This window comes from Ovis aries, chromosome 5 (genome assembly GCF_016772045.2).
Source record: "Ovis aries strain OAR_USU_Benz2616 breed Rambouillet chromosome 5, ARS-UI_Ramb_v3.0, whole genome shotgun sequence".
In the NCBI taxonomy this organism is placed as follows: Eukaryota; Metazoa; Chordata; class Mammalia; order Artiodactyla; family Bovidae; genus Ovis; species Ovis aries.
This window is the reverse complement of record NC_056058.1, coordinates 98982224-99126402: the sequence shown is the minus strand read 5'-3', so window position 1 is coordinate 99126402 and position 144179 is coordinate 98982224. Positions and strand designations below refer to the sequence as shown.

The 144179-nt window shown below is 38.0% G+C and overlaps 1 protein-coding gene and 1 pseudogene across 1 annotated transcript; both read left to right on the top strand.

Moving 5' to 3' along the window:
- Positions 1 to 38503: 38503 nt before the first annotated feature.
- Positions 38504 to 135348, top strand: SLCO6A1 (solute carrier organic anion transporter family member 6A1). The gene is made up of 13 exons (XM_027970643.2): positions 38504 to 38861; positions 52300 to 52560; positions 60069 to 60254; positions 61859 to 61948; positions 72982 to 72994; positions 73396 to 73505; positions 74558 to 74670; positions 82135 to 82279; positions 89349 to 89544; positions 109602 to 109755; positions 117780 to 117967; positions 132822 to 132886; positions 135203 to 135348. Exons 1-13 carry the CDS (start codon positions 38504 to 38506, stop codon positions 135346 to 135348), a joined length of 2025 nt encoding a protein of 674 aa, XP_027826444.1.
- Positions 135349 to 137094: 1746 nt separating this feature from the next.
- On the top strand, positions 137095 to 138481 carry LOC101112565 (elongation factor 1-alpha 1-like; annotated as a pseudogene).
- Positions 138482 to 144179: the final 5698 nt, after the last annotated feature.

The following is a 144179-nucleotide window of genomic DNA, read 5'->3' as shown; positions in this document are numbered from 1 at the left end:
ATTTTATTTATTTTATTTTATTTTTAGGTTCTTGTTCTCTACTTTAAATACAGTAGTGTGTATATGTCAGTTCCAAGCTCCCAATTTATTCTTCCCCCTTACTCTGCCCCACCTTTCTCCTGTAGTAACCATAAATAGGAAAAGGAGTAAGTTAAGGCTGTATATTATCACCATGCTTATTTAACTTCTATGCAGAGTACATCATGAGAAACGCTGGGCTGGAGGAAGCACAAGCTGGAATCAAGATTTTGGGGAGAAATATTAATAACCTCCTGGCCACCTGATGAGAAGGACTGAGTCATTTGAAAAGACTCTGATGCTGGGAAAGATTGAGGGCAGGAGGAGAAGGGGACAACAGAGGATGAGATGGTTGGATGGCGTCACTGACTCAATGGACATGGGTTTGAGTGAACTCCGGGAGTTAGTGATGGACAGGGAGGCCTGGCGTGTTGTGGTTCATGGGGTCGCAAAGAGTTGGACACGACTGAGCGACTGAACTGAACTGAACTGAACCATAAATTTTTTTTCTAAGTCTGGTTTCTGTTTTGCGCATCAGTTCATTTGTATCATTTTTAAAGATTCTGTGTACAAGCGATGTCATGCAGTATTTGTCTTTGTCTGACGTAATTCACTTAGGGTGATAATCTCTAGTTGCATCTATGTTGCTGCAAATGACATTATTTCATTCTTTTAACATCTGAGTAGTATTCCATGGGTACCACATCTTCTTAATCCATTCATCTGTAAGTAGATATTTAGGTTGCTTCTGTAGCAACACAGTGAACATTGGGGTGCACGTATTCTTTCAAACCACGGTTTTCTCTGGATATGTACCCAGGAGGGGGATTGTGAATCATACACTAGCTTAATTTTCAGTTTTCTAAGGAACTGCCGTACTGTTTCCATACTGTTTTCCACTGCACCAATTTACATTCCCATTGGCCGAGTAGGGAGGGGTCCTCTTCTCCACATGTTTTCCAGTTTTTGCTCTCTGTAGGCGTTTTAATGATGGCCATTCTGACCAGTGTGAGGTGGCACCTCTTCATAGTTGTTTTTTTAAATTAAATTAATTTTTAATTGAAGGATAATTGTTTTATCTCTCTAATAACTAGCAATGCTGAGCATCTTTTCATGTGCCTCTTGCTGAGTCACACAGAATTTTATTTCATATAGAGAAGCAATCCAAAGCTATGTAAAATGTATAGCTCAGGCTTTGGAAGAGGGGTTCTCAACTCTGGCTGCACATTAGAAATATCTGGGGAGATTTTAAAATTCCTGGTGCCCAGATTACACCCCCACACCAATTAAATCAGAATCTCTGAGGATGGAACCCACACATCAATATTTTTTAGAGCTCTCTAGATGATTACAGTGTGTGATCATAACTGAGAACTGCTGCTTCAGGAATAAACCGAGTTGCCTGAAGTAGTATGTCACTTAAAGAACAATATAGTATTCCAGAAGTACTATGTTGTGTAAAACAAACAACGCTCCCCCCGCCCCCACCAACAGAGACAGAGAAATAGCATCTCTTAGACATTTTTGGTAAAGAGATTATTTCTGTGTGGTAGTGCTAAAGGTTACGCTGACTCATTTGGAACCATCTTAGAAGCGGATATGACATTTAATTAAGCCTTGCCAACTTATGCAGCTCAACTCCAGAAAAATAAACGACCCAATCAAAAAATGGGCCAAAGAACTAAATAGACATTTCTCCAAAGAAGACATACAGATGGCTAACAAACACATGAAAAGATGCTCAACATCACTCATTATTAGAGAAATGCAAATCAAAACCACAATGAGGTACCACTTCACACCAGTCAGAATGGCTGCGATCCAAAAATCTGCAAGCAATAAATGCTGGAGGGTGTGGAGAAAAGGGAACCCTCTTACACTGTTGGTGGGAATGCAAACTAGTACAGCCACTATGGAGAACAGTGTGGAGATTCCTTAAAAAATTGCAAATAGAACTACCTTATGACCCAGCAATCCCACTTCTGGGCATACACACCGAGGAAACCAGAATTGAAAGAGACACATGTACCCCAATGTTCATCGCAGCACTGTTTATAATAGCCAGGACATGGAAACAACCTAGATGTCCATCAGCAGATGAATGGATAAGAAAGCTGTGGTACATATACACAATGGAGTATTACTCAGCCATTAAAAAGAATTCATTTGAATCAGTTCTGATGAGATGGATGAAACTGGAGCCGATTATACAGAGTGAAGTAAGCCAGAAAGAAAAACACCAATACAGTATACTAACACATATATATGGAATTTGGGAAGATGGCAATGACGACCCTGTATGCAAGACAGGGAAAGAGACACAGATGTGTATAACGGACTTTTGGACTCAGAGGGAGAGGGAGAGGGTGGGATGATTTGGGAGAATGACATTCTAACATGTATACTATCATGTGAATTGAATCGCCAGTCTATGTCTGACGCAGGATACAGCATGCTTGGGGCTGGTGCATGGGGATGACCCAGAAAGATGTTATGGGGAGGGAGGTGGGAGGGGGGTTCATGTTTGGGAATGCATGTAAGAATTAAAGATTTTAAAATTTAAAAATAAAAACTAAAAAAAAAAAAAAATTAAGCCTTGCCAGTTCTGCCTTGACCCTTGTTTTCTGCCAGAAATACTTGGGCAATTTTGAGCTTAAAATTTTGTGATATTTCTAACACATGAGACATCTACATGGGTGAAGCATATTGGATAATCAGCATTTGTTAAAGAACAGAATTTTTTGTGTTCATTTGACAAGATAGCTTGTAATATCAGTATGCACTTCTAGTCATTACCATTGGATTATTTTTCATGAACCTTTGTTGTCTTCAACTAGTACCCATTTAGTTAAGCTTGGGTTTTCATGTTGGACTTGTTTGAATTCTATCTAGTTGTGTGTCTTTAGTAAATTAGGTACTTTTGGCAGTGTATAAAAACTAATAAAGAGAAATCTCAACTAAGCAGAGTTGGAAGACCAGAAAGGGGATGCTCATGTGCTCTGATGATAGCAGAGCCCAACAGAAAGAAGAAAGACTCCTCTTCTTTCCTGACAAGGACTCAGCTACTGAAGAGGGATGGCTTTTTTGCTTACTACAGTCTCCTAGCTTCCTTTTTCCCTCTATAAACAGTTTCTCCTTATTTTGTGCATGCAGAGACTTCCATGCAGCTTGCCATGGTTGTAGACCTTAAGTAGCAACTCTCTGCTGATACTGAATAAACCCATCTTTTCTGGAGAAATATCTGGTAGCCTACTTGTTTTAGATTAACACTTCTTTTCCTTTATTTGTGTGAAATCAAGATAATATGTGTGCCTAACCCATAGATTACAGGATTAAATGACAAAGCAATGAAAAGTGCTTTGCAAAGTACCTGATAAATCATAAGCAGTAAGTGATAGCTATTAATTTTAATAATATTATGCACATTGGGATAATCAGAAGTAAGCAAGCTTCTCATTTCTATATATCAAAAAAGGTAATGAATATTCACTACTTATTTTGAGCAACTAGAATATATCCAGCTTTGGGCTAGAAGGCTTATACAGATTTGTTATTTCATCTTCTTTGTATGAAGTAGATCTTATTATCCTAACTTTACTAATGGGAACCTCGATGGCAAAGGAGTTTAACAATGCATCCTAATTTTATTTCAGTAAGCGCATTGATTTAGCAACCACCTTAATAATGGGTCTCCCAAACCTCTTGCCGGAGAAGGCAATGGCACCCCACTCCATTACTCTTGCCTGGAAAATCCCATGGACGGAGGACCCTGGTAGGCTGCAGTCCATGGGGTTGCTAAGAGTCGGGAACGACTGAGTGACTTCACTTTCGCTTTTCACTTTCATGCATTGGAGAAGGAAATGGCAACCCACTCCAGTGTTCTTGCCCGGAGAATCCCAGAGACAGTGGGCCCCAGTCTATGCGGTTGCACAGAGACAGACATGACTGAAGCGATTTAGCAGCAGCAGCAAACCTCTTGCTCTCATATTAATTTAAGTAGTAGAAAATTGTCACTGTGTACTGTATAGTGTGGATTTTTTCTCTTTGTGATTATTTAACCTTGAAGCCCACAATGAGAAAAGTTCAGCAAGTGTGAGACTATCTCTACGGGTCCATTAGGTATTTTTTCTCTCCTTTGGAAAATAGAAAAGAAAGGAACATGGAGCTGTTCAGAATTAAGAAGAAGGCATTCCCTATACAATAGATCCAGGTAACTCTGCATTGGCCAGAATGACCTAGTCAGAGAAATAGTCTGATTTCTCATCTTAGCATTCCTTTTTCCTACGAAAAGCAATCCAAATGGTCCACTGGTAATTAGACCTGCTCACTCTTTTAAATGGATCTTACATGAGCAAAGAGAAATCACAGTCCCTTTGTACTCCACTCCTTTTCTCTACTTGGTCTGCCTTAGAAGAGGATATATATCAAAGGCAGGCTGATTCTAATTAATAGAAGCTAGCAGAAGCCACGTACAGGGGAAGCTCTGCCTGAGTCTAAAGGTGGGGTAGGTATGGAGAGTATTTTTACTTGATCTAATTATGCTTTGATGCCCTATTTGTATGCCGGTAGATTATGCTCTGTAAAAACAAGATAAATTGTTCCTGTGGAAGCTCAGTGTAGACTGCTTTTTGCTTCAGGGGCTCATAAACATAATATTCATCACTATCCCATCTATCCTGAGGAAGAGTATCCAGATGGTGAAAGTCATTCTCCGGTGACTAAAAACCGTGAATACTTTCTGCCATTTTTGTCTTTGGGTTTTATCCTCCACACTTGAATAATGAGGCTTTTCCCTTAGTAGTTCTGGAGCTTGATATTTCTTAACTTATTTGGAATGTGATCTTATATCATTCTTCAGTTAGTCTGTATCTTCACCTGAGACATGCTAGAAAGGAGAGCCACAAAGAAGGGGTTTGTGTGCCAGTGGTTATTTTGAGGGAAGGCTTGAGGCAGAGTTCATTCAGGGAGGTGGGAGAAGCTGAGACGAGGGTGGGCTACTGAGATGGTCATGGCTGGAGGTCCCAGGGCTCCATCCTTCTGAGGAGGAGGCGAAGTGCTCAGAGCTGTCCTCCTGAGGGTGCAGCAGGAAGCACTTGCCTTTAGCGCTCATCCCCCAGTGAGTGAGGCTTTCCCAGCATTACTGCACTCTAGTTGCCCATGTGTGTGTATGTGTGTGGAATGGGATTCTGGTGAACTTTCAGGTCACAGAATGGGAAAGGCCTGGTGTTGGCACTTGAGAATAGGCACTGTCTGCATCAAGTGAGTCAAAGCAAGCCCTCTGCTGATCGCTAGTGCCAAGACCGGACTCAGAGGTAAGGTGTAAGGAGAGAGGTTGGGCATCTGGTTTAAGGCAAACTGAAACATCTTTATGACAGCGTGCGTGTTCAATCGCTTCAGTCATGTCTGACTCTATGCAACCCCCATGGACCACAGCCTGCTGGGCTCCTCTGCCCAGGGGGTTTTTCTGGCAAGAATACTGGAGTAGGTTGCTATGCCCTCCTCCAGAAGATCCTCTTGACCTAGGGATACAACCCATGTCTTCTGTGTTGCTGGTGGATTCTTTGCTGCTGAGCCACCCGGGAAGGCCCTCTTTGTGACAGACCAGCCTGGGATTGAATCTGGGCTTCATCACTTGCTCTGAACCAGTTATTTGTCATTACTATGTTTCAATATACTCACTATAAAGTGAAAAATAAAAGTATGTGCTTCATAGCAAGGATCTGATAACTGATAGGAAACGTGGTGCAAATTGCCTGGAAAATACTATGGCATGTGGAAGAGGTATTTTGCCGTCACATCACATACCTTTAAAGAGACCAATCAAAATTATTTCTGTTGAATCATATAGCAATCTTTACCTTAAATAGAGCGAGCATTGTATTTATTTTCTTGAGCAAAGACCTTAGACACAGAGAGACTGTATAATTTAACCAAAATCTCTTACGTGGTAAGAGATAAGGCTAGTTTTCTGCCTCTACTTCCAAGTATTTAATTTCTTTCATTAATTTTTAGCAAATATTGAAACAACTAAGTTGGTCTTCCATTTGCAAATTATAATTTACTTACAAATATAATTTATGGGTCAAGGTTTAATTGCAGTGGACTAATATCTGTTTACTTACTGGACTTGGTGAGTAGCTCATTCCCTCTCATTGATTTCACTGTTGAATATTGGACAAGGCCTTGCCAAGTCGTTTTCCCATGTCAGAGTTCACCACGAAAGGGCCAGTTTAATGATCTCCCCTGACTTCTAGCTCTTAATTAAATTACTGATTCCTACAGTCTTCCTTAAAGTTGTTAGGAAGCAATTTAGTCATCAAAAGATTAAGCATTCACCTGTAGATGCTAATTTTTAAAATACCTATATAAGTGAAAAAAGTGTACAAAATAGCTTATAATTTGAAGTCAGAGACTGAGTTATATAAAGTTCATTAATCTACATTTCATCATTTAGTAGAGATGTTAGTGACCACAATGATTTTATAAGATTGTTCCTGCATTCATTATTTAATGAAAAGTATACTGCTATTGCTGTTGTTGTTAAGTTGCTAAGTTATGTCTGACTCTTTGTGACCCCATGGACTGCAGCATGCCAGGCTTTCCTGTCCTTCACCATCTCCTGGAGTTTGCTCAAACTCATATCCATGGAGTCGGTGATGCCATCGAACCATCTCATCCTCTGCTGCCCTCTTCTCCTCCTGCCCTCAATCTTGCCCAGCATCAGGGTCTTTTCTAACAGCTCTTCACATCAGGTGGCCAAAGTATTGGAGATTCAGCTTCAACATCAGTCCTTCAATGACTATTCAGGACTGATTTCCTTTAGGATGTCCTGTTCCTAAAGGACAGGATAGGTTTGATCTCCTTGCTGTCCAAGGGACTCTCAAGAGTTTTCTTCAGTACCATAACTTGAAAGCATCAGTTCTTCTGTGCTCAACCTCCTTTATGGAGCAACTCTCACATCTGTACATGACACTACTGGAAAAACCATGGCTTTGACCATAAGGGACCTTTGTCGGTAAAGTGATGCCTCTGCTTTTTAATATGCTGTCTAGGTTTGTCATAGCTTTCTTTCAAGGAGCAAGCGTCTTTTAATTCCATGACTGCAGTCACTGTCTGTGGTGATTTTGAAGAAGTTCTATACCATAGCTTAAAAATAGCAGCATATTCTCTTTTAAATATTTGTATAGTGTTTCTTATACTCCTAGCAGTGCTCTAAGCTTCTTCCATGAACTAACACATTTAATCTTCATAATAGCCTTGAGATAGGAGCAATTATTATATCCATGTTATGGAATAGGAAACTGAGGCACAAAGGGGTAGGTGGCCTGCTCAAGATCACACAGCTGGTAAGCTGTCAAACCTTGTTCAAGCCCTTGTGATACAGCTCTGAAATGCATCCCTTAATCACTTTGCCTACTTCTTCACATGATTCCTGAAAGAAAAAATTAGAATCTGTAGTGATTTTACTGAGTATGGTAATGCTAATTACGGATAGGAATTTTTGCTTGTTGGATTTTCCCAAGACCCTATTAAGCAAACATATATAGTAGAACTTCCTATTGAAATGTTTAACAAGGTGTGTGAAGTGGACTACTACAGATAAAATGTGCAGATATGCCAGTGTTTATTTTATGCTGTCTATTCAGTTGTCTTGACCAGAATGTTCATATTCCAGATCATCTTACTGTATCTTGGTTGCTAGAGGCAGAAGTTCAACTAAATTGGCTAGGCAAGAAAATGAAATTTACTGGCAAATATAAGTAATAATCCTAATGGGTTGTGCTAGTTTAGGACTGACTATCCAGGACTTCTTTTTCTCTTTTCATCTCTTGGCTCTGAGTTCTTCTATAATAACTTCAGTCAGTTTTCTGTATATGTGGCATCAATATTGACTCTGGAAACACCAGAGGTACATAACCTTTAGCGCTCTCAGAAGGAAAGCTCCTGCCATCTAGAGTTTACATTTATTGTCAGAGAAAAGCTGATTGGCTTTGCTTGGGTCAAGTATCTGCTGTCGTCATTAATTCCAGAGGCATGCGGTGCTTCATTGGCCAACCTGGGCTGGTTAGGATTGATATGTTGTTTGAATCACGTTTAATCACAATAAATCACATTTTATTGTGATTAAAAATCACAATAAATCACATTTTATTGTGATTAAAAATCACAATAAATCACATTAAATTTTGGCAATTTTCAGTTACCAGAAAAGGAAAGCAACCTGTGTTAGTCATGGCTACTTGATACTACAAAATCTTCATGTCCCTTCAAGATACTTCATGACAATGGCAATTATAATAGACATTTCTGTATCCTGTTTTCTTATTTCCCCAGAGAGCAAGATACTTAGGATGAATCATAGAGACTCTGTTCATTATTTACCATCTCCATTAAAGGGTAAAAATAATGTTGTTGTTTTTTTTTTTTCACGGTCCTAAATTGCTGTGGTGATCTATGAAAGTAGGTCATTTAATTTAAAATTAAAATATTATAACTCTTTATAGCACATATAAAACTGCCTAATGATATGTGTGAGCTCACGTCTTCTTCTTGAGTCTTGCTTTTTACTGTTTCTTTAGATTCATTTACATTCTAGTTGTGGCAAAGCACGGGAAATTCCCAGATGTGCTCACCTTTTATACATGAACATGATTTCGTGTGTTGCTGTCTTCCTGCCTTATCAGTCTTTGTCTGCCATACACACTCTTGATCTAAGGAAATCCAGTAATACCCCATCCACAGCCCTTGGAGCCTCACCCTGACCTAACTCCAGTTCCCATTTCCTCCCCCACTGCTCTACAATAGCTTTTTAGACCAGGAGGGATGTGCGTCTCAGCTGATACAGCAAGCCCTCTGTGAAAGAGGCATGAATGTTATCCTTAGGTTAATTTGGTGAAACCAAGGCACTGAAACATTACAAGGAGTGGGTATACGATGTAGTCAGTTCAGGCTGATGAATGTCCATACTCACCTTTTTAATCATGATATTAACTCATTTAAGGAGCTTCCCTTGTAGCTCAGTCAATAAAGAGTCTGTCTGCAATGCAGGAGACCTGGGTTTGATCCCTGGGTCTGGAAGATCCCCTGGAGGAGGAAATGGCAGCCCAGTACTGCCATTTCCAGGAAGTTCTCCAGTACTTTTGCCTGGAGAATCCCATGGACAGAGGAGCCCAGCGGCCTACGGTCCATGGAGTCGAAAGAGTCTGACACGACTTAGTGACTAAACCACCACCACCATGGAATGAATAAATAGATGATTATTGAGAATCAGCCCTGATACTATGCTATGACTGACTGAGACAAAAAAAAGGAGCTAAAGTTAAAAAGAAATCAAAATGGTTTCACTCAAAAAGAAGACAGAGAAGGCAACCCTTTCACATTTCATTAATGGAATGTCTTTGGTCAAAGCCCTTAGAGTAACATGAGGGTATTTTTGTAGAGTAAGTTATATGTGTCTGGGGGAAAATTTTTGATCTTTAAGAATCATAGAATTTTATTTAAACACACACACACACACATACACACAATCAATGTTCCAGTATTTCCTGTGAATTCAATATATACATTTAATATTTAATTTTTTCCTTGAGGCAAGAGTCAAATGTAAGGTAACCTACATGCATTTGTTTTTTCTCTCACAAAATGTCACTTAATGTTTGTCCTTTGACATTTTAGGAATAAGGTCTTCTGACAATGCTGCTGAATCAGTGTCTACTTTGGATGAAAATTCAGCTGTGTTTAGTGAGGTGTGACACACAGCTATCTGAAAACTGGCATGTGGCTACTTCTGCCTGAATAACACTAACTTTCAAAGCAAACATTTGAAATGGATTGGATAATAATCAAAATTCTAATAAATGCAGGTAAAGGCAGATGATGGATTCATGCAGAAAAACAAAACAAAACCCATATTACCCTTAAAAGCAATCCTATAACCTCTGCAGGAGCAGAATTTTTGTCTGAAAATTTATAAGCTTTAGACTCCAAACAGCATCATTCTTAGCATATACCATGGGCTTCCCTGATAGCTCAGTTGTTAAAGAATCTGCCTATAATGCAGGAGACTCCAGTTCAGTTCCTGGGTTGGGAAGATCCCCTGGAGAAGGGATAGGCTACCCACTCCAGTATTCTTGGGCTTCCCTTGTGGCTCAGCTGGTAAAGAATCCGCCTGCAATGTGGGAGACCTGGGTTCCATCCCTGGGTTGGGAAGATTCCTCTGGAGAAGGGAAAGGCTACCCACCTGGAGAATTACATAGACTGTATAGTCCACGGGGTCTCAAGGAGTTAGACGCGACTGAGTGATTTTCACTAGCATATACCACATCCAGGAGAACTTTTCCTGTGCTCATTTAACAATTATCTTTATGAAATTCCAAGTCCAATCTCATTTAGAAGATCATCATTCATTCTCATTTGCTGGCTTCTCTACAGATAATGCTGAATATTTCTATTTTTATCTTAACTCTGCCAGTAACCTGAAGAATCTTTCACTGTCAATTCAAATATATTATTCCCTACCAAGAACTTCATTGCCTCTTCTTTATTCTTTAAATAAGTCACTCTATTTTTGACTCTTCATATTATATATTTTGAGATAAATTGCAAATAAGTGGTCAGAGAAGAATAATTTTACTTAGATGTAGGTGCTTTTAAAAATAAATCATGTTCATCACCAAATCTGATCTCCTCATTTAAAAGATCATCATTCATTCTCATTTGCTGGCTTCTCCACAGATAATGCTGGATATTCCTATTTTTATCTTAACTCTGCCAGTTACCTGATGCATCTCTCACTGTTGATTCAAATATATTATTCCCTACCAAGAACTTCATTGCCTTTTCTTTATTCTTTAAATAAGTCACTCTAATTTTGACTCTTCATGTTATATATCTTGAGATAACTGGCAAATAAGTGGTCAAAGAAGAATAATTTTATTTAGGTGCTTAAAAAAATTGTCTTCATCAAATACCGAGTCTTTAGAATCATGTCTCTAAATCCTTTGCTTTTAAAACTCAACGTATAAGGTTTACTTAGTCTGTTCACCTCGCATAAAATAAGCAGGCATGAGAGAGAGCCATGGAAAATTGTCTCCCAACACTCAGGGTTGTTTTCCCACAATGTTCTCCAATGATTCCTTCATTATTTGGCTAATTTGTCCCACTGCAAAGATATACTAGTACTGGCTATACTATACTCACACGTATATTCCTATTCCAGTGTATTCACACTCCTTTTCCCATACATCATGGGTTTGCCCAGGGAAACATGGCAGTAGGTGATAATTCCAACGATCCTATTAAGGGTTGAATTTTATCCCCTAGCACCAAATTCATATTTTGAAATTCTAGCCCCTGGTACCTCAGGATATTACCTTAATTGGAAATAGACTCTTTGCGACCTGCCAGGCTCCTCTATCCATGGAATTCTCCAGGCAAGAATACTGGAGACGGTTGCCATTCCCTTCTCCAGGAGATTTTCCTGACCCAGGGATTGAACCCACATCTCCTGTATGGGCAGATGGATTCATTATCACTCAGCCACCTGGGAAGCCCTAGAGTCATTGCTGCTGCTGCTAAGTCATTTCAGTCGTGTCCGATTCTGTGCGACCCCATAGACGGCAGCCCACTGGGCTCCCCCGTCCCTGGGATTCTCCAGGCAAGAGCACTGGAGTGGGGTGCCATTGCCTTCTCCAATGGATGAAAGTGAAAAGTGAAAGTGAAGTGGCTCAGTCGTGTCCGACTCTTCACGACCCCATGGACTGCAGTCCACCAGGCTCCCCCATCCATGGGAATTTCCAGGCAAGAATACTGGAGTAGGTTGCCATTTCCTTCTCCAATGCATGAAAGTGAAAAGTGAAAGTGAAGTGGCTCAGTCGTGTCCGACTCTTCACGACCCCATGGACTGCAGCCCACCAGGCTCCCCCATCCATGGGATTTTCCAGGCAAGAGCACTGGAGTGGGGTGCCATTGCCTTCTCCAAGAGTCACTGCAGATGTGATTAAATAAGATGAGGTCAGACTGTAGCAGAGTCAGCCTCTAATCCCATGTGACCGGAGCCCTTATAAACATGGGAAACTTGAACACATACGTGCACAAAGGGAGAATACCCTGTGAAAATAAAGGCAGAGATCAAGGTCAGGCTTTTACAAGGCAAGCAATAAGCCGAAGATTATGAACAAACAATTAGAAGCTAAAAAGAGACTTGCAATAGAGTCTCTCACAGCTTCAGAAGAAACCAACTCTACTGACACCTTGGTCTCAGATTTCTGGTCTGCAGAATGCTGAGACAGAACATTTCTGTGGCTTACATCTCCTAGTTTGTGGTCTTTTGTTAAAGAAGCCCTAGAAAACTAATACAAACAGGCCTACACAGACTCTTAGAATGGACAGTTGGTGGAAATCTTAAAGTGGTTCTCCAACTGGGCCCACCCCCAACTTAGTGTTACAATTTGGTGAATCCCTCAAACTCAGCAGAGACTATACTTATGGCCTAGCAGCCAGAAAGAATGCCAGTAATCTCCATTGGCCTCTTTAATGTTAGGATTTTAGTGCTGAAGCAACCCTTCAGACCTGTACTGTTAATATTATTGATGTGCCTCTCCGGGACTCCTGACCAAGCTTCCTTTGCTCTCAGCTCTTGTAAAACCCAGTCTGTCACAGTTCTGCCCACTACCTTCCTTTCTTGTCTTTGACCCACTAGATTGTTCCCAAACCTTGCCTTACTCATACCATCATCATTATCTTTGCAGTGAGATATGTGGCCTTGTTTCTGCCTATCTACACATGAACAAGAGAGTGCCTGTCGAAAACTGACAAGGTGAAAGAATGGGGTTACATTTTTGTTCCTTGACAAAAAGATAAATGGTTCCTAATTCTTGGGTTCATGTGTGACATACCCCGTGTTTCCAACTTAAATAGCATTGAACGAGAAGTTCCATGCCTCTAGAATGATAACAGCACCTTGCGCACATTGAGTTCCAACTGTTTGCATTATGTTCTGCACCAGGCGTTTCGCTAAAGATTTCTAGTTGATTCTGATAATGTCCACCATTGTCCTGGTTTACTCAGTACACACAGTTCATTTACAACACAGTGATTTTTAATGCACTTAGTTTTAACTCATACCCAGCATGAAGTCAGCCAGGTATTGTTCTCCACATTTTACAGATAAGGAAACTGAGGTTCAGAGATGTCAAATATTTACAGTGCCAAAGTGGGACTTCTGCCTGACAAGATTCATGCCCTGACAACCTAGGACGAAGTTGTAAACATGAAAAGACTACCTCCTGCCCCTCAAAAAGGAAATTTAATGGGCTGAAGAAGGCACTGGCACCCCACTCCAGTACTCTTGCCTGGAAAATCCCATGGATGGGGGAGCCTGGTGGGCTGCAGTCCATGGGGTCGCTAAGAGTTGGACATGACTGAGCAGCTTCACTTTCACTTTTCACTTCCATGCATTGGAGAAGGAAATGGCAACCTACTCCAGTGTTCTTGCCTGGAGAATCCCGGGGATGGGGGAGCCTGGTGGGCTGCCGTCTATGGGGTCACACAGAGTCGGACACGACTGAAGCGACTTAGCAGCAGCAGCAGCAGCAGCAGCAGCAGCAGCAGCAGCAGCAGCAGAAGTCTCTACTACATTGTTTATAGTCAAAGAGGTTTATTACCATGTTGGAGACACTAATGATCAATAGCATCTCACATCTGAAAGTAATGGCATAATGAGCCCGATTCTCTCTGTATTTAACATGCTAAACTCTCAATGACAGTTTCCCCCACTTCAGGGTCAAATTGTTGCGTTTAGTCCCTCTCTCCATCCCCAAGCATGGGTACGGTCATGGCCTGAACTATCACGACAAGAGCAGACAGAATGTACAATATAGGCAGTGCTTACTAGTATGTGGCTCATACTGTTATTATCCTTTTTCTTGTTTCCATTATCTCTGACAAGTGACTCTTTACTGGAACTCTAAATGAGAGCTGATTTCTACCAAAAAATTTGCAGTAGCCTGTTGAGTTACTATTGAAATGCAACAGACTGTGGCTAAATCTACTGGCTTTGTGTCTGTGGGAAATGGAGTTTCCTGAAGCTCATAAGGTTAACATTACTTGCAGTAAGATGATTTCCCCAGAGATTATGCTTCAATATGGAATACCCTAGATTTATGGCACAGTTCCAATCTAGGTTTTGGATTCTTTCTACAGATACCCTCATAGATTTTTGAATCAAAACACAAATTTAGAAATTAATGGAGGCATGAATCTGAAGATAACAATTCCAAAAGTCCGCTTGTCTTTTAGTGTCATGCAGAAAAAAAATATATTACTCTCAATGGGAACTTAGTTTAATTTACTGCTCAAATATTCAATTGTAAGCATTAAGTATACTTTAAATAGATTCTTTCAAAAGTAGTTCATAAAAAATTTGTTGGGAGATAGCTAAGAAAAATTGATAAATCAGATATGACACAAAGTAAAATGCTCACTCACTCCCTATTTGAGGAAAAAAAAAATAAGAAGAAGCTGATCTATTCCTTTTCTTGTGAGCAAAAGAGAAACAAAAAAACAATTCTTCCAAGAATTGCAATAACATAGTTTCAGGAAATCGTATCTCCCAAAGACATTAATTGCACATTTTCTTTATTTTTGCTCTTGAGACAATGGGATGAATGTGAATCAAGAACTGGGGAAGAGAGATACTGATTTGTATTCATGTTTTCCTTCCTGGCAGCTTTTTCTGGCGCCAGCAAGAAGGAAGAGTAAAAAAAAGATTTTAGCAAGTAGAAAAACTGTAGGCTCTAAAAATTATTACCAAAGGGTAGTACGAGATAAAGAGAGAAAGTTCAACCAAATGATGTAATATTCATGGTTATAAATTTCTATGAATTAAATAAATTGTAATATTAAATTAAGTACGCAGTATTAGGCATTTAGAAGAAATAGTCTTTGAGTTCATTAAAAATTTCCTTTACTCTCAGCTAACATTAATTTTTCCTTCCGATTTTTTTCTGATATGTGGCTTTAAAGCAAGATGTTGTATACATGTATTTACAGTGTGTGTAAGAGATATTCAAGAGAGTGCCTAAGAATGTGGGCTTTAGAGAAAACTTGAATGTAAATCCAGCTACGCTAGCTGGTAAGTTTTATGACCTTGGACAAGTGATATTACATCCTTTCCTCCAAATGTTCTAATGAGTAAAATGGATTTCTAATAGCACTTACTTCATGGTGTTGTTCTAAGGATAAAATAGGTTAATATGGTGGCCTGAACCAGGTGCATGAACCCTTCAAAGAGTGTGGATGGTCTTAAAGGAATCACTTTCCTGATCCTGAACTCAACAATGCTCTGCCTAAGAACTTGTGGCTCGAAAAGTGATCCTGTTAGAGTGTCATGCCTATTTTCCTATCTTTCCCCACAACTCTTCTTTATCACAGTCCAAAGTAGGTACACTTCTTAGCCATCCAGAATGCTATGGTGCTGCTTTCATTTAATGCCGAAATCCTCCAGGGCCAAATAAAGGGACTACATGAAATAGTGTTGTTATTGTTCAGATAGTGAGTGATGCTAATGAGCAAAATTATGTTTTTTTTTGAAAGTCTGGTGAGTTCCAGTTCTTTGCTTTCAACAAAATTGAAGGAAGACCTAGTAGAGATTTTAGCTGACAGATCATTAGAAATAATTAAGGATGACAAGAACAGGGGATTCTTCTCTTCCTCTCTACCTCTGAACAAATTTCTTAGCTTGTTATGTGTCCTGGGTCACAATTTTAACAAATTTTTAAATAAATGTATATATATATTATTTGCATGCATATGTATACACACACACCTGAATATAATCTATTGCACTGGGGATGGTAGGTATCAAAAGGCTTCATGACCTAACCTCAGAAGACAGAAGGTATCACTGTTGCAGTCACAGCCCATCCAAGGGGAAGATACATAGATCCCAACTCTTGCTGGAGAACTGTCAATATCACATTGTGATGGAGCTTGCTGGGTAGCATGTATTTTTGCAGTTATCACTGAAAAAATATAAACTATCTCATATTAGGAAGGAAAAAATTCTATTTTAAAGTTGCATACAGTTTTCTTTTTTTCTATAAACGAAGAAGCTTGAATTTACCTTTGAGGTCAGCAATCTTTGTTTTAGGGAAGAAATCTAAGCAGTGTAATAGGGCTTTTTCTATGGTAAGCCAATATACCAGTTTGAAGTGAAGGGATATGTTATTAATATAGTAAGCAGTGAAATTACTCTGCATTATCAATAAAAGTTTTTTTTTCTTAGAATTGGAACCATATCTCTGAAGTTTGTTTCCTTTTCAGAAAGAAAAATTTCCTGTTTTCTCCCTTTTTGAATTCCAGGCAGGATTGTCGATGCTGCAGGACATTCTTATGTCAGGAGCTGAATCAAATGTGATGGGAGACTAGGGACTGAGGAGAGGCGTCCACATGCCCTTGCACTGGAGTGGTCTGACCAGGGGACTCTGAGTAGCAGGAATGTGTAATGTATGGTTTTGAGTTCTTCTTCGCTATTTCTGTCTTCTGATATCCAGACTTCAGTGCCATTCGGTTTGTTACATGATATACATCTTTTTTTTCCCTTATGGAATTAAGGGGATGAGCTTGTGTTAGGATAAACAACTTATCTGATTCACCAAGGTTTAATACCAAAGTCCCATGTCTCAGGAAACTCCTCAGATTCAGGAAAATAGGAATGGTTGGTGGTCCCTCTAACTGGAGTCTATACTTGAAATTACTTGTTGAGAGTGAAGGGTAACAGCTTGGAGAAAGCTGCTTAAAGATCAGTTAGTGGTAACTTTCAGAAAAGGTATACCATATCTTCTTTGCATGAATGGGGCGGAAACTTAGGTAACTAGTAAAATGTTAAGAAAATTATCCAAATCTTAAAACCACATAAAAGAGATTACTATTTCTTTGGAGTCATGTTAGGAATTGTCTCGGAGAAGGCAATGGCACCCCACTCCAGTACTCTTGCATGGACAATCCCATGGACGGAGGAGCCTGGTGGGCTGCAGTCCATGGGGTCGCTAGGAGTTGGACACGACTGAGCCACTTCACTTTCACTTTTCACTTTCATGCACTGGAAGTAAATGGCAACCCACTCCAGTGTTCTTGCCTGGAGAGAATCCCAGGGACAGGGGAGCCTAGTGGGCTGCCGTCTATGGGGTCGCACAGAGTCGGACACGACTGAAGCGAATTAGCTTAGCTAGCTCAGCTTAGGAACTGTCTAGCTGGTCCATGGAAGTATTATCTAACTCTCTAGGAGTTAATAACTATTTTCTCTGCTATTTTAATAGTGATTAGGACATTTTATATCCCTGTAGAAATTGTTGCTGACTTGTAGAAGCTGACACACATGATTTCTTTTTTTGACAGCAATACAAATGAATTTTGTTCAAGAGATGAAATGATTTTTACCTTGTAAAAAGATGAACCTCAGAAGTTGCAGGTTTGTAGCCATGTAGGCTATTTGTATTGAAGTTAGCCCCACTACTTGTACTGTCTTCTCTATAAACCACTATAAATATTGGGATTTTTTTTCCAATTCTTTTTGCACTAGCTTCACCATCTTTCTGGTTCCCTCATTAATGAGGTAAAACAAGCATGGGACTTTATTTGGGTAAGTGATGCTTTTGTTTTTTTTTAAATTATATTTTGACATTGAAGATTTGTAGAAAGTGTTACTATGACTTAAAGATGTCTTAGAAATTCATGGAGGGAATGAGAACTTGGTAAAAGCCTGGTTTTCCTACATCCCCTCTCTCTACCAGGGTTAAGGAGACAATGAATATGAAGAAGAGACCGGGTGTGCTTACAGTGAGGAAGCCCCTCTGTCCGTCCGTCTTCATTGTCGGTCCCCCTGGGCCTTCTCCCGTTTGTGGAGGGTTCCTCCTCTTAGTCCGTGGATTCTGTAAATGTGGTGGGGTGACGGCTGGCAGTTCCTTTACAGCCTTCTAACCAAAATATCTGCAAGTCACATCTTTTCTCTCACCGAGATGTTCCTCAGCCTCACCAAAGATGCTTTCCCAGGAGGAAGTTGGAGATAGACTCAGAATCAAAATCAGACTACATACACACACATATATGCATATGCGCATATTTTATATGCCGTAAGAGTTCTAAGGGGGGGTAAAAATAAAGAAACCTAGGACCAGCCTACAGTTTCTTTTGAAAGAAGTTAATACCAGGAATTGGTTAAATAGGTGATGGAAAGAGTGAAAAGCCAAATAGTGGAGAGTGAGGCACTTGATTAGCACCAGCAGAAGGCTGCTTCAGCCCTGGAGGGAGACAAGGAGGCGGCTTTCCTGATGCCCAGGGGCTGGGCTTAAATGGCAGACACTTGATCCATGGGGAAGAGGCAGCTGTTGGCAGAGGAACTGCCAAGGCAGAGAAAGGAGAGAAATGTGGTTTCCTCTTTCCTCCCACCTTCCCACTGGCCAAACCGAACAGAGAGCAGTGGATTATAAAGCCTGGAAACTGCAGCCTGCAGGACCAGCGCCCTTGAGAGGAGACAGTTTAGAAACAGTTCAGTTGCTCAGTCGTGTCTGATTCTTTGCGAACCCATGGACTGCAGCGTGCCAAGCCTCCCTGTCCATCACCAACTCCCAGAGTTTACTCAAACACATGTCCATTTAGTAAGTGATGCCATCCAACCATCTCATCCTCTGTCATCTCCTTCCTCCGCCTTCAATCTTTCCCAGGATCAGGGTCTTTTCTAGTGATCAGTTCTTCTCATCAGGTGGCCAAAGTATTGGAGTTTCAGCTTCAGCATCAGTCCTTCCAATGAATATTCAGGACTGATCTCCTTTAGGATGGACGGATTGGATCTCCTTGCAGTCCAAGAGACTCTCAAGAGTCTCCAACATCACAGCTCAAAAATATCAGTTCTTTGGCACTCAGCTTTCTTTATAGTCTAACTCTCACATCCATACATGACTACTGGAAAAACCATGGCTTTGACTAGACAGACACTTGTTGGCATAGTAATGTCTCTGCTCTTTAATATGCTGTCTAGGTTGATCATAGCTTTTCTTCCAAGGAACAAGCGTCTTTTAATTTCATGGTTGCAGTCACCATCTGCAGTGATTTTGGAGCTCCTAAACATAAAGTCTGTCACTGTTTCTACTGTTTCCCAATCTATTTGCCATGAAGTGATGGGGCCAAATGCCATAATCTTCATTTTCTGAGTGCTGAGTTTTAAGCAAGCTTTTTCACTCTCCTCTTTCACCAAGAAGCTCTTTAGTTCTTCTTCACTTTCTGCCATCAGTGTGGTGTCATCAGTGTATCTGAGGTTATTGATATTTTTCCTGGCAATCTTAATTCCAGCTGTGCTTCATCCAGCTTGGCATTTCACATGATATACCCTGCATATAATTTAAATAAGCAGGGTGACAATATACAGCTTTGATGTACTCCTTTCCTGATTTAGAACCAGTCTGTTGTTCCATGCCTAGTTTTAATTGTTGACCTGAATACAGATTTGTCAGGAGGCAGGTCAGGAGGTCTGGTATTTCCAACTCTTGAAGAATTTTCCACAAATCATTGTGATCCACACAGTCAAAGGCTTTGGCTTAGTCAATAAAGCAGAAGTAGTTGTTTATCTGGACCTCTTTTGCTTTTTAAATGATCCAACAGATGTTGGCAGTTTCATCTGTTTCCTCTGCCTTTTCTAGCCAGCTTGATCATATGGAAGTTCATGGTTCACGTATTGCTGAAGCCTGGCTTGGAGAATTTTGAGCATTACTTTGCTAGCGTGTGAGATGAGTGCAATTGTGCAGTAGTTTGACCATTCTTTGGCATTGCCTTTCTTTGGGATTGGAATGAAAACTGACCTTTTCCAGTCCTGTGGCCATTGCTGAGTTATCCAAATTTGCTGGCATATTGAATGCAGCACTTTAACAGCATTATCTTTTAGGATTTGAAACAGCTCAACTGGAATTCCATCACCTCCACTAGCTTTGTTTGTAGTGATGCTTCCTAATGCTCACTTGACTTCACATTCCAGGATGTCTGGCTCTAGGGGAGTGATCACACCATCGCTGTTATCTGGGTCGTGAAGATCTTTTTTGTACAGTTCTTCCATGTATTCTTGCCACCTCTTCTTAATATCTTCTGCTTCTGTTAGGTCCCTACCATTTCTGTCCTTTATCGAGCCCATCTTTGCATGAAATGTTCTCTTGGTATCTCTAATTTTCTTGACAAGGTCTTCAGTCTTTCCCATTCTATTGTGTTCTTCTATTTCTTTGCATTGATCACTGAGGAAGGCTTTCTTATCTCTCCTTGCTATTCTTTGGAATTCTGCATTCAAGTGGGTATATCTTTCCTTTTCTTCTTTGCCTTTCAGTTCTCTTCTTTTCTCGGCTATTTGTAAGGCCTCCTCAGACAACCATTTTGCATTTTTGCATTTCTTTTTCTGGGAATGGTCTGACCACTGCTGCCTGTACAATGTCACAAACCTCTGTCCTTCAGGCACTCTGTCTATCAGATCTAATCCCTTGAATCTATTTGTCACTTCAACTGTATAATTGTGGAAAGGATTTGATTTAGATCATATCTGAATGGTCGAGTGGTTTTCCTTACTTTCTTCAATTTAAGCCTAAATTTGGCAATAAGGAGTTCATGATCTGAGCCACAGTTAGCTCCCAGTCTTGTTTTTGCTGACTATATAGGGCTTCTACATCTTTGGCTGCAGAGAATATAATCAGCCTGATTTCGGTGTTGACCATCTGGTGATGTCCATGTGTAGTCTTCTTTTGTGTTGTTGGAAGAGGGTGTTTGCTATGATCAGTGCATTCTCTTTGCAAAACTCTATTAGCCTTTGTTCTGATTCATTCTGCACTCCAAGGCCATATTTGCCTGTTACTCCAGGTATTTCTTGACTCCCTACTTTTGCATTCGAGCCCCCTATAATGAAAAGGACATCCTTTTGGGGTGTTAGTTCTAGAAGATCTTGTAGGTCTTCATAGAACTGTTCAACTTCAGCTTCTTCAGCATTACTGGTCAGGGCATCGACTTGGGTTACCGTGATATTGAATGGTTTGCCTTGGAAACAAACAGAGTTCATTCTGTCGTTTTTGAGACTGCATCCAAGTACCTCATTTCTGACTCTTTTGTTGACTATGATGGCTACTCCATTTCTTCTAAGGGATTCTTGCCCACAGTAGTAGATATAATGGTCATCTGGGTTAAATTCACCCATTTCAGTCCATTTTAGTTCACTGATTCCTAAAATGTCAACGTTCACTCTTGCCATCTCCTGTTTGACCACTTTCAATTTGTCTTGATTCATGGACCTAACATTCCAGGTTCCTATGCAATATTACTCTTTACAGCATTGGACTTTACTTCCATCACCAGTCACATCCATACCTGGGTATTATTTTTGCTTTGGCTCCATCCCTTCATTCTTTCTGGAGTTATTTCTTCATTGATTTCCAGTAGCATATTGGCCACCTGGACTGGAAGAAACACCAGCTGGAATCAAGATTGCCTGGAGAAATATCAATAACCTCAGATATGCAGATGACACCACCCTTATGGCAGAAAGTGAAGAGAAACTAAAAAGCCTCTTGATGAAAGTGAAAGAGGAGAGTGAAAAAGTTGGCCTAAAGCTCAACATTCAGAAAATGAAGATCATGGCATCTGGTCCCATCACTTCATGGGAGATAGATGGGGAAACAGTAGGAACAGTGTCAGACTTTATTTTTCTGGGCTCCAGAATCACTGCAGATGGTGACTGCAGCCATGAAATTAAAAGATGCTTACTCCTTGGAAGAAAAGTTGTGACCAACCTAGATAGCATATTCAAAAGCAGAGACATTACTTTGCCAACTAAGGTCCGTCTAGTCAAGGCTATGGTTTTTCCTGTGGTCATGTATGGATGTGAGAGTTGGACTGTGAAGAAGGCTGAGTGCCGAAGAATTGATGCTTTTGAACTGTGGTGTTGGAGAAGACTCTTGAGAGTCCCTTGGACTGCAAGGAGATCCAACCAGTCTATTCTGAAGGAGATCAGCCCTGGGATTTCTTTGGAAGGAATGATGCTAAAGCTGAAGCTCCAGTACTTTGGCCACCTCATGAGAAGAGTTGACTCATTGGAAAAGACTCTGATGCTGGGAGGGACTGAGGGCAGGAGGAGAAGGGGACGACCGAGGATGAGATGGCTGGATGGCATCATGGACTCGATGGACATGAGTCTGATTGAACTCTGAGAGATGGTGATGAACAGGGAGGCCTGGTGTGCTGCAATTCATGGGGTCTCAAAGAGTCGGACACGACTGAGCAACTGAACTGAACTGAACTGACCTGGCGAGTTCGTCTTTTAGTGTCCTGTCTTTGTGCCTTTTCATACTGTTCGTGGGGTTCTCCAGGCAAGAATACTGACGTGGTTTGCCATTCTCTTCTCCAGTGGACCTTGTTTTGTCAGAACTCTCCACCATGACCCACCCATCTTGGGTGGCCTTACATGGCATGGCTAATAGTTTCATTAAGTTAGACAAGGCTGTGGTCCATGTGATCAGTTTGGTTAGTTTGTTGTGACTGTGATTTTCATTCTGTCTACCCTCTGATGGAGAAGGATAAGAGGCTTATGGAAGCTTCTTGATGGGAGAGGCTGACTGAGGGGGAAACTGGGCCTTGTTCTGATGGGTGGGGCCATGCTCAGTTCAGTTAAGTTCAATTCAGTCGCTCAGTCATGTCCGACTTTTTGCGACCCCATGAATTGCAGCACACCAGGCCTCCCTGTCCATCACCATCTCTCAGAGTTCACTCAGACTCACATCCATCGAGTCCGTGATGCCATCCAGCCGTCTCATCCTGGGTCGTCCCTTCTCCTCCTGCCCCCAATCTCTCCCAGCATCAGAGTCTTTTCCAATGAGTCAATTCTTCGCATGAGGTGTCCAAAGTACTGAAGCAGCTTTAGCATCATTCCTTCCAAAGAAATCCCAGGGTTGATCTCCTTCAGAATGGACTGGTTGGATCTCCTTGCAGTCCAAGGGACTCTCAAGAGTCTTCTCCAACACCACAGTTCAAACACATCAATTCTTCGGTGCTCAGCCTTGTTCACAGTCCAACTCTCACATCCATACATGACCACAGGAAAAACCACAGCCTTGACTAGACGGACCTTAGTCAGCAAAGTAATGTCTCTGCTTTTGAATATGCTATCTAGGTTGGTCATAACTTTTCTTCCAAGGAGTAAGCATCTTTTAATTTCATGGCTGCAGTCACCAGGGCCATGCTCAGTTAATCTTTAACTCAATTTTCTGTTGATGGGCGGGGATATATTCCCTCCCCCTTATTTGACATGAGGCCAAACTACAGTTGAGGTAACGAAGATAATGGTAACCTCCTTCAACAGGTCTCATGCACCCACTGCTACACTCAGTGCCCCCAGCCCTGCAGCCAGCCCTCACTGACCCATGCCTCTGCTGGAGACTCTGGACACTCATTGGGCAAGTCTTGGTCAGTCTCTTGTGGGGTCACTGCTCTTTTCTCCTGGGTCCTGGTGCACACAAGGTTCTGTTTGTCTCCTCCAAGAGTCTGTTTCCCCAGAACACATATTAGGCCAACAATACTATGTTTTTATTCCTTCCAATTTTGTGCTTTTATAATATATTCCAGGACACTGAGTCAGGTGAAAAACTTTCTAGGAATACAAATCTCTGTTTCACTCTGAATTTCTTGAAAATATCTGTATTTGAGGATGGTCAGCTTTGTCAAGCTAAATAGCCCCTCTCTCAGATTCTACATTAACTTCAGTACTTTTACAGTAATTCTCGCTTGGCCTCCCAAAGATGATCTTTCTCTATTTATGACTCATCCTTAAATCCCACAGAAAGAAACCTTTTGCCATAGATTTCTCTTCCTCTAATTCAGTTGCTGTCCTATTTTATACATATAAGGGGCTTCCCTGGTGGCTCTGTTGGTAAAGAATCTGCCTGCAATGAAGGAGACCTGGGTTCAATCCCTGGGTTGGGAAGATCCCCTGGAGAAGGGCATGGCTACCCACTCCAGTACTCTTGCCTGGAGAATCCCATGGACAGAGGAGTTGGGCAGGTTACAGTCCATGGGATTGCAAAGAGTTGGACATGACCGTGTGACTAGCTTTCACTTTTTCACACATATAAATGCAAATACTGGGTTTTGTGGTACTGCTAATTCCACCCTCTTTTGCCTTTGAGTTGTGAATACACTAAAGAAGAAACAGAAATACAGTAAGGAACAAATATTAGCTGTACTATTGGAAAAGCCATATTGAAGAGCACAACTGGAACTCGAAAGTGAAATATGCTTCTTGTTCTTCCCACTGAATTGAGCTTCCTATATTGTTGTAGGCAGACTGAACGGACACTGCAGGTCACTCAACAGACACTGCAGGTCACTGAACGGACACTACAGGTCACTGAACGGACACTGCAGGCCACTGAACAGACAACGCAGGTCACTGAACGGACATTGAATGTCACTGAAAGGACACTGCATGTCACTGAAAGGACACCGCAGGTCATTGAACAGACACCGCAGGTCACTGAAAGGACACCGCAGGTCACTGAACGGACACTGCAGGTCACTGAATGGACACAGCAGGTCACTGAACGGACACTGCAGGCCACTGCATGTCACTGAACAGACAGTGCAGGTCACTGAACGGACACTGCAGGTCACTGAACAGACAGTACAGGTCACTGAACGGACACCGGACGTCACTGAAAGGACACCGCAGGCCATTGAAAGGACACAGCAGGTCACTGAAAGGACACCGCAGGTCACTGAACGGACACCGCAGGTCACTGAAAGGACACTGCAGGTCACTGAACAGACAGTGCAGGTCACTGAACGGACACCGCACATCACTTAAAGGACACCGCAGGCCATTGAAAGGACACTGCAGGTCACTGAACAGACACTGCAGGCCACTGAACAGACAACGCAGGTCGCTGAACGGACATTGAATGTCACTGAACAGACACTGCAGGTCACTGAACGGACACCGCGTCACTGAACGGACACCTCATGTCACTGAAAGGACACCGCATGTCACTGAACGGACACTGCTGGTCAGGGTTCTGTATGTTCAGTGTCCTTTCCCTACTTTCACCAGTTTGATAAGTCAGTCCTTCTTCGGGGATAGTCAAGTAATGAGGTGACAGGAGTAAGCAGAAGTAATCTCGATGTTTTTCCCTCAGAAATATGAGACCTCTCTTTTTGTAGACATGAGAGAAGGGTGATAGTGATAGATATTTCCTCCCGTCAAATTATCAGTTTCATAAAATGTCAATCAATGAGCTAAAATCTAATTATGGGCCAGTTTAGCCCCATTGCTTATCAGTATGTATGTAATCAATTCCTGCCTTGAAGTTGTGTAAATCAGGTATTCCTGATTAAAAGAATTTTAAAATATTGATTCAAAGAGTTAAAATTTTTTCTTTAAAAATGTTTTGCTTTAAAACTCAAGTTTTAAATACAGTGTGTGCTGTTTAAAAGGTTGGCATGGTGTAAATAAAAATATACTGTTTTACCCTGAATATATTCAGCAACTCCAGTTCAGCTCTCATGGAATCCTGGGGGCATGATTAGGAACATTAAATCATTTTGTGAAAGTAACTGAAGATATTTTCCCCAAAGAAAGGTAACTTAAAAATGTGACAGCATGTGGTCTGTTTTAAACGTCTAAACCCTTTCTTTTACATTTAATATAAAAATGAAAGTGTATGCCCACTAGATGGCAGCAAACTAAATCTTTTAAAACGTGTGCAGCTGTGCACACGTTGGGTCCCACTCTTTGTGACCCCATGGACCACAGCCTGCCAGGCTCCTCTGTCCATGGGGTTCTCCAGGCAAGAACACTGGGGTGCAGTGCCTCTGATGAAGTCTGGCTTCCCTGTGGCTCAGCAGGTAAAGAATCTGCCTGCAATTCAGGAGACATAGGAGCCACGGATTCGATCCCTGGGTCGGGAAGATACCCTGGAGGAGGAAATGGTAACTCATTCCAGTGTTCTTGCCTGAAAAATCCCATGGACAGAGGAGCGTGGTGACCTCCAGTCCAAAGGGTCCCTAAGAGTTGGACACGACTGAGTGACTAAGCATGGAAGCATGAGGTAGAGGGCAATGGGAGTCCCTGCTGGCAGTGAAGTTGTCAGGGGAGAAGTAGGCATTCAGACAAGCTCTGACTTGTAAAATGCACTGGTAAATCAGATTAACTCTATCAAATTGTTGGAGAAGGAAATGGCAACCCACTCCAGGATTCTTGCCTGGAGAATCCCATGGACAGAGGAGCCTGGTGGGCTATAGTCCATGGGGTTGGAAAAAGTCAGGCATGACTGACTGACTATCAAACTGTGGTTACAGACTGTCTATACTGGTCTCCCAAAATTAAACTCTTTTTAATACCAATTCCTTTGAACACATATGTTATAAGAAAGTACCACAGACAATGTGAGCCAACCCGCCACAGTCTTCTGAGTTCTGAAAATACGGTCATTGACTGTGACAGAGGCTGGCCCAGTTTGCAGATTCTGAGTAGTCCTTGCCAAGGTTTATTGTGAATTATTCTAGCACTCCAAACCCTTCTGGGACCCTTCCCTACTTCCCCACGTTATGTATGCATTCTCTCTTGCTTTAGTTGGACTTATGGAGGTGTTCCTATTGGTACCGGTTGATGAGCTTCAATATATTAATGAGACATGAGATTATCAAACTTATTAAGAAATTATTTTCAAAGTTCCTATATGCTGAAATATATTTATTACATAGCAAGTTAAATACAACCTGTGTAAATATAGAAACAACCAAAAAGAAACATTTAAAAACCAAACCAGTCTGTTCTTCATTACCCTCAAATTTTGAGCTGGATTACATGATGATAAGTAAATACAAACATCTTTAAATAAAGATAATATGTGCTGCAACTAAATATGCAGCACTGTATTCAAATAATACATTTCATCTAGTAGAAGATGGGGCTTCCCAGGTGGCTCTAGGGGTAAAGAACCCACCTGCCAATGCAGGAGACACAAGAGACATGGGTTCAATCCCTGGGCCAGGAAGATACCCTGGAGAGCGGCATGGCAACCCACTCCAGTATTCTTGCCTGAATCCCATGGACAGAGGAGCCTGGTGGGCTACAGTCCATAGGGTCACCAAGAGTTGGACATCACTGAAGCAACTTAGCACAGTGCAGTAGAGGATAGTTGTAAATGAAAAACGTACTGTATTTGGAATCAGAGACCTAGGTCAAAAATTTATCTTCCTTGGTTATTAACCTTATATCTTTGACAATATATCTTCAATGGTTGAGAAAAGTAGTACTTAAATAGCACCCACATTTTAAACATTTTTAACAGTATATTGCATTTTTCAGTATACTGCATTTTGCAGTATTTTGCATATATTGCATCCTCAGTGTAGAACCTGAGGATGTTATATTTTGTGCAGAATATGTAATAAATTTAATTATATAAACTATGAAAGGCAACATATTGGAAACAAAAAGTAGCGAAAATTCACTACTCTTAACCAGAGAGGAAGCAAGAATCATTTACTAAGCTAAGCAAATGAAGGCAGTTTACTAAAGGAGCACACAGTTCTATTCTCCGAGCCAGGCTTCATCAGTACGTGAACCATGAACTTCCAGATATTAAAGCTCGTTTCAGAAAAGGCAGAGGAACCAGAGATCAAATTGCCAACATCCTCTGGATCATCGAAAAAGCAAGAGAACTCTAGAGATAAACATCTACTTTTGTTTCATTGATTATGCCAAAGCCTTTGACCATGAGGATCACAACAAACTGTGGAAAATTCTTAAAGAGACAGGAATACCAGACCACATGACCTGCCTTCTGAGAAATCTGAATGCAGGTCAAGAAGCAACAGTTAGAACTGGACATGGAACAACAGACTGGTTCCAAATCCGAAAAGGAGTACATCAAGGCTGTATATTGTCACCTTGCTTATTTAACTGATATGCAGAGTACATCATGCAAAATGCTGGGCTGGATAAAGCACAAGTTGGAATCAAGATTGCTGGGAGAAATATCAGTAACCTCAGATATGCAGATAACACCATCCTTATAGCAGAAAGTGAAGAGGAACTAAAGAGCCTTTTGATGAAAGTGAAAGAGGAGAGTGAAAAAGTTGTCTTAAAACTCAACATTCAGAAAACTAAGATCATGGCATCCAGTCCCATCAGTTCATGGCAAATAGATGCAGAAACAATGGAAACAGTGACAGACTTTATTTTTTCGGGCTCCAAAATCACTGCAGATGGTGACTTCAGCCATGAAATTAAGAGACACTTGCTCCTTGGAAGAAAAGCTATGACCAACTTAGAAAGCATATTAAAAAGCAGAGACATTACTTTGCCAACAAAGGTCCATCTAGTCAAAGCCATGTTTTTTCCAGTGGTCATGTGTGAATGTGAGAGTTAGACTGTAAAGAAAGCTGAGTGATGAAGAATTTATGCTTTTGAACTGTGATGTTGGAGAAGACTCTTAAGATTCCCTTGGACTACAAGGAGATCCAACCAGTCCATCCTAAAGGAAATCAGTCCTGAACATTCATTGGAAGGACTGATGCTAAAGCTGAAACTCCAATACTCTGGCCACCTGATGCGAAGAACTGAGTCACTGGATAAGACCCTGATGCTGGGAAAGATTGAAGGCAGGAGGAGAAGGGGACAACAGAGAATGAAATGGTTGGATGGCATCACTGATGCGATGCACATGATTTTGAGTAAACTCCCGTAGTTGGTGATGGACAGGGAGGCCTGTCCTGCTGCAGTCCATAGGGTCGCAAAGAGTGACTGAGTGACTGAACTGAACACAGTTCTATATCCCTTAATAGTTGAGGTCATTCCTATATTAAACTATGTTACAGTAATCTGTACCATCATGTATCTGATTTGTGATTCATCAAAAAGAGTTATATGAATTACTCTTAACAGGTTACTTTAGTGAGTCAGTTCAGTTCAGTTGCTCAGTCTTGTCTGACTCTTTGCGATCCCATGAATTGCAGCATGCCAGGCCTCCCTGTCCATCACCAACTCCTGGAGTCCACCCAAACCCATGTCCATCGAGTCAGTGATGCCATCCAGCCATCTCATCCTCTGTCGTCCCTTTCTTCTCCTGCCCCCAATCCCTCCCAACATCAGAGTCTTTTCCAATGAGTCAATTCTTCACATCAGATGGCCAAAGTATTGGAGTTTCAGCTTTAGCATCAGTCCTTCCAATGAACACCCAGGACTGATCTCCTTTAGAATGGACTGGTTGGATCTCCTTGCAGTCCAAGGGACTCTCAAGAGTCTTCTCCAACACCACAGTTCAAAACCATCAATTCTTCTGTTCTCAGCTTTCTTCACAGTCCAACTCTCACATCCATACCTGACTAGGAAAAACCATAGCCCTGACTAGATGGACCTTCGTTGACAAAATAATGTCTCTGCTTCTGAATATGCTATCTAAGTTGGTCATAACTTTCCTTAGTTCTTCCTATATACAAGTTTAGAGATTTTAGCCAAAATAAATCTTAGATGGGGGATATTTACCAGCACATTATAAACATTCATTGTTTTATTCAAGCTGATCTCTTGAAATATCTCAAGTTCTTGGTTTGCTAAATTTATCAGGGGCTGCTTTATTCAGCAGCTGTATTTTAATACCTACATTGAAATTTTATGCAATAGTAACTTGTTAACTTCTAGAAAACATGCAAAAGAATTTTAATATCCATACTTTTATAGATTCAAACATAGTTTATTCATATTTAGTATTACTAAAATTGGAATATGCTTTATAATTCTTATTTACATTTTCTATGAAAAGCTACTAACTCAGCAATCTGTCTTTTGGGAAAATATTCTACACATGAAGATATTCATTTCAGTACTGTCAGAGCAAAAATTGGAAACAAGCCAATTTCATCAATATGAGAGTGGCTAAATAAATTATATTAAATTCATGCAATGAAATTCCTTGTAGGTATTGTGCCACCATAAAAACAGAATCAACATGGAGTTTTGAGTATGACATTTACTGAGGTTAAAAGTATAAGGCAGGAAAGAGCCACTGTTTCTTCTTAAATACTTGGCTACAGTTCTTGCAACTGGATGACAGTGCCCTCTATTACACAATAAGTGAAGTGAAGTTGCTCAGTCGTGTCTGACTCTTTGCGACCCCATAGACTGTAGCCTACCATGCTCCTCCATCCATGGGATTTTCCAGGCAAGAGTACTGGAATGGATTGCCATTTCCTTCTCCAGAGGACCTTCCCGACCCAGGGATCGAACCCAGGTCTCCTGCATTGTAGGCAGACGCTTTACCATCTGAGCCACAAGGGAAGTCCTCTATTACATAAAAAATCTTGTGATTAGACACTTCTCGACTTGAATAAACCCTGAGATTAAAAAAAAAGACACAACTAAGTAATTTAGCTTGACTTAAAAAAACCAAATTTGTTTATAAAAATGGAAAAAGCCTCATTGTATGTTAAGTTATGAAAGAACACAGAAGCATTGGTTAAATAACGAATAACTAAAAAAATTATTGTTAATTCTGTGATTTAAATTCTAGCCCTAAAATAACTTACAGACTTAGATTTTCAAACTAAAAATGAACCTCTGTAACTGCACTCCCCACTATAGTAGCCACCAGCCACATGTGGCTACTGAGCGCTTGGAATGCGGCCAGTACATACTAAGATGTGCTCCAAGTGTAAAATACACACTAAATACTGAAGACTTAGTAGGAATAAAAGAATGTAAATTATCTTCTTATAGTTAATGCCTTAAAAATATTGATAACATGCTGAAAGGTCAGTATTTTGAGCATATTTGGTTAAAGGAAATATATAATTCAAATGAATTTCACTCTTTTTTATTTTTTATGGTGGTACTATAAAATTCTTTTTTGTACTTTTACAAATCTTTTTAAAAATTTTATTTTTAATATAAGGATAGTTGCTTTACAGAATTTTGTTTGTTTCTGCTAAACATCAGCATGAGCCAGCCATAGGTACACATATGTCCCCTCCCTCTTGACTAGAAAATTTTTAATTACACATGTGCTGAGATTTTGTTTCTATTGGACAGCACTGTTTTATAACTTTTGTTTCTTAGAGACTTAGAAACTTAAAAGGTCTTATTTCTGGCTAAAGTTAGAAAAGAATCATATATTATTTCTTTTTGACACTCATTTAGACTTAAAAAATTTTGTAATCAGAACACCCACCACAAAAGTTAAGCCATGGGCAGAACTTCCCCCTTGGACTTCCTCTTTCCTTTAGGGTGCAGTTGTGCTAATAAATAACACTGGTGCTGTTGCAATGACCTTCTAACACATGTTGTCTTGCACAGTGAAAAGGACATATCTCTTTAAGTCTGCCACCTACTGCTTTCAGTAGTGATGTCCAGATTTACATTCTTAAGGGGGTAAATCATTTTTTTCCCTCCATGGATACTTTAAACATCATTGGTTATTTAAAATATGACTGCATGGTCATATAGTTGTATCTTTGCATAAAGGATGACTCAAATAACCTTGAAGACAAGTCAAAGATCAATAAATCAGCATCAGCAGAAAGGAGATCATCTCTGTCAGTTTCCTTGATAAGGAAGGCTTTGCTATCCAAGTCAGTAATGCGATTAATAATGCAGATATATGCAGATATTAAAGGCTAACATGTTATTTGCAGAATCATAGCTGGTCTAATATTTCTAGCTAAAAATGGTTCTTATAAAATCTTCTGTTCATGGAATGAATGCTCTTTTGTTTTCTGCACAGCTTTCCCAGGGTAAATTAATCCAAAGACAATAGTTCTCTGGTTTTATCTTCAGCCCAGTAATATGCTCCATGCCCCTTTAAAGATTTTCTTAACTATTACTAATAGTTTCCACTAGTTTAGTCATTTGCTTCATGTAGCATTCACTTTTAATTAGTTAATTAATCAATTGCTAATCAAATATTAATTAAATTCTCCAAAGTGCTAAGTACTGTGCCCTCAAGATGCTTTTGGTTTAGTGGAGAAAACTATATACAAAAACAACCAGATGTTTTGTTTTGTTTTTGTTGTTGTTGAATAATGTTAACTAATATTTTCTGCATGTTTCTTATGTACCAGGATCTCTGTGCTAAGTAATTTTTTTGATGTGGCCCATTTTTAAAGAGTTTATTGAATTTGTTACAATACTGCTTCTGTTTTATGTTTCAGTTTTTTGGCTACGAGGCACACGGGATCTTAGCTCTCCAACCAGGGACTGAACCCGTACCCTGTGCATTGGAAGGCAAAGTCTTAACCACTGGACCTACAGGGAAGTCCCTCAGATGCTTGTTTTAATGGAGATTTATGTGGTCAAACTGAAATGGTGGCATGAACTCTCTGGGAAGTCACAATGAACTGAATAGAGCAGGAACCTGATGATCAAAGTCATATAAAGTCAGTCAGAAGGCAGCAGTCAGAGCAGGAAGAGCCCCGCAGATCTCAACCTGGAAAAGCACAGACTTCAAATAACTTTTCAACTACGGACTCCTTTATTCCAATTAAATATTACATAGAGTCTCTGTGAGTAAAGCATGTAAATAGATTGCAATACTAGAAAACCTCTTCTATCACTGGGTTTGAAGAGTTCCAAGGAGTTAGGAAGAAGAAGAAATTACAGATGACTACCAAGACTTGTCCCTGGTGGCTCAGACGGTGAAGAATTTGGCAGCAATGAAGGAGACCGAGGTTTGATCTCTGGGTTGGGAAGATCCCCTGGAGAAAGGAATGGCTACCCACTCCAGTATTTCTGCCTGGAGAATTCCATTCTTGCCTGGAGAGTGACAGCTATAGTCCATGGGGTTGCAAAAGTAGGACACAACTGAGTGACTAACACTTTCAATTTTTTTTTTCACCAAGACTTGTAACTGAGTGGATGTTGGTACAATTCACAGAGTCAAGGAATACAAAAATATTGGCTTTATAGACTTCTCTTTTCTAGCTCTAGAATTATCGTTGGCTGCCAAACCTGTATAAAAGTATTTTGAAGATACAGATTCTTGGACACCATTAAGCTCCAGTGTGATCTGCTTCCAAATGTGAAGTTCTTCTGACCCAAACTTAGGTTCGGGCACAGTATTGCTTTTTTCATGTTCCTGCGTCATTTTCCAAGAAGCCACTCCAAATAGGAATAGTATTCTTTCCTCTCTTTGGTATTCAAAGAGAGGGAAGCTTCATAAAAAACTCCTTTAGTGTTTGCTTGCGTTCCTCTCTCACTAGGACACAGTGCTGTTTGGTGGGGGTGAGGGAGAAGAAGCCAGGATGTGATTTGAGTAACAGGCCTCCAGCCTTTCTCAAAATCATCCTTGCTCTCTGACCTCGAGTCATTTTCCTTGGACTGATTAGCATGAACATTTTCCAGAAACCTTCTTTACTGCTTGAATAAAAAGATAATTTAGTGGGATCTTAAAGTGGAGTTTCCCAAACAGACTCAAAACAGAATATATCTAAGGTTGAACCTGGTACATCTGTGACAGCTCAGTGTTGTGGAATAAACATGGAAATAGCTTTTATTTTCAACCTTACATGGTAGAGTGAGCATGAGCTTTGAAATCTGACCAAGACATTTTAATCTCGGCACTATTGACATTTAGAGCTTGATAATTATTTGTTGTGGAAGCTGTTCCTATGCATTGTGGGATATTCAGCAGAATCCTACTCCTCACCCTGAACTGTGACAGACAAACATGTCTGTAGACATTGTCAAGTGAACCCCAGGGGCAAAATAGCCCCTTGTCAAGAACCCTTGAAACTACATCAAATACAGAAATACTTCCTCCTGATTCATGTGATATTTTAAGCAAAATGCTTAACTTTCCTGAGCCAGTATATCTGAAAAACTGAGTGAAATGCTAAATACCTAGCACAGTGATTGATAGAGAGTAGGCAGGGAATGAATTTCAGTTCTTTTTGCTTCCTCCTTCTTTTCAGTTTTGAAAATCCAACAAATATCCTAGACGCTAGAAATGGAAACATATGCTAACAAAGCAGTTTACCCTTTAAGATCTTAGTGTGGTAAATAATGAGACTTTATTTTAAACTAGAAGTAAATCCTGGCAGTAGACATTGAAGAAAGAGTTGTGGTAATTTTGTTAACATTTTCTTTTTATATTTTTAAATTTAAATTACTTAAAAATTTTATTTTAATATTTATTTTTAAATTTACAATGTATATATTTTGTAGTTATAGTTCATTTTAATTTGTATTGTCACCCTTGATTTTTCACAACCACCATATGAAACAAGTAAGATAGGAAGAATCTCATTTTATAAATAAAGATTCTTGGGTTAAGAGAATTTAAGTGACTTGTCAAAGACAATGTTAATAAGTAAGGAAGACAGATATTGACCTAGGTCTCTGATTTCAAATGTAGTATGTTTTCCATTTATTATAATAACTATTTTCTGTTAAAATATATTAGCTTAAATATATTTTATTTGAATATATTTGCTGCATATTTAGTTCCATCACATTATCTTAATTTAAAGATTTTTATATTTACTTATCATCATGTAACCTAGTTCAAAATTTGAGGGTTATGAAGAGTAGAATGATTTGTTTTTTTAATATTTCTTTTTGATTGTTTTTAAATTTATACAGGTTAAACTTAATTTGCCATGTAATAAAAGTTATGAAAAAAAAATCACACAGAAATGTGAAATGGACTTTGTCCAAATGTACAATTCTCTGTACCAACTCATGGACAGGTTTTTTTTTTTTTGAAACCTGTTAGTAAGCCAAGACTTCATAATGAAAACGTGCTCTTAATTGTTGGAAAAGAGCTTTCAAATCACTAGTTAAAAATGTTCCTATCTAAGAAGAAACCAGTCTGTCACTTGCATAATAACAACTTGTGGTACTATTTTTATAATTTACCATTATGACACACTTGAAAGTCTTAGAAGAGGTTTTTGGAATCAAATGAGAAATATTAGGAGACAGAATACAAAGATATTATGTGAAAAAAAGTTGAAGTTCAAAAAAATACCTTAAGTCAAAATTGTACAACTTTGGAAAAGTTATGAAGAATGGAAAATAAAATGGTACTTGTTCTCAAAATAAAAACTGATGAGAAAGGTCTAACTAGTTAACCTCAAAGCTCACTGACACAAGGAAAAGATTATTGTGCTTTAATTTTAGTTTAAGTGAAGAATTTTAGAATTCCCCTTGTGATACCTTGGGATCTATTGTATTCCTTTTATTAGAGAGGAAAAGGAGAAAGCTCCGTAACCAATACTACCTGGGAATTCTAATAAAATAAAGGTAAATTCGACAACTCTTCTGGTAATCTGTGGAGATTACTATACCAAAGATGAAACAGTTTGTGAGTCTCTTGAGGTTTCTGAAGCTAAATGTCTAGAACTCTCTCTAAGGATGACTGATGTCAAATGAAAAATGATCCAGAACAAGCAGAGGGGGAGAAAGGGAAAGAAGGAGGGAAAAAGAAATAAAGGCACTGGGTGAAGGCAGTTGATCAGTTGAGTTCTAAAGGATATATATTCACTGTTTTCTGTACACTCAGAGTGTTGATGGTATGTCTTTATAACGTAGTGTAAGCATCAACTTCATTCTTAGTATTAAATGTAAGGACAAGTAACATTCTGAAAGCTGATACTTCACATAACTCTGAAAGCTGATACTGACATTCAGGAGCTGTCTACCGACATTTCATTACTTTATCCATCCCTTTCCACTTCATTTTCACTCTCTCAACTAACCTGTGACCAAAACATCAAATCAGTAAGAAGTATGGAGAAAGTTTGTATTGTGTAGTTCTTATAGGGTTATTTTAGGACTTTGATATTTCAGGGTTTACAGTTCACATTTACAACTCGAAGCCACAGGAATGAAGACCACAGGAGAGGGAAGAAAGTTTACAGGATGGTACGTGTCATAAATAAACATTATTCTTGAGGCTCTTCACCCTCTTTTCCTTAACAGACAAAGGATGAGATGGTTGGATGGCATCACTAACTCAATGGACATGAGTTTGAGTAAACTCCGGGAGTTGATGATGCAGGGAGGTCTGGAGTGCTGTGGTCCATGGGGTCGCAAAGGGTCAAATACGACTGAGCGCCTGAACTGAACTGATACCATTTCAAAGGGATCTTTAGAGGTGGCCACATTCTTGCATCAGTGGTTCTCAAACTCTGCCAAAGATGAAACCGTTTGTCTCATCCCTCTTCCCAGGTATGTTACCCTTGGAGTCATTTCACCTGATTGCTTTGGAAATATAGTTCTCTGATAGGCTCAAAAAAGTGATAATTTAAAAAATATTATTTCTAGTTTTCTTTTTGCTTTTTTCTTTTGGTTATTGTCATTGGTAGAGTGGGGGTAACATTCATTATGGCTCTTTGTATTTTTGAGTAGAAGCAAAAGTACTAGCATCATTTATTTTGATCAGTGTTGACTTTTTCCTTCTTTCAGGTAGTGCCCAGTCTGGTACCAAAGCACAAGAAAAAGAGTTACCCCTTTCCTACCTCCTGTTTCCTTTATGCTTATTAATGTCATGAAGCAATATGAAGGGAGAATCCTATTTGAGTATGATTGTTGCTGTTCAGTTGCTAAGTCGTGTCTGACTCTGCAACCCCATGGACTGCAGCATGCCAGGCCTCCCTGTCCTTCACTATCTTCCAGAGTTTGCTCAAACTGATGTCCATTGAGTCGGTGACGCTCTCTAACCATTGTGTGCTCTGCTGTCCTCTTCTCCTTTTGCCTTCTATCTTCCCTAGCATCAGGGTCTTTTCCAGTGCATCAGCTCTTCATATCAGGTGGCCAAAGTATCGAAACTTCAGCTTCAGCATCAGTCCTTCCAATGAATATTCATCATAGAGATGAAGATGGGAAAACTAGGACATTGCTCCTCTATGGAGTTACACATATTTGACAAGGTAAGTTTCTTAGTATAGGAAAAATAACATTTCCATTCACCCATATGCATACAGATCTGTTGAGGAAACCCCGGCCTCAGGCAGCCGGTGTGTGGGCTGCCTTCTTTTTCAGCTCTTCTCAAAGCCCCAGTACCATTAGGGCAGCCCTAGTACCATGCTAGCAGCACAAAAACTTGTTGTCCTGGTGGCTTGTTTTTGATAATACAACATCTAATCCATGGGAGGAACGAAAGTTTAATTTTCTCCTGGAAAGTCATCCTCCCCAAATGTTATGTCCCAAATAACTTATATTTTTGCCTATGGGAAAAAAAAAAACCAGTAAGAATTTGCATTTTTACATAAAAACACATTTCATATCCTGGTAATATTCTCTTACCTCTTTTCTCTTCAGAAAAAAATTTTATACCTGGGAAAGTACATTGTCTTTTCATCTTTGCTGGTTTTCATCCATTTGCTAGGTGTTTTTCACATAGAAATTATTGTTCCAGAATCTGTATACCTCGTTAAGAACAGAAAGAATTATTATTTTCTTCCCTACATAGGGGGATGGGATCTAGCATGTGATTTATTTTCCAGGTACAAAAACAACCTGCTCTAATGGAAAAGAAAATCCCTCCACCCCCCACGTCTTCTGATTCCCCAGTTATTTAACAATGTTCAGATTGTATCTCGGAGAAGGCGCTGGCACCCCACTCCAGTACTCTTGCCTGGAAAATCCCCTGGACGGAGGAGCCTGGAAGGCTGCTGTCCATGGGGTCGCTAAGAGTCGGACATGACTGAGCGACTTCACTTTCACTTTTCACTTTCATGCATTGGAGAAGGAAATGGCAACCCACTCCAGTGTTCTTTCCTGGGGAATCCCAGGGACGAGGGAGCCTGGTGGGCTGACGTCTATGGGGTCGCACAGAGTCAGACACGACTGAAGTGACTTAGCAGCAGCAGCAGCAGCAGCAACATCCTTCGATTGTGGTGGATTGAAGGCCCTAATGGATCTCTTCCATCCGAGTTCCTCTGGGGGCCCCTGTCCATGTGAGCAGCTATAATAATCTAGCAAAACTGAGGGGACTTCCCCGATGGCTCAGACAGTAAAGAATCGGCCTGCAAAGCAGGAAACTGTGGGTTCGATCCCTGGGTTGGGAAGATCCCCTGGATAAGGAAATGGCTACCCACTCCAGTACGCTTGCCTGGAGAATCCCATGGACAGAGGAGCTGGTGGATGGGCTACAGTCCATGGGGTCGCAAAGTCGGACACGACCTAGTCTCTCTCTCTCTCTCTCTCTCTCTCACACACACACACACACGCAGTAGGACTAGCGTTCCCTCCACCCCACCCCCTGCCCCACGTGGAAGCAAAGCAGGAAGCAGCCCCGGACGTTCTCCTGGGGCAACTGCCAACCTCCCCGCGGGACGTTTGCCTCCTGCCCAAGGAGAAACGTTCCCCCTGAAGGCTGGGGTTGCAGGCGGCCCTGGTGGCCCACGGTCCCCGACCTCCAGGCCTGGCAGGCTTGTTTCTGGCTGAGACCAGCCACGGCCCCGGCTCGGCGTGATGCAGCGGAGCCTGGTGCAGGTGCAGCCGGAGGTGGCGCAGGCCCAGGAGCAGGTGCAGTCGCAGGCCGAGCAGGGCGCGCCCTCCGGGCCACCCGCGGCCAAGGCCAAGAAGGCCGGACTGAGGCGCCCGCATTTCAGGATCTTCGCGATTAGCCTCCTGAAGCTCGGCGCTTTCAGCAAACAGGGAGGCGGCCAGGCTGGGGCCACGCAGCACGGCGCCAAAACAGGACTCGGACAGCGGAAAGGGACTTTGGAGGGGCCCTGCGGCTGGAGCTGTCTGGTTTTCCCCTGGTGTCAGCGTTTTAACAACGTCCGTTGCTTCCTGATTTTCTTCTGCATTCTGGTCATGGCTCAATGTAAGCCCGCCGAGGGGGCTGCGTCGAGGAGAGCGCGTTCTGGCGTGGGCTGAAGGGGGCGCCAGAGGGCTCCCTACACTGAGGAGGTGGATAAGGGGCGAGAGCCCCAGGAGGGCTGAGGGGGGCGCCAGAGGGCTCCCTACACTGAGGAGGTGGATAAGGGGCGAGAGCCCCAGGAGGGCTGAGGGGGGCGCCAGAGGGCTCCTTACACTGAGGAGGTGGATAAGGGGCGAGAGCCCCAGGAGGGCTGAGGGGGGCGCCAGAGGGCTCCCTACACTGAGGAGGCGGACGAGGGGCGAGAGCCCCAGGAGGGCTGAGGGGGGCGCCAGAGGGCTCCCTACACTGAGGAGGTGGATAAGGGGCGAGAGCCCCAGGAGGGCTGAGGGGGGCGCCAGAGGGCTCCCTACACTGAGGAGGCGGACGAGGGGCCAGGCGCCCGGGGAGGGCTGAGGGGGGCGCCAGAGGGCCCCCTACACTGAGGAGGTGGACCAGGGGCGAGAGCCCCAGGAGGGCTGAGTGGGGCGCCAGAGGGCAGAGGCCCCTCTACCCTGAGGAAGTGGTGTGGTGGGGAGGCCCGGCTCCATGTGGATGTGCTCGCCAGCGTTCTCCAGGCGCGTCTGGAATCCGCGCAGGTTCACAGGGTTCCGCTCTGGTTTACTTCAGCTCCTCAGGCCCCCGGTTTGACCTAATTCTTCCTCATAGTGGGGCCTGGCCACCAGGTAATTTGACGGGATGAGGGTGTTGTTGAGTCATTTCGCCAGGTGTGTTTGGTCACCAACCCAGAGAAGCTCCTTCCCTCAAGGCCGAGTCACTTAGAGGATTAAAATAAGGTCAGAAAGAACGTGACCACCAGGTGGTTTCTGCTTCTACCCATAATTTTGAGACGCCCTGACCGAGCCACTTCCCTCCAGGATCTTGTTTCCTCGTGTGTGAATTAAAGAGGTGGTGTGGGACCTCAGACGATATCAGAGAACCCAAACTCTAAGGTGTTTATGTTTGTCCGCACAGCTGGACGAAAAATGTGAATCTGAATGCCTTTAGAGGGTCACGTTGGAGAAAGTGAAAGTGAGGTCGCTCAGTCGTGTCCGACTCTTTGCGACCCCGTGGACTGTAGCCCAACAGGCTCCGCTGTCCATGGGATTCTCCAGGCAAGAACACTGGAGTGGGTTGCCATTTACTTCTCCAGGGGATCTTCCCGACCCAGGGATCGAACCCAGGTCTCCTGCATTGCAGGAAATGGCAACCCACTCTAGTATCCTTGCCTGGAAAATGCCGTGTACAGAAGCATCTGGCAGGCTACAGCCTTTGGGGTTGCAAAGGGTTGAGTGCGACTTAGCGACTAAACAATAGAGGGGGCATATATTTTCTGCTTGGCCACAACCCTCACCACTCCCATGACATGTAAATTCTTCACGAGCCTTTTTACACTGACGATATTGGAAGCTGCCAAACATGGTCTGTTTTTGCTGTAAAATGCTGTATCTAAATAACATCAGTAAAAAGGATGTATGTGATAAGAACTATATGAGAGGAACAAATATTGATAGTAATCAGTTTGTCTTGAAAAATCATCAAAGACATTTCTTTGGGAAAGAAGAATTTGAATTATGCCTTGACAAATAGGTACAGTAATAGCTGGGGATGTAGAATACTTTTTGAATCAGGAAATGAATGAGTGTTTTGGTAAACAAACAGATACAGGAAAACCTTGCTTCAGAATGGTGAGTGACAAAATTGAGATCTTAACAATATCGAGTGTTTTGATACCTGACCGCTGTGTATCTGTTTACTTAGGTCTTCGCTTCTGCAGGTTTGCTATAGTAATTTATTACTTTTAGGAGCCTTTTGGCAGATTCCTTAGAATTTTTAACTACATGATCATTTCATCTGTGAATCAGGACAATTTTACTTCTTTCTTCCCAGTCTGTATGCTTTTTATTTCTTTTTCTTGATTTCTTGCAGTGACTAGGACCTCCAGTACAGTGTTGAATAGAAGTTTTGAAAGAGATATTAATTTATTTTTCCTGATTTTAGGTAGAAATCATTTAGCCTTTCACAATTAAACATATTTACTGCAGATTTTTTGTGGATACTTGTTATCGATTCGCAGATGTTTCCTTTTATTTTTAGTTAGTTGGGAATTTTTTTTATCATCAATGGTGTTACGTTTTATCAAGTGTTTTTCTCCTGTATCAGTTGAGACCATCATATTCATTTATTTATTCTACTAACATTATATATTGTGCTTTTTGATTTTTGGATGTTTAATCAACCTTGTATTCTTGGGATAAACGCTTATTGCTATCTTTTTTTCTTTCTTTTTAATAGATTGCTGGATTCAGTTTGTGAACATTTTGCTAAGAATTTTTTTTTTTTTAATGAGGATATTGGTTTGTAGTTTCCTTGGAATGTTTTTGCCTGTCTTTAGTATCAGGTTATACTGGTTCCATTAAATGTGGGTACATTCCTTTCTCTTGTTTTTTCTGAAAGAGTTTATGTAAGATTGGGTGCCTACATGAACTCTGTCAGAATCAATTTGTCAATTTATTGCCTCTCAGTTCCAAACATACATTTTGCCTACTCTGTGGAAATGGACCTTGGCCCTCTAATTTTTTTTTTTCCCCTACCTGTAAGAGTGTTCAATTTTGGCAGTAGGAGGTACTGGAAAGCCACTGCACAGGAAATATTGCTTCTTGGTTCCAGAATGTTTGCTTGGCGAGCCTCTGCAGTGTGTACAGCTTTCTCTGTCATCAGGCTCCTGCGTGTTTGCATCTTCTCTGGTATCCCTCTCCTGCAGTACATGGTGGCCAGAAGCCCTCAGTGGCTGGCAGCTCCCTCTGGTATCTCTCATGAAGAGATCTCCCCACCACATAGAAGGAGACCTACCACAAAGTTTTAGAGTATAGATTTCCTGCTAGTTTTGTTAGCATGGCATCACAGTGACTTCTCGGTCATTCAGTAAGCCACGGCTGTGCACTATTCACAAGGTCTGGCTTTTAGCCCTTGAATGCTCTCTCTCAGTCCTAAGGGAAATGACTCTTCCTCATACTGGCTGTTTCTATATTTAGCATTCTCTTTACTTGTAACTATAATGCCTTGTTTTGCAAATATCCCATTATAGCTAATGATTCTTTATGTTAAACTTTTCTTGTTCAAATTACTGTGTGGTTTCTCTCTTCTGATTGGATTAAGAATAGTATGAAATTGGTATCAGGAGTAGTACCAGAAGATATATATACTCATAAAGCTGGTATTTTAGGGTTGGTTTTGTTGGGCCTTTAATCTTGAGTGAAATGCTGAGCTCTTTGCCAGTGGAAAATGGCTGGTAATTCTTATCATGATTAATCAAGGTATCACCTGTGCTTGACTGGGATGAAATGCCAGGCGAAGCATGTACCTTGAAAGCTGAGTGGATGCTATAGTTTACCTTATGATAGTAATGATGACTATAAGGACCCTGGTATTGGATGGGATGTTTTGAGTGCCCTTTGGGAATACCAGACCACCTGACTTGCCTCTTGAGAAACCTGTACTCAGGTCAGGAAGCAACAGTTAGAACTGGACATGGAACAACAGACTGGTTCCAATTAGGAAAAGGAGTATATCAAGGCTGTATATTGTCACCCTGCTTATTTAACTTCTATGAAGAATACATCATGGGAAATGCTGGGCTGGAGGAAGCACAAGCTGGAATCAAGATTGCTGGGAGAAATATCAATAACCTCAGATATGCAGATGACACCACCCTTATGGCAGAAAGTGAAGAAGAACTAAAGAGCCTCTTGATGAAAGTGAAAGAGGAGAGTGAAAAAGTTGGCTCAACATTCAGAAAACGAAGATCATGGCATCCTGTCCCATCACTTCATGGGAAATAGATGGGGAAACAGTGGAAACAGTGGCTGACTTTATTTTTCTGGGCTCCCAAATCACAGCAGATGGTGATTGCAGCCATGAAATTAAAAGACATTTACTCCTTGGAAGAAAAGTTATGACCAACCTAGATAGCAGATTAAAAAGCAGAGACATTACTTTGTTAACAAAGGTCCATCTGGTCAAGGCTATGGTTTTTTCAGTACTCATGTATAGATGTGAGAGTTGGACTATAAAGCTGAGCACTGAAGAATTGATGCTTTTGAACTGCGGTGTTGGAGAAGACTCTTGAGAGTCCCTTGGACTGCAATGAGATCCAACCAGTCCATCCTAGAGGAGATCAGTCCTGGGTGTTCATTGGAAGGACTGATGTTGAAGCTGAAGCTCCAATACTTTGGCCACCTGATGCAAAGAGCTGACTCTTTTGAAAAGACTCTGATGCTGGGAAAGATTGAAGGCAGGAGGAGAAGGGAACGATAGAGGATTAGATGGTTGGATGGCATCACCGACTCAATGGACATGAGTTTGGGTAAACTCTGGGAGTTGGTGATGGGCAGGGAGGCCTGGCCTGCTGCAGTTCATGGAGTCGCAAAGAGTCAGACATGACTGAGTGACTGAACTGAACTGAACTGAACTGAAGCACTTGTGAAGGAAAAATGACAGACTTGGGTTTGTTAACTCTCAGTTCAAGTTTTCATCTGAAAATTTGAGGGCTCCCATGAAAGCCCTGAAATAAGCTATCACTTTTTTTAAACCACATATTTCTGGAAATCAAACACAAAATTAAATGTATGGGTTAATGAATTGTGATGACAGTTGAATTCAAAATTTTGTCAAGTTTGCCCTGTGTCTTCCCATCTTTTATGTATCCAAGAAGAGTGTTATTTTTGAAGTCTATTCAGTTTGTTACTTAGGATATAGTGGTGATGTCTAAACTCCTTAAACATGGAACTGGAACTGTGTGTAAATATTTGCGTGGACACATGTTTTCATTTCTCTGGAATTTATACCTAGGAGTGAAATTGCTGGATCATATGCTACATCTGTAGTTAAATTTTTCAGTATGCTGTAGGTTTTGCATATATGTACTTCATTAATTTATGAAGTTCTCCTTCTCCTTCTCTCAAAGGAGTGTTTCACGTGTTTTTGAATCATGTTTTCATCAAGTGTTTTTATTACAAAAAGGTGTCAGATTTTGTCAAATGTGTTTTACGCATTTGTTCATATGGCCTTTTGTTTTTAAAATTTAGTAAATTACAATGATTCATTTTCATATATTGAATTGAAATTAAGGAGACTTATGAATTTGGACACTTAAACTTGGTGAAATATTGAAAATAATCACAAACAGAGACAATTTATTTGAAGAGCTTTGTTTTGTAAAGTATTTGTCAAAGAACGATTTTCTGAACTGAGTGTTAGGCTGAAATATTTTGGTGCAAAGATATAACTGAAGATATTCTTTATTTAGTAGTGTTTTCTTTAGCTTGTTAGATACTTACATACTTATAAAGAGTATTTTCTCAATGAAAATATTATGCTTTGCCATAAAGAGTCATTTGGAGGCCTTAACCACTTCAAAATTTATTAACTATTATTTTGGACATCTCTAAAACCTCACTCAGCCTAAGTGATTCATTAGAAGGACTCAGAGAAAGATGTTATGCTCATGAATATCATTTATTATACTGAAAGTATACAGATTGAAATTAACAAAGGGAAAAGGCACATGAGACAATGTCCAGAAGAAACCAGGCCAAGCTTCCATTGTCCATTCCCAGTGGAGTCACAGGGACTGCTTAATACTTTTAGCAATAATGTATGCCAACACTTGCAAAGAGTTACCAACCAAGGAAGCTCAACCATGTGAGCCTGGGTATTCAGGTTTGTTTTTTTTTTTTTTTTTGAGGTGGGTGGGGGGGTCTCAGGCATGTAAACATGCAACATCTGTGTGACTGACCTCAGCTACTCAGACTCTATTATCCCACCCTTCACACACAACAGAAAAGGCATTCACTGCAAATCATGTTGCTAACATAAACTATCTGACCAAAATGGTACTTTGTGGCCCAAGGCCTCCAGCATATAAAAAGTACTCTTATATGGCAGAATATTCCATGGGCTCAGAGTCCTCTCCTAGGAGCCCTCCAAAGACCAGTCCTGAAGCCAGGCCTTTTTTGAATAACCCAGGTCTTCTGAGTTAACTCTTACTGTAAAGCTATGAAAGCATCTTTGTTGAATAAGTTAATCTTATAAGAACAATTAGAAATGGTTCAGTTTAGTTGCTCAGTTGTGTCCAACTCTTGCGACCCCATGGACTGCAGCAGGCAAGGCCTTCCTGTCCATCACCAACTCCCAGAGTTTATCCAAACTCATGTCCATTGAATCGGTGATGCCATCTAACCATCTCATCCTCTGTCATCCCGTTCTCCTCCTGCCTTCAATCTTTCCCAGCATCAGGGTCTTTTCAAAAGAGTCAGCTCTTTACATCAGGTGGCCAGAGTATTGGAGATTCAGCTTCAACTTCAATCTTTCCAACAAACACCCAGGACTGATCTCCTTTAGGATAGACTGGATGGATCTTCTTGCAGTCCAAGGGACTCCCAAGAGTCTTCTCCAGCACCACAGTTCAAAAGCATCAGTTCTTTGGCACTCAGATTTCTTTATAGTCCAACCCTCGCATCCATGCATGACTACTGAAAAAACCATAGCCTTGACTAGATGAACCTTTGTTGACAAAATAATGTCTCTGCTTTTTAATATGCTGTCTAGGTTGGTCATAACTTTCCTTCCAAGGAGTAAGAAAGAGTCTTTTAATTTCATAGCTGCAATCACCATCTGCAGTGATTTTGGAGCCCAAAAAAATAAAGTCTGACACTGTTTCCACTGTTTCCCCATCTATTTGCCCTGAAGTGATGGGACCGGATGCCATGATCTTAGTTTTCTGGATCTTGAGCTTTAAGCCAACTTTTTCACTCTCTTCTTTAACTTCATCAAGAGGCTCTTTAGTTCTTCTTCATTTTCTGCCATAAGGGTGGTGTCATCTGCATATCTGAGGTTATTAATATTTCTCCCAGCAATCTTGATTCCAGCCTGTTTCTTCCAGCCCAGAGTTTCTCATGATGTACTCTGCATATACGTTAAATAAGCAGGGTGACAGTATACAGCCTTGATGTACTCCTTTTCCTATTTGGAACCAGTCTGTTGTTCCATGTCTAGTTCTGACTGTTGCTTCCTGACCTGCATACAGATTTCTCAAGAGGCAGGTCAGGTGGTCTGGTATACGCATTTCTTTCAGAATTTACGACAGTTTATTGTGATCCACACAGTCAAAGACTTTGGGATAGTCAAAAGCAGATATAGATGTTTTTCTGGAATGCTCTTGCTTTTTCAATGATCCAGCAGATGTTGGCAATTTGATCTCAGGCTCCTCTGCCTTTTCTAAAACCAGCTTGAACATCTGGGGTTCACAGTTCATGTATTGCTGAAGCCTGGCTTGGAGAATTTGAGCATTACTTTACTAGCGTGTGAGATGAGTGCAATTGTGCAGTAGTTTGAGCATTATTTGGCATTGCCTTTCTTTGGGATTGGAATGTAAACTGACCTTTTTCAGTCCTGTGGCCACTCCTGAGTTTTCCAAATTTGCTGACATATTGAGTGCAGCACTTTCACAGCATCATCTTTTAGGATTTGAAAGAGCTCAGCTGGAATTCCATCACCTTCACTAGCTTTGTTCATAGTGATGCTTCCTGTCACTCACTTGACTTCACATTCCAGGATGTCTGGCTCTAGGTGAGTGATCACACCATTGTGATTATCTAGGTCATGAAGATCTTTTTTGTACAGTTCTTTTGTGTATTCCTGCCACCTCTTCTTAATATCTTCTTAATATCTTCTGCTTCCATACCATTTCTGTCCTTTATTGGGCCCATATTTGCATGAAATATTCCCTTGGTATCTCTAATTTTCTTGAAGACATCTCTAGTCTTTCCCAGTCTATTGTTTCCCTCTATTTTTTGCACTGATCTCTGAGGAAGGCTTTCTTATCTCTCCTTGCTATTCTTTGGAGCTCTGCATTCAACTGGGTCTATCTTTCCTTTTCTCCTTTGTCTTTCACTTTTCTTCTTTTCACAGCTATTTGTCAGGCTTCCTCAGACAGTTATTTTGCTTTTTTGCATTTCTTTTCCATGGGGATGGTCTTGATCCCTTTCTCCTGTACAATGTCATGAACCTTCATCCGTAGTTCATCAGGCACTCTATCAGATCTAGTCCCTTAAATCTGTTTCTCACTTCCACTGTATAATCGTAAGGGATTTGATTTAGGTCATACTTGAATGGTCTAGTGGTTTTCCCCACTTTCTTCAATTTAAGTCTGAATTTGGCATAAGGATTTCATGATCTGAGCCACAGTCAACTCCTGGTCTCCTTTTTGCTGACTGTATAGAGTGTCTCCATCTTTGGCTGCAAAAAATATAATCAATATTGTTGGCCATCTGGTGGTGTCCATGTATAGAGTCTTCTCTTGTGTTGTTGGAAGAGGGTGTTTGCTATGACCATTGCATTCTCTTTGCAAAACTCTCTTAGGCTTTGCCCTACTTCATTCTGTATTCCAAGGCCAAATTTGCCTCTTACTCCAGGTATTTCTTGACTTCTTACTTTTGCATTCCAGTCCCCTGTAATGAAAAGGACATCTGTTTTTGGTGTTAGTTCTAAAAGGTCTTGTAGGTCTTCATAGAACTATTCAATTTCAGCTTCTTCAATGTTACTGGTTGGGTCTTAGACTTGGATTACTGTGATAGTGAATGGTTTGCCCTGGAAATGAACAGAGATCAATTCTGTCATTTTTGAGATTGAATCTAAGTACTGTATTTCTGGCTCTTTTGTTGACTATGATGGATACTCCATTTCCTCTAAGGGATTCTCGCCCACAGTAGTAGATATAATGGTCATCTGAAGTAAATTCACCCATTCCAGTCCATTTTCGTTCAGTTAGAAATAAGATCACATTAAAAACATATTCTTTGGAAAAATTATGAATTGAAGTGGCCAAGAAATTGGTTAAGGTGTCTGATGTGTAATGGGAATAATATTCCTTTATCTTGTAAATATCATGATATATAAAGATATTTGAAAAGGGTTTTTAGTAAATTTTTGGCTTCATTAATGTAATAAAACTAGGTTCTCTACAAATGCAAAAATTATATGATTTTTTAATGTAGTACTCCATACCAGGCATTGAGGCAGGAAAAATACAAATAAATCAACCCGTAAAGATAGGAATCCAGAATTGGTTATCTGACCTGACTGGGCTTGAAAGTAATGAAAAAAAAACCACTATTTGTGCCTGTGGAAAATGGTACATTGGAACTCAACACATGAAGTGACTTTAGAGTTATTTAAAATGTTGCTGGGGTAAAGTTATTATTAGACTCAAGATTTTGGGAGACCAATAGCTTCTGCAGTTAACTCCTATGGCGGTATTATTGACTACAAGGGTTTTGGGATTGACTGTTTCTCACTTCACTGAAAAAGTTACAGAAAGAAAATGAGAATTTTAGGGCATGAGTAGAAAATGTGTGAGGTTCTGTGATGGTCCTGTGAGAATTTTCCCTTTTCGCCTCATACTGTGTATTTGGAACAATAGCAAGCCTTATCCACACTTGCAGAATTGCAGCATAAGTTGAATTCACAAATTCATGTGATCTCCTGTGTGAGAGTTGGGACAATGATTGGAGGAGAGAGGAACCCTGAGAACTGGGCCAAAAGCATTAGTGTGGATTTCCATGAATCCAACAACTATAAACCCTGAATCCTGAACCTCCTTTCCCAGTATAGGCATCTATTCTTCTATGTCTCAAAAAAGCAATTGCTTGCTTGCAGACACTGAATTTACTTCACCTGAGTTAAGGGAATACTGATTGCCCTCTTGACCCATCCTACCTCTCAATGCTACTAGACTCATAGCTAGAATCAGATTCTAGCCTTCTTAGAATGACTAACAGAAAATCTGTCATGGGAGATAATATCTTATATACCCAAAATTTGCCTGCCACTTCAGCAATGCCTGATATATGCTGATATATCAGCATATAGCTGATATGCTGCAGGGCTACGTCTTCTAAAATGAAGGAAAAATTTGTTCATTTCTACCATCTACTACTAAGAAAGAACATAATCTTTGGTGAACCTGTGGTTTTTTGAAGGCCAAAGTATGCTACAGTATAATGTTATATGTAGCAGCATAGCCCTGAAAAACAGAGGAGAAAGGAAATCCTTCCAGTGGGCAAAACATTGGAGAGTATGTCTGATTGTCTGTATTGCTTAGATACCATGCTGCCATTGTTAATGGTTTGACCATTTGGCGACTAGGAAAGTGTTGGGTAAGTAGTATGTGTCTCTGAATGGGCAAAGTTATCCTATTTGAATGGTTCACCAAAAGAAATCCATTGCAGAGGATGCTATCAATAATGAAGTAGATAGATAAACTATTCTGTGAATATTAATCAGCCTCTTTTCCCTGCCATTGTATGTGTTCTCAATGGGCTCATATTTATAGTGATAATTGCCTTTGAGATAAAGTTTATGTGAGAGATGAATACAAGGATTTATCTTCACCAGAGCTGATCTGACTATTGCATTTTTGAGTGCCTGAATTGCCACCAGGAAAATTCAATACAATCCAGGAAATAACTTAATTCCCTAGAGAAACCAACCAGCTACCTAGAAGCAGATTGATTATGTTGCTTGTTTAATTTCTCCCTACTGAAATAGATGTTTAGATCTGGGTTCTTTTAGTACCACGGTTCTGCCAGAACAACTATAATTGGACTTGATGAGTGCCTCATGCACCATCATAATCATCTTATGTATTATCACATTGCTTTTAATGAAGGAACTCCTCTTACAGATGTACATCAAGAGGTTCATGTTCATGGAATTCACTGGCCTTACTACACAGCTCATGAACTAGAAACGCTTAGCTTTACATATTGTTATATTGTCCTGTTAAAGACTCAGATGAGACTTCAGCTAGGAGACAGCAATCAAAAGTTTGGGTACTATCCTAAAGAGGGAGGCATATACTTTATGATAGTAACCTACATATGTGTTATATGAGACCTAGAGGAAGAAGAAAGGGTAAATAATGGAAAAAGGAAGTTATGAATATCAACTGTGGTATATTCAGATTTAAATAAAATATGTAGCAACTGTGCATTTTTCTCTTGTTTTATGTGTGCACACATATAAACATATATACATTTGTGTGTATTTCAATTTTTAAGTTTTTCTCTTCCTCTTTCCCTTACTATTTAACAGAATAGTATTGTGGAAGAGAACTTTACAAATTTGTCTCTAGGTTGCAAAGTATTCATGAATTAGAGGGGGAACTAATGCCCCAACCCCAGAGACAGACACAGTTACTAACAGGACATTCTTTGCCTTGGCCATTATCCTCCTTGGCCACATCTAAAATGAGAGTTGAAAAAATTCTTTTAGGTACAGAAAAATGTTTATATCTTGTTTCTTGCTAATTTAGGTCTGTTAAACTGTGGTTCTAAGTCCGAGTATGATTTCTTTTGCAGTATAGTTCCCTCACAGTTTTAGTTAGGCCTACATCTTTGCTGACTTATTTACTTACTTATACCACTTATACCTTGCAAACTCATTTTTATATTGAAGAAATGCATTCAGGTTTGTGATTGGATTGAAGAAGGGTGAGAATGACCTTTCTGGGGAAAGAGTGAGAACATTTTTGTTTGTAAGAATTATTATTGTGGCGTATTTGGCAGAAGCATGATTATGTTGCTGTTAATTTGGTATGGAAGTTTAAACGTGGAAAGAACGGTGAAAATGTGTCCTGAGTAGTCCAGAGGGTGAGCTCTTCAAATTGTTTGTCTGTTGCCCATAAGCTCCACTGTTGCCCTTCTGTTTTCAAGGGGACTGGCAGCCTGTAAACTATATTTACCAGACTTCCTTGACAGTTGGCTTCCACTTAGGTGTTGCCAGTAAGAGGCTGCAGCAGAACATTTGAGAAAGGGACAGGGGGAGCCTTTCTCTTTTTTCTCTCTCTATTCTGGTGATAATTTTGGCAACAGCAGCAGTACTGGGTAAGTGAGGCACCTGGGTTTATAGTCAGCAGTGAATAGAGCTCCAACAGCCTCAAGCAACTGCAAGAGCTATGGAAATAGCACGTGACTATGAGGTAGCCAGCTTTCATAGTATTATTAGGTGTGTGGGTCATGGCTTCCTGCAAGAGGCAGTGATTGCAGTTCCAATAGCAGTAGCAGCAGCAGTAGCTGTTGCCACCCCAGTCACTACTCCAGTTAGTAGCATATATTTCATGAGTTTTGATTAGTAACTTTTTTCTTTTCATTCCAACAAATGTATTACTTTTGTAACCAACCCCTAGATCAATTTATTTCTGTTTCAAATATTTAGTATGTTTATTTTTCCCAGTTGGATGCTGAGTTATAGAAATGCACCAATATGATACCATTTACTTAATGTTCAAAGAAATGACAAATGATACTCTATATTGTCTAAGGATGTATATATGCATTGTCAAAAAAAGTGTTAAAATGGCTCAGAAATGGTAAACTTCAAATATAGGATATGAATTGTGGCATGAGAGTAAAGAATGTGTTTAGGGAGTACATGTGGAGTTTCAACTATTTTGGTAAAGTTTCATTTCCTATTCTGGATGGGAGATAAAAATATATTCATTAGATTGTTATTTACTGTTTTTTAAATAATTAAAACATAATACATTGAAATAAGAAGGTTTCCCTGTTGGCTCAGACAGTAAAGCGTCTGCCTGCAATGCAGGAGACCCGGGTTTGATTCCTGGGTCGGGAAGATCCCCTGGAGAAGGAAATGGCAATCCACTCCAGCACTCTTGCCTGGAAAATCCCATGGACGGAGGGAAATAAAGATTGAAATAAAGATCAGTACTAAGTGAAATGATTAAAAAGAGCACATTCTTTAGTAAATTACTCATAAATACTGTTTAAAATAGTTACAAAAAAGTTCAATAGCAAATCATAGAGGTTAGGAGAAGACTCTTGAGTGTCTCTTGGACTGCAAGGAGATCCAACCAGTCCATCCTAAGGGAAATCAGTCCTGGATATTCACTGGAAGGACTGATGCTGAAGCTGAAGCTACAATACTTTGGCTACCTGATGTGAAGAACTGACACATTGGAAAAGACCATGATGCTGGGAAAGATTGGAGGCAGGAGAAGGGGACAACAGAGGATGAGATGGTTGGATGGCATCACTGACTTGATGGACGTGAGTTTAAGCAAGCTCTGGGAGTTGGTGACGGACAGGGAGCCCTGATGTGCTGCAGTCCATGGGATCACAAACAGTCCAACATGAACTGAACTGAACTTAAGGCTTATTAGTATTTTGGAAAAGAAGTTATTAGGCTTTTATAGATCTTAAGCATTCAGAGTAATTTAAAATAAACTTAAATCATTGTGAATTGTTTTTTAATGATTATAATGATCTATTATTTTGTCTTTATAAAGATTGTTTAATGCATATTATTTTTTCTTTTTACATTTTAGGTATTGTGTTTGGTCTTGTAGATCTGAGCACCAACAGTTTTAAGAAGGAAAATAATTTGAACATCATTGAGAATATATTCTTGTCATTGACTTATGATATTTCATCTTGCCTGTTAGTAGTGTTTATAGCATACTATGGAGGAAAAGGAAACATACCAAGATGGATTACCGTTTCCTCCTTTTTAGTAGGATGTGGATCACTCTTATTTGCTTTTCCATACTTTAATGTTGAAGATTCTCAAATGAATGTAGAATTTGAAGGTAAGATTTTAAAAGATACTGTCATCCATCAAATCGTTATTCATTTAAACCGTTGACTCTAGGAATTTAATGTAAACAGTGATACTTGTCTGTGCATTCATTCGTCTGTATCTACTTATGTGATCAAGTTTACTTAGCTAATTAATGGTGGCTCCCTAATAACATATATGCCATTCTTCCATCTTTTCATGAACATATATCCTTTCATCTAAGAGAAGGGCCTAGGAAAATGAAAGAATATTTAGGACAATATTTGGGATAATTATTTCATGAAGTTGTTTTTCTTCTGTCAGTTTTCATATATATTATAAATCTTTTGAGAACTTTTTCTTACGTCTTCTACAATATATTTTAACTGATCCCTTTATTTTGACCTCAACACGTGTATATAAATACAAAGGCAAAGATACACACTTACACAGACATACTCAAAAAGTCAGAACTTTTCTAGCTATTTCTACAATTTCAAAAATGGGTGCTGCCCTTTGGCATAGGACTTTGAAAAGATAGGTGGCATCTTTGCTTTTTTAATTTTTTCTGATTTATTCCACATTTTAAAAATCTACCCACAGTAGATAAAAACACTATTTGAAGTTTTAAAGCAATATTTTTGACATTTTTATGTCAGATACTTTCTTGTGTATAGGTGTGTAAAAATGTTGAAATGCATTTACCCATTTGTAATCTTTAGACTGGGCTTAAGCAAGAAATGATGGAAAAGGCATGAAGATATCTTTATGCATGTGTATGTGTATATATGTGTATATACATGTTCATGATGTTTAAAAGTATATTTATGGTGTGTGTTTATAACATAAATAAAATAGTTCATATTAAATTTAATAATTTATGTGTTGATATTATTATACTATAATTCATATTATAAATAATATGTATCATATATCACTAATTTATGAAGTATATAATGTTCACATATATTTATAATCTGTATATTTACATAATGTATATAGAATAAATACATTTATTAATTTTTAAGATATATTTGCAATATCTTTATTGTATTTATAGAATGGACAGCTAATTGGACTAGAAGATGACTTATGGAAAGAAGGGAATGGAGAACATTTTGCTCTCATTTTTCCTTTAACCCTGTTCTGGTCAGAAAGGATGAAAAGTTAGGAAGCACTGCTTGAGATGTTGAAAATGCTGCTTGATGAGTCCTCAGGGGTAATGAGAGTAGATATAGTATAGTTGTTCTTCCTTTGTCTTCTTTATATTATGTAGATTCTACCTATTTTATTTTCTGTTTGTGATTAGGAACATGAAATTTATCTAACAACATTCATTCAATATGTTGACTGGGTAACCCTTTGGTTGGTATTAGAAAAACAGAAATAAAGTAAATGAATGATCTTTGCAAGAAGTGCTCATTTCATCCATCTGTCTATGTAGCTGTTTTGCTCATTTTGTTTAGAAGTTTAGTTTTTACATAACTAATTTTCTGCACTATGCCCACAATTCAGTTTACACATGTATATATTTTTAATTTCTTTATCTTCTTTCATCTTATTTTGGGGACAGTCCATCTCTTCCTCTTTTCTGAATATTTCTTCTGTTCTATTTGGTCTGTATTCCCCAGTTACCTGCCATACTCATCTTCCTGTGTGACTGGTCTGAAGCTTGAAGTAGTCCATTTACCACTACCTCACATTCCCTTTCTCTGCCCCTCTACCCTGTCTCAGTTTTAAGTATTCATAATAAATTGGTCTTCATCCCCTATGTCCTAATGAACATGTAGAAATCATACTCCACAAAATCCTTGAGAAGTTAAAAACTAATTTTCCCCTCTAGTTCATGGAAACAGTTGTATCACACTCTGGCCTTTAGTTTCTAAATCTCTACATATAATTGAATACCTACCATATCAGTGGTTTCAGGGCATTGTCAGTTTACTATGAACTTCCTAAATATCTCTGGTCTTGCTCTCTGATTATATCCACTAGTTCTCCTAGCTCACTCATGCAACTGAGACTTCGGTTCTCTCCTTCCATTGAAACTTTTAGTACATTGCAATCTACTTTCTCCCTTTATCAGGTTCTCCTTGTTGCTACTTTCTTTCATTGGTAGCTTGCTTTGTGTCCCTTAATATGACATGTTAGAGTATTTCAAACACACTCTAATGATTATACTAAGCTCTCTGTCTCATTGTCCTTTCTTGTTCCTGGTCTGGAAAACTTTTAATCAAACCATACACCTCTCTTTTATATCTCTACCTGGTGCTGATGAGTATTTTAGAGAAAAAATATCACACAAGAGGACTGCTTAGTCCCACAGTGAATTTACTACTTTCAACCTCAGTTATATTTTCAAATGGATCTATTCCCCTGACTCTTTTTTGACTGCATTCTGTAATTCACAGCAAAGATTTTCGATTTTCCTCATGTCTTAGTTTGTGCTGCCATAGTAAAAACATCATAGACTGCTATAGCAAAATCATTTCTCACAGCCCTGAAGGCTGAGAGTTCAAGATCCACTTGCCAGCTGATTCATTTCCAGGTTATGTTCTCATATAACAGAGAGAGAGAAAGCAAGCCCTCATGTGTCCTCTCTTCTTAAAAGGGTACCAATCCCACTCATGAGGGTCCTACCTTCATGAGCTACTTACTATTCAAAACCCCCATCTCCAAATGTCATCACATTGGGGATTCAGTTCAGTTCAGTTCAGTCGCTCAGTTGTGTCCAACTCTTTGCAACCCCATGAATTGCAGCACACCAGGCCTCCCTGTCCATCACCAACTCCCAGAGTTCACTCAGACTCACATCCATCGAGTCCATGATGCCATCCAGCCATCTCATCCTCTGTCGTCCCCTTCTCCTCCTGCCCCCAATCCCTCCCAGCATCAGAGTGTTTTCCAATGAGTCAACTCTTCACATGAGGTGGCCAAAGTACTGCAGTTTCAGCTTTAGCATCATTCCTTCCAAAGAAATCCCAGGGCCGATCTCCTTCAGAATGGACTGGTTGGATCTCCTTGCAGTCCACGGGACGCTCAAGAGTCTTCTCCAACACCACAGTTCAAAAGCATCAATTCTTCGGTGCTCAGCCTTCTTCACAGTCCAACTCTCACATCCATACATGACCACAGGAAAAACCATAGCCTTGACTAGGCGGACCTTAGACGGCAAAGTAATGTCTCTGCTTTTGAATATGCTGTCGAGGCTGGTCATAACTTTTCTTCCAAGGAGTAATCGTCTTTTAATTTCATGGCTGCAGTCACCATCTGCAGTGATTTTGGAGCCCCCCAAATAAAGTCTGACACTGTTTCCCCTGTTCCCCATCTATTTCCCATGAAGTGATGGGACCAGATGCCATGATCTTCGTTTTCTGAATGTTGAGCTTTAAGTCAACTTTTTCGCTCTCCTCTTTCACTTTCATCAAGAGGCTCTTTAGTTCTTCTTCACTTTCTGCCATAAGGGTGGTGTCATCTGCATATCTGAGGTTATTGGTATTTCTCCCGGCAATCCTGATTCCAGCTTGTGCTTCTTCCAGCCCCGCGTTTCTCATGATGTACTCTGCATATAAGTTAAATAAGCAGGGTGACAATATACAGCCTTGATGTACTCCTTTTCCTATTTGGAACCAGTCTGTTGTTCCATGTCTAGTTCGAACTGTTGCTTCCTGACCTGCATACAGATTTCTCAAGAGGCAGGTCAGGTGGTCTGGTATTCCCATCTCTCTCAGAATTTTCCACAGTTTATTGTGATCCATACAGTCAAAGGCTTTGGCATAGTCAATAAAGCAGAAATAGATGTTTTTCTGGAACTCTCTTGCTTTTTCCATGATTCAGCGAATCATGTTGGCTATTTGATCTCTGGTTCCCCTGCCTTTTCTAAAACCAGCTTTAACATCAGGAAGTTCACGGTTCACATATTGTTGAAGCCTGGCTTGGAGAATTTTGAGCATTACTTTATTAGCATGTGAGATGAGTGCAATTGTTTGGTAGTTTGAGCATTCTTTGGCATTGCCTTTCTTTGGGATTGAAATGAAAACTGACCTTTTCCAGTCCTGTGGCCACTGCTGAGTTTTCCAAATTTGCCGGCATACTGAGTGCAGCACTTTCACAGCATCATCTTTCAGGATTTGAAATAGCTCCACTGGAATTCCATCATCTCCACTAGCTTTTTTCGTAGTGATAGGGTTTCAATATAAGAAACTCTAAACATTGAGCCTATAACATCTCACTTAACTCTTACCTTTTGTGTTGGATGGAAAATACTGCCATAGTAGAAATTTTCCTTAAATTTTTTCCCATGGAAACTATAATTTCACCTATAACTTCATATTGGCACTCTTCTTCCTTCCTGTTAAAATGGAAGGGCTGTCCTCCCACTAAATATCCTGTGCTCTTTTAACTCCATGGGGACTTTATTCCATGGGTGGTCTCCTTGCCCCTCTTTCTGCAACTTCTCCTTATCTTTTGCTTCTCGTGTATTTGCATTTAAACGTGCTCAGGTTTTTTCCTATTCTTAAACAACTGAAACAACAATAGACATAAGCAACAGTATCCCTTAGCACTACTTACTCATTTTCATTGAAAAATTTGGAAAGAATTCTCGAATGCTTTCTGGCTTTACCTCATATTCTTCACTCAGTACACTTTAACATGGTCCTCACTATAAACACTGCAACAGATATATTTTCACCAAACTATAGTAATAATTTGTTATTTAATAAAATTAAAAGTTTTATTTATTACATTTCTTGCCTGCAACCCTTCTTGAAATTATAGTCCAATCAAAGGATATTTTTTAAGATGAAGAAGGGTACCAAAAGATTAGTTGTATCCTAGTGATGGAAAAACTTGTTTTCAAATGTTGGACGTTTGAATCTCAGGCCGACGATCCTTAGGAGAAGGAAAACAAGTTGAATATCCTAGGAGAAGCCAAGAGTGGTCAATTAGGGACATATTTGATTATCAGGAGGGTGAAGGGCCTAGCTGAGATTAACAATCATGCATTCAAAGTGAGATTTGCCTCATTGTATGTTTCCCTCCAGCCACATTCAGCTTTAAACGTGTAGGTGTAGAGTAGGGAACAGAGTTTAATTTGACTGAAAGGCTGAAATTTTACTAAGGGATTGCATGATATAAAAGAGAACAAAGGTTTTAAAAGTGCTAAGATGACTATGAAAGTAAGGCGATGGAGGTGACATTGAGATAGTGAAACGGAGTGGGCTCAGTGGGTTGATGATAGGTCCGGGTGGGTTTTAAGGAGTGTAGCAACTTGGTTGCTAGAAGGAGTGATCTGGAAAGGTGGAAATAGTTTGAGTGTAGGATGCTTGGAATTGCAATTAAGGAAGGTTTGTAGTTATTGTTTCCAAAAGTTTAAAATGAATAGCTAAGGTAAATGGAGTACAAGTACGTGGACAGAGTGAAATTCAAGAAACTAAGAGGCTAGGGTGTTGAAAATGTCAGATTGATTGTGATATCACCACTAGTTAATACGTTTATGTAAAATTGAATCATTTGTAGTTTGGATCACAGTTCTAGAGACCTCCTCCCATTTGACATGTGGATACTGGACCAGCTGAAAACTTCCACTTGTGTACTCTTTTGCAGTCTGTACTTTTGCCAGTTTTAAAAAAGCAAGAGAGTTCCAGAGAAACATCTATTTCTGCTTTATTGACTATGCCAAAGCCTTTGACTGTGTGGATCACAATAAACTGTGGAAAATTCTGAAACAGATGGGAATACCAGACCACCTGACCTGCCCCTTGAGAAACCTGTATGCAGTCAGGAAGCAACAGTTAGAACTGGACATGGAACAGCAGACTAATTCCAAATAGGAAAAGGAGTATGTCAAGGCTGTATATTGTCACCCTGCTTATTTAACTTCTATGCAGAGTGCATCATGAGAATCACTGCGCTAGAGGAAGCACAAGCTGGAATCAAGATTGCCAGGAGAAATATCAATAACCTCAGATATGCAGATGATACCACCCTTAAGGTATAAAGTGAAGAAGAACTAAAGAGCCTCTTGATGAAAGTGAAAGAGGAGAGTGAAAAAGTTGGCTTCAATCTCAACATTCAGAAAACGAAGATCATGGCATCCGGTCCCATCACTTCATGGCAAATAGGTGGGAAACTGTGGAAACAGTGGCTGACTTTATTTTCCTAGGCTACCAAATCACTGCAGATGGTGATTGCAGCCATGAAATTAAAAGATGCTTACTCCTTGGAAGGAAAGTTATGACCAACCTAGACAGCCTATTAAAAAGCAGAGACATTAGTTTGTCAACAAACGTCTGTCTAGTCAAGGATATGGTTTTTCCAGTAGTCATGTATGGATGTGAGAGTTGGACTATAAAGAAAGCTGAGCACCAAAGAATTGATGCTTTTGAACTGTGGTGTTGGAGAAGACCCTTGAGAGTCCCTTGGACAGCAAGGAGATCCAACCAGTCCATTCTAAAGGAGATCAGTCCTGGGTGTTCATTGGAAGGATTGATGTTGAAGCTGAAACTCCAATACTTTGGTCATCTGATGCAAAGAGTTGACTCATTTGATAAGACCCTGATGGTGGGAAAGATTGAGGGAAGGAAGAGAAGGGGATGAGAGGATGAGATGGCTGGATGGCATCACTGACTCAATGGACATGGGTTTGGGTGGACTCCGGCAGTTGGTGATGGACAGGGAGGCCTGGTGTGCTGCAGTTCATGGGGTCACAAAGAGTTGGACATGCCTGAGCAACTGAACTGAACTGAACTAATATTTTATTGTATAGACACATTTGAATCAAAATAGACAATCAGAATGGTCTAATAGCATTGCTTGGATCTACCAATCTAACAACAAATGTAATTCCAACAAACATCTGTTGACTATTGAGCTACAGTCATGTGAATTTGAGAAAGCATAAGAAATAGAATGTCACTTCATAGAATTTAAAATACAGTACATTGCTATATTATGAGTAACTCTAATAGAGAGAAATTTTATTGTATAATGCCTTTTCCTTATGCATGTGTATTCTAGAAGTTAAGGGGTTTAGAATGGAAAACTATTTAGTGACATGAAGTTAACTTTAAGATTGCTGAAGAAGTTGATCTACAATTAATCTCAGAAAGTAATCTTTAGTAATTCAGATAACTTAGGACATCAGAAATACTTTTCTTCTGGGGTTGAAACTCAGGGGTACCAGATGCCAGATTTAAGAGGAATATGTGTGTATGTGTGGTTATATATATACACTTATGCACACATAAATGGGTATACAAATATAATCATGCAATAAAGATTTATATTTGGTTTGTAATATGTGCATCTTTTCCAGTATTCCCACAAATTTTCTTTTATCATTGTTTTTTTTTTCTGAGAACATAATGATTTACTGTAGAACTACTACATTCAATATAAATGAGATGTTAACTAAAATTAAAGCATTATGGTAGAAATAGCTTATAAAAGGTAAAACATTTCATAGAATACACTGCATATCTCTTGTATGTTTAACTTTTGACCCATTTAACAAAAATGTAATTATCTTTTCAAAAGATATTTGCCAAGAAGTGAAGATTGTCAAGCCTTGCTCGAAAACTTCATTCTCATTCCGATCAAACTACATGACTTTCTTCATCCTTGGGCAGAGTGTGCAGGGAATAGCAGCCATACCTCTTTATATCCTTGGAGTAACCTTTATTTACAACAGCGTTGCCACACACTCAGCTGGTATTTATCTAGGCAAGTTTTTTTCCCTTGTAATATGATTTTTATATGTTTTCATCCTATCAAACTATTTAGGTTGTAGTTCATTTCTCTAGGAAATAAACAACTCAAATTACTAGATTAAATTGCTTGAATATTTGTATGCTTAAGCTTTGAAGATATAGTGGGATTTGCTGCCATCATGTCCTTAAGGGAATGAAAACAGCATTTTATGCTTCCCCAGAACTAGATTCAGTGCAGTGCTGAAATAATTATTAGTGTACTAAGCTCTCTACATATACCAACTCAGTCTTTTTGAAGGGCTTTGACATTTTGAAGTTAATGAATTTATAACAGTTCTTGTTATAATCTTGTTCATCCTATCAAGGAGAGGAGTGGCATGCTATTTAATTAGCTACAATGTAGAATCCACTTTTATAATATTTCATGCTAGTGTGTCATACAAAAAGTAACCCTGAGTGTATCTCACAATAATCTGCACTCCTTTATATTGTGATAGTTTCTGGTCCCGGTAGATTATCTATTTGTACAGGGTTATCTAACTTTCCTTTTTGAAAAAAATTAGGTTGTTTTTACATACCTGTTGTGAAGGTGACTTAACAGAAAATAACATTTTACACCAAAATAATAATTTTTCCACCAGAGATAAGGAAAGTCATGTCAATAAACTAAAGTAGATGACATTCATATTTATGCTTGCTTTTAGAACAAAATTGCACCAATTTATTAGTGTTGACTGATTGTAGCAACAAATCTGTTTTGTTTGCTTTTAGTTTTACGGAATAGCAATTAAAAGCATACATGTATATATTACAGAGAATAGATTACTTTATTATTACCTCCTGCCTCCCTGGCAGCTATAGTGAAGGATGCAAAAATGATGTTTATATTGAAATATCATCTTGCTTTAGTACCACAAATTAAAGTGAAATACTTTTGAATTATATTAAATATATGTATATTTATTTAAATTATATTAAAATATAGATTAAATGTTATTGTGGATTATAAAATTATCTGAATTTCTCTATGTGCATTGAGTAATATGCATGGTTAATTTTATGTGTCAGCTTGGCTAGGTTATGACAACTAGTTCTTTTATCAAACACCAGGCTAGATATTTCTGTGATATGTTTTAGATGTGACCAGTATTTACAGTCAGTATGCTTTGAATCAAGATTACCCTCAATAATATGGGTGAGCCTCATCCAATCAGCTGAAGCCTTGCAGAACAGACAGGTTTCCCAAGGAAGATATAATTCTGTCTCCAGACTGCAATGTACAAACTCTGTCTGAGTTTTCCCATCCTACTGGCCTACCCTGTGGATTTAACCTTATGAACTCAAGACTGTAACATTAACTCTTACCTGAATTTTCAGCCTGAGAGCCTGCCCTACAAATTTGGACTTGCCAGCCCTACAATTTCATGAGCCACTTCCTTGAAATCTCTGTCTCTGTCTCTCTTTCTCTCTCAATATTCTATTTGTTCTGTTTCTTTGGAGACTAACAAAGTATGCAATGAAGCTTTTAGAAGTAACCCATTTCCATTAGATAATTTTTATCATTTTGCAACAAAGCTGGCTTATGTAGTTATTTGATGTTCAGTATTCATTTTATAGGCATTGTGGAAGCTGTAGGAATACTTGGATATTCTTTGGGTTATACTCTAGGAGCACCCCTAATTAAGGTCTCTGTGCTATCTGTGAATAGTACTATTGAGAAAAGGTAAGCTATTTTTTTGCCTTTCTTTCTGGTTTACATTGTATAAAATATTTATTGAATAGATACTGTAGCTTATAAATGTATATTTAATTTATAATCATTATATTTTTTAAAGTATATAAATGTGACCAGTATGCACATATATGTACATATAAATACATCTAAATACACTTTGCTATTTGAAATGTAATTTAAAAAGTGGCTTATGATGAGAGTCTTACTACTAATTCTGCATAGTTTTTTAAATTGTGTTAAAAAACACATAGTATAAAATTTACCATTCTAACCATTTTTAAGTGTATAATATAATAATATTAGCTATATGCATAATATTGTGCAGCTTATCTCTAAATTTTTTTGTCTTGGGAAGCTGAAACTTTATATCCATTATACAATTGGGACTTCTCTGGCAATCCAGTGGTTAAGACTCTGAGCTTTCAGTTCAGGGGGCACAGGTTCAATCCCTGGTCAGAGAATTAAGATTCCACATGCTGTGCAGCACAGCCAAAAAAAAAAAAAAATCTAAAAAAAACAAGTAAGAAATGATGTTCATTATACAACAACATTTCCCTCTTCCCCTCAGCCCCTGTTTACTTTCTGTTTCTAAGAGTTTGACTACTTTAGATACTTTACATAAATGGAATCATGAAGTAATTGTCTTTTTATGACTGGCTTATTTCACTTAGGATAATGTCTTCAAGACTCATCCATGTTGTGACATATAACAGTATTTCCTTCTGTTTTAAGTGAAAGTGAAGTCAATCAGTCATGTCCGACTCTTTGCGACCCCATGGACTGCAGCCTACCAGGCTCCTCTGTTTTAAGGATAAATAGTATTTCATTGTATGTATGAACCACATTTTCTTCATCTATTTGTCAGTTGACCTTTAGGTTACTTCAACATGGATGTGTGACTATCTCTTTGAGATTCTATCTTCAATATTTTGGGGATATATATACCCAGATTATTAGATTGTATGGTATTCCTATTTTTAATTTTTTGAGGAACTTCCATATTGTTTTCCACAGTGGCTGTATCATTTTACATTCCCACTAAAAGTGCATAGTGCTTCCAGTTTCTCAATATCTTTGCCAACACTTATCATTTTCTCTTTTTTAAAATGGCTATCCTAATAGGTGTGTACGAGGTGATATTTTGTTGTGGTTTTGATTTTCATTTTCCTGATGATTAGTGATGTTCAAATATTTGTTGGTCATTTGTATATCTTTTTTGGAGGAATATCTTTTCAAGTCCTTTGCACATTTTTAAAATCAGATTTTTGTTCTTATTGAGTTGACACAATTCTTTCTATATTCTGGATATTAGCTTTACTCCAGATAAGTGGTTTGCCTATATTTTCTCCCATTCTGTAGTTTCTCTGTTCACTCTGTTGTTTCCTTTGCTGTCCAGTTTAAGTTCAATGTAGTCTCATTGCTCTAATCTTATTTTTGTTGCCTGTGCTTTTGGTGTCATATCAAAAATTAACTCCCAAAATCAACACCATGAAGATTTTCTCATATATTATCTTCTGGGAGCTTTATTGTTGCAAGTTTTATGTTTAGATATTTAATCCATTTTGAGTTATTTTCATATATATTGTAAGGAAAGGATCTCACTTCATTCTTTTGCACATGAATATTTAGTTTTTCCAGCACCATTTATTCAAGAGGTTATCCTTTCCATGTTGTATATTCTTATCCTTTTTGTAAAATATGATTTGTCTCATATTTATGAGGATATATTACTTGGATCTTTATTCTCTTCCATTGTTCTAGATTCTGGAACCAGTACCATACTTTATACCAGTACCATACTGTTTTGATTACTATAGCTTTGTAATATATTTTGAAACCAGGACATATGAAGTCTCTGACTTTGTTTTTTCTTTCTAGGGATTGTTTTGACTATTTGGGGTCTTTTGAGATTCCATATGAAATTTTAGGATTTTTTTATGATTCCGTGAAAAATTCTGTTGGGGTTTTGATAGGGATTGCATTGAATCTGTAGGTCACTTTGGGTATTAAGGGCATTTTAGCAATACTGAGTTTCAGATCTATGAGCATGTCTTTCTTCCATTTATTTGTATCTTCTTTAATTCTTTCAGCAATGTTTTGGAGTTTTCAGTGTACAGGTCTTTGCCTTGCATGTTGCCCATTGTTAGTGTATAGAAGTACACTTGAGTTGTATTAACTTTGTATCCTGCAACTTTGCTCAATTCATTTATTAGTTCTAACAGTTTTTTTCCTTTGGAGTGTTTAGCACTTTCTCAGAAGTTCATATCATCTTCAGACAGAGGTAATTTTACCTCTTCCTTCCAATGTGGATGCCTTTTATTTCTTTTTCTTGCCTATTTGTTTTGGTTAGAATTTGAGTATTATGTTGAATAGAAGTGGTAAAAGTAAGCAGATATCTTTACCTTGTTCCAGATATTAGAGGGAGAACTTTCAGTTTTTCACATTGAGTACAATATTAGAAGTGGGCTTTGCATATATAGCTTTTATTATGTTGGCATAATTTCCTTCTGTTCATAGTTTGTTGAGTGTTTTTTTATGATGAAATGGTGTTAAACTTTGTTGAATGCTTTTTCTGAATCCTTTAAGATGATCATGTTTTTGTCCTTTATTCTGTTAATGTGGTATATCACATTAACTGATAATTATATGTTGAATTTTTCTTGCATGCTGTAATACATATAGCTTCTTTTAATAATACTGGAAAATATTCCAGGTAAAAGGAGACATTTAAATGTGTGAATTTTATAGTTCTCTTACTGAAATGAAAAAAAGGATAGCCACTATATTACAGTGGCTGCTCAACAGTGGCCTTGAAATACAAGAAATCATGCTAGTGAATGTCAGGCTGTTGACCACTTAGAATAGAAGGGATACCCTGAAGTATGCTATGCTTAGTTGCTCAGTTGTGTCCAACACTTTGCAACACCATTGACTGTAGCCTGCCAGGCTCCTCCGTCCATGGGATTCTCCAGGCAAGAATACTGGAGTGGGTTGCCATACCCTCCTCCAGGGGATCTTCCCAACCCAGGGATTGAACCAGGTCTCCTGTATTTTAGGCAGATACTTTAAGTTTTGAGCCACCAGGGAAGCCCAAGAATACTGGAGTGGGTAGCCTTCTTCAGGGGAACTTTCTGACCCAGGAATCAAATGGGGGTCTCCTGCACTGCAAGAGGATTCTTTACCAGCTGAGTCACCCAGGAGGTATAAATTTATACTAATTTTTATAGGTATTCAGTTCAGTTCAGTTCAGTCACTCAGTTGTGTCCAACTCTTTGCGACCCCATGACTGCAGCACACCAGGCCTCCCTGACAATCACCAACCCCAGGAGTTTACCCAGACTCATGTCCATTGAGTCAGTGGTGCCATCCAACCATCTTATCCTCTGATACTAAATTTATACTGGGTATAAATTTATACTAATGTATGGTTAGAACCTAGAGCAATATAAAAATTATGTAACCAGGAGAATATCTAGATGAACCTCTTGCAACTAGCACATGAAAATTGTATGCATTTTTAAGAGGCTCTTTAGCAGTTGGACAAGGTGACCCATCCTGTCAATGTTAATCAGCCTCTCTCATTTTTTTCTAACTACTCTAAATTCTTCCTCAGTAAGCTCATGTAAAAAGAGCTGGTTAGAGTAATGATGACTTTGCATGAATGCACTACTTGGACTTCTTCACACTAAGGACAATCTGTCAACAAGAATATTTACTAGGATATAATTATTAATACTGCTTATTGTCCAATTCATCAATAGTAGCAGTAAACCGTGAGTTCCAGATATGATACTTTCATCAGAAGGCAAGCTTTTATCAGGTTGATTACTTTGTTATCAGGTTGGCCCTCCATTAACCAAGAGATTTATCTTTATAGGGAAAGATACATATCCTGGTTATGTTCTTTGCAGCCAAAGATGTAGAAACTCTACAGACAGTAAAACCAAGACCTGGAACAGACTGTGGCTCAGATCATGAATTCTTTATTGCAAAATTCAGGCTTAAATTGAGGAAAGTGGGGAAAATATCTAAGCTCTTCTGGTGTGAGCTAAATCAAATCCTTTATGATTTTACAGTGGAAGTGATGAATAGATTCCAAGGATTAGATCTGGTAGAGAGAGTGCCTGAGAACTATGGATGGAGGTTCATACATTGTATAAGAGCTAGTGACCAGAACCATCCAAAAGAAAAACAAATGCAAGAAGGCAAAGTTGTCTGAGGATACTTTACAAATAGCTGAGGAAACAAGAGAAGTGAATGGCATGGGCAAAAGAGAAAGATATACCCAACTGAATGCAGTTACAGAGAATAGCAAGGAGAGACATGTTTGGGAATGCATGTAAGAATTAAAGATTTTAAAATTTAAAAATAAAAACTAAAAAAAAAAAAAAGAAGGTGTTCTCAAGTGAACAAAGAAATAGAGGAAAACAACAGAATGGAAAGGACTAGAGATCTCTTCAATAAAATTGGAGATATCAAGGGAACATTCCATGCAAGGATGGCATGGTAAAAGACAGAAATGGTAAGGCCGTAACAGCAGCAGGAGAGATTAAGAAGAGGTGGCAAGAGCACATAAACGAACTGTACAAAAAAGGTCTTAATTTCCTGGATATCCACCTTGATGTGGTCACTCACCTAGAGACAGACATCCTGCAGTGTAAAGTCAAATAAAGCTAATGGGAGTGATGGAATTTTAGCTGAACTATTTAAAATCCTAAAAGATGATGCTGTTAAAGTGCTGTGCTCAGTACATCAGCAGATTTGGAAAACTCAGCAGTGGTCACAGAACTGAAAAAAGTCAGTTTTCATTCCAATCCCAAAGAAGGGCAATTTCAAAGAATGTTCAAACTACAATTCAATTGCAGTCATTTCATGTGCTGGCAAGGTTATGCTCAAAATCCTTCAAGCTAGGCTTCAGCAGTATATGAACTGAGAACTTCCAGATGTACAAGCTGGGTTTCAAAGAGGCAGAGAAACCAGAGATTAAATTGCCAACATTTGTTGGATGATGGAGAAGGCAAGAAACTTGTAGAGAAACATCTGCTTCTGCTTCCTTGACTACACTGAAACCTTTGACTGTGCATATCACAACAAACTGTGGAAAATTCTTAAAGAGATGGAAGTACCAGACCACCTTACCTGCCTCCTGAGAAACCTGTTAACAGGTCAAGAAGCAGCAGTTAGAACTGGCCATGGAACTACTGAATTATTGTCACCATGCTTATTTAACTTCTATGCAGAGTACATCATGTGAAATGGCAGGCTAGATGAATCACAAGCTGGAATCAAGATTGCAGGGAAAAAATATCAACAACTTCAGGCATAGAAATGATACCATTCTAATGGCAGAAAGTGAAGAGGAACTAAAATGTGTCTTGATGAAGGTGGAAGAGAAGAGTGAAAAAGTTGGCTTGAAACAATGTGAAAAAAGCTAAGATCATGGCATCCAGTTCCATCAGTTCAGTTCAGTTCAGTCACTCAGTCATGTCCGACTCTTCGTGACCCCATGAACTGCAGCACGCCAGGGTCTCCCTGTCTATCACCAACTCCTGGAGTTTACCCACACTCATGTCCATTGAGTCAGTGATGCCATCCAACCATCTCATCCTCTGTCATCCCCTTCTCCTCCTGCCCTCAGGAGGAGGGGAGGATCTTTCCCAGCATCGGGTGTTTTCAAATGAGTCAGCTCTTCGCATCAGGTGACCAAAGTATTGGAGTTTCAACTTCAACATCAGTCCTTCCAATGAACACCCAGGACTGATCACCTTTAGGTTGGACTGGTTGAGTCTCCTTGCAGTCCAAGGGACTCTCAAGAGTCTTCTCCAACACCACAGTTCAAAAGCATCAATTCTTTGGTGCTCAGCTTTCTTTATAGTCCAACTCTCACATCCATACATGACTACTGGAAAAACCTAGCCTTGACTAGATGGACCTTCGTTGACAAACTAATGTCTCTGCTTTTTAATATGCTGTCTAGGTTGGTCATAACTTTCCTTCCAAGGAGCAAGCATCTTTTAATTTCATGGCTGCAATCACCATCTTCATTGATTTTGGAGCCCCCCAAAATAAAGTCAGCTGCTATTTCCACTGTTTCCCCATCTATTTCCCATGAAGTGATGGGACCAGATGCCATGATCTTCGTTTTCTGAATGTTGAGCTTTAAGCCAACTTTCTGACTCTCCTCTTTCACTTTCATCAAGAGGCTTTTAGTTCTTCTTCAATTTCTGCCATAAGGGTGGTGTCATTTGCATATCTGAGGTTATTGATATTTCAACGAGTAGGCATATTTTAATTTCATGGCTACAGTCAGCATCCACAGTGATTTTGGGGGCCAAGGAAATAAATAAAATCTTTACTGCTCCAGTTTTTCCCCTTCTATTTGCCATTAAGTGATAGAACTGGTTTATTTCTGCTTTATTGACTATGCCAAAGCCTTTGACTGTGTGGATTACCACAAACTGTGAAAAATTCTGAAAGGGATGGGAATACCAGATCACCTGACCTTCCTCTTGAGAAGTCTGTATGCAGGTCAAGAAGCAACAGTTAGAACTGGACATGGAACAGACAGGTTCCAAATAGAAATTGAAGTACATCAAGGCTGTATATTGTCACCCTGCTTATTTAACTTATATGCAGAGTAGATCATGAGAAACACTGGGCTGGAAGAAGCACAAGCTGGAATCAAGATTGCTGGGAGAAATGTCAATAACTTCAGATATGCAGATGATTCCACCCTTATGGCAGAAAGTGAAGAAGAACTAAAGAGCCTCTTGATGAAAGTGAAAGAGGAGAGTGAAAAAGTTGGCTTAAAACTCAACATTCAGAAAACTAAGATCATGGCATCTGGTCCTATCACTTCATGGGAAATAGATGGGGAAACAGTGCTAACAGTGTCAGAGTTATTTTGGGGGGCCTCAACATCACTGTAAGTGGTGACTGCAGCCATGAAATTAAAAGACGCTTGTTCTTTGGAAGAAAAGTTATGACCAACCTAGACAGCTTATTAAAAAGCAGAGACATTACTTAGCCAACAGTGATCCATCTAGTCAAGGCTATGGTTTTTCCAGTAGTCATGTATGGCTGTGAGAGTTGGACTACAAAGAAAGCTGAGTGCCGAAGAAATTATGCTTCTGAACTGTGGTGCTGGAGAAGACTCTTGAGAGTCCCTTGGACTGCAAGGAGATCCAACAGTCCCTCCTAAAGGAAATAAGTTCTTAATATTCATCGGAAGGACTGATGCTGAAACTGAAGCTCCAATATTTTGACCACCTGATGTGAAGAACTGACTCATTTGAAAAGACCCTGATGCTGGGAAAGATTGAAGGCAGGAGAAGGGGATGGCAGAGGATGAGATGGTTGGATGGTATCACTGACAAAATGGGCATGGGTTTGAGTAAGCTCCAGAAGCTGGTGATAAACAGGGAGGCCTGGAGAGGTACAATACATGGGGCTGCAAAAAGTTAGACATGACTGCGAGACTGAACTGAATGGAACTGAACTTCTTGAAAGGAAAGGTATGACAAATCTAGATATTGTATTTAAAAGGAAGCATCACTTTGCTAATAAATGTCCATGTAGTCCAGGCTATGATTTTTCCAGTAGTCATATACATATGTGAGAGTTGGATTGTAGAGCAGGCTAAGTGCCAAAGAATTGATTCTTTTGAATTGTATGATGGTGGAGAAAACTCTTGAGAGTCCCTTGGACAGCAAGGAGATCAAACCAATCAACCCTAAAGGAAATTAACCCTGAATATTCATTGGTAGACTGATGACAAAGCTTAAGCTCCAATATTTTGGCCACCTGATGTGAAGAGCTGACTCACTGGAAAAGACCCTGATGCTAGGACAGATTGAAGGCAAAAGGAGAAAGGAGCATCAGAGGATGAGATGCTTAGATAGCGTCATCTACTCAATGAACAGGAATTTGGGCAAGCTCCAGGAAATAGTGGAGGACAGAAGAGTCTGTTGTGCTACAATCCATGAGTCACAAAGAGTGGGACACAACTTAGCAACAACAGTAACAACAGCACATATCCTAGGCAAGAATTTTCTTCTCTACTGTCTTTGTCCATTTGGACAGGTGAAACTCCAATACTTTGGCCAGCTGATGCAAAGAGCTGACTCATTTGAAAAGACCCTGATGCTGGGAAAGATTGAGGGAGGGAGGAGAAGGGGATGACAGAGAATGAGGTGGCTGGATGACATCACCGACTCAATGGACATGGGTTTGGGTGGACTCCAGGAGTTGGTAATGGACAGGGATGCCTGGTGTGCTGCAGTTCATGGGGTTGCAAAGAGATGGACACGGCTGAGCAACTGAACCTAATTGAACTGAATAGAAATCTCATACTCTGAGCTTACAGAAATAGAAATTTACTTCTTATATTTCTGTATGCTGACAAGTCCATGATCAAGGTGCTGGCAAATTCAGTGTCTGGTGAGATCCTGCTTCCTGGTTCATAGATACAGCTATTTTCTCCCTGTATCTTTTCATGGGTGAAGGGGCAAGAAGTCTGTCTGGGGTTTTTAATCACATTCATGCAGACTCTACCATCATAACCTAATCACTTCCCCAAAGCTCCACTTCCTAGAACCATTAAAAGGAACCTTAACATATGAATTTTCAGGGGACACAAATATTCATTCATAACAATGTTTATTCTACCAGCAGTGCCTATGCTATCACTACCATTCATATAGATGCCCTATTCATCCCTGTGGTATCTCATTCCTGTGGTTATCTCTCTAGGCTTTTTCTATACATACAAAGGCAGTATGACAGCATGGTAATTACAAAATTTACTGGTCTTAATCTGCACACCATTATCCAGAAATATCTGGTTAAATAGAATGGTGTCATAGCTTGGGGCCCTCACCAGGTTTTCAGGTGGAGTTTTTGGATGATATGTAATATCATGCCATTTTCACACAGAAACAGTTTTACTTATTTCTTTCTGATTTGGTTGCCTTTTATTTCTTTCTCTTGCCTAATTGCTGTGGCTAGTTAAGCATCCTTACCTTTATCTGATCTCAGAAGAAATGTTTTTAGCTTTTCACTGTTCAGTGTGATGTTAGCTGTGTGTTTGTCATGTACGGCCTTTTTAATGTTGAGGTATGTTCCCTCTGTGGACTTCCTCAGTGGCTCACTGGTAAAGAATTCACATGCCAATGCAGTTTGATCTGTGGGTCGGGAAGATCCCCTGTAGAAGGAAATGGTAACCCATTCCAGTATTTTTGCTTGGGAAATCCTATGGACAGAGCAGTCTGGCAGGCTACAGTCCGTGGGGTTGCAATAGAGTCAGACACAATTTAGAGACTAAACAACAAAGTGTTCCCTGTATACTCAATCCATTGAGTATCTTTCATCATAAATGGATGTTGGATTTTCTCAAATGCTTTTTCTGCTTTAATTGGCACGATCATATGATTTTTATCCTTCATTTTGTTAATGTGGTGAATCATATTGATTGATTTGCAGATGTTGAATCATCCTTGTATCCTTGGAAGAAATCCCACTTGATCATGGTTGTGATCCTTTTAATATACTGTTTAGTTCAGTTTTCTAGTATTTGATTGAGTATTTTTGCACTGATGTTCATCACAGATATTGACCTGTAGTTTTCTTTACTTGTGGTGTCCTTGTCTGGATTTGATTGATTTAAATTTAACATCAATTTCAGTTTATTTTTGCATACAGTATGAGAAAGGGGACACATTTATATTTTTTCCTGAAAGGAATATTTATTTATACTGATAACATTTTTTAGTCAGTCCATGATTTTTTAAATATTAACTTAATTTTTAATATTAAATACCATCTTTATGATAAGTAAAATTTTCTTGTGTATATATAGATTTTCTTCCTGTCTCTGTATCTCTAGTATGTTCCCTGATATATATATTTTTTAATTTCATGCCAATACTAAAGGGTTTCAATAACTAAAGCTTTATTGTATTATTTTCTATATTGTTAAACAAGTCCTCATTCATCAAATAAGGGACTGTTTTTACAAAATTGCTCTCCCAGATACATTTGATAATTATAGGTTATAATAAAATGTTTTGACTTGTAACAGTTGGATTTGTGTGTCAAATGAGAGTAGTTGCATGGTAATAATTGGAACCAATGCATACATATAGTTAGAATGCATAGATGGGCTCACATGTAAAAAGAAAGATTTCCAAAAGATAAAAAGCTATAATTTTATAAATATAAGAGAGAAAAATAGAAATTTTATGAATGTTATAGTCAACAAGGAAACAGAGCTCAGTGATAATCTGGAGTTGAAACTCCCTGGGCATAACATATCTACATGTATATATCCTTACTGAATTATGGATATCAAATTTGTAACCCTGTGTCATTGCAAGTTGGTATTTGTATCCCTGAATAATGTAGCAATGGATAGGAAGTTGTCCCATTGATAAATAAACTGGGAATATTCTCCATACTCTGTGACAGTCAAAGCCTAAATGCAGGCTACTCACCAGGTTCTGTTGGCAGCAGATCTTGCTGGCATTAGAGTACCACCAAAGCTGTTTCCTGTGGATGTGGACTTTTTCCCACAACAGCTGGCTGGACAGCATCTTAAGTGTGTGTGGAACTGAAGATAATGGCAGCGATGTGGTAATCAGCTTCCCCAAGTCTCCTCCCTAAATGATATAAAATAATGTCATAACATGAAAATCCCTCACAAAAATCATGGCCTGAGCATAATTGGAAACAAAGAATGTTGAAACTACAAAACAACTGTGACTGAAAAGGGGGAAAAAAAAATCAACAAAATCCCAGCAGAGGACCCTTAACATTTCCATCTTGCTCTGCCCACTGCAAAGCTTTGTGGTTTGCAAAGACAGACCAAGAAAAACCACAGGGGAGATAGAAGACAAAGGCTATCAAAGCGTAATTAGTTAGGGTTACTAGAAGGCTAAAACATGCTCAATCTGAGAGTTCAGAGAAAGGACTATAAGAGAAAGATTACCAAGAAATGGTAATGAGTCAGATACCTGGATTAAGTGTTAGTTGTGCAATTTAAAGGGCCAAGCTTGTTCTAAAGAATTTGGCACATGGTTTAAAGGAGGTAAGAATGATTTTAAAAAATAGATCAGATTTAGAGTGATAGTCTTCTAAATGTGTAACTTCTGTCGGAGAAAGAAGTTTAAAAGGGACAAAGAATTACTGTTCACCACCTGAGCAGACAGGGGAAAAGTGGGGAAAGGAAAAAGTTTAGCATCCTACATGAAAGAAGAGAACCACATAATTGGAGAACTCACAACCACTCAATCTCAGCAAAACAAAGCAATAACAAAGACAAATTAACAGAAAATGCTCTTTCTCTCTCTGTTTAATTATGGCTTTGTAATAAACTATGCAAAGTTGAAAATTTTCATTTTCTCTATTAAAGTTTTGGAGACAGTGATGATAAAGAACGTTGGCGGCGGAGTTGGTGGAGTTATTTTGTTATTATTGCAGTAATTGCATGGTCTACATTAATACCATTTTCATGCTTTCCACAGAGTTTACGAGGTGACTATAAAAATATAATTCATTAAATTAAAGGAGAGTATATTCCTCACCCCTACCCTGATCCCCAATTCTCAGAATATGACTGAATTTCATTACTTTCTGTGTACATTTCTTTCTGTGATGGACAAACAGTGACATGTGCTAGTATTATTTGAACAAATAAAGCATGCCACCAAGTAATTATTTTATTTATGTGCCAGACTGTCATTAGTACATATTTTTGTTTTTTTGTCATTCCTGTCTAAAAATGCTTCATGCTATCTAAAATTTTCTTGATGAGAGAAGCATATTTAATCTTATTTACCCAAGGTAAAGTACTAACTATTAAAAGTCTTTGGGAAACACTGGAATATACATGTAACATTAGAGAAATCAAATAGCTTCCTAATGGTAGTAAATTTAATTGGTACAAAATATTTTTAGTGATACCAAATTTGTACTTTTATATTTTAGGGCTATGCTGTCAAATACTGTAGTTGTTATATGTATCTATTTAAATTTTAATTTAAATTAAAAATCCATTTACTCAATCATAGGAGCTACATTTTAAAATATTTAATAGCCTCATCATAGCTAATGGCTACGATATTGGAGATATTGGAAAGTACAGATATGGGAAATTTCCCTTATCACAAAGATCTTTAGGACAGTACTGTTTTAGAAGAGCATGTCTTTTAGTTTATTAGCTTGACTTTGAAAGTGAAAGTGAGGTTGCTCAGTTGTGTCCTACTCTTTGGGACCCCATGGACTGTAGCCTACCATGCTCCTCAGTCCATGGAATTTTCCAGGCAAGAGTACTGGAGTGGGTTGCCATTTCCTTCTCCAGGGGATCTTCCCAACCCAAGGATTTAACCTGGGTCTCCTGCATTGCAGGCAGACGCTTTATCGTCTGAGCCACCAAAGGCCACCAGCTTGATTTTAGCTTGTTCAAAAATAGTTCACTTACCATTTCAGGACCAATTGGGTATATGTTGGAATGTGTATGAATGCTTATTATATGTGTGTTAGTTATTTGAACATGTTATAAGATTCTTCTCCTTGTTAATGTATAGGCACAGCAAGGATAAAAGCTGGGAAACGTAAACAGCCTCATATTTTGGACAGAGATCAAACAAAAGATCAGGAATTTGGACCTAGTATCAAGGACTTATTTGCTACTTTCAGGGTAAAGTATTTTATATAAACAAGCAAATTAACTTGACATGTACAATATTTTTGTTATGGATTTAAGAAAAGTATAAAGTGTTCAACTTGAATCTGAATGGAACTTTTGAGGTCTTGATTAACCTACTCATTTTCTAGATAATGGAAAATAGGATCCATTTCACCTATGTGGCATCAGTACAAACTTGGTTAGTGTCAAAGACTGATACCAAGTATTTTTCCTTCTTCTATTGCTTTAAACTTTTATATTATAATGAATTTATTTTTTCTCTATATAAATAAATAAGCCATTTAATAAGATGACAGAGGTAGGTATTAGCATTATCTTTTTATTATATTTAAATAACTTAGAAAAGAACTTTAGAAGTTAACAAATACTCTCACAAACAACTTTTTTTTTCATTTAGAAATGTTTATTTTAGAATGGCCTATAGGACCTTACCCAGTTAAAATTCCTGTCAGCCCTTCTCATGGGTCATGACTGAGTTTTGCTTTTATGAACCTACATGTCAAAGCAACAAAACCAACAAACATGTATTCAATTTGCTAATTTTTTTTGAGGATTTATGCATCTATTTTCATCAGAAAATTTGACCCGTAGTTTTATTTTTATGTGCTTGTCTTTATCTGATTTGGTATGAGGGTAATGGTGACCTTGCAGAATGAATTAGAGAGCGTTCCCTCCAAAATTTTTTGAGATGGCTTGAGAAGGATAAATATTAGCTCTTATCTATATGCTTGGTAGAATTCCCCTATGAGGTTGTCCAGTCCTGGACTTGTTTGCTGAAAATTTTTTCTTACAAATTCAATTTCATTGCTAGTGATGGATCTGTTCAGATTGTTTATTCCTTCTTTAGATTCAGTTTTGGAAGATTGTATGTTTCTAGAAATTTATCCATTTGTTCTAGATTGTCCATTTGTTGGCCTTTAACTATTTGCTATATTCTCTTACAATTTTTATATCTCTGTGATATCAGTTGTAATTTTTCCTCTTTAATTTCTTATTTTGTTTATTTGTATCCTCTATCTTTTTTTCTTAGTGAACCTAGCTTAAGGCTTATCTTTAAAAAAAAATAAAACAGCTCTTGATTTGGTTGATATCTTCTATTTAGATGGTAGGTTAAGTTGTTGGTTTCTGAGATTTGTTTCTCCAAGCAGGACTGTATTGCTATGAACTCCCCTCTTTGAACTGCTTTTGATGTATCCCATAGATTTTGGGATTTGTCTTTTTAATTTCCATTTTTCTCTGTACCTTTTCTGTTTTCCGCTTTGATTTCTTCACTGGCCCATTGATTTTCTAGTAGCATGTTGTTTTGTCTCCACATTTGTGCTTTATCCATCTTTTTGCCTATAACTGATTTCTAGTTACATACCACTGTGGTTAGAAAAAGTGTGCAATATGGTTTCTGTCCTCTTAAATTTGTTGAGACTTATTTTGTGGCCGGCATATGATCTGACCCGAAGAACACTCTATGTGCACCTGAAAAGAATGTATATCTGCTGTTTGGGGATGCAATGTCCTATGGATGTCTGTTAAGCCAAGTAGTCTAATGTGTCGTGTAAGACCACCATTTCCATATTGATTTTATGTCTGGATGGTGTGTCAATTGATACAAATGGGATATTAATGTCCCCTACTATTTTTGTATTCTTGCTAATTTCTCCTTTTATGTCTGTTAGTGTTTGCTTTGTATATTTAGGCGCTCATATATTCAGTTCAGCTCAGTTGCTCAGTCATGTCTGACTTTTTGCGATCCCATGAATTGCAGGATGCCAGGCCTCCCTGTCCATCACCAACTCCCAGAGTTCACTCAAACTCATGTCCATCGAGTCAGTGATGCCATCCAGCCATCTCATCCTCTGTTGTCCCCTTTTCCTCCTGCCCCCAATCCCTCCCAGCATCAGAGTCTTTTCCAATGAGTCAGCTCTTCTCATGAGGTGGCCAAAGTACTGGAGTTTCAGCTTTAGCATCATTCCTTCCAAAGAACACCCAGGGCTGATCTCTTTTAGAAAGGACTGGTTGAATCTCCTTGCAGTCCAAGGGACTCTCAAGAGTCTTCTCCAACACCACAGTTCAAAACATCAATTCTTCAGTGCTCAGCTTTCTTCATGGTCCAACTCTCATATCCATACATGACTACTGGAAAAACCATAGCTTTGACTATACCGATCTTTGTCAACAAAGTGATGTCTCAGCTTTTTAATATGCTGTCTAGGTTTGTCATAGCTTTTCTTCCAAGGAGCAAGCATCTTTTAGTTTCATGCCTGCAGTCACCATCCGCAGTGATCTTGGAGCCCCCCGAAATAAAGTCTTTCAGTGTTTCCATTGTTTCACCGTCTGTTTGCCGTGAAAGATGGGACCAGATGCCATGATCTTAGTTTTCCGAATTGAGTTTTAAGCCAGCTTTTCCACTCTTAACTCTTTCACTTTCATCAAGAGGCTGTTCCTACTAGCTTTCAGCCATAAGGGTGGTGTCATCTGCATATCTGAGGTTATTGATATTTCTCCCGGCAATCTTGATTCCAGCTTGAACTTCATCCAGCCTGGCTTTTCACAGGATGTACTCTGCATATAAGTTAAATAAGCAGGGTGACAATATACAGCCTTGATGTGCTTCTCTCCCAATTTTGAACCAGTTTGTTGTTCCATGTCCAGGTCTAACTGTTGCTTTTTGACATTCATACAGATATTTCAAGAGGCAGGTAAGGTAGTCTGTTATTTCCATCTCTTAAAGAATTTTCCACAGTTTGTTGTGATCCATCCACACAGTCATAGGCTTTACCATAGCCAGTGAAGCAGAAGTAGATATTTTTCTGAAATTCTCTTGCTTTTTCTGTGATCCAGTGTATGTTGGCAATTTGATCTCTGGTTCCTCTGCCTTTTCTAAATCCAGCTTGTACATCTGGAAGTCCTCAGTTCAATACTGTTTGAGCATTACCTTACTAGCATGTGAAATGAGTTCAGTTGTGCAGTAGTCTGAATATTTTTTGGCCTTGCCCTTCTTGGTGATTGGAATGAAAACTGACTTTTTCAAATTTTTGGCCTAAGCTGAGTTTTCCAAATTTGCTGGCATATTGAGTGCACCACTTTCATAGCATCATTTTTAAGGATTTGAAATAACTCAATGGATATTCCATCATCTCCACTAGCTTTGCTCATAGTGATGCTTCCTAAGGCCCTCTTGACTTCACACTCTAGGATGTCTGGCTCTAGGTGAGTGATCACAACAAAATGGTTATCTGGGTCATTAAGATATTTTCTCTACAGTTCTGTGTATTCTTGCGATCTTTTCTGAATATCTTTTGCTTCTATTAGGTCCATACCATTCCTGTCCTTTATTCAGCCCATCTTTGCATGAAATGTTCCCTTGGTATCTCTAATTTTCTTGAAGAGATCTCTAGGCTTCCCCATTGTATTGTTTTTCTCTATTTCTTTGCACTGGTCACTGAGGAAGGCTTTCTTATCTTCCCTTGCTATTCTGTGAATTCTGCATTCAGATGAATGTATCTTTCCTTTTCTCCTTTGCCTTTTACTTCTCTTCTTCTCTCACTTATTTGTCAGGTCTCCTTAGACAACCATTTTGCCTTGTTTGCATTTCTTTTTCTTGGGAATGGTTTTGATCACTGCTTCCTGTACAATGTCACAAACCTCTGTCGATAGACAAGCACTCTATCAGATCTAATCCCTTGAATCTATTTCTCACTTCCACTGTATAATCATAAGGTATTTGATTTAGGTCATATATGAATAGCCTGGGCTTCCCTGGTGGCTCAGAGGTTAAAGTGTCTGCCTCCAATGTGGGAGACCCTGGTTCAATCCCTGGGTCGGGAAGATCCCCTGGAGAAGGAAAAGGCAACCCACTCTACTACTCTTGCCTGGAAAATCCCATGGACTGAGAAGCCTGGTAGGCTACAGTCCATGGGGTCGCAAAGAGTCGGACACGACTGAGCGACTTCTTCACTTCACTTCACTTCTGAATACCCTAGTGGTTTACCCTACTTTCTTCATAGCTCAGTTGGTAAAGAATCTGCCTGCAATGCAGTAGACCTGGGTTCCATTCCTGGGTTGGGAAGATCCCCTGGAGAAGGGAAAGGCTTCACACTCCACTATTCTGGCCTGGAGAATTCCATTGACTGTATAGTCCATGGGGTCAAAGAATTGGGCATGACTGAGCAACTTTCACTCACTTCACTTCCATTTAAGTCTGAATTTTTCAATAAGGAGTTCATGATCTGAGCCACAATCAGCTACCAGTCTTGCTTTTGCTGACTGTATAGAGCATATCCATCTTTGGCTGCAAAGAATATAATCAATCTGATTTCACTATTGACCATCTGGTGATGTCCATGTGTTGAGTCATCTATTGTGTCGGTGGAAGAGGGTGTTTGCTATGGCCAGGGTGTTCTCTTGGCAAAACTGTTAGCCTTGCTCTGTTTCATTTTGTATCCCAGGGCCAAACTTGCCTGTTATTCCAGGTATCTCATGATTTCCTACTTTTGCATTCCAGTCCCCTGTGATGAAAAGGACATCTTTTTTGGTGTTAGTTGTAGAGGTCTTGTAGATCTTCATAGGACCATACAGTTTCAGCTCTTTGGCATTAGTGGTTGGGGCATAGACTTGGATTACTGTAATACTGAATGGTTTGTCTTTGAAATGAACTGAGACCATTCTGTCATTTTTGAGATTGCACCCAAGTACTGCATTTTGGACTCTTTTGTTGACTATGACAGCTACTCCATTTCTTCAAAGGGATTCTTGCCCACAGTAGTAGATATAACGGTCATCTGAATTAAATTCACCCATTCCAACCTTCTTTAGTTCGCTCATTCCTAAAATGTCAATGTTCACTCTTGTCATCTCCTGTTTGACCACTTCCAAATTACCTTGATTCAAGAATCTAACAAGTTCCTACGCAGTATTGTTCTTTAGAGCATCAGACTTTACATTCACCACCAGACATACCCACAACTGGGCATTGTTTCTGCTTTGGCTCAGCCTCTTCATTCCTTCTGGACCTATTTCTTTGCTCTTCTCCAGTAGTATCATATCTTTTTGCCTTTTCATACTGTTCATGGGGTTCTCAAGGCAAGAATGCTGAAATGGTTTGCCATTTCTTTCTCCAGTGGACCACAGTTTGTCATAACTCTCTACCATGACCCATCCGTCTTGGGTGACCCTATAGGACATGGCTCATAGGCTTATAGTGACCCTATAGGACATTACATTACACAAAGCTGTGATCTATGTGATCATTTTGGTTAGTTTTCTGTGATTGTAGTTTTGATTCTATCTGCCCTCTGATGGATGAGGGTAAGAGACTTGTGCAAGCTTCTGATGGGAGGGACTGGCTGTGGGGGAAAGTGGGTGTTACTCTGGTGTACAAGGTCATGCTCTTCCCTGGGTTGGGAAAATCCCCTGCAGAAGGAAGTGGCAACCCACTCTAGTATCCTTGCCTGGAAAATTCCATGGACAGAGGAGCCTGGCAGGGAAGTCACTGAGTGACTGGGCATGCAAGGGCATGAATAAGTGAAACAAAGAATGTTTATTCTAGTACACAATAAGACCCGATATAAAGCCATAGTGGTTAAAAAAAGAAAAGATAGTATTTCCTCAGTACAAATAAACAGGCCAGTGGAACAGAAAACCCAGCTACAGATTAGTGTATATAAGAACTTGTCATATGATAGAGGAGGCACTCCGAAGATAATTGTTCAGTAGGTATGATGACTAACTCAGTTCTTTGTGTGGAAAAATGAAGTTGGCTTTCTACTTCATATTATGCAAAAAGATAATTTCTAGGTTAATAGAATGTGACTATAAAAAATGACAAAGTCAAGGTTTAAACTGAAAGAAACACCTTGCAATATAAGGATATGAAAATAATAGACAAGATTTGTAATAGTGTCAAATATGAACTTATTTATGGATTGATTACATTAAGATATTAACGTAATTTAAATTTCTTAAGTACATTACATTAAGATTTCTGTTCAATGAAGGAAGCTGACAGTATTAAAAGTTGGGTGACAGATATCTAAATCCAACACAAGATTAGTGTTTAGAATAAATTAGAGTTCTTGGAAAATCTACTGAAGAATTTCAGGAAGCATATAAACAGCCAGTTCATACTCCCAAGAGAATACTAAATAGCTAAGAAATTATATGAAGAAATGCTCAGTTATATGTTTGAAGTTAGAGAATTATAAAATATAGCACTGTAATAATATGCATTCATCAGAATGGTGAAATTTTGAAAGCCAACTAATATTAAAGTGTTTGTGATTATGTGGGTTGTGCCAGTTATCTGTTGCTACATGACAAACCACCCCCAAACTTAGTGGCTTTAAATAATAGAGCATCTGTTTTGATCAACTATAGTGAAGTAAGTCTGGGTGATAAAGTCATCTGAAGGCTTGTTCCAGATATTAGCTTTTGATTCTGGCTGTTTGCTAGAATGCCCACACATGACCTCCCCATCTGGCCTGGTTTTTCTCAGAACGTGGTAACCAAGTTCCATGGGCAGACTCCTGAGAGCGAGAGTTCCCAGCAGAAGTCCTACTGTCAGTTTATGACCCAGTCTCAGAACTTGTGCAGCATTACTTGCTTTGTGAGGCAGTCATTCAGACCTTGTAAAGTTCAACACCTCTTTCTTGGAGAATGGCGAAGTTCTGGAAAGGGATATGAAATCAGAAATGTTGCTCTGATGAATTTTAGAAAGTATCAGTCGCTACATGAAGAAAATGGGATTCCCTTGTATTAAGGTGGGAGTATAAACTGATAATTTTGCAGAAAAATTTGGAGAAATAATGGCATGAGGTAGACCAAATCCCAGAGCCCTAGTAATCCCTGTCTAGTATATATACTTCCAAAGACGCTCTATCCTATTTCCTTAAGGGTTGCACAAGGATGTTTAATGTCACCTTGTTTGCACCAGTAGGAAGCTCAAGTCGACTTAAGCATTTAACCCTATGGGAGTGGTATTACACTATGTAATGTGTTAAATTTAACCCAGAAGATGAATTTGATAAATACGCAGAAAATGATAGATTTCAGAAATAGTGTTAAGGGATAGAAAAAGAAATTTTAAGTTTATTTAAAAATATACAAATATAAAACATCACTGAACATTCTCAAAGATATATACATATCTAAGAAATACAGAAATCAGTTTGAAAATTAATATTCTAGTTCTAGCAGTCCTAACACACTGCCAGAGTCACAAATAAAAATTATAGGTAGTATGGAGATCAAATAGCAAATAAAAATGGTTCGAACGCTACATGTCTTTTATGGTATATTGGTGAATTTTAAGTTTCTGTTTCAATTTTTATATACATATAGTATTGTCAGTTATTGACAAAGGTAAACTTTTTGTGGATCGGTCACTCATATACAGGTGGGTATATCTATTTTTCTTTACCTAATAAAATAAAATAATTCATACATAACTTATTTCTATTTCAGATTCTGATCAAGAATCCAATATTTATGTATCTATCTCTGTCAAGAGCTTCAGAATCTTTAGTTATGATCGGAGCATCTGAATTTTTGCCTATATATATAGAAAATCAGTTTATATTACCACCCAATGAGGCAACTACACTAGCAGGTAGACATTTCCACTCATTGCATTCATTGTGAAATTTTTATGTAAAGTTTTCTTTTATGTATTTATGAAATATTTCAACTAAGTGGGAAGTAGAAGGAGCAGTAGTGTTTGCTTAAATTTTAAATATCTGAACCCTGGTTGTTCAACTTTTAAAAATATGAACATTTTCCCATCATTGCATCACTAGTTTTTAACATATAGAAATTTGTAGGACTTCTGCATTTCTCTTTTATCACATTTCTTTTCCTCCCTCTGCAGAGGTAACTTACACCTCTTTTAAAGTTGGAGTTCTTCCTTCTCACACATTTATATATTTTTACCTCTTATGTGCCTGTCTACATACAGTCTATTTCTAAAATCTATATATCATTTTGTATGTGCTCTTCTGTTACTTTTACCTGAAATTATGTTCATCAGATTCATATTGATCTCTATTTAAGGCATTTTAACATTGCTATGGGATTCTATTTTATGAATACTGTTTCTTTTTCTATATCATATATATCGACATGAAGTTGCCTCTAACTGTTTCACTTTTCCAAACAATGAAGTAACAAATAGACTCATATACATGTTCCTTGTGCGCATTTGTAAAAGTTGATCTATGTTTAGACATCAGAGACCTTGCTATTAAGTACATCAGTTTTATTAGATATTGAGAATTGGTTCTCCCAAAGAGGTTGCAAGTGGAATTAAATGTTTTAAGGTTCTAGCATTAATGGAAGATGGTGAATGTGATCATTTATTTTATGTTGTAAAAAATCAGGGATACATACTGTAACTTGCAGGTAACCAGTAAGAGAGTAGTAAAGAGTACATTAACTTGAAATATTTTATTAACAATTTAAAAAAAATAAGAAAGGAAAATAAAGGAACATAAAACATGTAAGCCAAATAAAAACAAATGTTAATACATGCAAAAGTTTTGACTTTCAGCCCATTGTTGGGTATATTTTGTGGTAAAGGGCACACCATTGTTGGATTGAACATAGTCCAAAAGCCAAACATGACACAGTTTCAGGGGCCATATGACAGATTTTTCCACAGGTATACCATTTTGTTTGACAATGATTAATATAATTAACAGAGATAGGGACTAGATCATTCAGTTTTTTTTTATACAGTACTTAATTAAAGCTAATATCAATAAGACTCCAAAGAACAGGATAAGGCCACCTGCAGTATTGGCCTCAATCATGCTAGCAGAGTTTGGATGCAGCCAGCTGACCAAATTTTTTGGTCCTCAGGGTCTACCTTAGAAAGCAAGATAACTTTCTGCTCAAGTTTCTGTATTGACTTTTCCACTTAGCCTGAGGTATTCATGCAGGCATAACAGAATGGGTTAGTAATTACATATATTCTACCCGGGCCTGCGAGGATAAAGTTTTGGGCAATTCAGTCATCCGTAACAATGAGGCTCAGTGACTGAGGCTGACCAGAGTGCTTTCCAGGGATGAGTGTCATTGATTATTTCAACGAAAATTAGGGACAAGTTTTTTTGTACCACCTTTTCTAGTCGGATTACTTGTTGAGAAGTAGAGACAACTGCCCTCAGGGTATGTACAGATAGTGTATCAGTAGTCCCTCTGAAAATCTTCCCAGAGTAAAGAAAGTAACTTCATTTGAAAGAAATTCCCACAGTATTCTGAGGGCTATGCGGTCTAGTGGTGGTGTTTCGTTAAACATTTGTTGCTCTTTTATGACCGCCTCCGTGGCTTGACCACACCAATTCCAGTTGACAAGTACGGCTTGTCAAATGGTTAGTGGTGAGTCTGTTTTGGTTCATCTCCAAATGCGAATATCAGTCCATAAAATCAAGTTTTCTGTGAGTCAGGACTTTGTTTACACCAAGAGATCAGTAATAAGCTAAATGTTAGTGTTCATCACTCAGTCGTGTTCGACTCCCTATGACCCCGAGGACTGCAGCCTACCAGGCTCCTCTCCCCACGGAATTCTCCAGGCAGGAATACTGGAATGGGTTTCCATTTTCTTCCCCAGAATAAGCTGAGTTGCTTTTAAATGTAGCTGTTTCAGGGAGTCTGTGACTCCTATACAAGCAACAATGCTTCTGAGTGGGGGCTTCCTCCCTTTTTCCAGAGGCTCCAGCACACAAAATCATCAGTCACAGAGCCTTGCAGATGAAATCGGTTTATTAGGTTTGTGGGATAGAGAATCAGAGGTTAAAGTGTCTGCATGCAATGCGGGAGACCCAGGTTCGATCCTTGGGTTGGGAAGATCCCTTGGAGAAGGAAATGGCAACCCACTCCAGTATTCTTGCCTGGAGAATCCCATGGACAGAAGAGCCTGGTGGGCTACAGTCCACGGGGTTGTAAAGAGTCAGACACGACTGAGAGACTTGACTTTCACCTCAAAGTATGGAGCATACCACAGCTTGCTGATTAGCATTCAGTGTAGGTCTGTGGGTCAGCTAAGAAACCCTAAGTGAATTGTCTACTGTGTTCAGTACTCAAAAATCCAAAATCCAATGCTAGACTGGCTTTTGGTTGGGGAAAAGGGAGACAGTTTTTCCTTAACTTCTAGAGGGATAGAGCAGTATGATTCTGTCTGCAGAATGCCCCAAAACTTGATGAGCGGTCTCTGGATTTTGTTAAGCTGGACCAGTCTTCCTTGCTGATGATGGTATAATAACACCAAAGTCAGAGCCATTGAGTCAGGCCTCTCACCCTACAACCAACTGAGTATCTTCTATCATTGAAAGCTTTCGGTATCGTAGGTGAAGTGAAGTGAAGTGAAATGAAGTCACTCAGTTGTGTCCGACTCTTTGCGACCCCACGGACTGTAGCCTACCAGGCTTCTCAGCCCATGGGATTTTCCAGGCAAGAGTACTGGAGTGGGTTGCCATTTCCTTCTCCAGGGGATCTTCCCGACCCAGGGATCGAACCCGGGTCTCCCGCATTGGAGGCAGACGCTTTACCCTCTGAGCCACCAGGGAAGCCCTTGGGTATCGTAGGTAGTGGCCGTCAAAATAAATCTGCCCCTTGTAGTAAATGGGAGAGGAATTTAGGTACTCCTGAGGGAGTATTGCAGATGTATGTTTGTGGCCTTCTAGCATGAATGAAAATTAGTCTTCTTTGGGTGCTAGTGGAGTGCAAAAGAAGACTTTGGCAATGTCCAAGACAGTGTATCCAGTGCCATCAGTCTATGCCAAAAATTTAGTGACATCACCACGTACAGGCCATTCAGGGCTGTAGGGACAATGGGATTCAGTTGGTGGTTAATCCACTGTAAACCTCAAGCCCCTGGTAACTTTTTTTCACCGGACGTAGGGTCTGTTGATGAGACACTGCTTCATTTAAGTCCCTAATCTAAGCTGGGACTTTCCTTTCTCCTCCTGGGGTCCTGGGTTGTTCCTGTTGGGCCATACATGAGGAAAAGGATAGCAAATTATGTGTTCCACTGTCGCTCTTAGAATTTAGAAGCATATGCAGTACCAGTGTGCAAAATACAGTCACCGATTCTATACTTTGAAATTGGAACCACAGCATACTATAGAAATATCTGTGAAAATGTAGAACAAAAAGCAGTCAGCGCATCTACTTGTAGGCTATATAGCATCAGAGGGTAGTAGAGAATTGCCGCCCAATAAATAGAGTAGTAATTTTTTAAATACAAAAGTTTAAATTTAAATATTTTTTAAATTTAAAATTATTTGGACACAGTTATTGTTTAAATCTGGTACATTTAAATGAAGAAAAATCTTGACCTTTATGTAACTACATACAAAGATACCAATTCTAGGTAGATTGCACGTCTCAATGTGTGTGGTAAAACGATAAAGCTTTTTAGAAAGATGTAGGAAAATATCTTCATGCCTTAGAGAAGATAAAGATTTATTAAACAAGACACAAATTACATAAATATGAAGCAAAAATGTGGTATTACATTAAAATTAAGAACTTATGTTCATCAAAGTTCAGCATGAAGGGTGCAAATGCATATGAAACAATCTTTTCAATAGAAATATTCTGCAAAGTATTTGGGTCCAGAATATATTAAAAAATATGACAATAAACAGGTAGATAATCCAATAAAAATGGAAAAAGATTTGAACAAGCATTATATAAAAGATGATACCAGTTGGCCAATATTCATGTGAAAATGGGCTCACCTTCAGTGGTTTTTCAGGGAAATACATATTAAAATCACAAGGCAATACTAGTACCATTCACCAGAATTGTTAAAATGGAAGAGAAAGATATGTTGGTATGAATGTGGAGCAATTGCCATTTTATCCACTCCTGGTGAGAGTGTAAATTGGTTTATCATTTTATAAATCTGTTTGACAGTGTCATAAAAATCTGAACCTATACATATCCTCTGACCCAAGAATTCAACTTCTAGTTATATACACAAATTCCTTTCTTAAGAATATATTCAACAGAAATGCAAATGTTTACAAAAAGAACATATACATGAATTTTTAAAGTAGCAGCAAAATTTGTTAATATCACAGTGAGTAAATAAGTTGTGTTGTATGCACATACTAGAATACTATTCAGCAGTGATAAGGCATGAACTAGTATTATTATATACAAAAACATGGGTGGATTTTTCAAGTATCATGTCCAATAAAAGAAGCTATAATGTATGCATACTTTACAATTCATATTATATAAAATCTTGTAAGTGCACAAAAAAGCCTCTGGCCTTCTAGTAAATGTTTGATTAATTTTTTTTACCTGGGCGTGGTTACAGAGTTAAGCCTGCTTTGGAAATTCATCAGATGTATAATTTCGATTTGGGTATTTTTCTGTACATCAGTAGAATATTTACATAAAAAGTTGCTTGGAAGTTCTGTGCTTTGCAATTCAATTTTCAACCGTTTTATTTCTTTTTAGGGCAGTCCTCAAGGACCCAGTTTTTAATTGTTGAACTTCCAGTGTTCAGTATTTTCTTATTGCCTAGGGTGATGAGCCTGGCAGCCAATACTTTTTCAGTTGAATTGTGTTTTCAGTTTTATGCTCACAGATGTACTTGGCTTTCTCAACTCTATGGTTGTTTCTATGAAGAAACCTAGTGTCCTCTGGCATTGTGGTTAGGGATAGGAATTGGGGATCAAACAGTTTATGTAGACTGCCATCCAAACCTCTTGTTTTTTTTAAGTCTACCTCACTCTTGCTTTCAGTCATATTAGTACCTACCCTTAATTTCTGAGATTATGAGTTGCAATGTGGTTTACTTCTTCTTGACTTCTTTACCTATAGCCTTATTGCTCACCCGCTGATTCACTTCAAGTTCCCACAAATTTCTTAATAAATATTGCCTCTATACTATTTGCACTTTTTGCTTTTCTAATAAATGATTTTGTCTGTAAATTCTACCTTTAAACAAACACTCAGATAATGTTTGCTGCATGACTGTACTCTGTGCTGAGCACTTAAGTGTTAACTCATTTAGTTCTCCTAACAAGCTATGATGGCGGTATCATTACTTATAGATTTTTTTTGATAGCACCTCCCTCATACATTTAGATGTAATTTGTATTATTTATTTTTTGGCTCTAAGCATTTTAAATTCTCATCAGCACATTTTTACTTAAGCCATGCTTTGTTGAAAAGAGGGTTTTTTTGTTTGCAGATAAGGCTTTTATTTCTCTTTTTAAATAACTCCTGTTCAAATCAGTTAATATTTTAAATATCTTTAATAATGTTGTAAAGTAAATCTTCATCTCTGAGACAGCTGATTTAAAACACTTTGTTTATAGATTTTTAATTTCCTTGAAATCTAGGCAGTGTTTATATAATTTATTTAATGTGATGTCATTAGGTATAAACATGTTCATGATTTACATTTCATGGTACATATTTTTTGCTATTTATTTTCAAACTTTCCATTCTAAAAAATATCAAATTTCATCATCTGTCTTTCTAATAGTTGTTTTATTCATACATCATTATTGTGAATTCTGACATATTTAATTTTTCATTTTTTAATTGTATATTTTGGTGTTTTGCACTTCTCTTTTGCTTCTTACCCCTTCCCCCATTATTCTCTCTTCTCTCAATGGATTTATGTTTTATTCATTTTATCCTCATCAGTTGGTTTAAGAAATTTTAGCTGCTCATTTGCAGTTCACTAACTCCACTCCTCAGGATTGTGTGTATGTATGTGTGTTTGGTCTAGATTATTAATTTTATCTTTTTTAAAAATAAACTCTAACTATAATTTTTTGGCAAGTAACAGACTCTGTGGCAGCTTTTACAGTTTTCATTTTAGTCTTGATGTTATAAAGTTTTCTTACCTTATTACTTTATATGATTTAATATTTTTACATTTCTCTGTAATTATAGTACACATTTATTCCCAGGACTATTATCACTTTAATTACTTAAATTTATCATAGTTGGCTACAGACTTTCAAATGTTGTTTCTCTGGTATTGATTTTATTGTATTGCTCACAACTGCTGTAAAACATTTTGTGGGACCTCTTATTCTTTTGCTTTTCTAATAAATGACTTTGTCTGTAAATTCTACCTTTAAACAAACACTCAAATAATGTTTGCTGCATGACTGTACTCTGTGCTGAGCACTTAAGTGTTAACTCATTTAGTTAACAGCTTCCCTGGTGGCTCAGAGGTTAAAGTGTCTGCCTGCAATGCAGGAGACCTGGGTTCGATCCCTGGGTCGGGGAAGATCCCCTGGAGAAGGAAATGGCACCCTACTCCAATATTCTTACCTGGAGAGTCCCATGGACAGAGGAGCCTGGTGGGCTACAGTCCACGGGGTCGCAAAGAGTTGGACACGACTTCACTTTCACTTTCACTTCGGCCTGTAGTATCAGCCCCATGCACAAATTTGTATTTCTCTTAAGGTTAAGCTTTGTTATTTATTGTGTCTTTAAATTTTCTCTTGGCTTCTTAGTTAAACTTAGGTTTGCTATATGATTAAAGCAGAGGAGAGTGCATCAGTGTGTGAATTTTCTGTCCTGTCTTTAGCTGACTATTTTTTGTTGTTGTTGGAGGAGGATAATTACTTTACAATATTGTGCTGGTGTCTGCCATACATCTACTATTTCTAACTGTGTTTTCTTTTCCTCCTTTCTTATAGGACTTGTTTTACTTCCAGGAGGTGCACTAGGCCAGATTCTGGGAGGTATCATTATTTCCAAGTTACACGTATCTTCTAAAGGCCTTATGAGATTTGTAATAGTTACATCTGTTCTATCCCTTGTACTGCTTGCACTTGTAGTTTTTGTAAACTGTGATCCAATACCATTTGCTGGGATCACTGAAGATTATGGTGGGTAAGTATAATTTTGTACTTTCATATCCAAACCAATCACATATTTGTTAGTCAGTAATTATTTGCCCAGTAACCCTAATAGGTTCATAACATTCTTGGCATTACTGAACATGTAAAAGAAACATAAAGCATAGTTTCGCCTTTCATTGTAAGGGCAGAAATATCATAATGATAGCTTGTGGTGTAACTGCTTGTACATTCATATAAAGAAAGAAGATATTGAAATGAATCAGAACCTAGAAGTAGAAATCTGTATTAAAGTGAGTAGCAACTAGGTGACCATACTAACCGTATGAAGCGAGGCTTACCTTTGTCTCAATTGGTCTGTCAGCCTTCTTGTCAAAGAATGGAACTGAAGGCATCTGAAAGTATGCATGAACAAGGTCTCCTTTTAGTTAAACCTGCAAAAATTCAAAGAACTGGGCACAGATTGTTTTAATGATGGACCAGGAGGCCTGGCGTGCTGCGATTCATGGGGTTGCAAAGAGTTGGACGTGACTGAGTGACTGAACTGAACTGAACTGAACTGAATGTTAAGGAAGAGAAACAGAGCTGGAATTAGAAACTAAAAGACTAATTAAGTAAAATAAGTAAAGAAAATTAGACTTCTACTTCAACTACATGGAAGACCAGTGCTTCAACTGAGTACACCTAGAAAAGCTGAATTAATGTTTTAAAAGATTTGTTTAAAGATATCAGACAGTTGCTTAGGCAAGTAGCGGCTAAAGCACCAAAATCCTGGGGAAAGGCAAACCTTGTGAGGAGAAGCAACCTTCTGCAATTACTGTTTTCCCTGAGTACATTTACTATTTCTGGACATTGGCAAGAAACTGGGAATTCTGGCAAAAGGTCTCGGTGAAAAGCATCTATTAGGTTGGTGCAACAGTAATTGTTTTGGACCCTAAATTTATCATTATAACTAGACTCAAGTATGTCTTTATTAATCAAAATAGGAACCACTAGCCAACACATTTTTGCCAACAAGGAATAAATCTGTTTACCCCTGTAGCATAAAATTCCATTCTCTGGGACTTGACAAACTCTTCGAAAGCGTTTCCTGAGTCCTGCTAGTTGTGGAAGCATTTTCTCTGCAAAAAGTTGTCAAGATGCTTAAAGAAATGGTAGTCGGTTGGCAAGAGGACAGGTGAATATGGCAGATGAGGCAAAACTTCACAGCTCAATTCATTCAAATTTGAAGCATTGGTTGTGCAAAGTACTGTCAGGCATTGTCATGGAAAATTGGGTCCTTTCTGCTGACCAATGCCAATGGCAGATGTTGCAGTTTTCAGCCCATCTCATCAATTTGCTGAACATACTTTTCAGGTAAAATGGTTTCGCTGGGATTCAGAAAGCTATAGTAGATCAGACCAGCAGCAGACTACCAGACAGTGACCATGATTTTTTTCTGGTGCAAGTTTGGCTTTGGGAAGTGTTTTGGAGCTTTATCTAGGTGTCCAGCCACTGAGCTGGTCATCGCTGGTTGTCGTATAAAATGCACTTTTCATTGCACATCAAATCCAGTTGAGAAATGGTTTGTTGTTGCATAAAATAAGAGAAGATGACACTTCAGAACGACAATAATTTTGATTTGCTGTCAGCTCGTGAGCACCCATTTATTGAGCCTTTCTACCTTTCCAGTTTGCTTCAAATGCCAAACGACCATAGACTGGTCGACGAATTCTTAGGCAACTTCTTATGTAGTGATCCTCTCAGCTGGTCACTGTCAACTTCCAATGGCCAGCCACTGCACTCCTCATCTTTAAGGCTCTTGCCTCATTTGCAAAACTTCCTTTACCACCACTGCACTGTACCTTCATTAGCAGCTCCTCGGTCACATGCACTGTTGATGTTGGGAGTTGTTTCTGCTGTTTTATGACCCACTTCGAACTCGAATAAGAAAATTGCTTCAAATTTGTTTTTTGTCTAACACCATTTCCATGGTCTAAAGTACATATAAAATAAATAGCAAGTAGTAATTCATTAGCAAAAGATGTAAAATGAGAGATGCACATTAAAATGATGTATAACATAACCACATTTAGTTAAGAATGTATTCCAATATCAAAGGGCAAAGTTCAACAATGCTTAACCACAATTACTTTTGCACCAACCTAATAGTAGGATGACCAAAATCTGGCACAAAGTTTTGACAGAACTTTGAGCTCAAAATGACAAAAATTAGGCCCTGGAGTGGGACACAACATCAGTAAGAAGAGATGGAAACAAATAAGATAACGCTCTTTTGGGGTTTTACTCAGCACATTTACCGAGCAGTGAAGCTAAAAGGCCAAGACAAAGTAAAAACAATATGAAAAGCAAAGAAAATTTTTACTGGTCTTATGATGCTCTATAGATAAGAGTTCAATTTTAGAATGTGCTGTTGGAATGGAACCATGGTAACCACCGTGTTCTTAACTGATACCTCTGTAAGGTTAAGATCTAGGAGTGAGGGGCTCCCTATAGTACTATAACCAGCCAGGAGTTAGTTTTTCTCTAATTGGATTAATTTGGTCAGCCAGCACTGTAGCAGCAGAAAGACTTGACACTCTGAAAGAAAGATAATATCATACAAAGCTGTAAAGTGTTGTAGACAACGGTCTTGCTTTAAAAAAAATACCAGACAGGCGCAAAACCCTGAGACAGAACAGATTATAGAATAGACTTATAGGGGATCCAGATATTGACATTATCAAGTGAGAATGTTAAAATAGTAATTATAGGTACAGTGAGACAATGTGAATTTCTCATCAGAAGCCACAGGTTCAAAAGATAGTGGAACAATGTCTTAAGAGTCCTGACAGAAAAGAACTTTCAACACATAATTTATTATCCAGTGAAAATATTCTTCAAGAAAGAAGATGAAAGATAGTTTCAGGTTAAGGATAATTAATAACATTTGTTGTTGGCTCTAAAAGAAATGAGATTTTGGAATTATCAGACTGGGAACATAAAGTAACTATGATTAATATTCTACGGGTTCTAATGGAAAAAGTGGACAACATAAAGAAAATCTAGATAATGCAAGTAGAGAAATGGAAACTCTAAGAAAAATATCAAAAGTAAATTATAGAAAGCCAAAACAGCTCTATAATAACATGAAGAGTTCCTTTCATTGATTCATCAGTAAACTGGATGGAACTGAATAAAGTATTAACAACTTTGAAGACACATCAGTGGAAACTTTTCAAACTGAAAAGCAAAGAGAAAAAAGAATGAAAAAAAAAAATGGAAACGGAATATCCAAGAACGATGACGCAACTACAAAGATGTAACACTAGTATAATGGAAATGCCAGAAAGAGAAGAAGCAGACAAAAGAACCGAAGAAATAGGTGCAGTAGTAATGGCTGAGAATTTTCCATAGTTAATGACAGACACCAAACCATACATTTGGGAAGCTCAGGAACACCAGAATTGATTAATATTACAAAAAAAATCTACATGTAGGCATATCACATTCAACCTGCAGAATCAAAAACAATCTTGAAAAAAAGCCAGAGGAAATAAAACTACTTATAACCATGCCAGCAAGAAAAGAATGGAGTGAAATATGTAAAGGATTGAAAAGAAGTGAACCTTGGATGGTATATATGATGAAACTATCTTTCAAAAGTGAAGGAGTAATATTCCCAGATACTCTTAAACAAAATATAAGGGAATTGTCACTGGTAAACCTGCTTTGTAAGAAATGTGTAAAGAATTTCTTCAGAAAAAATGATAGGATTTATTAGATGTATTAATAAATCCATGTAAAATGAAGAGCACTATAGGTGAATATAAATGTTGGTAGACTATGTTCTTTTATTTTTATTATTTTAATTGTTATGATAGGTAATTCTTCAAAATAATCATGGTATTAAGGTACTCAGTGATTATAATTTATGGATAGTGAAATAAATGACAGTAGTCTTATAAAAGGGGAGGGAGGAATTGGGGATACATTTTTATAAAGTACTTGTAATACCAATGAAGTGTTATAATGTTATTTGAAAGTACACGTAAATAGCTTGTAAATGTATATTGGGAATTCTAGGAAAAAACCATTAAAACATTTTAAAAAATCAATATAAATGCTATGCTAACAGATAAGAGAAAATGAAATCTCATACCAAAAACCAGAGAAAGCAAAAAAACAGGAAAGATGAAAACCAGAAAGAACAAATTTTTGTTGTGTAATTCTTCACAGTAGTCTCTTATGACCTTTATATTTGTAATGCATCAGCTGTAATGTCTCTACTTTCATTTATAATTACATCTATTTTATTCCTTTTTTTCTCTTGCAAGTCTAGCTGTAAGTTATTCTATTTTATTTATCTTTATTTTAAAAAAAACTCAGTTTTATTAATCTTTTCTTTTGGTCTTTTCTATTAATCATTTATTTCTGTTCTGATATTTATTTTCTTTATTGTACCAGTTTTGGACTTATTAGTTTATTCTTTTTATAGTTTCTTGAAATATAAATTTAGATTGTTTATTTGAGATCATTCTTTTCTCTTCGTCACGTTTTATTGATATGAATTTCTTAGAATTGCTTTTTTTTTTTACTGAAAACTAGTTGATTTGCAATATTATATTAGTTTCATGGGTACAAAAGAGTGATTCAGTATTTTTATAGATTGTAATCCTTTTAAGGTTATTATAAAATAATAGCTTATTTCCCTGTGCTGTACAATATATCCTTATTGCTTTTTTATGCATGGTAGTTTGTATCTTTCAATTTTGTACTCTATCTGGCCCCTCCCTCCTTCCTTATCCTTGCTGGTAACCAGTAGTTTGTTCTCTGTATCTTTGAGTCTCTCTGTTTTGTTACATACATTTATTCATTTTTTTTTCAGTACAGTTCAGTTCAGTCTCTCATTTGTGTCTGACTCTTTGTGACCCCATGAACTGCAGCACACCAGGCCTCCCTGTCCATCACCAACTCCCGGAGTTTACCCAAACTCATGTCCATTGAATCGGTGATGCCATCCAACCATTTCATTTCCCCTTCTCCTCCTGCCTTCAATCTTTGCCAGCATCAGGGTCTTTCCCAATGAATCAGCTCTTTGCATCAGGTGGCCAAAACATTGGAGTTTCAGCTTCAACATCAGTCCGTCCAATGAACATCCAGGACTGATCTCCTTTAGAATGGACCGTTTGGATCTCCTTGCAGTCCAAGGGACTCTCAAGAGTCTTCTCCAACACCACAGTTGAAAAGCATCAATTCTTCGGCACTCAGCTTTATTTTTTAGAGTTCACATGTAAGTGATAACATAGAGTTACTTGTTCTCTGTTTGACTTATTTCACAAAGCATATTACCCTGTAGGTCCACCCATGTTGTTGCAAATGGCAGAATTTCATTCTTTTTTATAACTGAGAAGTAATATTTCATTGTATATAAATACTACATCTTCTTTATCCATTCATCCTTTGATAGACACTTAGGTTGCTTCCATATTTTGGCAACTGTAAATAATGCTATCAACATTTATTCAGTTCAGTTCAGTTCAGTTCAGTCACTCAGTCGTGTCCGACTCTTCACGACCTCGTGAATCGCAGCACACCAGGCCTCCCTGTCCATCACCAACTCCCGGAGTTCACTCAGACTCATGTCCATCGAGTCAGTGATGCCATCTAACCCAACATTTATTGGGGTGTATGTATTAATATCTTTTCGAATTAGTGTTTTCATTTTCTTTGGATGTTTACTCAGGAGTGTAATTGTTGGATCTTGTGGTAGTTCTTCTTTTAGTTTTTTAAAGAACCTTCATACTTTCGCTTTGTCCCATTGGCTTTGGTATGCTTTCAATTTTATTTCAGGGTATTTAAAAATTTCTCTTTTGATTTATTCTATGACCAGTTGGTTGTTTAGTGGTATGTTGTTTAATCTTCACATATTTGTGAATTTTCCAGTCCTCTTCTTGTAAATGATTTCTAGTTTCATACTATTGTAGTTGGAAAAGATGCATGATATAATCTCAAATCTTCTTAAATTTATGAAGACTTGTGACATAACATATGGAGAATTTTTGTGTGCACTTGAGAAATATATGTATTCTGTTACTATTGTACGGAATGTCCTGTAAATGTCTGGTGAGTCTTGTATTTCAAACCTATGGCTTAATTTCAGTGTTTCCTTATTGATTTTCTGTCTGAATGTTTTATCCATTGCTGAAAGTAGAATGTCAAAGTCTTCTAGTATTATTGTATTGCCATCTATTTCTCCCTTTAGGTCTATTAATATTTGCTTTATATGTTTAGGTGTTCGTGTGTTGGGTGCATAAATATTTACAAGTGTTATATTTCCTTGTTGGCTTGATCCCTTTTTATTGTAAAATGACCTTTCTGTCTTCTTGCAGTCTTTGTCTTAAAGTCTTTTTTGTCTGATATAAGTATAGCTGTCCTAGTTTTATTTTGGTTTCCATTTGTATGTAATATAATTTTCCATCACATCAGTTTCAGTCTGTGTGTGTCCTTATTCTGAAGTGAGTCTCTAGTATGCACCCTAAATATGGGGCTTTTTTATTTTATCCATTCAGATCCCTCATGTCTTTTAATTGGGGAATTAGTCTATTTACATTTAAAGTGTTTGTTGATAGGTATGTACTTGCTGCAATTTTGTTAATTACTGCAATTTTGTTAATTGTTTTCTGGCTGTTTTGTAGTTCCTGTGTTTCTTCTTGTTTCTTACTCTTCCTTTGTAATTTGGTGATTTTATTTAGTGCTTAGACTCTTTCTTTTGTGCATTTTCTATAGGTTTTTGTTTTGTGGTTACCATGAGGCTTATAGAAAGCATATTTATGACAGTCTTTTTAAGCTGATAACAACCTAACCCTGAATGCATAATAAAGCTCTACACTTTTACCTTCCCCCTGCATTTTATGTATGTTGTCGATGTCAAAATTTGTACCTTTTACCTTGTATATCTATAAGCAAATTATTGTAGTTATATTTTAATGACTATAATAACTAGATGAACCTTATCTATAACAGTGGTGGTTTAGTCACCAAGTAGTGTCTGACTCTTGTGATACCTCATGGACTGTAGCCTGCCAGGCTCCTCTGTCCATGGGATTTTCCAGGCAAGAATACTTGAGTGGATTGCCATTTCCTTCTCCAGGGGATCTTCCAGACCCAGGAACCGAACGTTGGTCTCCCGCACTGGAGGCAGATTCTTTACCGACTGAGATATGAGGGAAGCCCATAGCTCTGTATCTATAACAGTAACCTTATCTATAATTATACTAATTAAATAGCCTTATCGCTTAACCAACCCTGAGTTCTTGGTCGTTCATCAGATCTCTGTGATTGCCCAGATGTCCTTCTTTGTCTGTAGTCACCCCCAGTAGTTAAGGATGGCTGAGATGTGTCAGTGGCCCAAGGGAGAGGGTGGCAGCTGGCACATAGATCAGGCAGATGGGAAGCCGGATCCTTAAGCAGTGGAGGAGAACATATGTAGTTAGGTTGCTTTTAGAGAGAAACTGGGAGATAAGGCTTTTTCTGCCTGCTCCCTCTGTGCTAAGCTTGAGTTTATCGCTGCAGGAGGGGTATGCCCTTCCTTGGGCAGCAGTGGAGGAGAACATATGTAGTTAGGTTGCTTTTAGAGAGAAACTGGGAGATAGGCTTTTTCTGCCTGCTCTCTCTGTGCTAAGCTTGAGTTTATCGCTGCAAGAGGGTGTGCCTATTAATAACTGCTTTTTTGTTTACAGTCCTGTGAATACAAGGCCCATTGGCTATCACAGCCAAGTGATCCCGGGACCTGTCCCTTTCTTGGGCAGCAGTCAGAAAAGCTGGGATGAGAAATATGTGTGCTTGCTCCTTCCAGGGAGACTGGCCATTTGTACTGGGCTAGAGTGAGAAGTCAAAGGTGGTATCTGATGTCTTTCCCAGTCTCTGGGAAGATCACAGTCGGCTCCCAGATACCTGAGAATATACAACAGAGAGCACAAGTCTTGTGAAGCCTAAATATTTACTGCCTGGCTCCTCATAGAATGTATTCATTGATCCCTAATCTAAACCTACCTATTAAAAGGCAGTGATTGTCAGATTCTTTAAAAAAGTAAACCTAAGCCAGGCTTCAGCAATATGTGAACCGTGAACTCCCTGATGTTCAAGCTGGTTTTAGAAAAGGCAGAGGAACCAGAGATCAAATTGCCAACATCCACTGGATCATGGAAAAAGCAAGAGAGTTCCAGAAAAACATCTATTTCTGCTTTATTGACTATGCCAAAGACTTTGACTGTGTGGATCACAATAAACTGTGGAAAATTCTGAAAGAGATGGGAATACCAGACCACCTAACCTGCCTCTTGAGAAATCTGTATGCAGGTCAGGAAGCAACAGTTAGAACTGGACATGGAACAACAGACTGGTTCCAAATAGGAAAAGGAGTATGTCAAGGCTGTATATTGTCACCCTGCTTATTTAACTTATATGCAGAGTACATCATGAGAAACGCTGGACTGGAATCAAGATTGCTGGGAGAAATATCAATAACCTCAGATATGCAGATGACACCACCCTTATGGCAGAAAGTGAAGAGGAGCTAAAAAACCTCTTGATGAAAGTGAAAGAGGAGAGCAAAAAAGTTGGCTTAAAGCTCAACATTCAGAAAACGAAGATCATGGGATCCGGTCCCATCACTTGATGGGAAATAGATGTGAAAACAGTGGAAACAGTGTCAGACTTTATTTTTGGGGGCTCCAAAATCACTGCAGATGGTGACTGCAGCCATGAAATTAAAAGACACTTACTCCTTGGAAGAAAAGTTCTGACCAACCTAGATAGCATATTCAAAAGCAGAGACATTACTTTGCCGGCTAAGGTCTGTCTAGTCAAGGCTATGGTTTTTCCTGTGGTCATGTATGGATGTGAGAGTTGGACTGTGAACAAGGCTGAGCACTGAAAAATTGATGCTTTTGAACTGTGGTGTTGGAGAAGACTCTTGAGAGTCCCTTGGACTGCAAGGAGATCCAACCGGTCCATTCTGAAGGAGATCAACCCTGGGATTTCTTTGGAAGGAATGATGCTAAAGCTGAAACTGCAGTACTTTGGCCACCTCATGCAAAGAGTTGACTCATTGGAAAAGACTCTGATGCTGGGAGGGATTGGGGGCAGGAGGAGAAGGGGACGACTGAGGATGAGATGGCTGGATGGCATCATGGACTCGATGGACATGAGTCTGAGTGAACTCTGGGAGATGCTGATGGACAGGGAGGCCTGGCGTGCTGCGATTCATGGGGTCGCAAAGAGTCAGACATGACTGAGCAACTGAACCGAACTAAAGCTAAACTCAGTCTAAATGAAATCTATAATAAATAATGACATATATATTGAAAGTCAAAAGATGAAAATATCATGACATACAAACACTAAACAAAAGAAATCTAAAATAAATATATTAATATCAGGCTTTAGAATCAAGAATAAAGAAACTGGGATAAAGAAACTGGGATAAAGAAACATTGTAAAATTATAAAATGGTCAATTTACAAAGAGCAAGCAATTCTACTTAAATGTGCAGCTAACAACAGAGACTCAAGATCTAAGAGGAAAAAGCTAGTAAAACTGAAAGAAAAAAGATAAATCCAAACATATACTGGAAAACTTTATTACTACTCTCTCAACGGTGATAGAAAGTACTGAATAGCACAGTTAGTCAGCTTAAACTAATTCATGCTTATGGAACACTCTGGTCAACAGAAGCAGAATACCGATTCTCTTTGAATGCAAATGGAATATGTACCAAAATAGGCCATATTTTGGGTTATAAGACAGGCCTTTATAGTATAAAAGAACTGAAACTATACAGAGCACTATACCACAGCAGAATCAAACTATCATCAAACAACAATAATGAGACAATCTCTAAACACTTGGAAACCGCATAACACACTTCTAAGAACCCACAGATCAAAGAAGTCGGAAGAGAAATTAACAAAACACATTTACCTGAATGAAAATGAAAATACCACATACCGTAATTGTGGGACCAAACTAAAACAGTATTGAGAGGAAAATTTATAGTACTAAATGCATACAATAAAAAATAGGAAATATCTCAGTAATCTAAGGTCCCACCCAAGAATTTAAGAGCAAAATAAACTCAAAAGAAGCAGAAGGAAGCAAATGATAATACAAATAGAAATCAATCCAACAAAAAAACACCTTATTCTTTTAAAGATCAATAAAATTGACAGATCACTAGCAAGATTAACAAAGAAAAAAAGCAGAAAACATACAATTTACCATTATGAGGAATAAAACAGGCAATAACTATCTTCATAGATATTTAAATAATAATAAGGGCCTACCAAAAGTAACTCCATGCATATAAATTTGACAAGTAATATGGACTAATTCTTGAAAATGAAAAAAAAAAAAAAACCTCACCCAAAATGAACTAGATAATTTGAATAGTTATAGAAGGAACTATTAAACAAATTGAATCCACCATTTACAAAGTACCCCTAAAACATATTCTAGCCCAGATGATTTCACTGGAGAATTCTACCAAATATTTAAGGAATTAACAGTGATTCTACACAGTATCTTCTAGAAAGTATAAAAGGAAAGAATACTTCCTAACTTGATTGATGAGGCTGGTATTGTTCTGATAGCAAAGCCAAAGACAGTAAAAAAAAAAAAAAAAAAAGGATCACACAGAACAATATCTCTCATAAACTTAGATGCAATAGCATCAACAAAACATTAGCAAGTTAAATGCAACAATATATATTACAAATTTATACAAAAACTATACCTTCCTGGTGCCTAATATTCATCCTCTCTCCTGTTTGGGGCTCATTCAGTGTACATGTCGGTCAGGGCCTTGCCTCATCTATCCTTCTTCAGTGGATCTTCCCAACCCAGGAATCAAACTGGGCTCTCCTGCATTGCAGGCAGATTCTCTACCAACTGAGCTATCAGGAAAGCCCCCTAAATCATTCAAAAGGAGATACATACTAGTCTTCTCATCAGCAGGTGTATGAGTTAGGCTCATCTGATTGGACTGCTCCCTCAAGATTTTGATATTTGAGAAAGTAAGAAAAAAGCCCATGGTCAGCCAGAGATTACCTGCAGCACCCAGTATAAAACTGGATACTGCAGTGCATCAGATCCTGGGGGTGGAGGCACGGGGGACATCTCGCTAAGATTAGTCCTATAATGTACTTTTGCTTGCCTTTTTTGGGTTCTCGATGGTTTTTAGAATCTACTTTTTGAGCCTTCTTACTTATTTCTATGAGCTCTTTGACATATTTTCAATAAATTCATGCACTTTACCCAGAACTAGTGCATGCTGCCTATATTGGTTCAAATACATAGTTTATAAATAAAAAAATGATAGTCTTAAAAATGATTTTAAATATAGCTACTTTTTCAAATTACTAATAATGTAAATTAAGATCCTTTGATTTCCTTATAAATTTATATTTAGCAATTATTCTGGATTTCCACTTTCAGCCAAGATGGATTAACACATTTCCCCTACTACAAAAGCCAACCAAAATTTTGACAAAAATTGAAACAGTGGTTTACATGACAGAGGACTCGGTCAGTGAAAGACAGTGATACATGAGAGGTAGGAAACATTTAAGGTGAGCCTTATAATTCCTCCAGTTTACTGCCTTAAGAGGGTTTTGAGGTCATGGTACAGGAAGGGGGAACCATACAGATTCTGTCAAACTCTCTGAGTTGAAGCAATGAAGCTGAGAGTCCAGAAAAAATCAGTGCAGCTAGAGTTCAGAGGATAGTATACCAGAAGACACAGCGTATCTACAGAGGATTAAGTATGAAGCAGAGTACTAACTAGCATATATGTGAGTAAAGTAGCTGAGTCTAAGGCTACAAAGGAAAAAAAAAATTAAAGCAAGCAGAACCCATCACACACACACTGTTGGGGTTAGTACCTGTTCTGACCAGTTAGACTGGGAAACCGCCAAAATCACAGAGCGTATAGAATACACAAGGATCTTGCCTCAGTAATGGGTAATAATTAGCTCTAAACTGAGCACTACTTTGGCTCTAACAGATCTTGGAAACAAGAGCTTAAAAAGGCAAAGTATTTACCTATAAATTAGCTGCATTCCAGAACAAAGCTTATTTATAAAAATACAAAAATATCTAGTTTCCAAAATAGTGAAATTTACAAGACCTAATAACCCTTAAAAAATTAAAAGAAATTCAAATCAGCAGAAAAATACAACCCATAATGATTAGCAAAATTACAGACCCATAACTGATACATATGTTAAAATTATCAGAGAAGAATGTTAACACAGTTATTATACTAGTAATCCATATGATAAAAATTCAAGTAGAAGACAATTTAAAAATGCAAATAAAAATTCTAACCACTGCAATAATGTAAGAAAAAAATAAACAAAAAGCATGAGAAGCAAAACACTGTTATCACACAATTGCCTATGTAGAAAATCCAAAAAAAACACTATAATAAAATGAACTTAGCAAGTTTGTAAGATACTAATCAATCGACAAGAATCTATGTCATTTACATATGCTAGCTACAACTGTAGAAATCAATATTAAAAATAATATTATTAACTCCTATAAGGCTATCAATTGACTTTTCAACAGAAGCTCTAGGCCAGAAGGGAGTGGCTTAACGTATTTAAAGTGATGAAAGGGAAAAAATCTAATACTATACCAAACAGGGCTTTTATTCAGATGTGATAGAGAGATAAAAAGTTAGATAAGCAAAAGCTGAAAGAGTTCAGTTCAGTTCAGTTCAGTCACTCAGTTGTGTCCGACTCTTTGCGACCCCATGAATCGCAGCACGCCAGGCCTCCCTGTTCATCACCATCTCCTGGAGTTCACTCAGATTCATATCCATCGAGTCCGTGATGCCATCCAGCCATCTCATCCTTGGTTGTCCCCTTCTTCTCCTGCCCCCAATCCCTCCCAGCATCAGAGTCTTTTCCAATGAGTCAACTCTTTGCATGAGGTGGCCAAAGTACTGCAGTTTCAGCTTTAGCATCATTCCTTCTAAAGAAATCCCAGGGCTGATCTCCTTCAGAATGGACTGCTAAAGAGTCTTCTCCAACACCACAGCTCAAAAGCATCAATTCTTCGGTGCTCAGCCTTCTTCACAGTTCAACTCTCACATCCATACATGACCACAGGAAAAACCATAGCCTTGACTAGACGGACCTTAGTCGGCAAAGTAATGTCTCTGCTTTTGAATATGCTATCTAGGTTGGTCATAACTTTTCTTCCAAGGAGTAAGCGTCTTTTAATTTCATGGCTGCAGTCACCATCTGCAGTGATTCTGGAGCCCCCAAAAATAAAGTCTGCCACTGTTTCCCCTGTTCCCCATCTATTTCCCATGAAGTGATGGGACCGGATGCCATGATCTTCGTTTTCTGAATGTTGAGCTTTAGGCCAGCTTTTTCACTCTCCTCTTTCACTTTCATCAAGAGGCTTTTTAGCTCCTCTTCACTTTCTGCCATAAGGGTGGTGTCATCTGCATATCTGAGGTTATTGATATTTCTACCGGCAATCTTGATTCCAGCCTGTAGTTTCTTCCAGTCCAGCGTTTTTCATGATGTACTCTGCATATAAGTTAAATAAGCAGGGTGACAATATACAGCCTTGACATACTCCTTTTCCTATTTGGAACCAGTCTGTTGTTCCATGTCCAGTTCTAACTATTGCTTCCTGACCTGCATACAGATTTCTCAAGAGGCAGGTCAGGTGGTCTGGTATTCCTATCTCTTTCAGAATTTTCCACAGTTTATTGTGATCCATACAGTCAAAGGCTTTGGTGTAGTCAATAAAGCAGAAATAGATGTTTTTCTGGAACTCTCTTGCTTTTTCCATGATTCAGCGGATGTTGGCAATTTGATCTCTGGTTCCTCTGCCTTTTCTAAAACCAGCTTGAACGTCAGGGAGTTCACGGTTCACGTATTGCTGAAGCCTGGCTTGGAGAATTTTGAGCATTACTTTACTAGCATGTGAGATGAGTGCAATTGTGTGGTAGTTTGAGCATTCTTTGGCGTTGCCTTTCTTTGGGATTGGAATGAAAACACCTTTTCCAGTCCTGTGGCCACTGCTGAGTTTTCCAAATTTGCTGGCATATTGAATGCAGCACTTTCACAGCATCATCTTTCAGGATTTGAAACAGCTCAGCTGGAATTCCATCACCTCCACTAGCTTTGTTCGTAGTGATGCTTTCTAAGGCCCACTTGACTTCACATTCCAAGATGCCTGGTTCTAGATTAGTGATCACATCATCATGACTATCTGTGTCATGAAGATCTTTTTGTACAGTTCTCCCATGTATACTTGCCACCTCTTCTTAATATCTTCTGCTTCTGTTAGGTCCATACCATTTCTGTCCTTTATCAAGCTCATCTTTGCATGAAATGTTCCCTTGGTATCTCTAATTTTCTGGAAGAGAGCTCTAGTCTTTCCCAATCTGTTGTTTTCCTCTATTTCTTTGCATTGATCACTGAAGAAGGCTTTCTTATTTCTTCTTGCTATTCTTTGGAACTCTGCATTTAGAGCACCACTAAACTAGTTTTATAAAAAAATATTAAAAGGACTTCTCTAACTGAAAAAGAAAAGGCCATTACTAGAAACATGAAAATTACAAAACTCATTGGTGACAGCAATATGAAGGGAAGATAGTAAATCAACCACATATAAATTAGTAGAAAGACTAAAAGACAAAACTAATAAAACTATATCTGCAGTAAATAGTTAAAGGGTACACAAAAAGATGTAATCTAGGTAAAAAACAGGAAACACGGGTGGAGTAAAAATGCAGGGTTATTAAAATGTGTTTGAACTTGAGATAAATAACAAAATAATGATGTGTGTGTCTCTGTGTGTGTGTACCTACCTTATGGTAACTGAAAATCAAAAATCTCTTAGTTACATAGACAAACACACAACAAAGGAATCCAAACATAACACAAAAAATAGTCATCAAATCACAAGGGACGAGAGCAAAAGAAGAGGAAGGAACAAAAAGGACCCACAGAAACAAACCCCCCCAAATTGAACAAAATGACAGTAAAGTACCTACCTAGTAACAATTTCTTTAAATGTCAATGTTCTAAATACTCTAATGAAAATATATAGAGTGGCTGGAAAGGAGTCAAAACAGGATATAAAAACTACTAGAGCTCATTACTGAATTTGGTAATGTTGCAAGATATAAATTTAATACACAAAAATCTGTTGCATTTCTATACACTAACACCATACTATCAGAAATTTAGAAAACAATCTCCAGCTTCCCAGGTGGTCCAGTAGTTAAGAATCCACCTTGCAATGCAGGGGATACTGGTTTGATCCCTTGTCTGGGAAAATCCCACATGCTGTGAGGCAATTAGGCTGTGACCACAGCTACTGAGCCTGTGCACCCGAGAGTCCACAAGCCGCAGTTACTGAGGCTCAGAGACCGTGCTCTGCAGCAAAAGAAGCCACTGAAATGAGAAGCCCGCACACTGCAGTGAAGAGTAACCCACACTCACTGCAACTAGAGAAAGCCTGCACAGAGCAATGAAGACCCAGCACACCCAAAAACAAATACACTTTTAAAAATTAAAAGGAAAAGAAAACGATCCCATTCTAAATGCGTTACAAGAACAGAATACCTAGAGTAAATCTAAGAAGGTAAAGGACTTGTACGCAGAAGACTATAATGGACAGTGATGAATGAAATAGAAGATGACACACACAGACGGAAAGGTAGACCATGTTAGTGGGTGAAATAATTAATACTGTTGAAATGACTATACTACCCAATGAGAACTTCAGATTCAGTGCAATCCCTAAAAATATCAATGACATTTTTCAGAGAACTAGAACAACTAATGCTAAAATTTGTAAGGAAACAAAAGACCCTAAGCAGCCAAAATAATCTCATGAAAGAAGAAATCATGCTCCCCTGATTTCAAACTATACTACAGAGCTACAGTCATCAAAACATACAGCACAGGCAAAAAACAGACACATAAATCAGTGGAAATAAAACCGATCTTATATGGACAATTAAGCTACAACAATGAAGGTATATACAATGGGGAAAAGACAGCTTCTTCAACAAATGGTATTGGGAAAACTGGACAGCTACATGCAAAAGAATCAAACTGGTCTACTCTCTCATACCACAAACAAAAATAAATTCAAGATGGAGTGAAGACTTAAAGGTAAGACCTGAGATCACAAAAGTACTGGAAGAAAACAAGCAGTACATTCTTTGACTTCAGTCTTAGTGATAGTTTTGGATGAATTCCTCAGGCAAAGAAAACAAATAAAAAACAAACAAATGGGACTATATCAAACTAAAAATCTTTTGTTCAGTAAAAGAAAGCATCAGCAAAAGATAAAGGCTGTGTACTGAATGGGAGAAGATATTTGCAAAGGATATATCTGATAAGGGATTTATATCCAAAATATACAAAGCATACATACAAGTTTAGTTTCTACTCCTGGGTATTTAGCTGAAGAGAAGAAAAGCACTAATTAGAAAAGATATATGCACCTTAGTAATTATTACAGCATTATTTACAATAGCCAAGGTATAGAAACAACCCAAGTGCCTATGAATAGATGAATGTATAAAAAAAGATGTAACACACAAGCAGTGGAATATTAGTCATAAATAATAATGAAATCTTTGCCATTTGTAACAATGAAGATGGAAATAGAGGGTATTTAAATATAAGTTAAATATGTCAAAGACAAATACTGTATGATTTCACTTATGTGTGGAATCTATTTAAAAAGTGAATGAACAAACATCACAAAACAGAATAAACACAGAGAACAAACAATTGCTTGCCAGAAAGAAGGGAGTTGAGGGGAGGAATTAAATAGGTGAGGGAGTTTAGGAGGTACAAACTTTTAGTTGCAAAATAAGTGAGTCACGGATATGAAATGCACAGTGTGGGCATTATAGTCAATGACTGTGTAATATCTTTGTGTGGTGATGTACTGTAACTAGACTTAGTGTGATGGTAAGTTTGAAATGTATAGAAAACCACATCACCATGCTGTGTAATAGGAACTAATAGTGTTGTAGACCAATTATACTTCAAAAACCAACCAACCAATCAACTAACTCATAGAAAAATAAATCAAGTTTGTTACTAAGGCAGGGGTTTAAGGGAGCAGAAACTGAACAGAGGCAGTGGAAATGTACAAACTACCATTTATATATGAGTACTAGGGATGTAATGGACACTAGACAAATGCAATTAATACTGCCCCATATTATAGATGAAAGTTGTTAAGAGTAAATTCTAAGAGTTCTCATTACAAGGAAATTTTTTTTCTTTATTTAATTTTATGTTGATGATGGATGCTCACTAAACTTATTGTGGTAATCATTTCATGGCATGTGTAAGTCTAATAATTATGCTGTACACCTTAAGTTTATAAAGTGTAAATTATATCTCAATAAAACTAGAAAAGCTTAAAAAATAATATTAACAATACTATTAAGCAAGAAAAAATTCTGTAGAAGAAAAGATCAGTATTCAAAAATCTTTGGTATTTAATACACTACCTACAAACAACTTGAAATTGATATTAAACAACAATACCATTAGCAATAGTATCAACAAAAAGAAAAATTTAAAGATAAATATGATAGAAAATATAAAAACTCTATACAATGATTACTGTAAAACATGCTGAGAGAAATTAAAGACCTAAATTTTAAAATGAAGATGTATCCAATGTTGGTGGAATAAAAGACTCAATATCTTTAAGATGTTAATCTTCAGATGTTAATACAAAAATTAATGTGTATATTCGATGTAATCACAACCAAAATCCTAGTGAGCTTCCTTCTTTAGATATTGGAGAAATGACGTTTAAATTCATATAGTTACACAAAGGACCTAGAAAAACCGCAAACAATTCTAAAGAACAAAGATGGAGGACTAACACTATTTGATTTCAAGACATTATAAAGCCACAATAATCAAGAAAGTAGTATTGGTGTAATATAGACAAATAAGTCAGTGGAACAGAATAAAGTCCAAAAGTACACAAATACATATATAGATAATTGATTTATGGTAGAGTGAATATGCAGTTTATGGAACATTTAGATATCTATATTTAAACAAATAAACTTTGATCTGTATATTATACAATGCTAATAGTTAATTTTAAATGGATTGTAGATGTAAAATATACAATTTCAGGGATATGAGAAAAAATTTATGTGAACTTGTGTTCAGCAAAGATTTCTTAGATATGACACCAAATATGTGATCCATAAAGAAACGTTGATAAATTGGACTTAATTAAAATAAAAAACACATGCTCTTTGAAAGAGTCCATTAAAGTAATGCAGAGACAGACCATAGACTATGAGAAGATATTTGAAAATTATATGTTTAACAAAGAACTTGATCTCTTGATAATATTAACAACTCTCAATGCTTAATAACAGTTCAATTCAGTTCAGTCGCTCAGTCGTGTCCGACTCTTTGTGACCCCATGAATTGCAGCACACCAGGCCTCCCTGTCCATCACCAACTCCCGGAGTTCACTCAGATTCACGTCCATCGAGTCCATGATGCCATCCAGCCATCTCATCCTCGGTTGTCCCCTTCTCCTCCTGCCCCCAATCCCTCCCAGCATCAGAGTCTTTTCCAATGAGTCAACTCTTTGCATGAGGTGGCCAGAGTACTGCAGTTTCAGCTTTAGCATCATTCCTTCCAAAGAAATCCCAGGGTTGATCTCCTTCAGAATGGACTGGTTGGATCTCCTTGCAGTCCAAGGGACTCTCAAGAGTCTTCTCCAACACCACAGTTCAAAAGCAGCAATTCTTCAGTGCTCAGCCTTCTTCACAGTTCAACTCTCACATCCATACATGACCACAGGAAAAACCATAGCCTTGACTAGACGGACCTTAGTTGGCAAAGTAATGTCTCTGCTTTTGAATATGCTATCTAGGTTGGTCATAACTTTTCTTCCAAGGAGTAAGCATCTTTTAATTTCATGGCTGCAGTCACCATCTGCAGTGATTCTGGAGCCCAAAATGGGGAGAAGATTTGAACAGATATTTAACCAAATAATAAATATAGATGGAAAATAAGTGCATGGAAAGATGTCTAGCATCAGTCATTAGGGAAACTCATATTCAGTTCAGTTCAGTTACTCATTCGTGTCTGACTCTTTGTGACCCCATAGACTGTAGCACGCCAGGCCTCCCTGTCCATCACCAACTCCCTGAGTTCACCCCAACCCATGTCCATTGAGTCAGTGATGCCCTCCAACCATCTCATCCTCTGTTGTTCCCTTCTCCGCCTGCCTTCAATCTTTCCCAGCATCAGGGGCTTTTCAATTGAATCAGTTCTTTGCATCAGGTGCCCAAAGTAGAGTTTCAGCTTCAGCATCAGTCCTTAAAATGAATATTCAGCACTGATTTCCTTTAGGATGGACTGGCTGGATCTCCCGGCAGTCCAAGGGACTCTCAAACTATATCTTTGTTAGAATGTCTAAAATTAAAAAGATTCTTCCACGTGTTGGCAAGAAATAAAGGAAACAGTTGAAATCTTATACACTGTTTCTGAGAATATGAAATAATACAATCACTTTGGAAAACTAATTGACAGTTTCTTAAAAAGTTAAATGAACACCTACCATATGATCCAAAAATTCTAGTCCTTGATGTTACTCAAGAGACGATACAAAGACCATGTAAAGACCAACTTCACGAAAGAAGTCAGACGAAGAAAGGGCACATACTGTATTTTCATAAAATGCTTTGAAATTGAAAGTAATGAATAGTGTCAGAAAGTAGATCAGCAGATACCATGGGGTGGAGGAATCATTCATACAAAGGAGCATGAGGGAACCGTTGCAGGTGACGATCATGTTCTTTAACATGATTGCAGTGATGATTTCACAAGTGTATGTGAATTGTATACCCAGTATATGTACAGTTTATTGTATATCAGTTATACCTAAATCTGTTAAAATTAATAATCATATTTTATTGATCTCATTGATATCTCAATGTGTGTGTTAATATGTATAACACAGTAGTATTCTAATTACATTCAATTTCCTTTTTTTTTTTTTTTACAGAACAGGGCAGTTGGGAAACCTGACAGCTCCTTGCAATTCTCATTGTAAATGCTCAACTGCATTTTATTCTGCTACATGTGGAAGAGATGATATTGCATATTTTTCTCCTTGCTTTGCAGGTTGTACACAGTCTAAAACATTAAAGGCTAGCAAGGTTATTATCTTCTATTATACTTCTTTCTCTCCATTAAGAAGTGCATCTTATGGATGTTTATATTTTACTCTTGTTCTCTACAAAATCCTTTTTTTTCCCTTATTTTCCCTTTTCTTAAATTTTTCTTAAAGTGTGGATTTATTGGTCACAATTCATAGGACTTATGGAGAACCGTAAGTGAAGTGAAAGTGTTAGTCACTCAGTGGAGTCCGACTCTGTGACACCATGGACGGTAGCCTGCCAGGCTCCTCTGTCCATAGGATTCTCCAGACAAGAATACTCAAGATTCCCTTCTCCAGGGGATCTTCCCAACCCAGGGATGGGACCCGGGTCTCCTGCATTGTAGACAGATTCTTTACCATCTGAGCCACCAGGGAAGCCTAGGAATGACTTTGGGGTCCATATTTTATTCAGTGTTTCTCTCTCTTCTCTCTTTGCCTAGTCTTTGTGAGGGGAAGAGAAAAACAAAGAGCATTTTTCCTCACATATGGACATTATACCATCTTCCCAAGTAGGCAATAAGGTACTTTATTAGTACTTCATTTATTAGTATCTACACCACAATATTCTTTTTTGCTGTTACAAACAGATAATTTTATTACAAGATAATAACGTACCTGACCAACTTTAGTTCATCATTGTCGTATTTTCTCTGGCCTATGATTTAACAATATATCTTCAGTTTTTATTGAATGTTTATATTGAAAAGGTTATATACCCTTGAAAAATTTTTTTCTTAAATGTTTAAAATGATTGTTTAAATTTTTTAAATTTAGGATGGTTATTTATAAATATTATATATTCTAAAAACTGTTACATATTTTAAATGATTTATATATTTTAAAATATATTTAAAATATTTTAAATCATTCAAAATAGGTTACTATGGAAACCTTTAAATGTAGTAGAAAAGCATAATGGACTCCTATATGTTACTCATCTTCAACAATTTATTAACTTATGGAAAATCTTATTTTAAATAAACGATTTTTTAAGTGTTCACATTGTAACCACAGTATAAAGCAGAACTGTTTGACTTTGTTGTTTTGATGCCATGGGATATTCAAGAGCCAAAAATTCCATTCACTGAAATGCTCTAACCCCTCTTTCTTTTTCTGGGGAATCCCTTTTAGGGATTTTTTTCTATTTCATAAAAATCTTTATATTTAATTTGTCTAAGGAATAATTAATTCTTAAGGAATAATGAAGTAATTCACAAAATAGTGACTCAAACTGTGTGATAACATTTTTTTTTATATCATTGGTATTGACATAATACACTATCATCTGTAAGATAGATAGCTGGTGGGAAGCTGCTGCATAACACAGGGAGCCCAGGCTGATGCTCTGTGATGACAGATGATGCTGAATAAAAATGAAAATAATAAAATATTTTTGACCAAAAATTAGATGTTACAAATTACCCAAGACAAACAATTAGTTTGAAAAGCAATAAAGTCTCTGAAGGAAAACTGACCATAGTAGATGTTACTATTAGTACCATTTGATACAGATGAAGCCAGTTAATGGATAAAACATACATTAACTTCAAGTGGGAAAGAATTGATACCAATAAACATAATTTTAACAAAATGAAAATTAAGTAAGAGAAATACCACATATAAAAAAGCTATTGTGTCTAAATTGTGTTAATGGAATTCCTTCTGGAAATTTTTTTTTCAATGAAAATATGTCAGCTTTGAAATAATTCTGATTAAATGTTCATATTCAAAGTATGATCAGGGTCAAATGTGTTAGAATTGAGTGCTCTTCAGTTAGATTTATGCAAAAATTTACAAGAGGAGTGGTAGGAAACACTACACCTCTGAAGATTTCTAATTTTCTGTAGAAAATCACAGCTATACCAAAGCTGGAAACAGATATCTGCTATTCATGTTGATAATATTCCAAGTGTTTTGCCTCCTTGAGATCCACATGTATTGCTATTATCCATGCTATCAAAGACCTTCAAATATCCTAACATAGATATGAAAGAAATCTCTAGCTTTTCTTCATGATCTTTTCACTGGGACTAGTTCTTTTCAGCAGCTGATATGGCTTTCATCATAAAATAGCAGTTTCAGGGGCTTCTTGTAGAGACTGCTCTCATTGAACAGGAGCCTCATTCTAATTATTTATAGAGAAGGGAAGTCAATATTGTCCAAAGTATTAAGGATTACAAGAAGCCAGGCTTAGGGTCTCTTCCAGTTGAAACACCCCTAGAATATTTTAATTTCATTTACTGATTTGCCTCCTTTGTGTTACTTTTGTCATATATATTTTATTCCCTCATATACTTTTAAGGACACATATCCTTTTTGTTGGGCTTCCCTGGTGGCTCAGCTGGTGAAGAATTCACCTGCAATGCCGGAAATCCCACATCAAAGGGTCGGGAAAATCCCCTGGAGAAGGGATAGGCAACCCACTCCAGTATTCTTGGGTGACATATTCCAGTATTCTTGCAGACATATGTAATTTTGATAAACTATGTAAATTATGGGCTTCCCTGGTGACTCAGATGGTTAAGAATCTGCCTGCAATGCAGGAGACCTGGGTTCGATCCCTGGGTTGGGAAGATCCCCTGGAGGAGGAAATGGCAACCCCCTCCATGGACAGAAGAGCCTGGCAGGCTACAATCCACGGGGTCACAAAGAGTCAGACACAGCACACACCACACCCTTTTTGTTGTTGTTTTGTACAGTCAATATGCATTTATATTTGCCCATTTCCTTGCATTTTCATGTTTTCATATGAGGTTATTTTCTTTCTTCTTGAAGAACCATATTTTACCTTCCATTTCTGAAAAGAAAAACTGTTTTCACTTGGCATGGAATTCTATATTGGTAACGATCTGTCCCCACTCCCTGCCCCACCCCTACATTTGGAAGATGCCATTATATCGTCTTTATGTCTCGGCTGCTTAGCTGCTTTTAAAATTTTCTCTTTAATTTTTGATTTTCAAGAATTTTACTGTGATGTGCTTGGATGTGGTTTTCATTATAATCATTTTGCTAGAGTTTCACAGAATGTCTTTAGTTTTTGGATTTTTGTCTATCAGTTGGAAAATTCTTGGTAATTGTTTCTCCCTCATTTTCTCCTCTTTTATTGGAGGGAGAAGCACTATATATTAGCTTAATATTGTTGTGTAACACATTATTACAGCCTTAGTGTCTTTAAATAATACTCATTTATTAGCTGACAGGATCAGAAGTCCAGATATGGGCATCGCTCAGTCCTCTGCTCAGAGTCTCACAGACTGAAATCAGGGTATTGGTTGAAATATATTCCTTTCTGGAGGCTCTGGGGGAAAAAACCTACTTCCAAGCTCATTCAGATTATGGGCCAAATTTAGTTCCTTTGGACTGTAAAAAATGAAGCCTCCTTTTGTTTGTTAGCTGTCTGCCAAGGGCCGATTTTAGGTCTCAGAGGCCACCCCCCTTCTTTGCTACATGACTCCTTCCACCTTCAAAGCCAGCAAGGGAATCTCCCTTATGACACATGCTCTGAATCTCTGAGTTTAGGAAAGGCCCAGTTGCTTATATACACTATCTGATTGGGTGAGGTTTGCCACCTCTTAGCAATGCCATGTAACATAAACTTAGTAAGAGGATTACAGTTCACCAGTTTCCATCAACCTAGGGATTATGCAGGTTTATAAAACAGAGGGGTGGGATTCTTAGGTGCCATTTTAGAATTCTGCCTAACACTAGACTACAAATAGACTTTTCTACTGTGTCCCATCCTTTTTTTTTTTTTTTTGCTTTTGCTTTCTTTCTCTATTTTCCATCTCCTTTTATCTGTTTAGATGTGTCCTATTGGCCTGTCTTCCAGTTGCTAGTTCTGTTTTCTGCAGTGTCTGCTCTGCTGTTAAACCCATTAACTGAGGTGGTAAGTTTACTCATTGTATTTTTCAGTTCTAACACTGTGTTTTTGCAGAATCCAAACCCCTGGGGAAATTTTACATTCCTTAAGATATTTTATCCATTTACCTTCTATTTTCTGGAAAATATTAATTATACTGTTTTAAAGTTCTTCTTTTCAGGTCTACTATTTGTAGTAGCCTACTTATGTTTGTTCCTCTAGTTTTAAGCCAATTATTCTTGTCATTTTGCATACTTTGTAATGATATATGAAATCCTAAACATTATATATAAAAAATATATCAACATAATTATACAACCATCTATTTCTCTATTTTGGCTTCATACATTTTCAAACTCTCTCACTGTGTGCATAACATTAATAATTGTCACAGCTTCTTGATGAATTGTTTATCTTTACAAAATGTTCCTTCCCAACTCTGATAATACTCTTTTTCTTAAAGTATATTTTATGTATTAAATAGTCACTATAGATTTTCTTGCTGATTTCATGGTGCATCTTATTTCTATCATTTTATTTTCCAATGGTTTGTGTCTTTATGTTTAAAGTCTCTCCCGTAGCCCGTGGATAATATGCTTTTGCTTTTTTCCACGTTTCTGCTAATGTCTGTCTTTCAACTGGCATATTTAGACAACTGACAATTATTGTAATTATTGATAGTGTAGAGTTAGATCTGTCTTCCTCTTTTATTATTTGGATTAAATATTTTTTTAATGTTTCAGTTTTAATTTAACTTTGCCATTTTGGTTATATCTCTTTGGTTATAACTCCACAGAGCCTAATATCTTGTAATTCCATCATCTGTTCACTAAGCTTTCTTCATATTTTCACTTTTCCTGTTGGACAGCTTAGGTTCTATGGCCTACAGTTGTTTGTTGTGCTAGATATCTACTTTTCACCTTCTCTACCTACTCATTGTTCCAGAAGACTAGACTATAGGATGAGAGTTTCTTTGCCCTCTAGCTGCAGACTGGATTATATGCTAGCAAGAAGTCCCAGTAGAAAATCAGAAATATGGGGTAGGAGAAAATAAAGTCATTGGGTTTATTTTCTTGGTTCCCTCTCCGTGCCTTGGACTGGCCGCTCTTGCCCTACAAAGCTTAGTTTCTTTCAGGGAGGCCTTCTCCATATGACTCTCTCCTTCTGGTAACCATTCTTACCCTCAGTTCAGTTCAGTTCAGTCGCTCAGTCGTGTCTTACTCTTTGAGACCCCATGAATTGCAGCACGCCAGGCCTCCCTGTCCATCACCAACTCCCAGAGTTCACTCAAACTCACGTCCATCGAGTCAGTGATGCCATCCAGCCATCTCATCCTCTGTCGTCCAGTTCTCCTCCTGCCCCCAGTCCCTCCCAGCATCAGTCTTTTCCAATGAGTCAACTCTTCTCATGAGGTGGCCAAAGTACTGCAGTTTCAGCTTTAGCATCATTCCTTCCAAAGAACACCCAGGGCTGATCTCCTTTAGAATGGACTGGTTGGTTCTCCTTGCCGTCCAAGGGACTCTCAAGAGTCTTCTCCAACACCACAGTTCAGACATTAATTCTTCAGTGCTCAGCTTTCTTTGCAGTCCAACTCTCACATCCATACATGACTACTGGAAAAACCATAGCCTTGACTAGATGGACCTTTGTTGGCAAAGTAATGTCTCTGCTTTTGAATATGCTATGTAGGTTGGTCAGAACTTTTCTTCCAAGGAGTAAGCGTCTTTTAATTTCATGGCTGCAATCACCATCTGCAGTGATTTTGGAGCCCCCCAAAATAAAGTCTGACACTGTTTCCACTGTTTCCCATCTATTTCCCATGAAGTGATGGGACCAGATGCCATGATCTTAGTTTTCTGAATGTTGAGCTTTAAGCCAACTTTTTCACTCTTCTCTTTCACTTTCATCAAGAGGCTTTTTAGTTCCTCTTCACTTTCTGCCATAAGGGTGGTATCATCTGCATATCAAATCTACTTTTAAAATACATGCTGCATCTGATTATCTTCATCATTTTCTTTGATACCTGGGCCCCAATCACCACTGACTTGCATCTTATTTCAGTAGACTTTTAACTTTTCTCTGCTTTCACAGTTCAGTAGTATCAATATAGATGCTAAAGTGGTCCTTTTAAATATATCACTTATACATATACCCCTCCAATGATTTCATATTGCTAAGAATATAAACCAAAGTTCTTAATTGTTCTTGCAATTACCTACCAGTTTCTGTATAAATCCTTTCCTCATTACTCTGATCTTGTTTTCTCTTAGTTTTCTTTATGTCCACTCTCATTCAACCAAATTTTTCACCTTGTTTTCTTTAAACTTGTCAAGCAAGCTCAAGTCCCAAGTCTTTTTAATTTCTATTTTATTTTTCCTACCTGGAATATACTTCTTTCAGATGGCCACAGTGGCTCACTTCCTTACCTTCTTCAAATCTCTGCTTAAATATCGCTGTATCATTGTGGCATTACCCGACCATGCAAAACTCACCCCTACCATCTCTCTGAATTTTCCTTCCTTTATTTTTTTTCTCCATAGCATTCATCACCATGTGCTCCATTAAAGGTTCTTTTTATATGTTAAAAAATCACTTATCTTATGCCAGTAAATTTTCTACATGAGGGCAGGGATTTCTGTGGTGTGTTTACTTTGTTTTCATAATACCTAGAATGATGTTTCATACAAGGGCATTATAAAAGAAATATGATGGAAAGAATGGTTTGCTCTTTGGCTATTTCTATTTTTGTTTAACACATCCAGCAACCACTTAGCAGCTTCCCTAAACAACTGATATGACTTTTGTACCATCATTTTCTGAATCACTGAGGTTCAAGTCATTTTTATTTTCCCTTATTTTTTCACCAGTAACTTAGTTGAATATTTCTACTGAATTTTTAAAAATTATTACTATTAGTATGAGCAAACTCAGGGAGACAGTGAAGGACAGGGAAGCCTGGTGTGCTGCCGTACATAGAGTCACAAAAAGTTGGATGTGACTTAGCGACTGAACAATAAAATTATTTAATTTAGAATCTTCAATATATTAGCAAACTGCTTACTAGTTTTTGTATCTCCAGCTCTGTTTAGCTCTTCTTAGAAAATGTCACCTATTCATCTTCCTTGAATTACCAGTACTAAAATAACAACCTGAAGTTTTTATTGGTTCTCATTAGGGACTACATTATGACTTACATTGACTTTAGGCACTTTTGCTTTTGTAAATGTCTTCTTTCACTTAAAACAAAAGAAAGAGAGAGAGAGAATTTGATTTAATGTTCAACTGCAATGGTGTAAAGACAAATATGATGCAGGCTTGATACATTATAATATATTTCTTTATTATGACATTTATTTTTTCTCTGATTTTAAAAAACACTAAAATTAAAACCTCTATTTTGGTCCTGAAAGTATTGTGGGCCCTAGGCATACTGCGCCTCCTCTGCCTAACAGATAGCAGCCCTGTCATCATCACATACAGAGTAAAGTCTTATCTTTTCATCACAGTTCTAAAACTGTCTGTAATTGAGTAATTCTCCTTATTTCAAATCCCATCTAAAATTCCATTTTGTTCATTATATTTTCCTTATTCATTCTCAACTCATATCTCTCTCAGTTATTATACAATTAAATATAACTATTTTTAGTGAAATTTCTTAAATTAATGGAATATTTCCTAAGTAACTATAATTGTATATTCACATGTACACAATTCTTTGTTAGGTAAAATGCCTTGATATTATTTATCATGAGTGCTTAGTTTATAAATTAACAACAACGACGATTTAATGTAAGTATGTTTACTAATTGGGCTTTCCCGGTGGCTCAGCAGTAAAGAATCTGTCTGCAATGCAGGAGATGCAGGTTCAATCCCTGTATCAGGAAGATCCCCTAGAGGAGGAAATGGCAACCTACTCCAGTATTCTTGCCTGGAAAATCCCATGGACAGAAGAGCCTGGTAGGCTACAGACCATGGGGGTCACAAAGAGTTGGACATAACTTAGTGACTAAAACAACAAATATCAGCAACACAGCAAAAAATATTTACTAATAAAACTGCCTAGTCTCCCTACAGTTAATGATTTAATTTTTATTTTATGACTATAAGAGCTTTTACCTTATGATTATATTTCTAAAGATTGTTTCCTATCTTCATTTTCATAGACATACTACAATTGTTCTTGCATTAAAGAAGGAATAGCAAGCTCAGATGATCAGGGTGATTTTATTGATGCATCAAGTGGGACATGTGATCCAAAGTGTTATAAATTACCTTTGTTCATTGCTTTTATCTTTGCTACAATTGTATTTTCTGCTTTTGCTGGTGTACCAAGCATCCTGACCATCCTTCGGTGTGTATATGTTATTCATAATCATTATTCATTTAATACATGTGAAAGACAATTTTAGGAAGCTTTTAGAATATTCCAGTAAATAATTTAAGCTTTTGTTTCAAGGTAGCAACTGCTCGAGGGGAAAATTGTTATATTTTCAAAATTCTTGTATGTGCTTAATCTTCTAATTTGTTTACAGAAGTTATGTAGAAAACAGATTTAGTTTAATTTAAAACTAAACATTAATTTTACATACCTGGAAATTTCATCGATATAGGAAAAATCTTAATTTTAACACATTATTTCAATGTTCATTCACTCGTTATAGATATTTATTGGCTACTTATTTCTATATTAGCCAGTTTGACTATGAGAAATCATCAGTGTCATCAATAAAGGAACAAAATAATAGCTTCTAGAATTTTGGAATTTTAATATATAAGTTGATTATTATTCTAAAATAAACAAACATTTGTTATTCATTTATTCTTCCTGAATATATGAAGTATATTTGATATTTTTATCATAGTAACAGAATAATTGGTCATTATTTTCAATTTTCTTTTTCAAAAGGCTAACATAAATCCTTAGGTCATGAGAAGCAATTTGTTGTCTGCTAGAAAAATAGACTAGAAAACATGAATAAATATATGCCAACAAAAAGTCTAAGTTGGGCATATATGGTCTCTGTCTTTAGTGAACTTGCAGTTTAAATGGTGACAAAACTTGAACATATCTGTAGGTGGGCTTTTAGTTTATTCACCTGTATCTGGTACTGAAACTACAAAGACCTTGTATGGACCTGTCTTTATGTTGCCTAGAGTTTAATAGGAGGAGAAAAACACATTAAAAGGAGTGCAGTGAGTACTCAGAATGCCTTGATTAGAGCTTGTACAGGTTGACCTGGGAACAAAGGAGAAAAAATGGTCATTTTTATCTAGGATGATTTGGAAATGCTTACAGACAATGTGGCACTTGAACTGAGTCATAAAGATGAGTAATTTCTCATAACGCAAGCAAACAGGGGACAGTTCTTAACAGGAAAAATAAGTAGGGAATGTAAGGCAAAAGTGTGTGAACCATATTGGCAAGGAGTTAGTTACAAGAGTACCATGATTGTGAATTGGACAGGGAGATTTGAGCTTGATAATGGCCTGGTCATGGAAGGCTTTCTTTGCCATGTTAACATGAATGATGTTATTCTGTGTACACCAGAAAGCCATTGAAGAGAGCAGACTTCAGAAGTAAAAGTTATCAAATACGTGTTTGAGATATATTACTTTGAAGATAGTCTGGGTGCTGGAGCTGATGGGGGAAAACTGGAAACAAAGAAAAGAACTTAGGAAACCATTTTAGAATTTATCTCTACTTAAAGAGAGAAAGAATAGATCATAATTGAGGAATATTTAGTTTGGAGAAAAGGGCAAGGTTATTAATTTGATGTTCCTGGTATAAAATGTGGAAAAATGTAGTACTACATTACTGCTAGTAAAGTAATGCTCAAAATTCTCCAAGCCAGTCTTCAGCAATATGTGAACCGTGAACTTCCAGATGTTGAAGCTGGGTTTAGAAAAGGCAGAGGAACCAGAGATCAAATTGCCAACATCCGCTGGATCATGGAAAAAGCAAGAGAGTTCCAGAAAAACATCTATTTCTGCTTTATTGACTATGCCAAAGCCTTTGACTGTGTGGATCACAGTAAACTGTGGAAACTTCTGAAAGAGATGGGAATACCAGACCACTTGATCTGCCCCTTGAGAAACCTATATGCAGGTCAGGAAGCAACAGTTAGAACTGGACATGGAACAATAGACTGGTTCCAAATAGGAAAAGGAGTATGTCAAGGCTGTATATTGTCACCCTGCTTATTTAACTTCTATGCAGAGTACATCATGAGAAACTCTGGGCTGGAAGAAGCACAAGCTGAAATCAAGATTGCCGGGAGAAATATGCAGATGACACCACTCTTATGGCAGAAAATGAAGAGGAACTGAAAAGCTTCTTGATGAAAGTGAAAGAGGAGAGTGAAAAAGTTGGCTTAAAGCTCAACATTCAGAAAACGAAGATCATGGCATCCGGTCCCATCACTTCATGGCAGACAGATGGGGAAACAGTGGAAACAGTGTCAGACTTCATTTTGGGGGTCTCCAAAACCACTGCAGATAGTGATTGCAGCCATGAAATTAAAGACGCTTACTTCTTGGAAGGAAAGTTATGACCAACCTCGATATCATATTCAAAAGCAGAGATATTACTTTGCCAAAAAAGGTCCATATAGTCAAGCCTATTGTTTTTCTAGTAGTCATGTATGGATGAGAGAGTTGGACTGTGAAGAAGGCTGACCACCGAAGAACTGATGCTTTTGAACTGTGGTGTTGGAGAAGACTCTTGAGAGTCCCTTGGACTACAAGGAGAACCAACCAGTCCATTCTAGAGGAGATCAGCCCTAGGTGTTCTTTGGAAGGACTGATGCTGAAGCTGAAACTCCAGTACTTTGGCCACCTCATGCGAAGAGTTGACTCTGGAAAAGACTCTGATGCTGGGAGGGATTAGGGGCAGGAGGAGAAGGGGACGTTAGAGGATGAGATGGCTGGATGGCACCACCGACTCGATGGATATGAGTTTGAGTGAATTCCGGGAGATGGTGATGGACAGGGAGGCCTGGCCTTCTCCAGTTCATGGAGTCACAAAGAATCGGACACGACTGAGCGACTGAACTGAACTGAACTGATGTCCAGATACCTAGTCTGGGAACTAAATGAATGATAATCCATTAACTGAGATAAGAAATTCAAGAAGAGAAAGCCCAGATTGGTGATAATGATTAAAGTATTGAGCATGCCCTATTTAAAGTTCATGTGAAACTAGTGAGCAAATATTCTCAGCAGTGAGATGAGAAAGATGATGTAATTTTCTAGAAGTCTGGTTCTGAATCTTCTCACTTCTGATAACTATACAAAGCAATAAGAATAAAACACATAAATATGCACACACAAACACACATGAGCACGCTTATAATGTTGTTTTAGTACAGTTATGGACAAAAAAAGAGTTGTAATTGCATATAAATATTACCAAAATTGAAGTAGAACAAGGAATCAGATAGTAGATTCATAAAGATATCACAAAAAGATACAGAAAATGTTGAGAGAGTCTTGGAATTGACAAATCTCAATATCTCCAGCATATATTACTGTTTCTCGGAAGGTGAGAGTTCCACCTTAAGATGAAAGTTCTGGGAGTAAGACCTAGGTAGATAAGTCAGAGCAGATTATTTTTGGAAAGAATGGGAGAAAAGCTTTGCAAAATGCCTGGGAGGTCCAGACAGCAGATCTCAAAAAGTGCCAGCAAAATGTACCTTCTATAAATGAATACATAACCTTGGAAAGCAAGAAATATGAAGAGATCTCAGAAGCTCAGAGCTGGCAATAGAAGTTCTTTTCAAGCAGGCCAGGTTTGCAGGAGTGGAGATGGTGTAACCACACATAGGGACTATATTAAAACCCCTCCTCTATATAAACAGAGAAGATCTCTTCAGTTTTGAAGCTTGGAAACCTGTTGCATGTTCCATTCCCATAACTTTCTGCCTCTAGTTTAAGAAAATGTATCTCATTCAAATATGGTTAAGTAAAAATGGATAAAAAAGGAAGAGTTCCTTCCTACATACCAAATAATTATAGTAAAATAAATTAAAATTATTAAGCATTACTTTGCTATAGACAGTGAAAATGCTCGAGAACAATGTTACCATGAATCCAATAAAAATATAAGCATAGCTATATGTTAACTGAATGCAGAGCTCCAGAGAATAGCAAGGAGAGATAAGAAAGCCTTCTTAAGTGAACTGTGCAGAGAAAATGGAAGAAAACAGTTGAATGGGAAAGACTAGAGGTCTCTTCAAGAAAATTGGAAATACCAAGGGAACATTTCATGTAAAGATGGGCACAATAAAGGACAAAAACAATATGGACCTATTAGAAACAAAAGATATTAAGAAGAGGTGACAAGAATACATAGAAGAACATTAAAAACAAAAAAAAAGTCTTAATGACCCAAGTAACCACAATGGTATGGTCACTCACCCAGAGCCAGACGTCCTGGAGTGTGAAGTCAAGTGGGCCTTAGGAAGCATTACTGCAAACAAATCTAATGGAGGTGATGGAATTGCAGCTATTTCAAATCTTAAAAGATGATGCTGTAGAAGTTCTGCACTCAATATATCAACAAATTTGGAAAACTGAGCAGTGGTCACAGGATTGGGAAAGGTCAGTTTTCATTCCAATCCCAAAAGAAAGGCAATGCCAAAGAATATTCCAACTCTGATACAGTTGTGCTCATTTCACCTGGAGCAAGGTAATTCTCAAAATCCTTCAAGCTGGACTTCAATAGTACATGAACCAAGAACTTCCAGATATATAAGCTGGATTTAGAAAAGGCAGAGGATGCCAAGAGCTGACTCATTGGAAAAGACCCTGATGCTGGGAATGATTGAGGGCAGGAGGAGAAGGGGACGACAGAGGATGAGATGGTTGGATGGCATCACCGATCAATGGACATGAGTTTGAGCAAGCTCTGGGAGACAGTGAAGAATAGGGAGGCCTGGCATAGGGGGTTGCAGAGAGTCGGACACGACTGAGCTACTGAACAAAAACAAAAATGTGGCCTAGAAGGCAGAGGGTGGAGAATATAAAAAAAGAGTAAGAAATGTATTAGTGAGAAGAGACAAATATAGAAGGTAGGAATAGGAGATCCACTGTGCACAGACAACTAACAAAAATTGGAGAAGTAAACAGGGTAAAGATCAAAAGAAAGAAAACTTGCTGGCTGCCTAATAGATGGGGAGAGAAGAGATATTATTATTTCATTTTAGTTTTTCACCCTTATGCTCAGCTTAGTATTAGTCTTAGTTCTAGTATTAATTAATTAAGTATGCCAGCTAATGTAAGTGGTTTAAATCTATGTGGTTAAATCTAAGTAGTATAACATAAGAAGTTTAAGGTGCTTGATGCCAGTCACCAGACCTTTTATCAAAGTATATCTAGTTATATCTTGGTTGGTTATAATTTGCCTTGCTGTCAGTTCTTAAAGAATATCTAGTATTTCAACATTGAGATATACTGTGGTAAAATTACTGGATTTAAAAATGAAAAAAAGTCCTTTTGTCATCTAAAAAAAAGAGAGAACTCAAAAATGTTTTGAATCAAATTTCTCATCGGTAGCATTCATCTCCTGAAAACTAGCCAAACAAAAGATCCTCCAGGAAAGAAACATTTGCTCATTACTTCATCATCAAAAAACTATTCTACAGTTATAAACAATTTGTATATGGATATATGCAGGAAATATTAATGCTATTTTTACAGACATTTTATTGAAGCATATTACATTTTCAGAAGACCGTGCTAAACTGCCAGTATAGATTGATAGATTTTTACAAAGTGAAGACATCTATGTAACCAGAGTCCAGCTGAAGAAACAGATAATTCAACTATTTCAAAAACTTTGCTTCCACCTCCTTTCTTATCTAAATCCTTAATCCCTAAGATTACCACTCTCTTGACTTCTGCAATGAATAGGTTAATTTGTCCTGTTTTTGAAGTTTATGCAGAAACAGGAGGATACAACACATAGTTATTTGTGTCTGCATCTCGTTACTTAACTGACGGGCTTATGAGTCATTCCTATAGTTGCAAATAGCAGAAATTCACCTTTATTTCTCTATTGCAGTGCTATCCATTCAGATTTTCTAAAATGATGGAAATGTTCTGTATCTCTAATGTTCACTATAGCCTCTGGCCACATGTGCTATCGTGCATTTGAAACGCGGTCAGTGTGAATGAAGCACTGAACTCTAATTTTATTTAATTTTAACTGACTTAAATTTAAGTAGGCACATGTGGGTAATAGTTACCATATTGTACAGAATGGTTTTATAGTAGTCCATTGTGTGAATATACTGAAATTTATTCTTTCTATAGTTAATGTTGTTCCCACTTTAGGCTAATATAATCACTATTTCTATGAACATGCTTTTACTTGTCTTTTGGAAAAAATGAATACATTTCTGTTGACTACATATATAAACAGAATTTATGAATCATAGTATGTTAAGCATTTTAATAAATTTTTAAAGTATTTGCATAAGTGCATAAGTTCTTCTAGCAGTCTACTTTTGTGTAACTGTGGATATTTCATTGTAATCTTAATTTCCTTATTCATAGGACTAATATTATTGAACATGTTTTCTTTTATTCATCAGCCATTCAGTTCAGTTCAGTTCAGTCGCTCAGTCGTGTCTGACTCTCTGCGACCCCATGAACCACAGCATGCCAGGCCTCCCTGTCCATCGCCAACTTCTGGAATCCACCCAGACCCATGTTCATCGATTTGGTGATGCCATCCAGCCATCTCATCCTCCGTTGTCCCCTTCTCCTCCTGCCGCCAATCACTCCCAGCATGAGGGTCTTTTCCAGTGAGTCAACTCTTCACATGAGGTGGCCAAAGTATTGGAGTTTCAGCATTAGCATCAGTTCTTCCAATGAACACCCAGGGCTGATCTCCTTTAGGATGGACTGGTTGGATCTCCTTGCAGTCCAAGGGACTTCCAAGAGTCTTCTCCAACAACACAGTTCAAACATCAGTTCTTCAGTGCTCAGCTTTCTTCACAGTCCAACTCTCACATCGATACATGACACTGGAAAAACCATAGCCTTGACTAGATGGACCTTTGCTGGCAAAGTAATGTCTCTGCTTTTGAATATGCTATCTAGATTGGTCATAACTTCTCTTCCAAGGAGTAAGTGTCTTTTAATTTCATGGCTGTAATCACCATCTGCAGTGATTTTGGAGCCCCCCCAAAATAAAGTCAGCCACTGTTTCCACTGTTTCCCCATCTGTTTCCCATGAAGTGATGGGACCAGATGCCATGATCTTCGTTTTCTGAATGTTGAGCTTTAAGCCAACTTTTTCACTCTCCTCTTTCACTTTCAAGAGGCTTTTTAGTTCTTCTTCACTTTCTGCCATAAGGGTGGTGTCCCCTGCATATCTGAGGTGATTGATATTTCTCCCAGCAATCTTGATTCCAGCTTGTGTTTCTTCCAGCCCAGTGTTTCTCATGATGTACTCTGCATAGAAGTTAAATAAGCAGGGTGACAATATACAGCCTTGACGTACTCCTTTTCCTATTTGGAACCAGTCTGTTGTTCCATGTCCAGTTCTAACTGTTGCTTTCTGACCTGCATAAAGATTTCTCAGGAGGCAGGTCAAGTGGTCTGGTATTCCCATCTCTTTCAGAATTTTCCACAGTTTGTAGTGATCCACACAGTCAAAGGCTTTGGCATAGTCAATAAAGCAGAGGTAGATGTTTTTCTGGAATACTCTTGCTTTTTCCATGATCCAGCTGATGTTGGCAATTTGATCTCTGGTTCCTCTGCCTTTCCCAAATCCAGCTTGAACATCTGGAAGTTCACAGTTCACGTACTGTTGAAGCCTGGCTTGGAGAATTTTGCTCATTACTTTGTATTTCTAGGTGATTAAAATCACCTAGTCAATGTCCATTAAAAAAAGATGCTGAGATTTGGTTTGGAATGTCTTTGAATCAACTTGGGAGCATTGCTCTACTTACCACACTGAGTCACTTGATAAATCAGTGCAGTATGATTCCTTCATTTGTGTAAATTTTCATGTATTTCTCCAATAAGGCTTCATAATTTTCTTTTCCAAAGTGGAGGTCTTAAACCTCCTTCAATAGATTCATTCCTAGGTAACTATTTGTCATATTTAGTATAGCATAGTATGATATACCGGAGAAGGCAATGGCACCCCACTCCAGTGCTCTTGCCTGGAAACTCCCATGGATGGAGGAGCCTGGTAGGCTGCAGTCCATGGGGTCGTTGAGAGTTGGACACGACTCAGTGACTTCACTTTCATGCACTGGAGAAGGAAATGGCAACCTACTCCAGTGTTCTTGCCTGGAGAATCCCAGGGACAGGGGAGCCTTGTGGGCTGCCGTCTATGGGGTCGCACAGAGTCGGACACGACTGAAGCAACTTAGCAGCAGCAGCAGCAGTATAATATACTGAACAGTATAATATAATATACTTGTTTATTACTGATTTGAAGGAAATGCAATTTATTCTTGTGCCTTTATCCTGTATCCTGTGACAGCATTCATGTTAATTTCTAATAGTTAGTTGGTAGATTACTTCAGATTTTGTATACAATGTAGAAGAAAATTCACCACAGTAGAACTGCGAAGGATAAAGGCTTTATTTGGGATCTGAGAATTCCAGTACTGAAGACATTGGTTTGAGCGAGTTGAAATATGTTCCAAGAAGGAGATAAAATGTAGGTGTTTGTACAGGCAAACCCCACAAGGCTGCAAAGTTGCTTCAGAAGAATTATGCTCCCTGCTGGCAAGCTGAAGCTATTTTTATCTTTACATGATTGATTGCTAAAGGCTATCACTAGAGGGAGATAAAGGTTCATTACTGTGACAGGCTGCAGGTTTTTTTGTAGAGTCCTTGGAACGTGGAAGTCGTTCAGTTCTGTCTGGCTTTTTGTGACCCCATGGATTATACAGTCCATGGAATTCTTCAGGCCAGAATACTGGAGTGGGTAGCCTTTCCCTTCTCCAGGGATCTTCCCCACCGAGGGATCAACCCAGGTCTCCTGCATTGCAAGTGGATATTTTACCAGCTGAGCCACAAGGGAAGCCCCAAGAAGACTGGAGTGGGTTGCCATTTCTTCCTCCAGGGGATTTTCCTGACCTAGGGATCGAACCCATGTCTTTTACGTTTCCTTCAGTCAGGCAGATTCTTTAACACTGCACCACCTGCGAAGCTCCATTTTCAAGAATAAGGTTGACCTTTTTTTTCTTGAAGTTTGCCTTAGAATTTTCCTTCTTATCAATGTGCTTGTTAGGTTTGGGCATCATTATTAATCTGGTTTTATTATTATGTGTTATATTTTAATTAAATCTTTAGAAGAAATTATTTGTGATGTACCTGGGCCTAGAATTTATTTGTGAGAATATTTTAAATTAAAATTTGAATGTGTGTGTATGTGGCTAATAAATTATTCTTCTTTTATCTTTATAATTTCTATCATTTTGCTCCTGCATTTTTAGTATTTTTATTTTATTCACCTATGTCTTCTGTGTATTGATATATATGCCTTTTCTACCCAAGTATAAATTTAGCTGCATCCCAGAAGTCTTGATTTATATATTTTTTCTCATACTTTCAAGTATGCCTTTCAATGCTGTCTTTCCCTGAGTCTTCATATTGTCTTCGCTCTGTGAATGTCTGTGTCCAGATTCTTTCTTCTTATAAGAATGCCAGTTCTATTGGATTAGGGCCTACCCAACTGACCTCATTTTTAACTTAATTATCTCTGTAAAACCCTGTCTCTAATTTGATGACATTGTAAAGTACTGGGGGGGTAGAATTTCAGCATATAAATTTTGAAGGGAAGTCAGTCCACAGCAGTAACAAACCATCTCAAATTTAATCACTTAGCAACATTTTTTCCTCATATTTCATGGTTCTGTGAGTTGACTGGGCTCAACAGAATAGTTCTTGCTTGAGGTTTCTCTGGAGTTGGTGCTCAGATGACGTATAACATTTGAGTTGTCTGATAGCATAACTGGGCTAGATGTCCCAGATGGCTGATAATTTAGGCTGAATTTTGCTAGGAGCCTAGGTAGGGCTGTTGCCAAGTGGCTTTGCTATGTAACTCAAACGTCTGCTAACAAAGTGCAAGAATTCCAAAAGGAAACACCGCAAGTTTTAGTGTTCTAAGAGACACAGGCATAAGCTACAAGTGTAAACTGCAAGGCTCCATTTGATCCAGGTTGAAAGTCCAAGAATGCCGTTCTTCTGCATTCTGTTTGTCCAGAAAGTCATGTTTCAAAAGGAGGGTGATTAGATTCCACTTCTTGAGATCAGGAGTAACATGCATGTCTTAGGGGAAAAAAGAATCAATGATAGCCATCTCAAGTAATTATCTACCACAGTATCTGTCATTGGTTTTGGAAAATACTTGTCTTTATCTCTTCACATACTGTTTCTGCTCCATTCTTAGTTTGCTTACCTTTTGGATATCAGTTACACGAATTGTTAACCTTTCACTATATCCATGTATCTTCTCTCTTTTACTTTCAGTTTCATTTGTTTTTATTCTCTGTGCTTCAGCCTAAGTTTTTTCACTGATGTCCAATGTATTAATCATATTTCCACTTGCTTTTTCAGTTACGTACCCTAGGTTACTAATTCTAGCTGTCTCTGTATCTTATTAGCTTTTAAATTCATCCATGAGTTGACTATAATTAGTGTACTTTAATGTTATAGAATTTTATTTCTTTTTAATAGACTAGTTCTCTGATAATATTCTCTACCTTGTCATTTGTTTCCTTGGACTTATTAGTCCCCTAGATTTAAAATATCTGTCAGATATCTAGTATCTGAATTTTCTGTAGGATTATTAAAGTTCAATTTTTCTCTTGACTCTGTCTCTTAAAACACCTGTACTTACTTTTAACCATATGTGAGATTTTGTGCACCAAAAAATAATAGAGACCCTGAATGTTAATAACTCCAGAAATATTTTACAATAGCTTTATTAAGAAAGGTAGATAGGAACAGTTACCTGTAAACCAAGCAAAAACTTAGCTGATTTGACGATAGGTTTAAGTTTTTGAAGTAGTAGTATCAGTTGTTCAGTCACGTATGACTTTGTGACCCCATGGACTACAGCTCACCAGGCTCCTCTGTCCATGCGATTCTCCAGGCAAGAATCCTGGAGTGTGTTGCCATTTCCTTCTCCACGTAAGTTTTTTAAAGACCTTATCTATTCTGAGAATGATACTAGGGTATAGTCTTTCAGGAGGATTTAATTGAAAGAAAGGTATGTTAAAAATAAGATCCTTTACTTTTGGTGAGATTTGAACTCCAGTACTTATCTACCCAGCCACAATAGAACTTCTAAGAACAATATTACCAGTTCTTTTTCACACTGTATTAGAAATAATAGCCAGTACATTTTGCTAAATGTTTAGTAAGATAACAGAATATAAAAAAATAACAGATACATTGAACTACACACACACACACATGAATTCAGTTTAAAAATTTAACATTTATTAACTGAAAAATGAAAATAAATTAAGGTGTATAGTTTGGTTAACAGCAATGAGCCAATGTCAGTTTCCTAGTTTTAATATTATAATTATGGTTATATAAGATTTCACCATTTACTGATGCTGGATGAGAGTACACAGCATGCTTTGTACTATTAATAGTTTTACAACCACCTGTGAGTTTCAAGATAAATAATAATTTCAAAATAAAGCAAAACATACTTGAATGTCACAAAAACTGACTTGAACAATTTGGAAGGGTATATCTCCTATTATTGAATAGGAAGACCTAACACTACCAATATATCAATTTTCCTTAAGTTAATGTGTAATTTTAGTGTGATAATGAAAATACCAATAGAATTATTGAAGTGTAAAACCTGATTTTAAAGTTTTTTTTGGAAAAATAATAAGAGTGGTTTGGGAATCTAAGACAAAGAGGCACGAATAACAGGCTTATCCTTATAAGCTAAAATGCACCATAGAGGCTCAACACTGAAGCAGTATAGTGTTGATTTATGAATAGAATGACATTAAGTTTAGAAATAAATCTCAACCCATGTAGGAATTTAATACAACAAAAGTAAAATTCTAATTAAGTGCATCAAGGAAGTAGATGAGAGCAGGGGTATAAACAAGCATGTCTCTCTAGTATGTGCTCTTTTTATAGTTTTCCAAAGCATTATAATACAAATTCAAAAAAACTTATTTTTAAAAAACACAATAATAGAGTCAAATACCTAAATTGTGAGGTCATTATCAAGTGATGATTTATGTCATGGAAGTGATGCAGGATGAAATACTTAGCAGCAGGCCAGTGCTCTTTCAGAAGATCACTAGCAAAGCTGAGTTAAATGTATTAAAGGCACAAGGTGGCAGAGGACTAGAGGGATCAAAATTCCAGAGAGAGCAGGGCTTTTAGGGGTGTAGTAGGGATCTAAAACCGACCCTCAAAGATTTTTAAGGATCAGATCTAAAACTGACCCTTAAAGAACTGATGTTTTTGCCAGTTCTTGATGAGGGGTAGTATTTCCCTGTTGGCTCAGCAGTAAAGAATCTGCCTGCCAATGCAGGAGATGCAGGTTGGATCGCCAGGTCAGGAAGATCCCCTGGAGAAGGAAATGGCAACCCACTCTAGTATTCCTACCTGGAGAATCCTGTGGAAAGAGGAGCCTGGTGTGTTACAGCTCAAGGGGTTGCAAAAGTATCAGACATAACTTGGCGACAAAACAATAACAAAGAAAGACAACATTCCTTTTCCTCTGGACAAATTTGACCTGTCTGAAGCTGTGAGGCTTAAGTATAAACAGAGAAGTATGATTTTTCAGTTCTCTCTCCATCAAGGTGCTCATGAAGAAAAATTAGTTCTTCATGTCTTTCCCTTCCATTCCGCATTATTTTAACATGTCTAGGTATTCTCCTCACCTGAGATAGGTACCATGGATTAAAGCTAGAAGGTGGATGAGCACTTTCAGGGAAAACGGTGAACTGAAAGAGCAATAGAAATGACCAGGTCCCTGCTTCTCTGATGGACTTGGGAGAGTTGTAAGGCCGGAAAAAAAAAAGTAGTTTCACTTATAAGTGTTAAATTATAACATTAAAATATACTGCAAAGAAAATGTAGAAGAATGCCAAGAGAAAATTATGGGATAATCTTAATTAGCCTGGGGATTCAGAGAGGGTATCCTTAAAGAAATCACATTTTAACTAAGTCCTACAAAGTGGGGAGTGAGAATTTCACACAGTGGGAACAATATATGCAAAGACTCTGAGCTGAGCGCAAGAAACAGCTTTGTAAGAGTGTTGTGGATAGAATGTAAGCAAAGAGGATGACAAAGGCAAAAGTTATGAGGTGGCGTGCAATGAGACTGATGAGCCATTGAAGGATCTTAGTGGGGCAATGAAATAATCAAAATTTTACCTTAAAAAAATCACTATGGCTGTATGTAGAGAGTGGGCTGAAAGCATTAAAAATTATTTGGGGGAGATAAGTAAGGAAACTTTCATTTTATTCAGGCCAAAAAAAAAAAAAATACAGGCTTGGAATAGGTTAGTGGAATTAGAGATCAAAATCAGAGATGGGGAAAAGGTTATTTTTAAAAATCACAGTATTTTATTATTGATTTGATGAAAGCGAGAAAGGATACTCTTTTTAAAGCATGCCTCATTCTAAATTTTGGGCTTGAAAGCTGCATGGATGATGATTCTACTTGTGATGGGGGCATGAGGGGGATGCTTTTGTGCAAGATAGGAAGTGAAGTCTAGAACTTAAGAAAGATATGGGCTGAAAATATGAATTTAGAAGTTATCAGAGATATTGGAAACTGCCTGTTCCATTTTGGAAGAGTACTAATACATGTTTTGTTTATTCCATGAAATTCTTAAACCATCTTATCATGGCCTTACCCCTTAGACAAAATACCAAAAAAATTTCACTTTACTTCCTTTATATGTCTTTAATGAATCTACTCATAATATCAGTTGAATTATTTTTTATTTGAAAACATCATTATCCTTTAAGAATTGGTAAATTTGTTTTCATTTTCCTAGTAGTAAACTTTTGAGAGAAGAGTATGTAATTTTATCAGGTTGATACAGGTGGAGTTATCTCACTTTTTACAAAAGAGTCATAAAATACTGTCCAAATGCTAAATTTTAATACACTGAGTCATTTTTAGGTGACAATATTGGTCATATTTGTTTATTATTCAAGTTCCAGAACAAGGAAATAAAGGATAAGCATAGGATTTGTTTAAATATCCATTTAAATGTAGCTTTGCTTTTTTTACTTTTGAAAATGTTCAAAGGTTGATTACTTTTACTTTAGTTTATTTTCCAAACTACTAATATATGACATTATGCATTATGATTTCTTTTTAAAATGAATATTTGGTTTGACCTATACAAAGTACAGAGATCTTCATTCTTTATATATATTTTTAGAAAGTTATGTTTTCATTTATTTCAACTTTTGAATACTGAGGGTAAAATTTAGATTTCCAACAGAAAAGAGATGGCACTCTCCAATTAGAACAAGTAAGGTTGAATAAAGTGGCTCTTAAAAATGTGGGCAGGGTACAAGGCACCCCAAAGTATACAGCTTCAGGTCTCTTACCACCCCACACCCAAGGGGAGCAAGGGTAGGAAGAGGAGAGGCCTGTAGAGGGGACTGCTTTGCCTAGAGACCTAGTCAGCATGGGAAACTCTTCAGGGAGGAAACCTGGGGCTGAAGACCTTGACGTCACTTTCCTTTCTCACTCTGGAGCACAGCGTTGGCAGAACCCCATCGGTAGCCAGAGGCGAGAGAGTCCCCTGATGAAGTCCATTCAAGTCAGCTTCCCAAGGCAGAGAGCAAGGGAAAGAAAGGTAGAGAACGAATCTCATGGGGGCAAAAGGAAGACATCTGAGACAACTGCCCCACAGAATGAAAAATGAGAAGTAGGAAAGGTAGTGCTATTCACTTTTTTCCAGCAAAGACTGGAGCAGAGAGTTTGGGCCATAAATGCTTCCTTCTTGAGAAGTGCAAGAAGTTTTAAAGTTGGTTGGCAAAGGGCAAAATATGGGGAAATGTGAAGAGCTGTAATTAATTCAACCAGATTGAATTCTGTCAACTGGCTAAAGATTCTTAGTCTAATGGATGCACAGGGAAAAAAAAAAATACCCCTGAACCTAGCAAGCATTCTCTACAGCTAATAATAATGCTGTTTTGATGATATCATTGCTGTTTGCTTGCAGGATTGTGTCTGACAAACAGCGTCCTCTGGCCATGGGTATGACGTTTGTGATTTTGAGAATATGTGGTATGGATTTTTGGCAATCTATTATTAAACTGAATTGAATTGTTTCTCTTTTGATTTATATGTGTCAACATGTATATATAGAATTTCAAACAAATAATAATGATAAACTGACACAAAAAAGTGAATAGGGGAGATGCTTTACAGAATTTAGGAGACAGTATAAAAAGATAATACTTAATGTAAATCCATCTTGTCATATAAAATGTATATTAATTTTTTACTCAACTAGAAGAAAATCTTTTTGATCAGAAATATATTCTTCAAGCTTATACAAATGGTTTGGTAAGCTGAAACAAAGCACATATAAGCACAGAAACTATATTTTACATTCTTGCGTGTTTGAGACATCATTAACCTAGATTAGTGCTTTAAAATCTTTTCATTACCAAAGATACTGTATCTGATATTTTAAAAGATTTACATACAAAGAGCAAATTGATTTTTCTGATGGTGATGCACTCTGTACTTCAGGCTTTTTTAAAGTGCAAAAACTAGCTTTCAAGTCCACATTAAGCCTATATTAGGAGCTCTGATTCAAGAAGTTGACTTAAAATATTGGTGGGGTAAAGAAACAAGATTAGACAAAGACAGACAGTAATAAGGATCAAGAATGTAGAAAAATTTAAGTGTGGCTTTAATGGGGCATCTGAGAAATTCTTAGATCAGTATTCAGGGTTCAAAATAGCTATTTTGATTGAGAAAGATTAGATTAGATTAGATCAGATTAGACAGTGATCCAGTGGATAAAGATAGATTCTGAACGGTAGAGGGAGCATAAGAAAGAGGAAGCAGTAGAAAGTGGACAGTTTCCTACCTCAGAAATGGAGCCAGTGAGGCTGGTGCATTTTTGAATGAGAGAGGGTGGGATAAGGTGGTGATTTTTTAGATATGACTGTCTCTAGCTCTCAGAAAATTTAAGCAGATGATAGATATTACTTGCTCTACATTTAAAAGATAACTTTGCTGCTGGAGAGAGTATTTATAAAAGATAAACGTGCTTGCTGAAGTCTTAGTCTGGGTTATATTAAATTAGGTTCTGGGGGTTGTAATGAAAAAGAGAAATCAAGATATACTTGGAGTTAGTGTTACAAAGATTTATCATGGATTGGAAAAAGCATGGTGGGAAATAGAAAAAAAAAAAGAGTTAATAGGCCTCATTTCACTTTGAGCAATTGTAGACAGAGTACCAGCACTCCCTGGGATTGGGAAATCTGGTGATGGGTAGCTTTCTTGATAGGCATCAAAGTCATGATGCATAAGAATTCACAATTTCTTGAGCAAGAAGGTTAGTCATTAGATATGTTAGTTCTGAGAACCCAGATATGTTAGTTCTGAGAATCTAGCTCTAATGTCTTTGGAGTGGTATTTATTTATTTATTTACTTATTCATTTTTTTAAAGATTTCATTCACTTTTATCTGAAAGTGATACTATTGCTGGGAAGATGTTTTCTCTGTGAGTATACAGAGATTTCCCTCAGGCAGCACACAAGTATGCCTCTAGATCTGGGGTCTTCTGAAGCTAGGGCTGCTACAAACCGAAGCATTTACTTTTTCACTTATTTCTCTCAATATCTCGACACATAACAGATAACACACTGCATTTCAAAACTAATTTTTCAGTCATTGAAAATTTCAGAATTTTAAATCTTTTGGGAGGTACATTGGATTCACAAAATCAGTATTTAGAATCTCTGTTTTAAATACTTCCTCCTAAACTTTTAATTCAGAAATTAACAAAAATGTTGAGATGTCAACTAGATCAGGGGTCCTCAACCTTTAGGGCATGGACCAGTACTGTTTGGTGGCCTGTTAGGAACCGGGCCACACAGCAGGAGATGAGGGACAGGTGAGCAAGCGAAGTTTCTTTTGTATTTGCAGTTATACTCCATTGCTCGCATGACCACCTGAGCTCTGCCTCCTGTGAGATCAGTGGTGGCGTAGGAAATGTCATGTGCTTGAGTCATACCCCACCCCCTGCCGCCATCTGTGGGAGGACTGTCTTCCCCGAAACTGGTCCCTGATGCCAAAAAGGTTGAGGACAAACTGAACTAAATAAGAGTATGCGTACCATTCTAAGAAGATGAGAATCTGCTAGTTTTTTTTTAATATCTACAAGAATAAGGATTTTCAAAAACACACAATTGTGTTTCCAGTTTTTAACAATCCTATTAAAAAATAAATGCTTAGATAATTTAAAATGGTATGTTTAGAGTGATGATGACTAAGTATGTAAGTTTAAGTTTGGGATAAAAATCATTCTGATTCCAGCCTACAGTGTTTTCATGGAGAATTTATCATCATTGCATTTTTGATAGGGACTCTACCTGGACCGGTACTTTTTAAAATAATAAAAGAAACTTCTTGCATCTTTCGGGATACTGAGCGCTGTGGAAGCACTGGAAATTGTTGGATCTATTACAAGACAAAAATGGCCTACCTATTGGTAGCAGTATGTAAGTGATATCTATTGAAGAATGTCAAGAAGTAAAATTGTTTTCTTAAAACTTATGGCTGTTTGGAGTAAGGCATAGTCATAATAAACTAAGAACAAGTGTATACTTTAATTATTAAACTTTATGTTATTATATACAAAATATTTTAGAAACTAAATTACTATGGAATTTATGTATTTGAAATGCTGCATCACATATAAAGTTGTTTTCTGTTAATCTAATGCAATTAAACATCCAGTCCCTCTGTAGGACAGGGCAGATGTAGAACACTGCCATTGTCACAGAAAGTGCTATGCACACCACTATTCTAGGGCAAAACTTATTCGCGAGGGATCCAGGAACCCTGGGAGCCCGCATTAAACTTTGTGTATTTTTGAAATCCTAAAATTCTGTTTGTACAGCCATGAATCTGCTATAGAGGAAGACTGTGGCATTCATCAGATCCTCAAAAGTTTTATCACTCAAAAAAGTTAGGAAATATGTATTTTATCAGTCTGCCAGTTCTCCTTGGTAGCAAGGAAATTCATCAAGCGACTTCGTCAAGTTTGAGTTTTTTGGTAAAATTTTTATAGAAAATATAAAGAAAGAGCACATGTTATAAATGTATAGCTGAACACATTTTTATAAAGTGAGCATATGTATCATTAGCACTCAAATTAAGAAACACAGTATATTAGAATTAATACATGAATTTAGTAAAGTTGCTTAGTATACAATCAATACACAGAAATCATGTGCACAACCAAATACAGAAATAATCTAAAAAATACAGTGACATTAAAAAATCAAGTACCAAGGAAAATTTTGTTGCAAGTTTTATAAAACCTCTACATGGACAAATATTAAATTTATTTGAGGGAAATCATAACCTAAATAAATGAAACAAATGTATCATGCTTACAGATAGGAAGATTTAAAAGTGCCACCTCTCCTAAATTAATTTATAGCCTTCGTGTGGTCACAGAATCCCAGAAGGAAATTTTTTAATTGACAAGGGAATTGAAATTCATATGGGAAGCTGAAGTGCTAAGATCTATCCAAAGAATCTTAAAGAAGAAACAAAATTGAAAGGTATATGCCACCAGGTATCAAAACCTACTATCAACTTGTAATAATCAATACAAAAGGGTATTAGCGTGAGTGTCCGCACATTAACCAATAGAACAGAGTAGAGAACCCAGAAATAAACCCACACTTGCACACTCATCTGATAATGACAAAGGAGACACTAGGGGTGTAAAAAGGTGGCTTTTAAGTAAAGGGTAATCGATTACTTTATATCTCCATATCTGGAAAATATGTATCTTGATCCCTACCTTACGTTATATACAAAAATCACTTCTAGATGCACTGAAGATCTAAGTGTGAGAGATTAACAGTAGAATATATTCACAACCTTGAAGTAGGAAAAGACTGCATAAAGAAGGATACAAAAAGCACAAGCTATAAAATTAATTAAAATTAATAAAATTTGATCACCCAAAGGAACAACTGAGAGACAGAAAAGACAACCACAATGTTAGAAGACAGTGGAAAAAGTAAAAAGCTGAAAAAACTAATGTCCAAGACATTTTTAAAAAGACTCCCACAGAACAACAATAAATAAAGGATATATATTTTAATAGAAAAGGGAACAAAACACTGGAAAGAACTCTTTAGAAAAGTGGATAATCAAACAGTCGTAAAACTCTTTCACAACGGATTTGCCACCAGGACACAAGTGTCTTGAAAACCACCATTAAACCTAACCAAAAATGGAAAAGGAAAAGACCCCCATCAACACTGTTGTGTCTTCATTGGGCACGTAGATTCAGGGAGGTCTACCGTGACTGGCCATCTAGTCTACAAATGCAGTGGGATTGACAAGAGAAGAGTGGAAACGTTCAAGAAGGAGGCTGCTGAGGTGGAAGGGCTCCTTCAAGTACGTCTGGGTCTTGGACAAACTGAAAGCTGACCGTGCATGGTATCACCATTGCTCTCTCTCCCTGTGAAAATCTGAGACCAGCAAGTGCTGTGTTACCATCACTGATGTCCCCGGACACAGAGGCTTCATCAAAAACGTGGTTACAGGCGCCTCCCAGGCTTACTGTGCTGTTCTGACTGTTGCTGCTGGTGCTGGTGAATTTGAAGCTGGCATCTCCTAGAGTGGGCAGACCCGTGAGCACGCCCTTCTGGCTTGCACTCTGGGTGTGAAACAACTAGTTGTTGGAGTTAAAATGGATTCCACGGAGCCACCCTACATCCAGAAGAGATACGAGGAAATTATTAAGGAAGTCAGCGCCTACATTAAGAAAATTGGCCACAGCCCCGACACAGTAGCTTTTATGCCAATTTCTGCCTGGAATGGTGACAACATGCCGGAGCCAAGTGCTAACAGGCCATCATGGTTCAAGGGGTGGAAAGTCCCCCGTAAGGATGGCACCATCCAGGGTGCCCATGGACCACCCTGCTTGAAGCTCTGGAGTGCATCCTGCCACCAACTCACCCAACTGATAGACCCTGCGTTTGCGCCTCAAGGATGTCTATAAAATTGGTGGTATTGGTACTGTCCCTGTGGGTCACATGGAGACTGATGTTCTCAAACCTGGCATGGTGGTCACCTTTGCTCCAGTCAATGTAACAACTGAAGTGAAGTCTTCAGAAATGCACCATGAAGCACTGAGTGAAGCCCTTCTTGGGGACAATGTGGGCTTCCATGTCAAGAACGTGTCTGTCAAAGATGTTCATCATGGCAACATGGCTGGTGACAGCAAAAATGACCCACCAATGGAAGCCGCTGGCTTCACAGCTCAGCTGATTATTTTGAACCATCTAGTGCAGGATATGCATCTGTGCTGGACTGTCACACAGCTCACATTGCTTGCAAATTTCCTGAGCTGAAGGGGAAGATTGATCATTGTTCTGGAAAAAGCTGGAAGATGGCCCTAAATCCTTGAAATCCGGTGATGCTGCCGTCGTTGATATGATTCCTGGCAAGCCCACGTGTGTTGAGAGCTTCTCTGACTTCCTCCCCTGGGCCGTTTTGCTGTGTGTGACATGAGACAGACGGTCGCTGTGGGTGTCATCAAAGCAGTGGGCAAGAAGGCAGCTGGAGCTGGGGAGGTCACCATGTCTGCCCAGAACGCTCAGAAGGCTGGATGAATGTTATCCCCAATACCTGCCACCCCAAGTCTTAATCAGTGGTGGAAGAACAGTCTCAGAACTGTTTGTCTCAATGGGCCATTCAAGTTTAATAGCAAAAGACTGGTTAATAATAACAATGCATCATAAAACCTTCAGAAGGAAAGGAGAATCTTTGAGGACCATATATTTTGTGTGTGGCAGTTTAAGTTATTAGTTCTTAAAATCAGTACTTTTTAAGGAAAACAACTTGACCAAAAATCTGTCACGGAATTTGAGACCCATTAATGAAAAGCTTAATGAGAAACCAGTGTCTTCTTTGGGTCAACACTGTAACTCCCGGTAGTACTACTTTGGTAAGAGTTGCTCATAACCTGTTTCTGGTAAAACAATTTTTCTATTCATGGGTTTGTATTTCTAGGGTGGTGCTTCAGATTTGTTAAGCTTGTGTTGAGAACTCATCTGTCTTAAGAACATCTTAAAAAGCATTGGTGCAACACTTTCTAGGTTAGGACACATGAGTAAAGAGTAACTATGTTTTCTATGTAAGCTAGTTTGTAAGGTCAGATTCTATAGTCTAAAAGCTCCTGGTGCATATAAAATTTTGTTACATACATAATGAGTAAATCTATGTCATTTAGATCCCCAGTTATCAGGCTGTGCATTCACCTTTATAATATTAAGTAGTTATTCTAAAATGTGAGGCTTAAACAGATGCTGGAAGCTAAATATATATATATATATATATATATATATATATATATATAGTCATAAAACAATGGAATGGATAAATTGTGATAACATCAACAATGGAATATTATGAAACAGAAATTTAAAAGCATATAACTTCATAAAATATGAATCATAATGTTGCAGGAAAGAAACTAGACACAAATGAATATGCATTGTATGACTCCACTTACAGAATTTTAAACTGCTATAAATATTCTTCAAAAGCAAATAAAATTAAACTTTTGTCATCAGTGACTTTGAGGAAATATGAGAAGGGATTCTGGTGTGTTGGCAATGCTTAGTTTTCTTCATCCAGATGCTGGTCACACTATTTAGTTTGTAAAAATGTATCAAGTGGTACTCTTTAAAAAAAAAAAAGATTCAGTTAGCCTACAATTAACATAGGTGTTCATATGGCAAGGTCTTGGGTGTTCCATGAGATGGCTTTTGATAATTGGGTGCACCTGTGCAAGCTGCATGCAAAAAAACTATAGAAATTTATCCTATGCCCTTTTCGAGTCAATTTTCCTTCTCCACAAATAAACCCTTTTCATATTTCTACTACAGTACATTGGTTTAGCATGTTCTAGAAATTATGCAGATGGAATAGAATATATGCTGGGGGCGGGACAGATTTCACCTGTCTTGCTTAATATTACACTTTGGGGAGTGTTACTCTATGCAGTAGTTTGTGCTTTTTAAAAATTTCTGAATACCATTTCATTTTTGAATATGCTATAGTTTATTCATACTCTTATTAATGGATATTTAAACTGTTTGCCATGTTCAGCTGTTATAAATAAATGTTTGAAATGTATCATTACAAATGATATAGACTCATTAATGTTTCCTATTTTATCTTTGAAACCACTATAACTGATATTGTTGCTGTGAAATATTTTTACTTTAATGGGGTTATTTGCATCCAAATTTCAAGTACTTTGATATAATGCTTGTACTTTTATGAAACTTGAAAAATGAAAATGAATTTAAAAACTTAAACATAGTCAATTAGTTTTTCTAAAATGTTTCTGTTGGTATTTAGAAAATTATATATATTTCAAAAAGAGTAAAGTTGCATGAAATGCCTTTGAAAGGTTCCAGTTTCCACTGATAATTAGTTTTGAAAGTAGAAATGTATTTTTATGTTTTAGAGTTAATACATTCTGTGAAATAGAAATACACTATTGCATTTTTCTTGGGCTATACATTTAAGAAATCTAAAAGGTTTTACAAACATTTAAACAAATTTTCCATTAAGTAACTTGATATAAGTTTATGACATTAATTACATTCTACAATTGGAAAATTGGTAACTTTAGAGATGAAATATGTTCACCTTTTCTTTGGTAAATATCTTTCTTTCCATAAACATTTTTCTCTACATAAACTGATGCATCTGATGACTGTATTTTTTTTTTTTCAAATTCAGGTTTTACTTGCAAAGTAGCTACTATTTTCTTCAATGCTGTTGCATTGGGCCTATATGGAAATCTACCACAGGAAAATAGCGATGTCTTGCCTACAGTTGTGAGGAATCCAAGAGTTAAAAAAAATGAAAGAAAAGAATCAACATTATGTAAGAATTACACATTTGTCAATCTATCAATGGGATATTATTGGATATTAATAAAATTTAAAATAATTTAATATAACCACATGTTTAATAAGTTCATGTGATCTTATAAGTTTTATTATTTTGAGCATAAAATAATAATATAGTCTGTGTCTTGCACTTTTAAAAGATATCACACATATTTAATACTTTCAATAGAAAGGTCATACTTTGAAAGAAAAAGATGAAGTGGAAGTAGAAATACACATAAGTTAATTGTGACTGCAGTGATGTCTTATATATTCATTATTGGTCTTCGGTTATGTAGGATTGGGCTTCCCTGGTGGCTCAGATAGTAAGGAATCTGCCTGCAATGAGGGAGTTGATGTTCAGTCTCTAAATCATGTCTGACTCTGTGACCCCGTGGACTGCAGCACGCCAGGTTTCCCTGTCCTTCACCATCTCCCGGAGCTTGCTCAAACTCATATCCATTGAGTTGGTAATGCCATCCAACCATCTCGTCCTCTGTCATCCCCTTCTCCTCTTGCCCTCAATCTTTGCCAGAAATGAGACCCCAGTTCAATCCCTGGGTTGGGAACATCCCCTTGAGAAGGAAATGGCAACCCACTCCAGTACTCTTGCCTGGAAAATTCCATGGACTGAGGAGCCTGGAGGGCTGCACTCCATGGGGTCGGAAAGAGTCAGAGACAACTGAGCAACTAACACTTTCACTTTTTTCTGTACAATTATTTAGGTTTCATATAGTTTATTCTTGCTACTTTTCATCTGGGCTGTGCATATTTATAAATAATTTTCAAAATAAGACTAGATGTGCCAATCCAGTTTGTATGATAAATATTTACATGAAAGTCATATTTGCTCTCCAAAAGGAGACATGTCAAACTATTTAAAAATTAACATTTTTCCTTTATTTGGTAATGGAAAGGTTTTCTCAGAAAATTTATCCAAACAGTCAATTGGCCAGTTTACAATACATATTTTCACGCTTCTTTACTATTAGTAGACATGAAATTCAATATGGTCATATACTTCTCTGTTTTATTTAATATCTTGACTTGAATTTTATTGGTAAAGACTATTGATACTCAGTTGATATCCATATTTGTGTTTTTATATTTAATTTTATGATTAATCATAATCATTTCACTTAAATAAATGTTCAAATCTGAATGCAGAAAATGTGCCAACCATTTGTGGAGTTTTTCTTAAGCTTAAATGTGTTTCAATAGAAAAATGTTGATATAATTATTTCATACATGATTTAATACCTATCCAAATTATATAGCAATTTTCCAACTATTAAAAAATAAAGTTGTTATGAAACAAAAACTTCTCTACAATGTTTCTTTTGTTCTCTTGGGAGAATGAACAACTGGCAAAATTTCTCCTTGTTATTCATATTAGCCAGTGACCCTGTGTGTAAGGGCAGACATGGCCCTTTTCATGGTCTTGGCTGGCAGAAGGAAATGTGAAGCAGGGAGTGTTCATATCTTCCTATACGTTTTTCTACCTAGCTTTAACATGCATTTATGAAAATCTATAAACTTGCCTTTATGTGAAACTTGACTGTTCTCTGTTTGAACCAACAGGATGGTAGAATATCTGAGGATCAGAATGTGAAAACAGAAGTTTTTCCTTTAAAGATTCTATAAGATCTGTTGCTGTGCTACATTCAGGAAAGGAAAATCACATGTGATGTTTGCAAAAGTAGTAGAAATGTACTCTGTAGGGATTTGTATTTTCATAATAAAGTACATTCTTATAAAGTGTTTCTCTTATGTTTTTAATGTATGTAGGATTTTAAACGCCAATGTACAGTATAGGTTTTCCTAGAATTACAGGTCAATAATTGCAGGGTATTTATATTCTTTCTTAGTATTCTATTGTCTAAAAATATTATTTGAAAATTTATGCAATGAGGAGATAAGATAAAACAATAATATCCTGATCCATTTTGAAGGAACTTGTAGTATGTTTCTGTGTTTATATGTAAATATCTATATATGTATTTTTTGCATAAGTATAGTAAAAGTATCGTAAAGATTATAACAATTTGGAGAGTAGTGTTAAGACTTCAATTTGCATATAATATTCTGCTACAATGGAACATGTGTTTCTATGCCGCAAACTAGTTCACAGAGGATTGATAGAGAAAATATAACCCCAAAGTCACTGGTTAACACCAGTTTAGCAGCTTTTGAAACAATCAGTGGAAGCTTCTCAATGTTAATGAAAAAACCTTAGTCCTAACAAAAAAGGCCAGCTAAAAATCCTATTGAAATACTTTTCTTTGTAATCAGTTTTGAGTATTTTAACGCCATCAAGGATCAGTACGCTTTCTAGAGTCTTACTGTATCCAGTGAAGCTGCAACTGCAGATGAATGAGAGTCCGTTAACAACCTTGCATAGTCCTAAAACATGTGTTAGTATACTGTATCAACTAAACGTGCAGTTTTCATGTAGTTCTATTTTGCAATTTTACACGTACTAGTTTGCATTCAAGGATTGCTTGCAGTGGACAGCCATTCTGACTGGTGTAGAGTCTTACTGTTAGCCATCCAGTGAAAGCTGCAAGCTGCAGTTGCTTGATGATTAGTCAGTTGCTTCATTGGCTGCTTTTAATTTTAAAGACATTTTGTTTATTTTGCAAAGACATTTTTAAATTTAAATTTTTGATGAAACTGTTTTCTATTGACAGTTGGTGCCCTCAAGGAACTACTTCTCAAAGGAGGGAGGTGAGCCCCAGCCTTAAAACTTAAAAAATTCATTGACTGTGATGCAGGGTGAAAATGCTACAGAGATTTAGCTAAGCTAAAATTCATTAAGATTGTGATTATTTTTGTTAGGACTGTGGTTACAAAGTTGCATAGGTTTTTGAATGGTTCACTTCTACAGTATTTTCTCCATCAGCCTAATTATTTTGGGTGCTTGATTTTGCCTGAAGGGATATTTTAAGCAAAGCCTACTTAATATTGGGCTTCCGTAGTGACTCAGTGGTAAAGGAGCCACCTGCCAATACAGGAGATGCAAGAGACAAGTTTCTATCCCTGCAGAAGGGAACGGCAACCCACTCCAGTATCTGTGCCTGGGAAATCCCATGGACAGAGGAGCCTGGCAGGCTACAGTCCATGAGATCAAAAGAGTTGGACACTCTTAGTGTCTAAACTTAGTGACTAAACAACAATACCTGGTATTTCAGCAGAGTGCTTATGTTTAGAATTGAGAAGAGTTTATTTGTGCTCTTGAAGTTGCATTTTCACCAAAGTCTTAATACCTATGACTATCCTGCCTCTTCAATCTTTTTCTTCTCTGGATTCTTATGTAAACTAGATTGATGCTTTCTTAATTTAACATTTAGCATTTAACCTTACATATATAGTCTAGAAAAGTATCAAGTTTTGGTTTACTAAC

What these genes read in the sequence shown, in the direction of transcription:
- SLCO6A1 (XM_027970643.2), top strand. Translation starts at nt 38,504, where the DNA reads ATGCAGCGGAGCCTGGTGCAGGTGCAGCCGGAGGTGGCGCAGGCCCAG. An exon ending in TGAGGCAACTACACTAGCAG is followed by an intron (nt 82,280 to 89,348) that starts GTAGACATTTCC and finishes CCTTTCTTATAG; the next exon opens with GACTTGTTTTACTTCCAGGA. An exon ending in AAACATTAAAGGCTAGCAAG is followed by an intron (nt 109,756 to 117,779) that starts GTTATTATCTTC and finishes TCATTTTCATAG; the next exon opens with ACATACTACAATTGTTCTTG.